Source organism: Megalobrama amblycephala, linkage group LG15 (genome assembly GCF_018812025.1).
Source record: "Megalobrama amblycephala isolate DHTTF-2021 linkage group LG15, ASM1881202v1, whole genome shotgun sequence".
Taxonomy (NCBI): Eukaryota; Metazoa; Chordata; class Actinopteri; order Cypriniformes; family Xenocyprididae; genus Megalobrama; species Megalobrama amblycephala.
In genome coordinates this window covers 35,137,833-35,282,011 of record NC_063058.1, presented here as the reverse complement: position 1 = coordinate 35,282,011, position 144,179 = coordinate 35,137,833, and the positions used below count along the sequence as shown (strand labels likewise).

The 144,179-nt window shown below is 36.3% G+C and overlaps 5 protein-coding genes and 2 long non-coding RNA genes across 16 annotated transcripts in view; 4 read left to right on the top strand and 3 right to left on the bottom strand.

The window, feature by feature from the left end:
• LOC125246919 overlaps positions 1 to 9,155 on the top strand; it is an 84,282-nt gene extending 75,127 nt beyond the window's left edge. For 3 of the 6 annotated variants that reach the window (XM_048158053.1, XM_048158051.1, XM_048158050.1), the window contains 16 exons: positions 1,162 to 1,222; positions 1,331 to 1,418; positions 2,155 to 2,251; positions 2,323 to 2,456; positions 2,563 to 2,627; positions 2,954 to 3,070; positions 3,222 to 3,311; positions 3,518 to 3,634; positions 3,930 to 4,064; positions 4,512 to 4,555; positions 4,661 to 4,704; positions 5,027 to 5,054; positions 5,793 to 5,857; positions 6,079 to 6,152; positions 7,594 to 7,689; positions 7,769 to 9,153. In XM_048158053.1, the coding sequence (XP_048014010.1) occupies positions 1,162 to 1,222; positions 1,331 to 1,418; positions 2,155 to 2,251; positions 2,323 to 2,456; positions 2,563 to 2,627; positions 2,954 to 3,070; positions 3,222 to 3,311; positions 3,518 to 3,634; positions 3,930 to 4,064; positions 4,512 to 4,555; positions 4,661 to 4,704; positions 5,027 to 5,054; positions 5,793 to 5,857; positions 6,079 to 6,152; positions 7,594 to 7,689; positions 7,769 to 7,900 (1,387 nt within the window). In that variant the 3' untranslated portion in view covers positions 7,901 to 9,153. Of the gene's footprint in view, positions 1 to 1,161; positions 1,223 to 1,330; positions 1,419 to 2,154; positions 2,252 to 2,322; positions 2,457 to 2,562; positions 2,628 to 2,953; positions 3,071 to 3,221; positions 3,312 to 3,517; positions 3,635 to 3,929; positions 4,065 to 4,511; positions 4,556 to 4,660; positions 4,705 to 5,026; positions 5,055 to 5,792; positions 5,858 to 6,078; positions 6,153 to 7,593; positions 7,690 to 7,768 lie in introns of all 6 variants that reach the window. The other 3 variants (XM_048158055.1, XM_048158054.1, XM_048158056.1) reach the window with 2 other exon arrangements.
• Positions 9,156 to 13,232: 4,077 nt separating this feature from the next.
• Positions 13,233 to 21,473, bottom strand: LOC125247059 (ubiquitin carboxyl-terminal hydrolase 47-like). The gene is made up of 10 exons (XM_048158222.1): positions 21,254 to 21,473; positions 20,847 to 20,953; positions 20,557 to 20,653; positions 20,371 to 20,486; positions 20,217 to 20,287; positions 20,008 to 20,127; positions 16,621 to 16,716; positions 15,471 to 15,599; positions 14,740 to 14,880; positions 13,233 to 13,298 (listed from the first exon to the last, which is right to left on the bottom strand). Exons 2-10 carry the CDS (start codon positions 20,923 to 20,925, stop codon positions 13,233 to 13,235), a joined length of 915 nt encoding a protein of 304 aa, XP_048014179.1. The 5' UTR covers positions 20,926 to 20,953; positions 21,254 to 21,473.
• A 5,110-nt stretch (positions 21,474 to 26,583) lies between these two features.
• LOC125247058 (E3 ubiquitin-protein ligase RNF19A-like) lies at positions 26,584 to 27,720 on the bottom strand (the record flags this gene model as incomplete). The annotated part of the gene is made up of 3 exons (XM_048158221.1): positions 26,584 to 27,031; positions 27,205 to 27,345; positions 27,613 to 27,720. Coding segments are annotated over 3 exons (678 nt in total), but the record flags the coding sequence as incomplete, so codon positions are not given.
• Positions 27,721 to 40,215: 12,495 nt separating this feature from the next.
• On the bottom strand, positions 40,216 to 41,846 carry LOC125246928. The gene is made up of 3 exons (XR_007179990.1): positions 41,729 to 41,846; positions 40,687 to 40,994; positions 40,216 to 40,591 (listed from the first exon to the last, which is right to left on the bottom strand). It is a non-coding gene; the product is annotated as an uncharacterized LOC125246928 (long non-coding RNA).
• On the top strand, positions 41,817 to 66,124 carry LOC125246917 (NACHT, LRR and PYD domains-containing protein 12-like). 5 transcript variants are annotated; one of them, XM_048158047.1, is made up of 16 exons: positions 41,817 to 42,084; positions 44,092 to 44,153; positions 44,314 to 44,414; positions 46,984 to 48,674; positions 48,782 to 48,803; positions 48,917 to 48,988; positions 49,472 to 51,059; positions 52,414 to 52,566; positions 56,017 to 56,190; positions 59,758 to 59,931; positions 60,101 to 60,271; positions 61,315 to 61,485; positions 62,101 to 62,244; positions 64,219 to 64,392; positions 64,524 to 64,697; positions 64,946 to 66,124. In XM_048158047.1, the coding sequence occupies exons 3-16, from the start codon at positions 44,315 to 44,317 to the stop codon at positions 64,977 to 64,979; spliced, it is 4,842 nt and encodes a 1,613-aa protein (XP_048014004.1). In that variant the 5' UTR covers positions 41,817 to 42,084; positions 44,092 to 44,153; position 44,314; the 3' UTR covers positions 64,980 to 66,124. The 5 variants fall into 5 exon arrangements, with proteins under 5 accessions (XP_048014004.1, XP_048014002.1, XP_048014003.1 ...); XM_048158045.1 differs by having other exon boundaries at positions 62,074 to 62,244; XM_048158046.1 differs by lacking the exon at positions 44,092 to 44,153 and having other exon boundaries at positions 62,074 to 62,244.
• A 21,588-nt stretch (positions 66,125 to 87,712) lies between these two features.
• On the top strand, positions 87,713 to 89,560 carry LOC125246867. The gene is made up of 3 exons (XR_007179978.1): positions 87,713 to 88,005; positions 88,145 to 88,200; positions 89,142 to 89,560. It is a non-coding gene; the product is annotated as an uncharacterized LOC125246867 (long non-coding RNA).
• An 11,548-nt stretch (positions 89,561 to 101,108) lies between these two features.
• Positions 101,109 to 137,769, top strand: LOC125247647 (PDZ domain-containing RING finger protein 4-like). Its single transcript, XM_048159058.1, has 8 exons — positions 101,109 to 101,336; positions 122,480 to 122,733; positions 126,059 to 126,161; positions 130,051 to 130,149; positions 131,789 to 131,851; positions 134,149 to 134,250; positions 135,835 to 135,960; positions 136,380 to 137,769. The coding sequence occupies exons 1-8, from the start codon at positions 101,202 to 101,204 to the stop codon at positions 137,616 to 137,618; spliced, it is 2,121 nt and encodes a 706-aa protein (XP_048015015.1). The 5' UTR covers positions 101,109 to 101,201; the 3' UTR covers positions 137,619 to 137,769.
• The last annotated feature ends 6,410 nt before the right edge of the window (positions 137,770 to 144,179 follow it).

Here is a 144,179-nt window from a genome sequence, read left to right as displayed (position 1 = left end):
GCCCTGCCTCAGCTTTTCACCCTGGCTTGTTCCAATGGTATTAGATATTTAGGAATTCTATTTCCCCCAAATTTAAATGACTTAGTAAGAGTTAATTTCGACCCCTTAATGAAGAAGATTTCCTGCGATATGGATAGATGGGCTCCACTGCATATGTTAATGGCTGGAAAAGTAAATGTAATTAAAATGAGTTGTACGCCAAAATTGAATTATTTATTACAGTCTCTTCCAATACAAAACCGCCTTACTACTTTAAACAGTTTGACAGAATATGTAAGGTTTTTATTTGGAATGATAAGCGTCCTCAGATGCATTCTAATAAGTTGTATAAGTTTCTCTGCTGAGAAAGGTGGTTTAGGCCTGCCTAATGTTTTATTTTGTTATTATTCTTTCAGTCTCAGACACCTGGCTCATTGGTCAGCGCGCTCCCCCTTAGTATACGATTGAACAATCTGTCTTGCCTTCGATTTCATTATTGCAGAGTCTGTCCATTAAACTGGATAGCGAGGTGAAAAAACATCCTATTATTTTACATTTGCAAACAGTTTTGTTAAAGATTTCTCATCTGTGTAGCTCTGACCCTTACCTGAATGCTTGTTCAAGTATAAGGTTGAACCCTAAACTGTGTATTAATAAAGCTCTCTTTCTATGGAGGGAATGGATTAAGAAAGGTGTTTAACATTTGATGATGAGGTGTGGCATAGAGGTTTAAAAAATGTCAAAACATTTGCATTTAGGGATGTAAAAATATGCCTTATACAGTTTAAGATAGAGGCTTGGGTTAAAAGATACACAATTTCTTCAGTAAACCACTGTTTAATAATAATAAAAAAGCAATTTTATGTTTAGTTTTCTCCCCACCTGCTGTACCAAACCCGTACCAAACTGTGAGTTTTGTGTCCCGTTACACCCCTAATATGTTTTGATTATTTTATGATTATTTTAATTCCCTTTCTATGTAAAGCACTTTGATTTGCCATTGTGTGTAAAATGTGCTATATAAATAAACTTGCCTTGCCTAACTCTTTCAGTTCTGTGACTGCCAGTGTGGGCTGGATGTGAGAAACATCAAAGTCTCTCCAGCTCATTCAAACACTCTTCTGATATGATGGTGTTATTGATCAGCTGCACATTTAAACAGTGTTGTATTGTCCTCAACAGACGTGAAGGTCAGCGATCACTGGAGGCCAGTAAAGTGACCCCACCAGAAGCTGCTGCAAAGGTTGTGTGTGTTTTATTGGTTTCATTGTGAACACATCGTTTGAGCTTCATGTTTCACAAAACATTGAAGGGTTTGGGTTTGATCAAGTTCCTCTAAATCATATTTCAGAGTCTGAAGACACAGAAACCCAGAATGGATTATTTCCAGAGTCTCTCAATGAACACAAAGAAGATCGACTCCTCAGACAAGAGAAGAAGTAAGAAATAAAACCTTCATCTGATCTGAAAATCCTCCTTCCATAAAGCTTGTGAATCATGATCTGAAAACTCTTTCTCCTTCTCTGAATCCCAGTGGAGACGTGAAGCTCCTGCTACAGTAAAGCTCTGATGCTCACGTTACTGTCTGTGTTTGTCACAATGATCTGCTTTTGTTTTCTGGGAGAAACAGTTTGATCTTATAGTAATAGTGCTCAGCTGAAGGTGGTAGTTCACTATTAACTAATCAGTTACTACTGTTTTTTCATTCATCCCAGAGAACTACAAATAACTACTATATACAGGTTCATAATTATCATGAATGATGCATAATGTATAATTAATTCTAAAGTAAAGGCCTTGGTAACACACTAGTAATGACTGAAATATTACCAAATCCTTCAGAAGGAATTACTGATTATTTGAATCAATATTTAAAGTGAATAACATGATAACTCTCTAGTTACTACTGAAGTCATTGGAACAGAAAAAGTGTGACCCATTATTTTGACTTATTTTCTCTTGTTTCCACTCATTAGTGTTAAATATTGATTGAATCAAAAAAGGCCTTTAGTCAGACGGATTCATTTTTAAGCTAGTCAACATTTGCTCTGAACTCTTGAGTAACAGTAGTTTCAGATCTATTAGTCTTGTAAGATCTTCCGGATGTGTTTCTGAAGTTTCTCTGGTCAGCTGGATTGAGGTCAGTCAGTGTTAATAATGTGTTTCTCATTTAAGGATACTGTGGGCTGGAGAATCAAGACTCCACCTGCTACTTGAATGCAGTTCTTCAGACGCTCTTCATGACGAAGGAGTTCAGGGAACATGTCAACAGGTAAAGAAACGTCTTTCACTTCCTGCAGTGGAAACAACAGCTGATCAATAAACACTCAATGTCTTCTGTAGTTTGGACAGAGACGGTGTTTCATCTGATGGAAACTTCATTGAAGAGCTGAATAAATTGTTCAATAAATTAGAAACACAAGAGAGAAATGCAGTTTCAGCATCTGGGGTCACCAGAAGCCTCGGCATTACAGACGGTTGGTCTCTTTTATTGATGTTTCCAGCATTCAGTCAATATTCCTGTTGATAAAAGTTATTCAGTGTCAGTGTTTGATTATGTGCTTCTCTCCATCAAACCCAAAGTTCATAAACGAGACGCAGCAGAACTTCTACATTTGATCCTTACAAAGACTCCTGGATCCTCTGAGGTAACTAGTTTCTTCTGGATTATTCTGTCATCTTTTGTCTCTTTCATGAGGAGCATCAATCATCTCACAGCAGTTCAGCTCTGGAAGTGTTTCTCCAGAGAAAGTTCAGACACATTATTGGCTCTTATTTGGTTTGATCTCCTGCTTCATTGTCTGCACAAACTCACTTCACATGGATCCTTGACTATCATTTGTGACACAATTAAAGGTTTATCAGCAGTCTAATCTGACGGAGGCTGAACTTCAGACAGTGATCATTGTAACAATGAAAGCACACATATATCTGTGGATCATCACTAATGTCTGTTTTCTTCTCATCTTTGTAGCTCTTTAAGGGCACCAAGAAGACATCAAGAACATGCAGGTCATGCAGAGACAAACCAGATCAAATCTCTGAGGATTTCCTCTCATTGACTGTGCCTCTTCAAAACTCTCAGGATGTGGTAAGCAGATCTTTGCTCGTCTGAGTTGATCTCTATAGAACTGATTTCTCTTCACAGATACCAGCAACAATCATCTAAAGCAACTTTATTCTGCTGTGTCATCCTGAAGTGTTTCTTCCCTTTATCATTGTTTTCTTCACTGCAAATGCAGGAACATGTTTTACAGGCATATGCTGGTGGAAATAAGAGAGTGGATTCAGTGTACTGTGATTACTGTAGGAGAAAGACAGGCATTGATATTGTGAGTTTATTTTCTTGTGTATATTAAAACTTCAAGTGTGGAATCATGATTCTCATTTAACACAGAAATGATCACTTTGAAAATGATGAAACAGATGAATTTCATGAGAACGTCAATTAAAAATGGGAATCAAATGCTGAAAGTGTCTTGTGAAGAAAAGCTGCAAAATTCATTCATAATCTAATATATTATTATTTTCTCAACAGAAAACTGAGATGATCGAGTTTCCAAAACACATGATTGTTGAGTTGAAGAGATCTGAGACGAGCACATATGGGTCAAGCTTCAGTAAAAATGAAGTGATCATTCGTCCTCATATCAAGGTACTGAAATAACATGTTAGTTTAATGGTTTAATGCTTTACAGACACACACATCACAACCGCTTTAGACACACACTGACATCTGTGATTATAGTCTTACTTCTGAATTCATTACATTTCCATTTCTTGCTGAAGTCAAATGCTGTCATTTTGTGTTGCTGCTGTTTTATTAAACTTGATACAAATGAAAGAGGAGCACAGAAGATCTGATTGGTGGATTTCAGGATGAAGAAGAGAAAATAATGCAGTATTGTATATTGTAAAAATATAATCCATATTTCCTCCTGCTGTTACAGGTTTCCTGCCATGAATATGAGCTCTATGCTGTAGTAAACTACAGTAAAACACTTACCTGGACCGGACGTTATAATGCAGACATCAAATGTGAAGATGAAATCTGGCGTCGATTTGATGATCGCAGTGTATCACAGGTATGAATAAATGCTCAAGCTTTATTGTTGCGAACAGGATCCAGTCATTAGGATCCATATGCAGTTTAATAAGTAATAGTGAAAATGTAGTACAGGAAACAGACAGGGGTTTGGTGCTTCAGTCCAACCAGATAAACAAATACAATCCACAACACAACAGTTGAAAACAACAGACAATCAGATCCAAATACACTCAAGCAGGGTGAACAAGTAAACAGGCAATAGACTGAAAATGTAAACAGATTTGCAGACACGCTAACAAGACTTCCAAAGAATTAGTGAACATGGGACTAACTGAGGAATTGAGTCTGAGCAGAGGATTATGGGAAGTGCAGTTCTTCAGAAAACAGACTAAAACTCAGCAGATGGAGTGTTATTGAAATATTAATGTATGTGAGATTTCATAAGTGTGTTTATAATTACATCTCATGTTATTTTCCCTCAAAGAGTCCTCTGAACAGCGTCTTCATAAACGAGAGCTCCATACTCAGGTATCAGTGTTATTTTCTGATCAGCAGCTTCTTTGTTCATGACAGATATTATTGTTTTAGTGATTTCATATCTGAACAGATCTTAAAGTGTGTGTTTCTTCACAGGAGTTCAGATCCCTGTTTACTCGTGTACAGACACAGAGAGCAAAGTGAGTATCACAGTATTTCATTACTGCAGTGAGAGAAAGTCAGCATGATGATCTCAATGTTGTGTCAGAAATCATTTATAGTTACACTCGACAGATAAAGTGTTTAAAGGTACTGTGTAAATGTGGGAAACACAGTGAACTAAGAGACGACAGCTAACAAGCACTACATGTGACACAGACAGCATTTGTCTTTGTGGAAATGACATTGGTTTTTGTAAAGAATGACTAGTAACATCAGACAGTTCAGTGTTTGTCCTCTTACAGTTACAGTGTGTTTCATTATGAGAGCAGAATTAACCAGAGTTTGTTTTCTGTCTTAAAGCAGCTGGAGACGCTGGAGAAGATCAGAGGTAATGAATCTGATTCTGTCAAATATGTACATTATTCTGCTGGATTCTGTGGTTTGTGTCAAGAGAACTGAATTGGGCTTCAGATATGATAAGATTGTATCTAAATAAGACAGATGCATGCAGTAGTTTTTGGGCACAGTGATGTTTAGAGTATATATGTGTGTGATCATTACAGCCCTGATCATGAATCTACAGAAAATAATTCTATTAATGGATTATAAATCACAGCACAATAACTCTTAATGTTGGACCAATAGGTGGCGCTGTCACTAAACTGACATTATAATAAGAGCATTGTGGCAGTCATACAAAATAAGTGTTGGTGAAATACATCAGCTCCTCTTCAGTGTCCTCACCATCATATTTATCATTGAGTTAAATGGTTTAATGAATCAAAACCTCTTTTCATAATGTTCGACCTGCTTGCTCTGAAATTATATGACAGTGCATCTGATCCAGAGTCAGGTGAAAAGAGGATTTTTGTTTGAGAATTACAAACATAAGCATAGTTTGAACTTGAACACAGTCTGGATTGAGATGGACTCCCCAAAACTGGCACTAGGGACATTCAGTCTCTCCCCAATCAGTGTGCCAAACTTCACAAACCTCTGAACTGAGAGATTATGAGCTTTCACAGACTTCCAGTCAAGAGAAGAACGAGCCCTCAGACAAAAAGAAATTGCTTTAAATGTTATTTTCACATATTTTGATAATGTATGTGTTTTTTTTCTCTTACAGACCCAGACGTAATGATCTTCCATTGGCTGAACAGAAGAGCAGCTCCAGTCTGAGGAAGAAATCAGGTTAGAACTTCTCACATTATCATACAAGTAGAATAGAAGGTCTGAAATACTACTACGGATGGATTGAGCGGTTGTAGAAATGTTTTAAGATCAGCTAGATCAGTGGTTAAACTCTCACTCTAGTTCCTTAGACATGTCAAGGAGTGTTTACAGGACAAAAGTGAAGAGTGTGCATCTCAGACAACTGACCGCTCTATTTCTATCTTCCTCATCTGATCTAGACCAACAATCACAGCTCCAGACTGAAGCACAGCATCAGGGGTTAGAAGCTCACCAGGAGAGACTCATAACACAAGTATGCAGCTTTATAAATCCAGTAATCTTGCTTTGTCTTCTAAGTGTTTTTTGGGATTTTGAAGTCATATATAAAGCACATTTATTATTTTTTAAATTAACCTAGAGTAGAAATCTTGTTAACTCTTTTACACATTGGAGAAAGAACCAAAACTTTGAATTTGTCTCATAACTGATGAACAGTTGAAAAAAACTTATGAAAAAAAAGTATTTAAAATACATATTTTCAAACGAATTAACATATTTATTGGCATATCACTTAAGACTTACTGATATAAATGATAATTCAAATTTATGTAGAGTACTTCTTTATTGCACATTTCTTAATATTAAGCCTAAAATGTGTTTTAACCCTTCTAGGTTCATTTTAGACCCCGAACGACGTTTGACAAAATTAAAAAAAAAAAGTTTTTTTTTCCAAATGACATGAAACTTTGTACAGTTGTTACGCTTTCTAGATCTACCAATAAAAAACAAATTGAGTGATTAAAAAATAAATTCACACTCAGGGTCTTTGGGGTCTCCAGAGACTCCAGGCAGCAAAATGTAATTTTGTAACAATATATATATATATATATATATATATAAACATTTTTTTTAATGTAATTTTACTCTGTTTGTTAATGTTTTTACTTCATATTTATGCAGTTTTTGGAGGATTTATCCTATCTTTTAAATTTATATAAATAAATATTTTGTTGAGTATGTTTTTATATAAAAACATGTTTTATGTAAAATTCACTTTATAAAAGACCCACATTTCTAACTTTCATTCATGGGGATAACATGGATAATCTGACATGGTTTAGTGTGAGATTTTTGCCCATCTTTTGGAAAATGCAGTTTTAAAAGTAAAAAATGATCACTTTATCCAGTAGATGCTGCAGAGCTCCACTATTTGCTGTTTGACTGACTGAAAGACATCTTTACACAAGTATTTTCAGCTGGATTCATGTCTAAATATTATCAAATCACAATTATGATGTTTTTTTGTCAAAGTTTGTACTGAAAAAAAAAAGTTTTTCAAAAATGTTGATTTTGAGGATGAATTTTGTCCAGTTTCTAAGCGGGTCTCATCATAATGTAACAATATTTTTTTTCATTACAAAAAATACTAAACTTTGACAAAAAGTAATTTTTATTGTTATAATTGTGATTTGATAATATTTAGATATGAATCCAGCTGAAAATACTTGTGTAAAGATGAAACTCTCAGTGAAAATGATCTAGAACCGCCACTGGAAACACATTCTGTTCAATACTGGAGTATCAAGAGATGCTGCTCAAGAGATTGTTAAGAGATTAGATGCTGCCATATTGTGATGAACCAATTAAATTGTGGATGTTTGCAAAAGATACACGTTTATATCTGATAACCATTAATGAGCAAGTTAATTAGCTCTTTACTGCTGTTTAGTAAGTGATTAATGGTGTTTGGTCAGGTTCTGGAGGCTGTACATGGAGTGACCCGTGAGGAGGCTGCAGTGGCACTAAAAGAGAATCAGTGGAACTTCACACTTGCAGTACAACAACTGAAGGTAATGGAGAATGAACCCTTTCATTGCATTAACCCTTTTCATTCATCTCAATTTCTTACCTTTTTTCTGTCATTTCCAGGTAGATCAGCTGTACAGAATGACCCAGTCCTCTCGTGAGGAATGCAAACAAAACCTAATCTCTTTCAACTGGGACCTGCAGAGGATTTTCAGTGTCCTTACTTCCCTGAAGAGTAAAAGGACACTACTGTGAAGATAAATACAGTTCAGAAATCTATAAAAACAGAACCACAGACTAAAAACACAAACTTTAAAACATATTTTAAACAATTTTAGAACAATTTTAAGACCATTCATAACTTATCTTTAGTCTAATTCAACCTTTATGACACAAAAATGCATATTCAGTTGTAATTTAATACACAAGTTAAATTACACAACAAAACAATCATCCAAGATTATTTTTTATCAATGCTCTGCTGTGGAAACAATTTTGCTTATTAGGGTTCAAATAAACTTATGATTTACAATATTTTGCTGATATGGGTTTTTAGTGCAAGCCATTTAATCTATTTGAACATTTTTGATGTTTGATTATATTATTTTAGTCTGTTTCTCTCATTCATTCACACAACTGTACAGAATAAGAAGATCAGGGAAGCTGATGCTTTTTAAAATATGCTGATTAAGGCGAATACATCAATGTTTATATTCTTCTGTTCAAATTTTTCATTTTCACTAACAGTTATTGGTTTGTGCTTAATATACTTTACAATGAGGAAAAAAGAATGATCTGTTTCAGATGTTTCTTTGTAAACTTTTAAATCATCAAAATAAATGAATATTTGATCATTGATGAATGAATGCTGAATTAATTTAATATATAAAATTCACAAATGTATAAAATGAATAAACAAATAAAACAACAGACAATAATATATTATAAACTTTAAGATTAATAGGTGACAGGTTAGTATTTTTCAATAGTACACACTGTTACTGCTAGGGCAGTGTGATTAATAGTAAATTATTGATTTTGTCCTCCACATATATTATGAATGTTATAAGATTCATGTTTTCAAAGCACTGAAAATGAAAATATGATACTCTAAATATGAAACAGGCAGCAAGTCTGAATGAGTGAGTCATTGAGTCTTTCATTCAAACGATTCGTTCGAATGGCTGATTGAATCATGATTGATTATTATGGGGTGTTCACACCAGATGCGACTTGTGTGAATAAATCTGATTATCTGATAAAAAATTAAAAATCTGTTTGAACGTGTTAGTATCATTGGCTGCTGAAAACCGTTCCTGTGAGCTTAAGGGGTGTAACCCTTGGTAGGATGCCACCATTTAACATGCTAGATCAGCTGAATCAGTCTTTTTATTTTGTCTTTTCTGTATAACCTATGGAAATAATATTTAAATTGCCGTTTTATGAAAAATTAGATTTAATTTTTCCACTTGTGCCTTTTCTTTTCTTGTCTTTTTTTACCCGTAGCCCTTACTGACAATAAAATGCGCATTATAAGCTGAATGTGAGTATGCTCTCTGTCATGACCTGCAAAGTTATTTCTCTAGTGTGTGTTGGGGAGGGACACATAGGCTAACTGAAGAAGATTGGTGTGTGACTTGAGATGATAGACCTGCACAGTTTTGTTCTAAAGAAATAGTGCAGGTTAGTCATACACAAATACAATTTTAAAATGATAATAATATGATGCTCTGTGTGTGTGTGTGTGTGTGTGTGTGTGTGTGTGTGTGTGTGTGTGTGTGTGTGTGTGTGTGTGTGTGTGTGTGTGTGTGTGTGTGTGTGTGTGTGTGTCTCAGATTTCTAAACACAAGTAAACAAAAATCTGAAAGAGATCTGCTTATTTTTGCATCCACTCTGTGTCAGATGTAAGTAAACATTCTTTTTTTTTTGTGCCAGTGCAATAGAACAATGTCAGCATCATCAGCATAAGCACACTTGACATCAAAATGACACCTGATGAAATATATCAATATTTAATATGCTGCCCTATGCTTGATTAGAACAAGTGTAACTCTGGCTTTAGGTGTTTGACTGATAATCGAATTAATCAGTGCATCAAGATCAAGATTTGACGTTTTGCTGAAATGTCATGAAGATGTGGTCTATGTACTGTTCAACACCCAAACAGGTAGAAGCATCTGTCCATGACATTCCTGTGTTTCTCAGCTGGTCAGATCTGCTCTCTGGTCAGATCATACCTGGGTAAGGATATACTGTACATGGAAATACAGGCTTTTACTATTCAATGCCCTCATGTGGAATTATTTCAAAAACACTGTAAACGTAACAATCACACTGAAATTCTGTTTTTAAAAAATCTCATGAAATATAAGTAGTTCTGTGTTATTGCACATTGATTAATAACTGCATCCATTTCATATATTGGATTATTCAGGCTCTCAACTACCTGAGAGAGTCTCAAGTGCTCCTGCATCCTTATAGATAACATGACATTAGCTGTGTCCCAATTCAGGGGCCGCGCACTTTGAAGTGCATGAAAGGGGTGGGGTTTTGGAGTGGAGGGTTGCCGGGTGTGAGAAACAAAACCATCCCAAAAGTAGTGTAATCACAGCACAAGTGTAAAAGTATCCCAATCCCAGACTTGGCAACAATGAGCCGAGCGTCGTTGTAAGAATTGAAAATATCTAAAGATATTTTAAAATGAACAAAGACATTTGCTTTACTGTTTCACTACTGCTTTATGTTTTCACATTTGGCTCAGAAACTCTGGAATAGCCTTCCTGATAATGTTCGGGGCTCAGACTCGCTCACCCAGTTTAAATCTAGATTAAAGACGCATCTCTTTAGCCAAGCATTCACATAATGCATCTCATATCAGATCAACTGCACATGACTATCTTTGCTTAATGTTATGAACAGCAGCTACGCTAATTATTCTCCTTTTGCTTTTCTGTTTTGACTAGAGAGGACTTCAGCTTCAGTTTGGATCCAGCCTCTTAAGAAGACCTCAGATGACCAACACCTGTGAAGAGACGGCGCCGACTCCTGCGAGGACCTCAGAAGACGCAACATCTGGATCAACATGCACAAAGCTGCTTTGAAATGATATGTATTGTGAAAAGCGCTATACAAATAAATTTGAATTGAATTGAATTAATAATCTTTTCCTGAATTGTTTTTCAAAATGTACACAATGTTACAATACTGTCCATGTTCAGCTGACGCTGCATATGTGTGGAAACAGAACATATCAGTCAGTGGCATTTCATGCTTTTCCTTCAGTGAAAATGAAAGTCATAGCCTACTTGTCCTGTTCTGTCAGTGGGTTTATCACCCAACATTTACTTCCTTGAGAATCATCAACCTTTGTTGTAGAACCCAGATAATTATTCTTATTTATGCTGCTGATAATTAACTTTTTTTTTTCTTTTCAAAGTTACTCTAAGGTCAACAAGAACACAAAGTTTTAGTAGATTAGATTTGCTCTTAGAAAAAATGAAAGAATTTGATTAAATCCTTTGCCACCAAGAAAGTCTTTTTCCTGTTCTGATCTGTTCGTTACTCAAAAGTATTCTCAGTCAGGAGCACAATGCAATCAATTTTTTTTTATTATTCAACATGCCTGTTATAATATAATAATAAAATAATAATAAGAAAAAAACAGAACAAGGAATAAGTATTAACAAAAATTGTATTTGTATTACATTAGTAACTTCATGTTGTAAATTCACCCCATTTCCCTAAATGAAAACTTTTTTTATGTCTTAATAACTTGTGTTGTTCAAAAGTGGAATTTGGTATTTTCCCCAACAAAGTTGAATCTTTGTGTTTGTTATACTAAAGTAGAGCGTGGAGAAATGCTCGATTTTAGCTGATAATCAGATTTGCTGTCACTAGACTTGCCATTTGGTTTCATTTCTGATGCATCTTCTTCGCCTTGGGAGTTTGCTTCTGTTTCAGGGTTTTATTGGTATCTTCAGATGACTGATTCTGAGGATGAATCTCTGATTGTTGAGGCTGATGATCAGGTACAGGAGGAACATTGGTAGGATCAGGGTTCTTCTCTTCAGGGCTCTTGGTTGTCGTCTGTTTCACAAGACTTTCCGTTACCTTGCTCCGGTGTCACTGATTTACTCTGCTGCAAACCAGCTTCATTTACATCAGCTGCAGCTGAAAAAAATAATTACATCAATTACTTTTTTTTTTACTTTAGACTTGTCTTTTTTGCCACATACATATTCTTCAATTCATAGTTGTACTGCATTAGTCATGTCTGCTGGAAATTAAAAACACTTTGTATATTTCATAAGCATATGACTAAATCTAATGACAAATGTCATTCTAGACTCATTTTAGTCTTCATTTTGTCTCCATTCTCAATATTATAGGCCAGATTTACTAACGGTAGTTAGTAGTTAGTAGTTTGCGGCAGCAGACGCCAGAAAACAATTAGCACTGAAAAGGCATGGACAGTTATTTTGTGGCTGACTTCATTGCATATGCTTTTGTGGGAGTTTTTCTTTCAGACACAACATTGAAAGGAGAGTAGTTAAATGAATCATGCAAAATGATTTACTAAGGTTTGCACTAGTTAAATTACTGGAATTATTTAATGGCTGATAAAAGCATTTCTGAGCCCATTTAGTGCTTGAATGTGTTGGTTGATGCAGGAGGGAGAACATTTTCTCCACTCGTCATCATTTATTTGCTTTGGTCATTATGGAAATGATCCATCTGTGTTGTTTCATTTCCTCACTGTCCGTAAATCATGCGCAGAACTTTTCACTCCCATCAGTGCTTTAATAGGGTTATGGTCTCTTGCTAATTTGCCCTGTTTAGTAAATTTGGCCCTTAGTGTTTTTTAACACAAAGGCACCATGGTCTTCTAGATCAATCTTAAGTCCATTTGAATATTCTACTCTTTCCACTACAGTGTATGTTGCTGTCTGTTGAATGTGATCAATTTATACGATAAATCTACTTCACCTTCTGGGGCATTTGGTATGATTTCAGGGTTTTTATTGTTATCTTCAGTGTACTGATTCTGAGGATGAATCTCTGATTGTTGAGACTGGTTATCAGGTTCAGAAGGGTTCTTCTCTTCCAGACTGGTTTTGGTCTGAGGATTCTCAGATTCACAAGACATTTTCCCCTCTTTTGGCTCTTGATTGACCTCTGTGCTCTTTGCTCTTCCGTTACCTTGCTCTGGTGTTACTGATTCACTGAGCAGCAAACCAGCTTCATATAAAGAAAAAAAACAAAACAGTACTAATTAAAGAATTTTCACAATAGAAAAAAACAAACACAAAACATCTACATGCTAAAGCTTGAAATCCTAGTTGGAAATGATATAATATCATATAATAATATTATTTTGCTTAGGAATTTATTTGGTTTACAATAGTCGACTATTGTCAAAATGTCCAGATATTTTCCTAGATTGAGTGATCTATTCCCCATTTGTACTGTGTAAATGTTGAATATTTAATATTAAAAGTTGCATATTTTTTGAGTTTACAATTTGAATGTTCCTTGAATGTTATTTTCTGGTAAGCAGAAAAGATAAAACCTCCCAAAATAATTGCATTTACTTACATTTGTACAAAAGTAAGTATGCCTCATCACAGGCTTTTTGGTCTTTCAAGTCTGGAATCTAGTAAGAGAAAGACCATTACAATAATACAATCACAACATAAAACACTACAACATTTCTACAAGTCACTAGCCGACCTTGGCAATGTATTTTTCCTTATATTTGTGATTTCCAAATAAAATAAAACAGGTTAGCTTTATTTATCTAGTGTTTAATACAATAGATTTACACAAAAGATTGTTTTAAAGCAGCTTTATAGTGATAACAGGAAAGTGTGTTTTGTCTGTAAAGCAGCTCTAGAATATAATGTCATTGTCCAGCTAAAGTAAGTTCAGTGTTGATTCATTTCCATTGTAAAAATATTTTTTTAAATTTAGGGCCTGTCTACATAACACCGCTTTGAACTGAAAGCTTTTAATGTGTTCTGGCCATTCATGCACATGACAATGGCATTTTAGTTGATCCTGGCAAGCACTCGTTGTCGCGATTGTAAACATGACAGCGTTCTTCTTATACAGGGGGTTTGGCGTCACGGCATAGTGAGGGGCGATTTCAAAACACTGCTTCAGAGCTTTATGAATCGAATCAGTGAATTGGAGCGCGAAAGTCACGTGATTACAGCAGTTTAGCCATTTGATAGGAGATCCGAGTCACTGATTTGATTCGTAAAAGCTCCGAAGCAGTGATTTGAAATCAGCCCATATACTTTTTTTTTTGTGCACAAAAAGTATTCTCATGGCTGTACAATATTAATATTGAACCACTGTACTCACATGAACTGATTTAAATATGTTTTTAGTACATTAATGGATCTTGAGAGAGGAAATGTCATTGCTGGCTATGCAGGCCTCACTGAGCCATCGGATTTCAACTAAAATATCTTAATTTGTGTTCTGAAGATGACTGAAGGCCTTACGGGTGTGGAACGACATGAGGGAGAGTAATGACATTATTTTAATTTTTAGGTGAACTAACCCTTTAAATGTTCCATATGCATTAGTCTGTTTAGGTAGGCTATGGAAGCTTCACAACATCTTTTCAACCACATAGTGTCATTATTTCTGTGTTACAAATATTTAAATGATCACAGGAGTACAGTGTTTTTTTTTTTTGTTTTTTTTTTAAATTATAATTATGATTAGTGGTGCAACTCTACACACACCTACTAGCTAACGAACGCAACTTTTAAGTTGTGGATATTTTCAGCAGTTTGCTTAATACATTCAATTTAACAGCATTAAAGAAGGCAAATGTTATTAACTAAACTGTGTATATGCATTTTAAACAGATTATGTTCTTTGTCCATGCAAGAAAAGCTTGTCTCTGAATGAGCTTGGTTTTATAGGTTATTATTTAATTCAGGTAATTTAATAGTATGACCCATTTCAGAGGTGGCCAAAGTTATGATTTAAAATTAGCTGGAGCTAAAAATGAATCTTACAGGTAGCTTCATATTACCCCCATCTCCTGTATAATCTCCTCAAAATCAGAGACAATTTACCATATATACAGAGCAGTCATTAAATCGATACCACTTCTTGTCCTCAAATGACTTGATGTCAGCAAAGTAGTGTCCACTCCTGAGAGAACCAGTGTGCTTAACAACAGCATACAGGTCATACTGGCATACATCCCTCTCTCCCTGAGGAAATAAACATAAGATATGTGTTTTACATGTGTTTACATCCAGCATTCTCTTTCCACTCCTCAATTGTGTTCTGTTTATATACCCTATAGTTGGTTGAGCTGATTCTGAAAAGAAATTCACACTTAGAGTTTTGGCAGTTATAGAAGTACATATAAATAATGGGTGCAAGGTGTGTATACATAAGGTCATACAATTTATATTGTACTATAAAAACATTCTGTATTTTTATTTTTTATCTCAAATCATGCTCTCCAGTCCAAAAAGACATATAACTCACAATACAAGATGGGCCAGAGCAAATGTCTTGTTCAAACAGCTTACATTTTTATATCCAAACATATGCAACTGTATTATACTGGTATTCATCTAGAGATTTAAACACAATTCCATGGGTGTATCAACTGAATCAAGGAGGCGCTGTCACTTATTGCCTATATATGCTAATTGACTATGGCCTGTAATACAAACATTGACATGCCATCAACTTAAAAGGGGAGTTGCACAAAACAGTATCAACCACAGGGGAAGGAGAATATATTACTAAATTTAGGCTGTTTTTCAAAATGATCTCAAATTGAGCATACCTTTACGGATAATTGCAAAGGAATCTCCACTCTGGAAGTGTTCTTCCTGTAATACATGGCGTTATAGTCCAATTCAAATCTTTCCAGGTGCAGAACCAGAACTGGTGGAAATTTCTTTATCTTGCAGTTCTGTGTAGAAAGATCAGCTAAAATTATAATTAACAGCTAACTTTTAAAAGCTTATGTTGCATTCAACAAACAACAATTTATCACAGTTGATGCATGTTATTTAGTGACAAATCAATGCATGAGTTCATCTGTAAGTCTTAAAAAGTGCTTATTTCTCTCACTCTGTCATGAAAAATAAAACGACATCCACAAATATATACAGTGCTGCTTGAAAGTATGTGAACCACTTGCAGAATCTGTGAAAATGTGAATAATTTTAACAAAATAAGAGAGATCATACAAAATGCATGTTATTTTTTGTTTAGTACTGTCCTGAGTAAGATATTTTACATAAAAGATGTTTGTATTTAGTTCACGAGACAAAACAATAGCTGAATTTATTAAAATGGCCCCATTCATGTGAACTATTGATTCTCAATACTGTGTGTGGTTACCTGATGATCCACGACTGTTTGTGTGTTTTGTGATGGTTGTTCATGAGTCTCTTGTTTGTCCTGAGCAGTTAAACTGAGCTCTGTTCTTCAGAAAAATCCTCCAGCTCCTGCAGATTCATCAGTTTTCAAGCATTTTTGCATATTTGAACCCTTTCCAGCAGTGACTGAATGATTTTGAGATTTTCACAGATTCTGCAAGGGGTTCCCAAACTTTCAAGTTTTATTATGAGTTAATATTTTTAATGTCCCAAACACATCTCTGTGTGGCAACTATCTTTGGATAGTGACTACATTTGTGCATTGTTGCATTTTTTCAATTTGTGGATTGTGAACCATTTCTAGTGTCACTAGTTCTGTTATAAAATTATCTGTTATAATCTTCAATCATTTGTTCTTGACTTTTATCCTCATGTCAGATGAAAGTTTTGAATTTAACATTGGTGCAGTTATATATCAGATATTCACATATAAATCTAATAATAAAAAATGAATTTGCATTTATATAGCTTTGTATATTCATAAGTATATGTGGATACAGGATACAAAAACAAATGATTGAAGACTCTGAAAATAATGAACAAACTTACAGTTTCCATGTTCATCATGTTTTTGCAGGTTTTACAGTATATTTGGTCCTCTCCACACATGGAGACTGGTTCAAACAATGAATCAAAACAGTATTCCTGAAATACAATTAAGAACAAACTAAACTTTAATTTAAAATCTTAATTTAATCATCCAACCTAATAATTTCAACTAGTGATATTTATGCTGCTGTACAAAGACTTTTAGTTTGCTCAAATTTAAAATATCTTTCTCTCTCTCACACACACACACTGTATGATAATGAATTGGTTTTGAAGTTTCCAAAATGTTTTTGTTTTGGTTTAGTTTTTTGATTTTATGTAAATCATTTGTAAATCTTTTGTAATAATAGTAAATCATTTGTAATAATAAAGGTGAACTTATATATACACAAACCTGATTCCAAAAAAATTGGGACACTGTACAAATTGTGAATAAAAAAGGAATTCAATAATTTACAAATCTCATAAACTTATATTTTATTCACAATAGAATATAGATAACATATCAAATGTTGAGAGTGAGACATTTTGAAATGTCATGCTAAATATTGGCTCATTTTGGATTTCATGAGAGCTACACATTCCAAAAAAGTTGGGACAGGTAGCAATGAGAGGCCGGAAAAGTTAAATGTACATATAAGGAACAGCTGGAGGACCAATTTGCAACTTATTAGGTCAATTGGCAACATGATTGGGTATAAAAAGAGCCTCTCAGAGTGGCAGTGTCTCTCAGAAGTCAAGATGGGCAGAGGATCACCAATTCCCCCAATGCCGAGGCCAAAAATAGTGGAGCAATATCAGAAAGGAGTTTCTCAGAGAAAAATTGCAAAGAGTTTGAAGTTATCATCATCTGCAGTGCATAATATCATCCAAAGATTCAGAGAATCTGGAACAATCTCTGTGCGTAAGGGTCAAGGCCGGAAAACCATACTGGATGCCCGTGATCTTCGGGCCCTTAGACGGCACTGCATCACATACAGGAATGCTACTGTAATGGAAATAACTACATGGGCTCAGGAATACTTCCAGAAAACATTGTCTGTGAACACAATCCACTGTGCCATTCGCCGTTGCCGGCTAAAACTCTATAGGTCAAAAAAGAAGCCATATCTAAACATGATCCAGAAGCGCAGGCGTTTTCTCTGGGCCAAGGCTCATTTAAAATGGACTGTGGCAAAGTGGAAAACTGTTCTGTGGTCAGACGAATCAAAATTTGAAGTTCTTTTTGGAAAACTGGGACGCCATGTCATCCGGACTAAAGAGGACAAGGACAACCCAAGTTGTTATCAGTGCTCAGTTCAGAAGCCTGCATCTCTGATGGTATGGGGTTGCATGAGTGCGTGTGGCATGGGCAGCTTACACATCTGGAAAGGCACCATCAATGCTGAAAGGTATATCCAAGTTCTAGAATGACATATGCTCCCATCCAGACGTCGTCTCTTTCAGGGAAGACCTTGCAAGAAGAAGGAGGAAGGATCCGGATCCGGGTACTGAAATGGCCAGCCTGCAGTCCAGATCTTTCACCCATAGAAAACATTTGGCGCATCATAAAGAGGAAGATGCGACAAAGAAGACCTAAAACAGTTGAGCAACTAGAAGCCTGTATTAGACAAGAATGGGACAACATTCCTATTCCTAAACTTGAGCAACTTGTCTCCTCAGTCCCCAGACGTTTGCAGACTGTTTTGGAATTGGGTATATTATATATATATATATATATATATATATATATATATATATAAACAGTTCTTTCTGGTTCTCAAATCTGATTGGCTGATAGCCATGCGATATTCTAGTGATAACAGAATGTAGTTGTTTAGACCTGAAATATGTGACTTATCTTTAATAATAGCGCCTATTTTACAATTTGTTTAGATGTTTTCGGAGATGCAAGCTCCAGGGTGTCAACGGCTGTTCAGGGGTCATGTACACGCTGAGAACAGCTTAATCTCAGCCAGTGTTTCAAGGATTTGCCGCTGGCTCTTATAGTGGTTAAACATGAGACATAGTTAATTTTGGGTACATAAAACTTGTTCCAGAGCAAGTAGATTTGTGCTATGTTAAATTTGATAATTTAATATAAGGCTATATTCAACTTACATCCTCTATAAGGCCACGTTCACACTGTCAGTTTTTGGGATTGACAACCACATTTACTTACAGGTGTGAGTCTCGAAATGTCTCGTTAACACAGCAACTTTCAGAAGTGTTTGGGAAACTGTCTGTATGAATGTGCAGCGAGTGTCAAGCCTGTATTGTCTTACTAGTAACCATGACGACAGTGATCAACATTATATATATATATATATATATAGGATATTTTAAATTTAAAATGAAAAATATATTTAAGGCATTAATGTAATGTCAAATATTTTCTTGCTTCACTAAGTAATTCCCTTAAGTGGAATTATTAACTCACAAAATAAATATACTTGATAATCACCTGCACTCAAAAAAAACAAACTAAAAAGAAATATAATTTTTGTTCAAATTAAAAGTTAAAGGTGCTAAAGAGGATCTTTTTGTCGATTGAGAAACCAAAGACTGTTAGTGAGTTTTTGAAATGAGCGCATGCGTAACAACAGCCCCCCTCCTTCACAGCTCATTTCAAGGGAACGCCTCCCAAAACTCGTAAACACTCGTATTGGAACACGAGTGTTTACCACCGGCATTCGCTGTGTCGTGTTAGTGGATTCATTATGTCGGACTCACCACAGGTAACTCATAATCTGCAGTTGTTACTCCTGTCTCCTGACAAAAACATCACATGCAGCGCCTGTGGAGTGTGGAAAGTTACTGGAGCGCGCAGCCGCACTCGTCGATGATCGCGTAAACGATTGGCTGATGTTTTTAAGGCCCTACCTTGTGCACAGATGATGTATATTAATATTATTCCTTTCAGTGCACCTAATAAATAGTCTTTTATCAGTTAGTAAAGACAGTTTCAAGTAAAATTGCAAAAATGTATAAAACAAAACATCCTCTTTAGCACCTTTAAGTCAAATTTAAATAATCCAATACAACAACAGAATTTGTTTACTGTACATCTGAGTCTGCGGCAAAGCTTCACTTAACTGTTTGTGACAGTGACAGTTGTAATAAAATGAAGACTAATAATTCTCTTTTATTATATTTAATTGTTAAAAAAAACTTTCAAAAATATTTATATTTTTTACTTTTACTATATGTGGTATTAATAATGATCATATGTAATTTGAAAAGCAAATTATTATTTGATGCCTCTTCATTGGCCCAAATGTAGCTGTGTATGAAATTGTGTATGATCTAACATCTAAATAAAACATCTACATTTATTTTGGTATGTAGATGTAGATTATTGCAATTAATGTAACAAATGCAACAGCAGCATCAGTGAGTTATGCTTACCACATTTATAGGAGAATGTGATTCCACTGAAATGTCAATAGAAAAACAATGATCTGTTTGCACCATAGAAGTGTGTTCATTCCTGCAGATGGTGGTGTACTCCATTATTCCCTGAAAAGTCTGAATATTTGTATTGTTTTTAGTTATTTCTTAAACCAAATACATGCATGTCTTGTTTTAATTTTTTTTAATCGTTGTTGTTAACTTACCTTAGACATATCAGAACTGACCATATTCAGTATCCTCAGGAACCATTTTTCTGCATCCTGCTGTTCATTAACTGATTGAAATGCTAATTTTTAATTGTTTAATTATAATTACTTTAATATATTTTTTTTATGTTAACTTACTGTGTTAACGTACCATTTCCAATGTTTAGAACATCTGTTATATTTTCAGTTGTGACACTTTTTTTGCCAGACTTCAACTCCTTAAATAAATGTGCAAGTTCAGAGGAAAGTTCACTCTTATCCTGTGAACTGTAAAACAGACGTGTTATAATGGACAGTGACGTGTTATTTGCTGCGAAGAAGATGAATGTACTTTTACCTTTCCACAGCATTTCTGAACTCTTCTGTCATGAACAGAGTTTGCAGCACTGCATTCAGATAGCATGTGGATCCCTGATTTCTTAAACCAGTGTAGCCTTGAAAATATACAGAAACATAGATCATTTAAAAGATCTGCGTTATCTATATTTGCTTTAAACTTGATGTGCACCTAAAATTATGGAATTACATTTACATTATACATTCAGCAGATGCTTTTAGTTTAAATGAAATGTTAGTCACTGCAGCAGAGTTTAAAGCATGTAATCTTAGTATTTTTTATTTTTTTACCATGAGTAATGTTTTGAGGGATCTCGTTGTTGTCTACTGTTGTTTGAAGCTGATATTTACTTTGTTGTGGCAGTTCCATTTTGCTTTACTGATGCTTTTCCTAGTTTCTAGAGAAAAGGTAATGATTTAATAAACATCCTATTGGCAAAATCATGGACACTGTTCTGAAACATAAAACAAACAGTCCTGCTATGAAAAATGCCCTCTAACAGATGTCAAAGTATATGTTGCTGAAGTATATTATTCTGAAATGTAGGCCCAAAGGCTGTTAATCTGCATTCCTGAGGAAAACAAATACTTTTTTTCTGCTTATAATAAAATGCTTCATAATAAAATATTTACCTGTGGTATAAGCTAAAGCATCCCTGACGTTAGGAAAATAATTACTTAGGATAAATATTACTTACCTCATCAAGCCAGAGTTGATTCTGAAGTATGACTTCAATGGACAAGATTGGAGAGAGCTATTTCTAATAAAGCACATGTACGTACCCTCTTTACACCTTGACACAAAGCCAGTGGCAAGTACTCACACTTCCTATGCAGCAGTTTCTCACTCCCGTTGTCAAAAATGACAGTGCTTCTTTTCCATCTGAGAGCTTTAAAAAACAAAAGAAAACAGGGAACCACAACCCATCCCATTCACAGTTTTCAGTCACGTGACTGTCGTGCAACCGTGGAGGGCAAACAGCCATGTAACTGCAGTGTAAATTTTCCATCTTTTCCAATTTTAACAAAAATATGGAAACAGGATGTCAGTTTTGTGGACTTGTGATCCATTTACAGCACATGCAGTGTTTTCACTAAAAAAAACGCGGGACGGTTTTTTGGAAAACTAACGTGAAGAACGGAAACGGTGGTGCGTTGAACACCCTGTTCTGATGACGCAAGAGTTGCAACTATGGCAGCTGAGAAGGCCATTCTTTGTGTTCTTTTTGAGGTCTTTTCGGAGCCTGATTATATCGGTATAAATACGTGTTTAATACTACAAAATACACTCGATGTTACAGTCACTGCCCTTGCCGTTAAGGATAAAAGAGAACATCCCAATCGAATGAAGGGATTTGTGGAAACTTCTAATTATTGTGATACAACACTTGCCTCGCACTTCAGCATGAAAAGACAAAAATTTCAGGTGAACGATAATCCACTTCTTACCTCCGAGACTGAGTTGATATATTTTTATTGTGAGTATTAGGTTTATCATTATTGCTGATCACTGTTGTTGTGCTTTGATATTGTAATATTTACCATTATAGAGGAGAATAGAAAAGTTTATTAAAGTGTCACTTCACAAAACAATAGCAAAATATATAAGTAGGCTATAGTATTTTTATGTTACATAAATACTCGAGCTATCTCTTTAATACCGCGTGCTTTATATACATCTTGTGCTGATTGGGCTGACATTTCTGACACACCCACCAAACAAGAGAAGACGCATCTCAAACCCGTTGCAGACCGTTTCCAGGAAACATGTCGTTCAACCCGGAAAACGTAGCAAAACGTCGCGCACCGGTTTGAGCTTGAACCTGCCCTTGTTGTGCCCGCCAGGTGGGCGTTCTCCTCAGGGCGTGACATCACGTGAAAACTATCAATTAACAAACTGAAAGCCACAAATTAATTTGTAGACCATCAGCACAAGAGTCAGGATGGTTTTCCAGATCATGTACCGGTTTAATTCTAAAACGAATAAAACATTAATCGTAGCAGAAACTGAGGAAGCTTTTCAGAATACGACCATTAAAAGGCTGAAGGAGAAAATCAGAGAACAAATGCCTGGGAGACCAGGTAGGCTGTTTTTAAAATGGCAAACAGACTTATGTCTTCAGATAAGTTCTTCTTGCTAAAAAAGGTAGCTTGAAGATGACTGTCTACTTGAAAAAGTGGTGCTTTTTCATATTGCATAGTATTTCACAATTAAATTAAAAAAAAAAAAAAAAAAGACCTTTCTTTCTTCATTATCAGATTTAAATGAAATTTTCTTGAAATTTGTATCTCAACCTTTGGAGGACAGCAAGACACTCCAGTTCTACAGAATTGAACACCAGTCTCTTATTTTCGTCACACTTCAGTTACCTGGTGGAGAAGTATGACAACCTTTCTCACATTAAATTGTTTGTTTGTATGGATATTTTTCCTTTGGCTGCCACTGCCATAACTTTAAACAATGTAGGGTGTAGGGCTAAGATTAGTTTGGTTAATGTTATTTTGTTTAAATTTACCACACAATAATGATTACAGTTAAATTTACAGAAATTGTGTTAATGCAATAGACCATTTTTAGGAATGTTTGTGTGTGTGTGTGTTCTCTGTTTTAATGAATGTTCTTTCATAACATTTATAGATCCCTCTGAAGATTCCTAATAATCAGACACTCCATATTATCCAAAAGGCCAAAGAATGAGGATGAAAGGGCCAGTTGGGACACACTTTACTTTACAGAGTCAATGATCTGATTATTATTATTCCAAAAAATATACTTGTTATTTGACTGGTTGAGTTTATGTTGTGCAAATACGAATAAAAGTGAAATACGAGTCTAAGCAGTTTATGTAACCACATAAGAACAATAACTGTTACTACTTTTGTTCTACAACAAAAATAAAAACACACAAGTAACGTTAAACCTACATGTCTAACTCTCATTAGATTGTTAGGATTGGGTTAGTAGAATAAGTTAACATTGTTATTAGTAGTTGCAGTTGCAAAATTACTTATAGTCAGTAGAATGTTTGTTGGGGGAGCAGCACAATCAAGACTTAGCAGATATTAAGCAGTCTACTAATACTCAAATGTAGGGCTGGGCGATATATCGAATGCTTTTGTCACGCGCATTTCGTCAGTAAAGCCGGTTCCTTGATTGCCGCTAAATCGCCATCACCTGCTTTCAAATGAAGCGGCATTTAATAGACAGAGCCGTAGATCACTGACAAGCCACACAATATCTCATTCAATATCGACGGCGATACATATCGATAATTAACGCGATATTGCGTGGCTTTTCAGTGATCTACGGCTCTGTCTATTAAATGCCGCTTCATTTGAAAGCAGGTGATGGCGATTTAGCGGCAATCAAGGAACCGGCTTTACTGACGAAATGCGCGTGACAAAAGCATTCGATATATCGCCCAGCCCTAGTCGAATGAGAATTAGTTAGTTGCGAAGTTATACTTATAGGTTATAACCAAAAGAATCTTCAAAGGGGACCATGAAAATAAAGTCTTAGCAAAAAAACGTCTCCTTTTGACATTGCCTATATTTACTACTAAAAAATTGATATCCCCCGCCATTAAAATAAATGAGACACACACACACACACTAATTTTATTATATTTATTATCTACCTCACCTCACCAGTGTGAACATATGTGTATGTTACTAGATGTCCATTGAATGTTGGGGAAGAAAGACAGCCAGGTTACACTTCATTTTGATGGGTCCCTTCATGCTGTTGCTTAACTTTGCAACTGTACATGTCTACGAACTTATTAGAATATTAGTAGACTGTTAGGGTTAGTAGAGTAACTTGACATTCATCAAAGTTATTTAAAGTCAGTAGAATATCTGTTGAGGAGTTCAAAATAAAGTGTTAGCAGATATTAAGCAGACAGTCTACTAGTACTCTAATGACTGCTAGTTGACGTAGTTTTAAATTACTTATAAAAAAAAAAGTGTTACCAAAAGTCATACGGGTGAGTCTGATGACAGAATATTAATTTGTGGGTGAACTAATCCTTTAAATGATTTGCAAGAGAAGAGTATTTCTTGACAAAATTTTATGAAGTCTTGAGCATTTGATTTAACCCTTGTGCATCCTTAAGGACATTTTTGTCCATTTCAGTTTTGTTTTTTGTTATAAGTGTGCCTTTGTTAATGCCAACTACATGAATTTTGTCTCAGGTGTTTATTTTTATTGGAATTTTAATATTTTACCCTCATTTCCTTCAAAAAATCAATTTTACCCTCCGTACAAAAAATACTCACACTTAGGACCTTAAGGACAAAAATGTCCACATTGAAACCCATTAAAACTGCAATTTTTTAACCCAGGGCCATTTGACTATAAAATGATACAATATTTGCAAATAGGCATTCATTCTATCGGCAAGGCTTCAAATTTTACATTTTTACCATTTTTTACTAGATTGTGCCATATTTTCAAATTTGGCATATAAAAGAAATACTCGCTTCATTTGAGTTTTCTGCTTATGCATATTATAGTCTATGATAGAGTCAATTTGAAAAATAATGCAGCTATAATTGTGTGGGTATACTGGTAAGGATGTCAGAGTGTAGTTTGCAGGTGTTTACTGAAAATTTAATTTGTGTAATTAGTTTGAAAGAAATTATATCATACTGGCAATCAAAAATCCCACTCCATGTATGAGTCACACCCTTGGCAGGGTCATAGGGTCAGGTGAAAACTATGAAAAAGGTCAAAGAAGGCTTTAAGGTTCGTCTTTTTGACCAAACACGCATCTTAACCCTTGATTGCACTTTTTCACTTGTTATTGTTTTTGTACGGAGATAAAAGTTACGCTTGAATTTGAAGTAGACGTTCAGAAGCCCCTAAACACATTATTTTAGTTTTCACCACAAGAAAATACTGATTTTTTAGTCTGGTAGATTTTATACAAAGTTTGAGTTCACACAGGTATCCTCACAGCCAAACCTATAAATATGTGGTGCTTGAGGGGTTTATCATTTCATTGTTTGAAGAGACGTTACTCAGCAGAGGAAGCTCTGAAACTAGTGCTGCCCACTGACACTGAGCACACAGGTGCATTAGAAGCCGAGGATGTAAAGAAACCGATTTGTAAAGTGTTAAAATTCTGAAAATGAATGAATGTTTGGTATCTATGGATAGAACAGATGCTGGTTAAAAAATTGACATCAGTGAAAGTGGAAAAAATATTAATACATCATATTTCTATGACAGTTTTTTGGCATGGACATTTTTGTCCATTTTTAACCTAAGTGTTAGTTTTTTAAAAAATTTGACACTACAAAAAAAATATAAATGCCTCAAAATTAATGTTGTTGTTCTTCATTGACCCACCCAAGAATCTAATAAGCAAAGAAAAAAAATTCTGCTTAGCATTTAGTTTATGAAAATTAACTACTATTTTTAATTTTTTCATTAAAAAACACCTATGGCATTATGTAAACAAACCAGCATTTAAAGGGTTAAAGTTCTTAAAATTAATGAATGTTTGGTATCTATGGATAGAACAGATGCTGGTTAAAAAATTTAAATCAGTGAAAGTGGAAAAAAATATTAATAAATCATATTTCTATGACAGTTTTTTGGCATGGACATTTTTGTCCATTTTTAACCTAAGTGTAACTTTTTTTTTTTTTAATGCACAAGGGTTAAGTTTCTCTGATAATATTTTTTACCTTCGCAAATCCAACAAGATACTTTGAATGAATGTATTTTTGTTGAATGGCACACACATAAGACATTAAAAAAAAATTATGATTTTACAGAATAATCAATTATTTAGAATAATTCAGAATTATCAATTTCAATCAATGAACACAAATTCAACTTTACATGAGTACACTATTACAGCAAGAACAGAGTAACATACTGAAGTTTGTTCACAAAATCAGATAAAACAAAGTTATGTTCAAGGAAATGGAGGCTCTGTTTTGCCCTTTATAAGAATATATTTTTCATTTAAATTAATTGTGCTTCAAGACGGAAATCTCAAAATAACATTAAGCAAACTGTTGAAATTCAAAACAATTTATTCCTGCCTTGGAGCAACGCCATTTATGCAAACTTTAAAATGTGTTTTAGTTGATAAGCAGTTGTTAGCTGATTTTAGACAGATAAAGCAGAATTCTTGTTCACAGTTCTTGCATGTCATTATTTTACACCCCTCCCCAGTGTGCTCAATCAACACCTGACAATTTGTACAGGCACGAAATGATGGGCATTGAACATTTTCAACATTTTTCAGTGTGATCATTGGACAATTTCTCAGGATATCTTGTTCACTTTGGGTACAGTTGTTATTGTCACATCGATCAGCACGTGGACGGCGTCCTTTCCATTCTCTCTCACACTGCCAGCAGAATTCATAGACTCTTCCTTTCCTCACTGTGCATACATTACATTGTACACAGAGATTAGAAGCGTCTGTCCTTTTACTGTAGGTGCCACAACCAGGACACTATATGCAAAACATTAAAAGAGTGTTATCAAGAAAATTTATAAAAAATACAAAAAAACTGAAGGGTACAGAGCCCCTAAAGGGACCTTCTTAGACCAGATCGTCTGGGATGAATGCAGCTAATTATTTGTTTTGTACATTAAATTCTGAAAAATGAATGAAAGTCTACATACAGTCTTAGTGTCAGCAGTCGCATTTTCCCAAAGACGTTCTTCAAATTCAAGTTTTTCACTAGGTATTAGCTTGGCCAGTTTTCTCACTTCATCGTAAGGCCACTGTTCCTGACATAGAGGGCATTCAAAATATGTTTGTCCCTGAAATAAAACCGACAAGGTCATTAATATCAGTGCTGGGTAGTAACTGATTAAATGTGCTCTGGATTACATAGTCAGGTTCCTAAAATTAAATCAAGTCAAATTACTTTTTATTGATTACTTAAAAATTCACAAAATGGCTGTAATTATTTATAATAAACTATAATTTATTACTAAATATAAATTATAGGATGAAAATTGTTAGTAATCTACCAGCACTGCCTCAACTTAGTTAGAAGTACTGGAGGTCTTGTGAGCTTAACTTACTTTATCTAGCTGTGCTTTGCAGCAGTCTGTCAATGTATCAGCACTCGTAACATGACCACAAGATAATACAGCCCTTAAAACACTAGGGTCATCATCAAATGGATCTGAAAGATTTACAACACATCACATATTTCAGTTGAAGTTTGTAAAAGTTGTGACTTGTTAAAAAAATTAATTTACAATTATTAATTGGAATGTGAATAACTTGCCAAGATCACTGCGTCTCCTTACTAATTCAATTCCTTTGTCATACTGGCTGAATACTTTTCTGTAATCAGACATCTATTGGAAGAAAAAAAATTATTGTCTTTTTACAGCTAATAACACTGCATATCTCTTACATGTTCAGCATTATATAATGCTGGAACAATAAATGTACTATTACTATAAAACTATAATTATTGTTATTATTTTAACCTACCTTGTATCCCACAAATTGTATTTCTTTCTGTGATGTTTTCTCCCTTCACGAGTATTAAGGATTATATTTTCATGTAAGGTGTATTGGATCAATGTCTTCTCTGTAGTTTTAATTGCTACTCAAACACAGGCATGTAGCCATCATTTTAAACATGACTGTTCAACAAAGAAAGGCTTGAAAAACCTGTTATACAGCTGACTTCTCTTTGTCATTTGTAGATTGCTACTGCCTGTGTTGATATAGCCACACCCTGCTTAATTAGGAAATGCAAATTTTCTAGGCTAATTGCACAATCTTCTGCTTATAAAGAATAATAATGACAAAACAACTGAGATTTGAAGTGTAGCACAGTGATTGAATATTGCACTCCAGTAATGTGAGTCACAGATTTGTATATATTTGTATTATTCTAAAGATAGTGTTTAAATGGTATTCTCATAGAACGCCAGCAGGTGGCGGCAATGTTGCATGGACTGGTTATGACACTGTGAATCTCGCGTGATATTTCTGAAAAACGGCACGGGATATTGGATGTGGTTTCTGGTGGGAAGCGAGTTGGCCGAAGAGGACTACTACAACAAAGGAACGACGCGTGACAAACAAACTTTAACAGTGAATATATCATCTAACGACCTAGTGAAAAAAAATTATACTTTATTGTATTTTAAATATATTCCCTTTTTCTATATTACACTGCAAAAATGTGCTATCTTTAAATATATAAAAAGTATATTAGTATCATATTTTTTTTAACACACTTTAAAATAATTGTAATTTTAGTATATTTTCTAAAAATATATATTTTAGAAAAATATACTTGAAGTGTAAGTTCAGTTTATTTTTTAAAAGTGTATTTATTAGCACTTTATAAAAATATATTTGAGGTATATTTTAACTAAATGATCATTGTAACAATGCACTGAAAGTATATTTAAAAAATACATTATTTAATATCCTGAAGTTGTAGTGTATCTAATGTTAAATTTGAGTATATTTTTTAAGTTTACTTCTTCATCCTTGGAATTCATTATATTACTTGTGCTTATTTATTTCAGTATGAATGCATTACAAGGCCATTTAGTATATGCAGTGTAGCCTATACAATTTCCAAATATGTGTAAATGTTTATTAAGTTTACACTGGCAGAATCATTTTACAATCGTACACACAAATCTATATTAAACAACACACCAGCAGCACAAGTAATGCGAAAAAATATGTCGAGTGGTTAAACTTATCGGAATTCAAATGTCTCTTCAACTTGGTCTGTGACCAATCAGATTTTGCTGCTCACTGCCTTCAGCCAATCAGAGCTGCTGACGTCACGGTCGTCGTCTGAATCCACTCGCTCAGTCACTCAGGTGAAGTATAATGTCGCAATGTATAATTTATTTAATAAAACACTGAAAGCGCAATACATCGCTCAATCTTGGGGATTCTGACCAGTTCAATCAAGTGACATCGCAGCCTGACCGTGATGGCGACGACAACCGGCTAATCTAATGGCCTACGCGATCCTGAAAGAACCGGAGAAAAGTGCTGCTATTGGGAGGTGAGTTGTAGTCTACCAGTTAACAAACTTTATTTTATTTTCTTTAACAAACGGAGAGCGATATTTCGGCTTGATATCTCCTTTTTGAGTTTTTGTGTGGTGGTTTATGGCACATGTTTGTATGCAGCACCAAAACATTCATATGATTGGTCAAATCGGCCTGTATTCTGTACGATATTAATTCATAAAGTGTTTTATGCTTGACTATGTACCGAAAACAATATCGACATGCCATTCTGATACAGTTCCCTGCTGCTAATCCTCATTTACTGTTCAGAAATAGTATTGGTTCAATGTAGGATTCAGACAGACTATTGTAAACGTGAATAAAGAGTTGAACATGCTGTCTTATATCTTTGGTATATTCTGTCAATGACTACTGTACTTTGAATTACATAATCTCACACAATACAGTTGTGCTACTATTTAAATACAGTTTAACACATTTTCCCAAAGTTGAATGCATTTGTTTACAAGGCCATTAAAATAAATAAAATGTAACAACATCACTAATGAAGAGACATATTTCATTGACAAATCCAATAGTTTTTATTTAAACTTAGATTCAGCAAAACTTACCATGTTTTTCATTAAAGAAAAAAAAAAATATTGGACCATGGTGACCCTCTATACACAAATACAAATTACACATTATATTGCATTTTCTGATGAGCTTCTCATTGTGTCTGATGGCACAATGATGACCGCAGAGACTCGTGAAGAACAGCATCTGTTGACAGAATATACCAAAGATATAAGACAGCATGTTCAACTCTTTATTCACGTTTACAATAGTCTGTCTAAATCCTACATTGAACCAAAGCTATTTTTGAACAGTAAATGAGGATTAGCAGCAGGAACTGTATCAGAATGGCAGAAATGTTCGCAGATTCTTACAAAGTTCCGTATCTGGGCAGATCAACTGATGCAGATATTATGGTTTTATCAGAAACATGGTTAAATTAAATTCCAAATAAGGACATAAGATGATATTCCATCTGTATTTGTAAATTATGTAAGTGTATAGTTGCTACGATTAGAAATGCAAAAATTCCCAAATCTAAACCATTTATTATTACTAAACGTGACATGAAACATTTCATGGAACAAGCTTTGTTTAATTGACTTATTTTGATTGGGAAAAAAACTAATGAAAAACTTCTCAATAATGCTCCTTTTAGAAAGCTTAGAGTTAAAGGCAGACATGATGTATGTTTTACCCCTGAATTGTCAAATTCATGTAATATGGCTTGTTCTAAAATCATTTAAGGTAGATGTAGATGATTTTAGTCCAGTAACAGTTTGAGGTTAACAAGGCTCTTCAATCTTTAGACGGTCAGAAACTGGCTGGTCCAGATTAGTTGGATTCATTTCAGCTGACTTTATTGCGCCATCTCTAACTCCTCTTTTGAATCTTTCTTTATCTACAAATGAAATTCTGGAAAATCGCTTATGTCCTGCCATTATTTAAAGGGGTGGTTACATGCGATTTCACTTTTTTAACTTTAGTTAGTGTGTAATGTTGCTGCTTGAGCATAAACAGTATCTGCAAAGTTACAGCGCTGAAAGTTCAATGCAAACGGAGATATTGTCTTTTAAAGTTATGGCAGTTTATTGCCTACCTATTCTTCCCGGGTTGGTGACATCATAAACCCTTGCTATTAACATAAACACTGCCCCCGGGAACACGCAACAAAGTGGGCGAGGCCATGTGGCGCAGCATAATGAAAGCGGAAGAGTTGTTTACACCGAACGCGAGCTGTGCGACGCGACGCATCAAAAGATATAGAACCCATTATAATCTGTGATATTTTCTACACTGGATGCGGCGCTGAAGACAGCTTCCTAAATCTACACGAGTTCAATGCTGGATTTACACAAAGACTTTTACTGAAAGATGAAGCAGTTCCCACTTTAAAAGCAGAAGCTGCTGTTTATTGGCTTCAAACTGTAAGTACGTTTTGGGTCATTCTACAGAAACGTCCACTTTTGGTATGACAAAATGTCTTAAAATGTATTTCTTTTTTTAACATTTAAACTTAGACCACATTATTATATTACACTTGGACTTTATGAATACACATAAATGACAGCTTAATGATTTTTTATTTTTTTTTGTACATTTATTTAAAAACTGCATGTACCCTCTTTTTGTCACTGGTGTTACCTTACTTTTCTGGCATTTTTAAACATTTTTATGAAATTATTTCTCTTTTTTTTTTCAGCACATGCAGTCAGAGTTACAGAATAATAATGATAACGCAAAAAATAAGGAGATTGTGTGTTATTTATTTTTAATCAGGTTTGTTAAAAGTGTGATTGAATGATGTTAATTCAATTGCGCAACCATGTATTTGCTATAACAATAAAAATATTTGAAAAACAATAATAAACAAGTAATGATACAATCCTTTACATCTTAATTCTTGAGTGTAGCAGAATTCAATGAATGTAAAATTATTATCATGTCACATATGACATTTTATTTAATGTGACAGACAAAAAACAGTAACACCAGTGACACAATGAATCACCAGTGACGTATACATAAGACCAAAGATCCTTAATTTTTCAACTATAATTAAGTAGTTTGGACTAAATTTTTACATTTGGTGTACAATAAAAGACTGTCATTGACACTTAGTGAAAGCAGTCAGTAAAAGATCATAAACAACATTTTAAAACTGTCTGTAAAGTCGCTGCACTGAATTTAGCCATATATCCTTAATTTAGTCATATCTGCCCAAAGGAGGATTAACAATGAGAAAGAAAAGTTATAATCATGTAATCTTAGTGCTATTTTATGCAAAAGAACTAAATGAATAGCTTTAAATAAAGTTTATCTATAAATGGGTAACACCAGTGACATTTTTCATGAAAAATGCATTTTACAAAATGGCTGCTGCAAGGTGTCAACCCACATGTTGTCAATCATGATATATTCACTAAATCAAGTAATTTAATCCATTTGTATTCTAGTTTTTTAAAATTCCCTAGCAATAAAGTAGGTCACACCAGTGACTTCAACTAAAAGCTTCATATGAAAATATGATTTTATAATTAAAATATCTGATAACTGAAAAGAGATAGTGGACTTTCCATTGGACTTTCTTCATTGATCTTCAGGAAATAGGAAGAAGGAAGTCAAGTGATGTCATCAGTGTGATTTTTTTTTTTTTTTCTTTCAAAATAAGAGATTTTTGTTAAAGGTAACACCAGTGACACAACACCAGGGGACCACTACATTCATTATATATTTTGTAATATTTATTTGGCATTTGGTTTTTTTTTTAATGTAATTTACATTATATATTTGATAGTTATGCATACATTATTGTATTTGAAATGGTAGAAATACCTGTTTGTGAGCTCAAAATAAAGCCCTTTCCCTCTGTACATGACTGTGGGGACGAGCACTTCTGTGGCACTTGGAATTTTTATAATTAATTAAAAAACAAATATTGGCACATTGATGGCTCAACAAGGTTTCATTGTTCAAATAACATATTGTTTCATATTAAAATATTAAAAAATTGTAATCCTAAAGTGTTTTTTAAGTGTAATATTTCTGTAAAGTCTAGGGACAGAAAAGTGGACGTTTCTGTAGAATGACCCTTTTATTGTTTGTCTTTTAAACGTAATGTTATAGTTCTGTTGCTATTTTTAATGCATCTAGGACGTATACAAAGAGCAACTCGTTTTTGCTAGCCAGTTAGCTAAATTCTAGTGCAACAAACACCAACAAACGTCTATGTTCATAGACAAACAGTTGTTCATGCAATAAATTAAACGCTACCTTTACAAAAATGCGACTACTCAGGCATGTATTTACTACAGGAAAGCTTTAATCAGGATAAAACTGTATATTGAAAGCTAACAAACAGCAGTGACGGCTTATCTAAACACTTTGACACAAATACTAAATGAAATACCATTCATAAACATCCTTCAAAAGCCGCGATTGCTGAGGTTCTACTTTTTCCTCTTCATCTGGGTCTGATTCGGCTCAATTTGATACAGCAATATAGGCGCTATTATTTACTTTCCATCTAAGCGCATAATAACAGATGGTAAGGGGCGTGGCGTTTCCGGACGCTTCAGCGAATCACGATAGACTGGGCCAGTTACCAACCTGCTGACCAATCTGAGCACATTGCGTATGTCGGAGGGAGTGGCTTCATAGAAGCAGGAAGTCAAACGATCCGTTCATATGACAGTGGAAACAGAGGTGTAGAATTAAGATAAAATATAGGAAAAATACAGCATTTAAAAAAAAATGAAGCATTAAGACATGTTAAACTGTGCCCCAAAAACACAATCAAGCCTAGAAAAAAAACACGTAACCACCCCTTTAAAGTGGGTGATCCAACTGTACTAAATAATTATAGGTCTATTTCAATATGGTCTATTTCAGCTATATGATTTTGGAATCGCTTGTGAATGATCAATGATCAAAAAATGTCCCATCAGATTTCCAATTTGGCTTTAGAAAAATCGTGTGGATGTACTGCTTTCATTGTTATTTTACGCTTGCAAACAGAGTGAGAGACATGAAAACGTTTATTTAGGTAGGCTAAATGCATGATTTTTGCATATCGTTTAATTTTTATGGTGAATATGGCTATTTTGAGGAATGGGCCCAGCACAAGATATAGAAGACTTGGAGAAGACGTTAAATGACAAAAAGCGGCACAAACAACATAATTCATTTGAATAAATTATATGATTAGTTGGAATAAAGATTGCCTTGTCACTGTTGCCTGTCATTCATAAATAATTTTAATAAATTCATTAAAGAATCATTAAGTTAGCCTATGGTCGGTGCCTATCGGGTGATTTTTCGCCTCTACGTCGTGCATTAAAATCCTTTAATGCATATAGCCGTGGATTATCCCTTACTTATGTGTTTTAGTGCATCAGGATAATTTATTTCAATGAAGTTTTTTTTTTTTTTCATCTAGAGGATCTGCTGTGACTGACTTCTCTCTCATATTTCTCTCTGTTAGATTCACAGCAAGGGCAAGGATTGGCCGGGAGCTGTTTCTGGAAGGCTCCGGCTGGAGCAAGGCGGCGGCAAGGGCGGCAGCAGCCGAAAGAGCTCTGGAGGAGCTGAGGAGGAGAGGGCTGCTGTCGCAGAAGGTGAGAGGAGACTGAAAACACAAAGAGTGTGACGACAGAGAGAGAAACTCTAGAGTAGTGTTTCTCAACGGGGGCGTTTTTTTTAAAAGGGGGGCGTTCACGAGTTTACACCAAAGATCCAGGCAAGACCAGATTAAACTTGTAATTACTTGCAAAAGAATTGCCTACAAAATTCTAAAATCTGCCAGTTTAACGCAACATGTAAGCTAGGCTATGTATCGTTTCTTTTGCAACGATTATTTTTCCAGTCATAGACCAGCGCTGACAAGAATTCACGTAGGCCTATGCAAAAAATGTGTTTCGCGCTGACAACAATCCGGTGGTGGCTTGAATCCAGCTCTGACTAGAACCACGCAGCGGAGGAATGGAAAGTTGAGCCTTAAGAACCACTTATATTTTCAAATATTTTCAATAAATCATGTTCCCATTCACTCCGGTGCCGAATTTTAAAAATGAATGAAACTAAATTTTATTTATAAGGTAAAACTTTTACATTTTTAATGCCTAATGCCAAAATGTTTTCTTTGTTCACAAAGTAATTTACTGGGCATTATTGTTAACTCGCAAGACTGTAAGGAGAAAATGACAATTTGATGGATAATTAATTTAAATATATTCTGTAATCACATTTAGGTAATTTCGCCGTCACATCTGAGCGCAAAACGCTGCTTGGATAATTTCAAGATAGGCTAGTTAAAAATAGGCCTAATTAATAATACAATAATTTAATCTAATTGTTCATATGTGTTTATTCTTGTTAGAAGATTTTTTTTTTTTAATTATTTTTATTTGACTGATTATGGACATAATTTAATCATGACAAACCAAATAAATTTGAATTGAATTAATTATACCATTGATAACAAGCTGATACCAAGGTATTTAAGCATATAATTATAACATAATTTTTCATGAAAAATCATGATTGTATTTATTTTTAAGCAGCTTCTTGCAATACTCTCCTAAATGCGTAATAATTTCACACATTAGTGCTGAAATGACCATATAGTCTACAGTATATGGTCGTTTTTACTGTCCAATGACAGCCCATACTCTGAGTGGCATGGGAGAGAGTCGGAAGTTGATCTGTTGCCCCTACGAGTCTATAATAGCATATTTTAACTATATATTCAAATGGATAACAAAAAAAAAAAAAAAAACACAAACAAAACTGTCAAATTGTTTTTAAATGCTGGCTTTATTAAACTATGTTTTAAAGATTTCAATAAACAGTCTCATATGTCTAGCCTATTTACAGCTATGGAAAAAATTAAGAGACCACTCCAAGTTCAGAAATCAATGTTAAGTGGTCTCTTAATTTTTTAATCTTTCTTTCAATAATTTGCGTTTGGCTGAAGGAACCATTATATCTTTCTATTCCCATCATTCGGTGCTTTAAAGCTCAATTCACACGGCACAGAGCGATGCCCACAAACACCGACAGTTGACGAGTTTTGCGTCTGAGACGTGACACAGGATCATTAGATTTGTTATGGTCGGCGTCTGTCAGTGCGCTGTGAATTGGCCTTAAAGAGTTTGTTCACTCAAAAATGAAATTCTGTCATTTACTCGCATCATGTCGTTCCAAACCTGACAGACTTTCGTTCATCTTCGAAACACAAATGAAGATATTTTAATGAATTCTGAGAGATTTCTGTCCCTCCATTGACAGTCCACGCAACTACCACTGCGACGCCTCAAAACATTCATAAAGAGATCATAAAACTAATCCATATAAACTGAGTGATTCAGTCCAAATTTTGAGAAAGAGACTGGATCACTTTATTTGATGAACAGACTGAATTTAGGCTTTCATTCTCAGATAAACATTCATCAACTCACATCAGATGTGGTGAACTGAAGCTCAAGCATGTTCGCTTGACGTGTGAGAACCAATGAGATTCATTCTGGTGTTACGCATCACGTTTGAGCTTCAAGAACCAATGAGATTCATTCTGGTGTTACGCATCACATTTGAGCTTCAAGAACCAATGAGATTCATTCTGGTGTTACGCATCACATTTGAGCTTCAAGAACCAATGAGATTCATTCTGGTGTTACGCATCACGTTTGAGCTTCAAGAACCAATGAGATTCATTCTCGTCTTACGCATCACCTTTGAGCTTCAAGAACCAATGAGATTCATTCTGGTGTTACGCATCACATTTGAGCTTCAAGAACCAATGAGATTCATTCTGGTGTTACGCATCACCTTTGAGCTTCATCAAGAACCAATGAGATTCATTCTGGTGTTACGCATCACATTTGAGCTTCAAGAACCAATGAGATTCATTCTGGTGTTATGCATCACCTTTGAGCTTCATCAAGAACCAATGAGATTCATTCTGGTGTTACGCATCACATTTGAGCTTCAAGAACCAATGAGATTCATTCTGGTGTTACGCATCACGTTTGAGCTTCAAGAACCAATGAGATTCATTCTGGTGTTACGCATCACCTTTGAGCTTCATCAAGAACCAATGAGATTCATTCTGGTGTTACGCATCACATTTGAGCTTCAAGAACCAATGAGATTCATTCTGGTGTTACGCATCACCTTTGAGCTTCATCAAGAACCAATGAGATTCATTCTGGTGTTACGCATCACGTTTGAGCTTCAAGAACCAATGAGATTCATTCTGGTGTTACGCATCACCTTTGAGCTTCATCAAGAACCAATGAGATTCATTCTGGTGTTACGCATCACATTTGAGCTTCAAGAACCAATGAGATTCATTCTGGTGTTATGCATCACCTTTGAGCTTCATCAAGAACCAATGAGATTCATTCTGGTGTTACGCATCACATTTGAGCTTCAAGAACCAATGAGATTCATTCTGGTGTTACGCATCACGTTTGAGCTTCAAGAACCAATGAGATTCATTCTCGTCTTACGCATCACCTTTGAGCTTCAAGAACCAATGAGATTCATTCTGGTGTTACGCATCACATTTGAGCTTCAAGAACCAATGAGATTCATTCTGGTGTTACGCATCACCTTTGAGCTTCATCAAGAACCAATGAGATTCATTCTCGTGTTACGCATCACGTTTGAGCTTCAGCAAGAACAACGACATGGTTAAATATCTTTGAATAATTCTTAGTTGAATCAATATCAAGATATTCACAGATAGATGAATTAAACCTGTCACTCATATCTTTTAAGTTGTTGTGATAACGCCGTAGGTCACGTGATGAACGATGATGATCACATTCACTCTTAACGTGATCAGGCTATAAAGTACGTACTCTGTTAGCGCTCGTCGAGTCAGTACTTGTTGAAGTGAAGTAGCTGCTCAGAGTCGAGGCTGTAATGTGATTGGTTGATGAGACACAGCTGATCCACCCTGAGGTTTGATCTCCTGATAGAAGAAGATCTGGAGGAATCACAGCTGGAAAATGGCCGTCGTTCAGGTGAGTCTCTCTGTTTGACTGTTTTTGTCTCAGATTTCCACAAGAATAAATCGAAAGCCTTCAGACTGTGTTTGTTTGTTCTGAGATCGGTCTCTTCTTAGATGATCCATAAAGATCCAGGGTTCCTCAAATCTTGCTCTGGTCAAACACTCCTGAGCTTCTCAAGGTCTTCAGAATCAGCAGAAGATCGCAGGTGTGTGAGTTTGATCAGGGTTTGAGCAGTGCTCCTCCAGGACCTGATCTAATGAAAACCTTTTTGAGCACTTTTGAGAAACCAAACTCTAGTGCTGAACTCATGAAAACAGTCACGGTGACATTTAACCTTTTCTATCATCACAAAAACTGTAATTCCACTCATTTCAGTCAAAAGTGCTCGAGACAAAGCAGCAGTTCTCCATCATTTCTAGTTGAGTCTGGTGAGGTGTTTGATTCATTTAGAGCTGGAATGTTTGCATCTTCCTGAATTGATGTGGCAATGCAAAATTAAATCATTTCTTCATTCTGCTGTGAGCTGATTGTGTTTTCTTTAGCAGAGATTGACGAGACGTACCTGGACATTTGAACATGAGAACTGAGAGACTCCAGCGGAGAGGCTTATTCCTGTGAAGGAGTTTCCTGGAGTAAGTCGTCACACACTGAGTTTTGTCTGTGCAATGCAGGGATTGTTGTTGAACATAACTGAACTCATTTCTCCCGTCAGATCAACTTTGTGATGAAGATTCTGGGGCTGCAGATCAGGATCATTGAGGAGGACACGGGGGTGAATTTCAGGATCCATGAAGGACGAGATCATGGTAATGAACCAGCACTATGGTCAGAGGACAGGACTGGACGTGGCACGCTCCAAGATAACACATCTAGAGACAAACTGAATGTTGAACCTGTAACAGTGTTGAGGCTCTTGACTGCAGTGTGTGAGCATGACCTCTCTAGTCTTTCAGTATTGATCAGATTCACTTGAGTTTCTGATTCTCTTTCAGATCTTCTGCTGTTCAAATGATTCACTTGAGTTTCTGATTCACTTTCAGATCTTCTGCTGTTCAAATGATTCACTTGAGTTTCTGATTCTCTTTCAGATCTTCTGCTGTTCAAATGATTCACTTGAGTTTCTGATTCTCTTTCAGATCTTCTGCTGTTCAAATGATTCACTTGAGTTTCTGATTCTCTTTCAGATCTTCTGCTGTTCAAATGATTCACTTGAGTTTCTGATTCTCTTTCAGATCTTCTGCTGTTCAAATGATTCACTTGAGTTTCTGATTCTCTTTCAGATCTTTTCCTCGCTGCTCGTCCTCCTTCACCTTTTTCACTGTCACTGTTTTACAACTTATGTGGACTTTTTTATTTATTCTCATTTTAACTATTTAAGAATAACTTTTTATTGTATTTTACTACTTGTTATTCATTTTAAGTATGTATTATGTCAGTTTAAGAAATGTTAGTGTTCCAGTTTGAGACTGTTTTAATGTTTTAATGTTTTATTCTCTTCAACTCTCTTGATTTGCTGCTTGTAAATAAAGCTCATCTTAGTTCTTGTTTCTCATCTCTGGTGTGATTCTTGTGTCCGTCGGCTCCATTATCACATGATCCCAAACTCTGTAGGACAGAAAGTGTTTGATTGCAGAACGTTTCTTCCATTTTGTCCATGTTCATCAGTATCACGTCTAGATTTGTTCAGATTTCTCAGTCTTGTGTGGGTTTGTGTGTCATTTAATGCTCTGGTCAGATGGAGTTGTTCAGAACTGGACTCTGTTTTCACAGACACTGATCCATATTTCATATTGATATCAATATCAGCATCAGTGAATGTCAGTGTTCAGACTGCAGCGTTTGAGTCTCAGCAGCAGATGTCAGTGTTTCTCTTTAACCAGTTTCATTACGTCATTATACAAATAAATGTGAATTGAATTAAAGTCCGTTTGGAAAGTTTTTTGGCTTTTAGGCGCACATAAACTTTTAGTAAGGATTCTATGCAGAGTTTTATAAATGAGACCCCTGTTCATTACAGTAAGACTTGCAGTAAACGCAGACATTTGGAAGAGGCTCAGAGTGGATGCAAAAATAATCAGATCTCTTGCAGATTTTTGTGTTTATTCATGTGCAACAAATTCTGATCTGTGTCAGATATGAGTTAAACAGATTTTTTTTTTTTTTTTTTTTTGTGCCAGTACAATACAATAGAACAATGTCAGCATCATCAGCATAAGCACACTTGACATCAAAATGACATCTGATGAAATATATTAAACATATAAAATATTGATTTGCTGCCCTATGCTTGCCCAGGACAAGTGTAACTCTGGCTTTAGGCGTTTGACTGATAATTGCATGAATCAGTGCATCAAGGTCATGAAGATGTGGTCTATGTACTGTTCGACACCCAAACAGGTAGAAGCATCTGTCCATGACATTCCTGTGTTTCTCGGCTGGTCAGATCATACCTGGGTAAGGATATACTGTACATGGAAATACAGACTTTTACTATTCAATGCCCTCATGTGGAAATATTTCAAAAACACTGTAAACTTAACAATCACATTGAAATGCATACCCCATAATAACCGCATCCATTTCATATATTGGATTATTCACGCTCTCAACTACCTGAGAGAGTCTCAAGTGCTCCTGCATCCTTATAGATAACATGACAATGATCCATGTTAACATTTCTTGATGGCTTACTTTCTTCATCCGTCTGTGAAATTTTTTTTTTTTTCACATGAAATGTCCCAAAACACTTAAAATGTCAGTCTTTTCTGTAGTACGCCACGTGTTTAGGCGTCTCTCGCGCACTGTCGCGCTCTCTGGCGGTGTGCGCTTCGCTTTTGTGCAGTTCGGCGCCTCGTAGTTCGGAAGAAACTGAAAGTAAAACAGACAGGCGGAGTCGGATCAAACTGCGGACATGCGCGTGCACGCGCCAGATTCGTCACAGGGAATTTTTCAAGCAGCAGATTTAAAGACTTTCCACATTATTTGTGAATGTTTGTATCATTATTGGACTTTGTTGTTCCCCTGTCGGTTTTCTAATGGATCAGACGCCGTTTACGTTTTAATGCGTTTTCATGTCACGCCCAGATTATTTTGTTTACATTCGTTTGTTTCTGATGACAATTTTTAAGTGCATAATTTAAAATGAGTGACAAAGTGTTCTCAGACTCAGATTCACAACAATTAAATTAAAGCACCTAACTGAACATAATGTACAATACAGACACACTATTACTATAAGCATTAAAATTCAGTTAATGTAACTGATTAATTGCAGTATTATACAGAATTGTTCAAAACAGCTGCTATTTGAATTGTTTAGAACAGAGTAATGTGTTTTTATAATTCATAAGCCTATGCAAAATGTTGATTTCAGATCAGTCATAAATCCAGAATGAAATATAGTTGCTTTATGTCCAGGGAAGAGGATGTAGCCTATCAAATCTGGTTTCAGCTGAGTAAAATCATTTCTGAAGCCAAAGTATTAAACAAGTTGTTTTATATATGTAAACACTCAGAAAATAAATAATTTGATTATCAACAATAGTTAACTACAGATCAATTAACAAGACTTGTTAATAAAAAACATAACTGATGAAACATACGTTTTTAAGACTATCTGTGGAATATCGCATATGACGAATCAGTCGCTGTCGAACATCTGCCGGAAATCCATACTTGCGTGCACGCGCATCCCCAGTTAACATGATCCCAAGTTGATCCATACAGCGGGACAGAAAACCCACGGAAACAGATGCATTTTCACTCTAGAATCAACTGAATGCTGTAAGACCCAAGCGTTAGATGTGGCTTTGGTTTATATTCTGATTTCAGTGATGTCATTTTCCTAACGAATCATAGTATCTTTCAAAAAAAAAAAAAAAAAAAAAAAAAAAAAAAAAAGCACGTCAAACTTTTCCCTCTCGGTTATCTAATGCGGAAGCGCTGAGGAGCACTACATGTAAGTGAACAAACATTAATATTAAATATTTCACTTTGATATAATGGCGGACACTGCTGGATTCAGTGATTAAACAATTCAATGTCAACTTTGAATATGTTCAATGATAATATCTGACTGTGTTAATGTTGTGTGATATTCAAACAATTATGAAAAAATACCACTATGTTTGAAGGATAAAACTTGAAGAAAAGGGTAAGATTTGCAAGTTTACATTTGTCAGTGACGCACAGAGACACAATTGTATTTACACTATAGTAAATAATAAGGCCGAACTCTTTCCACTAAAAACATCCTAAAAGATGTTCACCTTATCAAAGCTGCATTTGATTTGCTTAAAACAATTAGAATACTATTTGGCCAGTGAAAGTGAATCAACTCTATTCTAAAAACTATCTGAGAAGTATTTTGATATATTTATTTTAAAACATAAAGATATTGGATGATTTTATCAATGTAATGTGTATGGCACAAATGGCATTTATAGTCCATATCTAATGTTTCCCAACCCTTTGACGGTGTTAATGGTATCACATGGATAGGAATATGCATAGAAATGATATGCAGATGAGGTTATGGATAGTAAATCTAGGCGTTGTAAGCTCCAAGGAGATGAGCACACAATCTTCCTCTGTCTGGGATTTATAAAGGGGTTTTTACACAGGTTATGGCATATGGTTTTATAAATCTGAAAACTTTTGTGCATACGTACACTTTAAGGATGAAATCTACAGAACGTTTCTGAATGAGGATCCAGAACTGTAGATTTGGCTTCCACTTGTGATTGTGAATTTTAATCGCAATGGCCACACCACAGGTGAACTCTGGAATTACAGAAATTGTAATTTATTGATTTGACAGAATAATAGGTAATGCATCTTGGTTTATAAAATGTTTTCTATCCGTCTATACATTTATCAAATAAATAGAAACAGACTTTATATAAACTTAGTCACAGAGTTCTGCCTGCAAGGCCTATGAAACCTTCAAACTTTAAGATTTACTTTGATGGATCCGAAATGGTTAATATTCATATTCATGCATTTATATTAATATTTATGTTATTCGTTTTATGGCTTATGATTTATCAGTTTCACTTTTGATGTCATATATTTATGTACACATACTTCATATATTGATTCTTATCATATTTTCAAGTATTTACTTGACATTGTATCCTTATGGTTATTCTTATTTTATATTTAAGAGTATGTTATGTTCAGTTGTTCTTCAAGAGTTCCAGTGTGACAGGTCACGCTGACACGTTTGTGGTTAGATACTGGACGCCTGCCAAGTACTGCAGAAGTGATGTTTTTCAGAATTAATCATTTGAATTTGAATCTGATCAAAATATGTCTTTTATTATTCCTGCTTACATTTAAAAGGCTAAAATTGGCAAAATTCCCAAAGGGGGTCAAAACAACTCTTATATCTATTTTCGGCATCTGACCAGTCTATGACTAATAGGTAAAACCATTTAACCTTTTCTTTTAGAACAAAAACATCAATTTGAGTGGGATGTAAATTTCCCTATATGCTCAGGGTATAAAGCTGACCGAGTCATTGATAATTTAGCTTTTTCCCTCCTTGCTCTCTTTGGCTTCTGCTTCTTCTCTCTTAATGTTATCTGCAAATGTCTTAATGTTTTAATTCTTTTTGGATCTTCATCTATTAGATACAATACTCTGGATTTTACAATACTCTAAACTTTATTACTAACTATTGACTGCTTCTTTATGGTTGTTATGTTACCTTTTGGTTTTTATTAATATTTTCATTATCGATTAAAGTTTGCGTGTGAGGCTAAATTTAATTGTAATGAATAAATAATTTTTCATCAATGTTATCATTAGCCTGGATCTCATTTTCACAAGTTTCTGCATCAACTTTAACTGCTGTTTACTTTTAGACAAGCCTTTATCATTCCTTTGTTCAAAGTTGGTCTTGACATATTTCTATTTTTTGTTTTTACACATTTAAGTATTTATGAATTGTTTTTAATTTTAGTTAACTGTGATTCTGCATCCTTAAATTCAAACTTGAAAACTGAGGACATCTTTATAATCCAGGTACAATTTTTGCACATTTTTTTCTTAAGTGTGTTTGCCACCTCAAGTCATTTGGAAAATAGTAATCGTTTTAATTTCTATTCTTTAAGTTGTTCAAGCCTGGATTAAAATAAGTATTTACTATTTAGAATCAGTAACTGGTGTATTTTTGTGTGTTTAGTATGGATACAGTGGGAGTGAATGTGATTGAAACAGCGGCTCTAGGGAGACCCTTCCAGCTGGGGATGCTGTATGACTGCAGGAAAGATGCTCTAATACCAGGTACACAAACACAAACAACTTACTGTATCCAACCTATGGTGCACCACAATAAATGATCATTTCATGGAGCATATATTTATGGCTTATTTAAATGGCAGCGGTGAATAAATGCATAATTTACAGTAGGGATGCACGATTAATTGCATGCGATTGTCACATGCATTTTGTCAATAAAGCCAGTTCCCTGATTACCGCTAAATCGCCATCACCTGCTTTCAAATGGAGCGGCATTTAATAGACAGAACCGTAGATCACTGACAAGCCACGCAATATCGCGTTCATATCGCAGATGAATCGCCTTCGATAATGAACGCAATATTGTGTGGCTTGTCAGTGATCTACGGCTCTGTCTATTAAATGCCGCTCCATTTGAAAGCAGGTGATGGCGATTTAGCGGTAATCAAGGAACCGGCTTTACTGACAAAATGCGCGTGACAATCGCATGCGATTAATCGTGCAGCCCTAATTTACAGTAATAAACAAAATGAATGATTATCAATTAATCAAACTTAGTCAGAATGCTGACAATTCCCAGTAGTGTTTTCTGCACATCATTTATTTCCTTGAGCTACAGTAAGTAGTGCCCCTTACAGAGAAGTTTGACAGAGTGGAAACTACAGCCTGGGGTTTGCATTCGGGGGTGAAGCTTACAATATCACATTCTTCCACTCGGACTAGCCTTGCCACCCTGCACATACACAAAATGCATGGATGCAGCTCTGGCTCTGTTGCAACTTTTGAATTACATAGACAACTGGCTGATTTTGGCCCAGTCTCAAGAGCTTATGAGTCAACATCAAATGTCATCCTCGCTCACCTTTTATCTCTGGGGTTGAGACTCAATGCCACGAAAAGCGTTCTCTCTCCTGCCCAGAGGACATCGTATTTAGGGCTGGTATGGGACTTGGTCACCATGTGGGCACAGCTTTCCCCCGCACATGTCGAGCCCATCTTAAACACATTGAGCGATATTAGGCTAGGTCAGGAAATTACATTCCATTTCTCTCAAAGAGTTCTAGGTCTTATGACAGTGGTGTCCACGGTGATACCTTTGGGCCTTCCACACATGAGACAGGGGATTTCATCCAAGGGCCAATCCCCAGAGGCTAACCAGGATAAGGGCACAATCAAAGTGTTTCATGCTTTTTCTAAAATCCATGGTTATGGTAAGGGTAAGGCACTACGGGCTTCGTAATTTTTCTATGTAGCTCAGATCCTAGTTCTTCACCTTGGGTCCTACTCTAGGCATGTCTTGTCATCGCAAGATGCTAACGACAGACGGTTCCCGCTTGGGCTGGGATGCGGTCGTAGTTGGTCATCCAGTCCAAGGGATCTGGAGAGGTCATCATCTCAATTGCCGCATCAGTTGCCTCAAATCGATGGCTGTATTTCTGACCCTGAAGCACTTCCTCCAACAGTTAAGGGGCTACCATTGTTCTGCTCTGCTTCCCGAAGTCCTGGCCAAGGTTCATCAACAAGAGTCTTGCCTCTTATTGTTGGTGCCTTTATAGCAGACCAGAATTTGTGACTTTCTGTCACAGGCACAGGGGACAATATTTCATCCCCGGCCCGAGCCTTTGTCGTACAGACTATTCCGAGTACTAGGGCCCTCTCCACAAGAAGGATCTATGCCCTTCAATGGGTTGTCTTTAAATGGTGGTGTATTGCATGACGTGCAGATGCATTCACTGCCAGATTGTTTCAGTGCTGAAGTTTCTGCAGGAAAAATGATTAGCATGCTCTGAGGGTATTTGTGATTGATGGGCTTCAGTCGAGAAGCACCCTCTGATTGCCCGCCTCATCTGTGGAGCGAGACAGCTGAGGTTTTCCATTAGAGAAAATATCCCTTTGTGGGACTTGGCCATAGTCCTTGAGGGGCTAGTTAAGACCCCTTTTTGAACCACTAGAGCCAGTCCCTGACAAGCTTCTGACTCTAAAGATGGTTTTTCTTGGCCATTACTTTGCGAAAGAGAATTGAGGATTTGCAGGCTCTGTCAATTCGGCATCCTGCTTGGACTCCGCCCCTAGACTGGTCAAAGCTATTTTGCACTCTCACACTGAGTATCTTCCTAATTTTCAACCATTCAGTCATTCTCAAAGTCTTCTGTCCTCTGCTGTTCACTACATTAGAGCAGGGGAAAATTCATTTACTGTGTCCAGTTAGTGCTCCTGAGATTTACGCCCACCTCACAAGCCAGTGGCGTAAGACACAGCAACTTTTCATTTGCTATGGGGGCCGTAAACCGGGGATGGCCTCCACCAAGCAAATGATGTCACTCTGGGTGAGGGATGCTATTGCTTTAGCCTATGAGCACTTGCTGCATCTCATTTTCGCTTTTTCAGGGAACAGGGTTACAGTCAAGGGACGTGAGATGATTTCAGTTTTTATCACTCCATAAATCAAAAATAATGTCAACAGACTGAAAAAAAAAATATTTTCACCATATTTTTATGAATAAAATGTTATATAAATCAGTGTGAATTATATATGAGCAAACACCTCAGTAAATACACTTCAGAATATAGATAGGAATAAAACTGTAAAGTTTGTTGTGTTTCCCTATTGCAGGAATCACACTGTGGTATCCAGAGAAGATACGTCAGGATATGCGAGTCCATCCCAAAATTAACACAGATTTCAAAGTCACAGCTTCAGACTCCATTCAGGACAAATCATCCTTACTGAAGACTGACGGCTCTCTGAAACTGAGTGTTTTAGGTGGACTCGTCAGTGTCAGTGGAGCAGCCAAATATCTGGAGGACACCAAGAAGTCTTTCAGACAGCAGAGACTGACCCTACATTATCATTCAACTAGCAGGTTTGAAGAACTGACCATGAATCACGTGGTACCTGAAAATATAGTTCATCGTGAGGTGTTTGATAATGACACAGCAACACACGTGGTGACAGCAGTGCTGTATGGAGCAGACGCCTGCTTTGTGTTTGATAGAGAGGTTTCATCGGATGAGAAAATAAACACAGTAGAAGGAGAAGCAAAAGTGGCCCTTGAGAAGCTCAAAGGCATTTCAGTAGATGCAAACATCAATCTGAAGATGAACGACGCTCAGAAGAATGCAGTCCAAAAATTCACATGCAAGTTTTATGGCGACTTCCAGCTACCTTCTAACCCGACTTCTTTTGAAGATGCGCTGAAGATTTTTACTGATCTTCCAAAACTGCTGGGAGAAAAGAAAGAGCTGGCGGTTCCTCTGAGAGTTTGGCTTTATCCTCTGGACAAACTTCACTCAGGAGCTTCAAAACTTCAGAAGGACATCAGCATGGATCTTATTGTGGCGATTGAATCAGTGATTGAGTGTTTAAATACAACTGAGATGAAATGCAGTGACCTTCTGAATGATTTGCCTGCCTTGACTTTTACTGCATTTCATGATAAAATACTGCAAATGAAGCAAAACTGCTACATGTACAAACTGAGACTTGTGGAGAAACTCGGCTCTCTGCTGCCAAACATCCGTGGAGACGTGAAGAAGGAAACTGATCTGAATGATCTTCTACAAGAACACGATGAATCTCCATTCAGAGGACGAGATCTTGCACAATGGCTGAAAGAGAGAGAAATAGAGTCTGTGATCATTAAATCAGTCCTCAGACAGCTGAAGGATGCTGGTGCACAGGTAGAAGACAACATAGATCTGGTCTTGATGGATCTGGAGGTTGGGAATCTGGTCTGTTACACGTTCACATCGTTGAACTGGACAGATGTTCTGCTTCTTCAACAAAATGCCTATCTGAATCCTTTAACAAAAGGAAAAAATGAGAACAGCCTTGATTCAGAGCAGAAGTCTTGGCTCACTCCTGAGATCCAAAAGAACACGAGGAACAACTTGAAGACATTTAAGAACTTGATTGATTCAAAAGACCGTAAACCAGCCAAGTTCATTGTGTCCTCAAAGGAAATGAAGAATAATCCAGGTTCCTGCATTCTGCTGTATGAAAGTGAATGTGATGAAGCTGTTTGCTTTATTCCTCCATCCAAACCAACCTGTCCAATCACTGAAGAGGTCAAAGATAATAGTGTGGTTCTGAAGGTTCCTCCATCATGTTCTTCTACAGTGGAGCTCAGATTACTGTATAAACGGAAGCAGGACACAGTCTGGAGATCTAAACCTGTGATGAAGGATGAAAACACAGTTACTCTGACTGATCTGAGAGAAGAATCTAAATATGAGATCAAATGTGCAGTGCTGGGGAAACTCAACTACACTGTATACAGTGACGTCACAGAAGTTGTCACAGAGGTATGATGATCTTTTATCAGCTGAAGAAAAAATACAAAGCTTTGTAAGAACGAGTAATCGGGAACTTCTTATCTTGATTGTTAATTATCTTCAAATGTTTCCTTTAGGGAAAGGACAGTTTGATTATTGGTGAGTCATATTTTTTCCTGTCCATCTTTTTTTTTCTCTCTTTTTTTTAAACACTTTGTTGAATTGTGATGTCCTGTGAATAACAACAACAGTTGTATTTCTTTGTCTTGCAGGAGAGGGTCACTCAATCCCTTTTACTACCTCTGAGGGTTGTTGGTCTCCAGGATCTCATTCATCTTTTCAGTGTATGTGCCTCTTTTTCATAAAAATATCATTTTGTGGGCAGGAGCCATTCTAGGTGAAACTTATGTTACAGACATAATTCTAGTGGGTTAGTTTACTTCTACTTTGGTAGATTGCATTAAATTAGTTGATAGATTGGATATCACTTTACAAAGACTAGGTCTATGTTGACACATGGCCTATGATGTTTAAGTCTCACATTATGCCACAAATGCTGTCAGTAGAGTTTAAAGAGAAGATTCACCCCAAAATTATAATTTTGTCGTCATTTACTCTCTCATGCCAAACCTTTATCCTCACCTTATCTGTTCCATGCTGATCCAGTCTTTTATCCAGACTCTTGTAGCACAGAAGTGACTTCTAATTCAGTGTTGAGTGTTTTATGTTCCCTAGTCTCTAGGACAAAAGTTCTAAATAAAGACTAGATAATGTTACTGATGTAAACATAAATGAAAAGCATGGCTGTACTCTTTGTGTCTTTGTAGTATCAGAGATGTTCAAACTGAGACTGAAGGAGGAATTCCAGTATCTGAATGAAGAAAAATCACCTGGACGAAGACAACTACTGAACGATGTCTTCATTGAGCGGCACATCGCAGAGGAACCAGATTCTCACCTCAGTAATAATATAGAAATTAAAAGCAATAGCATCTTCGAAAGACAGAATATCAGGACTGTTTTGATGAAGGGGGAAGCTGGCATTGGAAAAACTGTGACTGTGCAGAAGATCATCCTGGACTGGGCTGAAGACAAATCAAACCATGACATCAAATACATATTTTCAATACCTTTTCAGAAGTTGAACATGATCAGAGAGACGGTGAAGGAGTGTAGCTTCATGGAGCTTCTGCAGCAATGCTTTGAAAATGCTGAAAATCTGAAACCTGACTCTGACAGGATCATGTTGATCTTTGATGGACTTAATGAGTTAAAAGTTCCTCTAGATTTCCAAACCACAAAGAAGATTATAGATCTAAACAAACCAGCCTCAGTCACTGATCTACTAATAAACCTCATTAAGGGAAATCTGCTTCCAAACGCTCAGATCTGGATCACCAGCAGACCAGCAGCAGCCAATCAGATTCCTGCTGAATATATTGATCGGGTGACAGAGATCCAGGGCTTTAATGATGAACAGAAGGAGGAATATTTCAGAAAGAACATCAGTGACCTGAATATGGCCAATAAAGTCATCAGTCACATCAGGACCTCAACACGCATCAACAGCATGTGTTATTTACCTGATTACTGCAGAATCATCGCAGCGATTCCAGAGGAAATGATCAGTACATGTGGTGCAGATTTCCCCATGACTCTCACTCAGATGTACAGCAGACTCCTGTTAGCCCAGACTGAATCAATTCCAGAGAGAAAAGGGATCATCATAGCACTGGGGAAAATAGCATTTCATCTGTTGGTAAATGGCAACTCTCTCTTCTGTGCTGAACCTTATGGACTCAGTGCTGAACATGTTAAAGCAAGCTCATCAATCATAAAAGTGTTTGATGAAAAAAGAAAGTCCTTCTGTTTCATGAATCACAGAACACAGGAGTTTCTGGCAGCTTTGTATTTGACTGATGTCATTAATGGAGGAGATACAGTCCATCTCTCCAGTCTAAATCTTGATTTTGGAGTACAGAGCTTCACGGACTACGATTCACTCCAGAAAGTGATGAACATCGCTCTACAAAAACAGATGGATCTCTTCTTCTGTTTCTTACTGGGTTTGACCCTGGAGTCCAGTCAGAGAGCTTTAAAAGCCCTCCTGACACAGAGAAGCAGCAGCTCTTCATCCAGTCAAGATATAATTCAACACATCAAAACCATGATCATGAAGTTCTCTCCAGAAAATGCAGTTGAAATCAGTCTCCTGTTTGATTGTTTGAAAGAGCTGGATGACCGTTCTGTAATCCAGCAAACACAGCTGAAATCTGGACTCAGACTCTCTCCTGCTCAGTTTTCAGCTCTGATGATTGTGCTTCTGAACTCAGAAGAGAAACTGGATGAGAATAAATCTCATCAATCGGAAGAACCGAAGCTTCAGCCAGTGGTCAAAACATCTGGAGGACATGAGTGAGTAAATATAAATGAGCTGTGTAATGCGTAAAAATAATAACTTTCCTTTTTACTGACTAAATGTTAAAAAATCATTGATTGTGTACTGTAGCCCAGCAGTAACACTTATAATTCAGTGTTTAAACATTGCTCTTATTTGGTTCTATCGGACATGTAAAGCCTGTCAGTTTGTATTTAACACAATGGACAGTATAAGCAGTGGTGGAAATGACCGATATCCAAGGGGGGAACCCAGGTGTTGATTTACTGTTTTTTGTTCACAAATATATTCCTAAATATATATATCTTTTAGTGTATGAAAGTACACTTTAAAGTATACTCTGTCACGATTATTTAATTCTATTTTTTGATTAAGGGTACGTTAACACGATAACAATGTACAAAAATGTTTTTTTTCTTTTGTACAGATGACAACGTTATCAAAACTATCCCAGTTCACGGATCCGCGACTTACTTAGACTTTTCTGTCAGTATAAAGGCAGGAGCACACCATGCCGACGGTCAGCCGTCGGGCAGTTTTTGTTCGTCGGCTGACTAAGTTTTCTCAGTGTGTCAGCTAAAGTTGGTCTTTGTCGGCTTTCGACATTTGGAATCGGAGTCGGAGCTTGTCGGTCCGTCTGGCCATCTGATCATTCTGATTGGCTGTTCAGCTACTGCCACCTGCTGCTTCGGAAAGGCATTTCATCTTATGCAGGCGCAGAACGGACGTGCTACTTGGCGTCGGCTGTCAGTTTGGTGTGTCAGGCCAACTTTGGACACAGATGCTGCCGACATGAGCCAACCCCACAGTCTGCTTTTGTCGCCACTAGTTTGTCTGTGTCGGCTTGGTGTGTTCCTGCCTTAAGTCAAGTATACTTAAGTGCAGCTTTAAGTATATTTAAAATTAGCATGTTTAGTAGTATGTTTGAAAGAAAACCTGAATCATTTGGTATCCAATCAGATTTTCAGCCAAAAAGTCAGCACATAGTAATTGAGCTGGTGTAGCTTTTGTCCGTCGAAGATTCTGTGAGGATGTGTTGATAGAGACAATAGAAAAGCATTGGTTGCATGTATTCCGATTATTCACAAAATGCCGGAATACATGCTACCATCCCACGGAACGCCACCCCTCATCAAAATTCACACCCTGGACTCACCAACCCCCTCCCCACCCCCTTATTTCTAGCCCTGTATAAGTTTAGAGATACCTATTTGGGGGTGGGGGAATGCATTTTTGTTAATACTTACGTTGTAAATGTAGGATATATCAGTGTGGAATTGGTGTCAAATCTGAGTTCTTGTTAACAAGTAAATGTTCTTTTATACTTTTCTAGACATTTGCATTTAATGTGTTTTCCTCTTGTTGCATCAGTGGCAGTGGTTGCGCTGATCTGAGTTCAGCTCTAAGATCAAACCCGGCTCATCTGAGAGAGCTGGAACTGAGTAAGAATGAAATTACAGATTCAGGAGTGAAGCAGCTCTCAGATCTACTGAAAGATCCTCAGTGTAAACTGGAGAAACTGGGGTGAGTGGTATTGTTTTTTGGTCATGAATTTTTCACAAAGATTACTTGTGTTGTTTAGTTTTTGCCGTTTCAAACAACAAAAGAGTAAAGAGTGGTAGGACAGTGGTTGTGAGTGAGAGTCACTAAGCTTGCCATGGTATACAGTAATACAAGTTATACTTGGTAAAAGGGATTATACTAGTATGAATTTATATTCTGGTTTAAAAGGGCAAACGGGAAACTCAACACTAAAGGGTGAGTAATCTTTAATATTATGTGCAAGTAAGAGCTTCCTGTATAATTTACAGCATTAGCAGAAATATTTCTTAAGGATAAATAAATCTGTAATCATAATTGAATGAATTTAAAGAGTGAGACACGGTTTGTTCAGTAAACCACTGTTTAAAAAAAAAAAGAAAAGAAATGCTTAGCTCACCCTGCTGTACCGAACCCGTACCGAAACATTCAACGTGTTCCTGGGTCAACATTTTTGTTGATCCTGGAACAACATTCAAATCAACCAATCAGATTTGAGGGTCAAGTTTACAGATTATGTCAAGTTTAAGCTTAAAATCATGAATTGGTGCTTCTACATCAGTGTTATTCATCTATCATTTCCCTCTGATTTTTGGGATAACTTATGGGTAAGGTTAGGTTTAGAGGTAGGAATAGGGTTAAGACTAAATTTTCGGACTGGAATGTTGTTCCAGGATCAACAAAATATGTTGACCCAGGAACGCATCTAACTCAGCAATATCAGGACGTGCAAACATGACTTCAAAACCGAGGTACATACCGAATAAAAACATTGCTGGAAATAAAAGCAGTTGAAAGTGAGAGCACATTCCTTTATAGGCTGAGTATATTAGGAATTTGTTTGCATTTTATCTTGTTTAATTCCACTGGAATGGATAGCACTGGTGTCAAAAGTATTCACATTCAATACTCAAGTAGAAGTATAGATACTAGGGTTTAAAAATACTTCTGTAGAAGTTGAAGTATCAACTCAAGCTTTTTACTCAAGTAAAAGTGTAAAAGTACTGGTTTCAAAACTACTTAAAGTATAAAAGTAAAAGTAATGTAAGGAAAAAAAATGCCATTAAGGACAAAAGCTTAGGCCGCGCCACAGGGGTCTATTGTGCAATCCACCTCCTCAAAATGTCATCAGTAACCTTTATTGGAATGTAAATGTACATCCAAACTTAACTGCAGGAATCTGTGAGGGCAGCGGACAAGAAAAATGCGGGTAGTTTTGGTGTACCCAGGGCAGGCTTAGTAACAATCAGGGCTTGACATTAACACCCGCCAAATGCGGGTAGTTTTCAGCTGTTTCAGTTCACATCGCACCAAAAAACGCCAACAAACTCGTCTGTTGGATAGGTGTGATAACCCTGTTGGCGTTGGTTGGAGTCTGTTTTTACCAGACTGAACATGTTTAATCGGCGTTTGTTTGGTCGGCTGAGCATCCAATAAACGGCAACAAACTCTCGGTGCGTTCCAAACGGGATATATAGCCCTCCGAAGGGCACTTCGGAGTGAAAACAATCATGGCCGCCATATTGAAGGGTCGTTCCAAACCAAAGTGTTCAAAACTGGCCACATTAAAGGGCCCTTCGGAATGAAGGATTTCGAAGGGTACAACTGATGGACACTTCGGGCCCCCATGATCCTTTGCACAGGGAAGTTGTTTGTCATCACAGAATGGGTACAGGAGGTATTTTTCTATACGAGTTAGATTTAGTACATTATTATGGTCAAAACGACACTGTACTTCAACAAAAATACTTTACAGCTGAGCTCCCTTTATCAGTCCATTCAAATGTTTCAAATACATACACAATATACATTATGGTGCGATAAACCAAAAATAAATAAATATATAAACTAACGTTAAACAAAGGGCGCAGCTTGCGCAATCTATCCTCCTTTACTGTCTGGTTAAGATGACGCAGAAGTGCGTTTTTAAAAAAGGAGTATTTTTGACCCCTACACCCTTCATCCCTTCGAAGCTCTCCCTCCGGAGGGTAAACCCTTTGAAGGGATTAGGGCATAGGGATGAGCCCTTCCGAATGGAACGCAGAGCCTCACGTAATCTGACCTGGCCACGAACCGTTGCCATGACGATGAGGCAAGTCCCCGGCAAAGACAGCTGTTTGATCGCGCCCGCGCCTCACGCACACACAACAAAGCACTGGAAACGTGACATCGCAGCTTGTTCATTATAAAAAATAAAATACAGTTAAAAAAACAAACAAAAAAAAACATATAAAAGGTACAATAGTCCGTAGTGCAATCCGTGCCATTCAGCAAGAGCACTGCTCCACTTCACCGAAAGAGAGAGGTATAACACCATGAGAGCAACGCAGGTTTACCTTCAGTTTCGTTTTAAATTAATTCGTTTTGGCTCGTTTAGCTACATGGTTGTATAGGACTATGGGTCACATAAATAAAAAGGGTCGCGCTAAAAAAAAAAAAAACGAACGTCTCTCTACCGAACTACCTAGCTTAATTTGCAGAGGACGAAGAGAAAGCACCCGTTTGATAGCCTAAATGAGCCAGTAGTGGAGAAATAATAACTTTTAAGAAATAATCTTTTTTGAGTAACGACCCCCAACACTGTCCTCCTTGCTGGAGTGTGACGTGATTTGTGACATGTCCAGCTGCGATGGATCGCGTACAAACCAATAGGATGTCAGAATGGTATGTTTACTTCTCATCCAACCGCAATCAAATTCACTCTATCCGGATGGCGCGATTTATCTGGATATTGTTTTTTTTTTCTCAAGCCGGAATGAAAACAAGCCGAAATGAAATATGAGTAACGAGGCTATTTTTAAAATGTAAGGAGTAGAAAGTACAGATAATTGCGTGAAAATGTAAGGAGTAGAAGTAAAAAGTCGTCTGAAAAATAATTACTCCAGTAAAGTATAGATACCCGAAATTTCTACTTAAGTAAGGTAACGAAGTATTTGTACTTCGTTACTTGACACCTCTGATGGATAGCAAGCTGCTAAAAACTCATCCGAGAATGTCCTAGCGAGAACACTGCTGCTGTCAATAATCACTGGCCATTACACACACAAAGTAATAAACCGAAAAAGTTTGAGTGTAGATAGTTTCGTTTTTTATGATGTGAAATCTGCATATATACATTTACAGTCAACACACCTTACCATTCAAATCAGAAAATTCAGAAAATATATGTTTAAAAAAAGAGAAAAAAGTTGCTTCTGTCCACCAATGTAGCATTTACTAATCAAAAATGCAAATAATAGCAGTAACAATAAATTATTACTACTGTTTGTAATAGCTGTTTTAGTTAATTGTCTTTATAATTCATACGTCTGAAACTGAGTATTTCATATTTGGTAAACTTATGTCTCTTAAATACCTTTCAACAATTGTATTCAATAATTACCTGGTTCTCATTGTATTCTCACTTTACCATATGTTTATTTCTCACACTCACAGGTTGAGATCTTGTCAAATCAGTGACAGAGGTTATGCTGTTCTAAGTTCAGCTCTGAGATCAAACCCGTCTCATCTGAGAGAGCTGGACCTGAGTGAGAATGACATTACAGAATCAGGAGTGATGCAGCTTTCAGATCTACTGGAACATCCTCAGTGTAAACTGGAGAAACTGAGGTGAGTTATCTTGTACATATTTGTTGATGCAAAATAACACAATCTATCATTGTTCATTGTATTTTTAGGGGTTCAAGCATGAAACACTGAAATCCTTTTGTAATTTTTACGATTTTTATTAGGGGCCAAGCACCAAAGGTTTGTAGGTACTTATTGTATTCTTTGGCATTCTTATTATTATTCTTGTAGTAAGGTTAGTAGCAACGGGAAGGAGGCAGAGGAAACTGACAAACATTTAAAAAAATTTAATAATCATGAAATAAACAAACAACAAAACGAAAGTAAATGGCGGCAGTCCTTCACAGTCATCTCTCCCCCTTTTATGCTTCCGGAGAGATATGAGACCGGTGCAACACTCAGCTGGCGCTCATTATCAGTCGCATCATTCCCTCATGGCTTCCGTTTCTTCTGCTTCTGCTCTGGAAGTCTATGGCAGCCTATAGAATCTCTTGCAGCAAAGTTATGAAATTTGGCACACATATAGTTACTCAGTGTGTTAATAAATGCTTTATTAATATGTATTCCTTCTGTAATTCATGATTAATTCAAGTAGTCATAAAACATTTGCATGTTTACAGCTGTATTTCAGAGGTGGAATCTCTGTTTGTAGGATCACGTGCGTCTCGTGTTTCTGTCTAACCTCTTGTATAGAGACTCGAGAGCGTCTGATTTGACAGTCATTAAACTAAATCATTAAACTGTGAGGAATGAGGAAGATCCGTTTAGATCCACTCTGATGGACATCAACAAAAACAACAACAAAAAAACTCCCTAAGACTTCCTAGCTCTTCCATCCAGATAGCAAAATTCTCTGTTTTTACTCATGAATAATTAATCATACATGTTTCAGCAGGAAACACGCGGCACCTGGAGGATTCACACACGTTCATCTTGGGTTTCTGCTAATAAAAGTGCAGCCCATCCAAGTTACTGATGCTTTTATAGGGTCGTTACAGCCTCGATTAGCTCTTGGTTTATGTGCCGTCCAACAACTGACCAACAGTTACCAATACAGATCTCTCTCACGCAAAAAAAAAAAAAAAGCAATATTCGAGCTTTTATGACCTTTATGTGTGCTTTAAGAGCTGCATTAATATTCATCTAAGTGTCTTTTTTTGTGTTCAACACATTTTGATCCACATGATGTCAGAGGTCTTTTTTATCTGAACTCCTCCTTTAATGATCCGATTTCTTTGTTTTTGGATCAGATCTGCAGCACTGATGCTTTCTGACTTCACTGGGACCGAAGTACTGTGTTTACTCATCTAATGGATACCCAGCAGTCATATTCTCTGCGGTTATTGTGCTTTTATCTTTAGCTGGTGTACTTCAGTCCCTGTCAGTAATGCAGCGACGCAAGAAGCAATGCAAACTTATTCACTTCCAAATCAGGCAGCTTATGATCAATGTGGCGAATTTGTGTGATCAAGTTCACAACCTTGAATGAATCTGAGGTGAAATCCCTGAGGGGAACAAATTCCTCTTGCTAATGCCCAATTGCACAATCCTAGATGTGTATTTTTCCTACCGAAATCGCCTTTTTTAATTAGCTCCTGAGCAACGAGATCAAATCAGCATGCAGCGGAAACAGCCAAGCAGGTAGACTGAAGCTACTTTTAAGGCACCCTGTTTGAGAGTTGCCATTTGAGTGCATAGGAATCAGATCAGCTGATAGCTGAGCTTGACTACGAGTCCTACCTGAACTAACGTTGAATACTTGATACACTTTTGTTAACTCAGCCAGTTTAGTCACAATTAAAGCATCCCAGTTGCATTTGAAAGCTAAATAAAATATCATGAATATGTAAACAATATCATTCATGCAGTAAATGTAGAAAAATCGTCAGATTTTTTTAAAAGGTACAGACTTCACTACCTGCACCTCTCTGCGATTGGCTGCCACCCGGTGGTTTTCGGTTTGCAGTTAAAAACAAAGCCAAGTCAGACAGAGAGGAATCAATAATAAACAAAAGTGTTTTTTTTTAAATCTTTGTTTGTCTTTTTTAACAGCTGTTTATGATTTTACTGCTGATTAGATTAAAGGGGTTATGAACTGCGTTGGTTTATTGTTTTATAATGTTTCCTGGGGTGCACTTATAATATTAGTATGCTTTTTACATCCAAAATTGTCATAATTCATGAATAAAAGGCATTTTTCCTACCCTGATTTTATCTTCTAATTTGAGCGCTCTGTTTTAAGGGGCGTGTCTCTGTGAGACTTCAGTGTAAACGCCCACTGCTGTGATTGGCTGACATCTTTGCATATGAAATAGCCAAGTATTACTCTCTCTTTTAACTCGTTTTTACTATTACAGCTCTAAGGTTAAATAATCGTGAAAAGTGCTGCATTACATTTAGATCTATGTCATTATATTGAGATCGTGGCATGAAAGGTTGCAGTGATGAACACTGCAGTCGATCACAGACATGTTGTTGAGCTCATGAAAGCAGTGATCTCGTCATTGCAACTCAATTTCTGCACACTAACAAATGCTTTCATCATAACTAACAGTGCAAACGCGATATAACTAAAAGATTTGTTGAATAAAATGGGAGTTTTGCGCGTCAGTCACTGATAAACTCGCGCTGTTTGATTGACAGCTTCAGCTCGCGCTGCTCCAATGATTACAAAGGAGGCTTTCTTTGAGCTTTCATTATATAATTTAATCACTGTTAAATAACTGATTATTTTCATCCTACTAAGTGAAACAACTCAAGTTGACGTTTAGTCACTGGTTTGATTTACACACACACACAAGCAAAGATCACCTGACTGTACATGAATCATTAATATCAGATCAGGCATTAGAATTAACACAGTTACTCACATGTTGTTGCGTTACTGTCGAGTCCAGGCACTGCACAATATTTTGTAATCCTTAACGGCATGTTTATTGCTTGGTAGCTCGATCTGGTTTAGCACCACATAGGCCTATGTTACTATTGCATGTCATGTGTGAATCAGTGGGCGGGGCTAAACAGGCAGTGATGAAGTAGGCGTTGATCTTCTTCTGCAGAGGCGGTGCTTGCTGCCCTTTGACGTCATTGATCCCCATTTTGTAAATCCTGTCGTTTTCTGGGTCTGGTGTCAATTAAAGCTTTTATTGGACTAACAAGGAAGTTTTCAGTTCTAAAACTTACAGGATATTCTTATAGTATGATGACCTCTTATATGTCAAAAGCTCAAGGAAAATTTAATTTCTCATGTCATGACCCCTTTAAATAGAGTAGAAACAGATAAGCAGTTCATTGATCTTTCCACACAAGCACTTCTTAAACACCTCACTGTACATGTTTCTTTTATTTTTGTTTTGAATAAATTCTTTAAGAATGTAAATGAAACATTTTATTTGCTTTATTTTTTATTTAATTTAAATTTTAGTGAAAATTTAAAAACATTAATTCATAGCACCACTTAGTGTCCAAACAGCACTAATACCAATGTTACCAATTTGAATGCAGATACTATATTGGTATGTAAATTATGATATCTTAGCAGTCTAGCACACACACTTTGCTCTCTTAGTGAGTTTGTCATTGTCCTATCACTTTATTCATTGAAAACAGGTTGAGATCTTGTCATATCAGTGACAGAGGGATTGTTGTTCTGAGTTCAGCTCTGAGATCAAACCCGTCTCATCTGAGAGAGCTGGACCTGAGTGGGAATCACATTAAACAATTAGGAATGAAGATGCTTTCAGATTTACTGGCAGATCCTCAGTTTGAACTGCAGAAATTGGGGTGAGTGTCACTGGCTTTATTTTATATATTTGTTTGAACTAAGACCAAGTGAAGCCTGTTTGTTATGCTCAACAAGTAGGTTGATTTTTTTTTTTAAGTTTTTATTTTGTTAGGCACATGGACATATACAAAAAAACACATTTTTTTCCCCCTTTCTTCACTCTCACAGGTTGAGTTCTTGTTATATCAGTGACAGCGATTGTGCTGATCTGAGTTCAGCTCTGAGATCAAACCCGTCTCATCTGAGAGAGCTGGACCTGAGTGGGAATTCCTTTGAATATTCAGGAATGAGGGAGCTTTCAGTTTTACTGAAACAACTACCGAAACTACAGAAACTGGAGTGAGTTGAGGAATTAAGACCCTGTCTTGTCTAGATGGAATAAACTTTTTTTTTTCTCTTCTTGACTTATTTAGAGCAGGGGTTGGCAACCTGTGGCACACATGCTAACATCAGCAAATGGAGGGTTAATCACTGGCATATGAGTAATGGGATACTGTATTAATTTAGATCTACATTTAGAGTTAATCTTTTCTTATAGACAAAGCCTTTTTAATAACTTAACTATAAATACTATTAAAGTGTGTGAATTAACCTGTTAGTCAGCAGAAGCAAGCAGTTCTAAGAGTGTTTCCCAGTCCTGGTCCTGGAGTTTCCTCAGCACAGTTGTCTCCCAAATCAAACACACCTGATCAACTCATTATTAAAGACTCAAAGGCTTCAGATGGGTGTTTTAGATAAGAGAGGCATAGAAAATGTGCACTGTTGGGGCTCCAGGACCAGGATTGGGAAACACTGTGACAAATAATTTGCACGACCGCTGCACATCATGAGCTGCTGAAAGTGTAACACAGATCAAGGTTGCGGAGCTGTACTGAAAGTGTGAATCTCTGTGTGATTAAGTGAATGAGAGTTTGATTTGCTGTAGCTTTAAAATTACTGATATCAGTGTTGGAGATTTTTAACCAGGTATACAGAGTCCTTCACATTCCATATTACAACAATAATGCATATTGCGAGGTTCAGTTGGGTCATAGTGGAAATCTGTTTTTAAAATAAACTTTTAAAATAACTTTAAACATTTCATAAAAATTGCTTCAGAAATAATGGTCTTATTACTTATCAAATAAGCAAGTTTGTGATTGCTATTTTTTTCTGGGATAACATGGATCATCAGGATTCATCTGTGCAATTAGTTGATTTTTCTATTAAACTTGAACCTTAAAAAATCAACAAAATATGTTTAATGATGAATCTGATAAACAGTCTGTTTCAGGTGAACTTAAACCAAATGCCTTATTCTTCTTATTGTCAATTAGAGCCCAAAAATACTTGACTCTTGATTCTCACAGGACATTAACACATGCTTCTCTTCATAAACACAGGTTGAGATCTTGTTATATCAGTAAGAGTGATTGTGCTGTTCTGAGTTCAGTTCTGAGATCAAACCTGTCTCTGAGAGAGCTGGACCTGAGTGAGAATTACTTTGGAGATTCAGGAATGAAGCAGCTTTCAGATCTACTGAAACATCCTCAGTGTAAACTGGAGAAACTGAGGTAAGTGTCAATGACTTTATTTCATATATTTGTATTAGTAAAGACTGAAAGTACTGTAATATACAGAGTTCTGTCATGGAACTCTACTGGGCAGGCTAATAGGTCCTTTAACTCAACCTGCTTATAATCACATCATTATCTATAGGACACAGATGATTGGTTCCTGCTGTATTAGTAGCCAATGAGCTTGCATGCTCAATCTTTAAATACATGAGTTAGCATTTGCTTAGCAGTGCAGCGTGCTTCAGAAATCCTCCTCCTTCCCCAGCTCCACCTCTATAGGTCTGCATCAGGTAATTTGTGTATGCTATATTGTGCAGCAGCAGCATGTCTTACTTGCTCACAGCAGCATGTTGTGTATGTATTGGCAGTAGCAAATCCCGTACTTGCTCTGCAGCACCAGCAGCAATAATCAACAGTAGCAGCAGCGTAGCAGATCTATTCCGCCAAGACCAAACACATCTACATTGTCATACCCATTACCATACCAAACACTACGAGAGTTGTCATGACAGAACTTTAGTTATAGTAGTTTTTTCTATTCTTTTCAAGACATCAATATTTAATGTGTTTTCTACATACTCACAGATTGAGATCTTGCTGTATCTGTGACAGTTGTGCTGATCTGAGTTCAGCTCTGATATCAAACCTGTCTCATCTAAGAGAGCTGGACCTAAGTGAGAATTACTTTGGAGATTCAGGAGTGAAGCAGCTTTCAGCTCTACTGAAAGATCCTCAGTGTAAACTGGAGAAACTGGGGTGAGTGTGACTGGTTTATTTCATTTATTTGTTTTAGCAAAGACTGAAAGTACTATAATTTAGTTACAATAGTTTTTTATTATACTTTTATAGACATTATCAGTGTTGAGGAAAGTTATATTTATAAGTAATGCATTACAATATTGCATCACTTCTTTAAAAAGTAACTAATTGCATTACTTAGTTACTTTTTATGGAAAGTAATGCATTATATTACTTCTGCGTTACGTTTTGCATAACAAAACACAAAAAAAGGCACAGGTCAATTCAGATAGCTACATACTAAGAACAGTTGAAAATGGGGGTAATTTAAGAAAAACAGTAAATGATTAAATAACTAATGGTTCCAAAGTAATACAATTTAGATGGAAATACGTTAAGAAACAAAATGACATTGATCCACTGAACAAAAGATTGCCTTATAAACAGTCTGTTTAAAGACACTTAAATGCCACTTCAGAAGTGCGTAGGTGCCACCTTTGCAAATGGTTAGTAAAATTAGTAATCTTTTACTATATAAAATTTTAAAAATTAAAATAAAATTTCACCTTAGTAAAATTTCAAGTCTTGTCAAGTCTTAATGGGTTTTGTAAGCTTTGTACCTTGGTAAGAAGAAACATAGTTCCTAAATTGTATGATTGTAAAGAAATGTTTTTGGGGAATATCAAACTGCTCTACAATCTCTGCAAAGGACATTGTTATTTCCTTTATAAAAATCATCATTTTTTGCAGCCCTTTGTCATACCATAGCTTACATCCTGAGTCTGATCTAACTTTTAAATTGGGGTAAAACATGATGAAGTATTTGTCTGACCTAAATAATTATGCTTGTCGCACCAGACTTTAATTGTATTAATGAGAATAAGATTAAATATTTTTTTACTTTAATATATTTAATTATTGCTGGTTTGTGAAATAGATTGCATTTGAGATTGCATATCATAGTTTTTATTCATTTTGTGGAATACTGACTGTTTTTGTGCAAGTGAGATGAGTAAATGCTCTCATTTAGTCTTGAACTACAATAACCGTCAAGTTCACACACAACGCCTCTGCACTTGCTCTCGATTTCTCTCAACATGGGGACAGGAGAGGTGTCAATCAATAAATGTGAAAACAAAGCATTAAGGCCTGTACACACCGGGATGAATATTACGCGCTCTTATCATCAACATTTCATGTGTTCATACGAGTGAACATGCAAATTCACTCCCTGACAGTATATGGCGCTTGTGCTGAACGGTAGTGCAAATAAACATATTTATGATATTAATAAAATTAAAGAAGATACAAATACAGATATAAAATGGCATATATGGCATATACATGTCATGAGGAGATGGTAGTCAGAAACTGTAGTGCAAATAAGTCACAATGACAGCAGTGCAAGTGAACGGTAGTGCATTTAAACATATTTATGAAACAGACATTCTCAACTATATTTCTTGAATGTAAAAGAAAAAAAACAATAAAAATACAAAAATAAAATGGCATAGAATACACATCTATTGTTGTGACCAAGAATTGGCAGAGCACCCACAGTTTGTAGGGGTCTTCCTCGTTGTCTTTGTATCAATGTGTGCTTGGCAAGACCCTTTTGTTCTTGAGCGCCACCAAATTGTGTTTTACTGTAACTTCAGTTGCTCCAGGCACGTGAACAAAAGCGCCAATCTCATTGATTGGCTAGTTTTTAATGCAGCGAGTCAAACAAAAAAAAAAAAAACTTACTCACATTGGCGCCCTTTGTTTAGTCACGAGGCGTTAAACGTTGGCAATAATCACGCATGATATTCATCCCGGTGTGTACAGGCCTTTATTTGAAAAAGTAACTCAGATATTTTGTTGTAAATTTAAAATAAATGCGTTACTTTACTAGTTCCTTGAAAAAATACTCTGATTACATTACTCAAGTTACTTGTAATCCATTACCCCAACACTGAACATCAATATTTAATGTTTTCTTCACACTCACAGGTTGAGATCTTGTTCTATCTGTGATGGAGGCTGTGCTGTTCTGAGTTCAGCTCTGAGATCAAACCCATCTCATCTGAGAGAGCTGGACCTGAGTAAACATGTCATTACAGATTTAGGAATAAAGCAGCTTTCAGATCTACTAAAACATCCTCAGTGTAAACTAGAGACGCTGAGGTGAGTGTCACTGGCTTTATTTCATATATTTGTTTTAGTAAAGAATGGAAGTACTGTAATCTTTAGTTATAGTAACTTTTTCCTATACTTTTCTAGACATCATATTTAATGTGTTTTCTTCACACTCACAGGTTGAGATCTTGTTATATCAGTAACAGAGGTTGTGCTGATCTGAGTTCAGCTCTGAGATCAAACCCGTCTCACCTGAGAGAGCTGGACCTGAGTGGGAATGTCATTACAGATTTAGGAATAAAGCAGCTTTCAGATCTACTAGAAGATCCTCAGTGTAAACTGGAGAAATTGGGGTACGTTACTAATTTTGGCATTGTATATTGTAAATCCATGCATGTTGACACGCATTCTCCACCAGACAAACTCACAATATCTGTATGTGTGTTAATTTTCTGCTGTTCTGAGATTCTATCCCCTCTGTTACCAGCTTTTTACAGTGTATTTATGAAAAAGTGTAAACTATACATCTTTATGTCTCTGTCATTGTCAGATGATCTGATTCTCACTGTATTCTGACTGAAAGATTTAATCTGTTTCTCAGACACTCACAGGATGAGATCTTGTTGCAACAGTGACAGAGGCTGTGCTGATCTGATGTCACTAGAGATTTAGGAGTGAAGCAGCTTCCAGATCTACTGGAACATCCTCAGTGTAAACTGGAGAAAGTGGAGTGAGTGTCATTATTCTGCTGCTGTGTGATTGTTTTAAGAAACACTCAAGGGATGTCAGGAACAGATTTATTTTTCATTAACAAAAAGTGACAACACCCTGATCTAATTTCTGCAGAAAGAACTTGCTATACATCTCTTGGTCTCCGTGTATGATAATCTAATGCTTGATTTGTGTTTTACATAAAAAAAATGTACCTTTTAAATGTTAGAGATAAATGTTCACAGTATAACAGACACAACATGTAAAATATAAATATAAAACATTTGGGATTTATCTTGCTCATTTTACCAGCAGTGCTATTTTTATTTATCCCACTCATCAGATTAGATGTTTCATGTTTATATCTCTCATCCACAATTCTAAAAACATATACCCAAGAATATGTTAAGACATAACACCAACACTTACTGAAATATCAAAATGATTAATTTCAATACATAAAACTACTGATTTGTACATGTTCTGAAGGAAATGTGAGTAGAGCTCACTCAAGAAAATCTGAGTTTAATTAATTACAATTCAATACAATACAATTACAACTTTTCAGAATATAAATGCTCACATTCACATGCTCACATTCGTATTTACAATATAATCAATATAAGTATAGCACTGTAAAGGTAGCTTTAATTTTGCGCTCTGCTTCAAAAATGTACACAAGTGCTTTTACTTTTGTGATAACTGTTTAGAAATATTATCTCTTACTACACATGCCTGTTCATAATATTAGAAATTCTCACATAATGCATGATGGAGGGACTAACCTTAACTTAATTGCAAGTAAATTTAAAGAGTTTTACTGTGTTTGGTCATTAATTTCAACACAGAAATGTGTTTCTTGTGTCTCACTTTTTCAGCAGCTCAGTTCTGATATTTGTAGTGTCTTTACTTTTAGCCTTAAAAGTAAAATTTACATCCAGGATAAATTTGGTATAATGTATGCTTTTTCATTTTTATCCAAGATGTCATTCTTCTCTTCACTGCATGTGTACTGCTGCAAACTAAATGTACATTGAAACTTGAAAAAGAAATAAAAACCCTAAAATGACCTGCTGTATTAGTGCTTTAGTCTGAGGTTTTTATGACAGGAGAATCATCTGATGACTGTAAACATTTTTGGTTCATCAAAAAAACAGTTGCCCAAACACGCATGACTTTTTTTGTAAACCAAAAAGCCCTTGAACTATGATCATATGATTACTTCTAGATGATGTTTGAACAATTGTATTGTTTGAGTCTCAGCAGCAGATGTCAGTGTTTCTCTTCCAGCTGAAGTCAGATTCATTTTATTTCTGAGACAGAGATGATGAATTACACACTACACCACATATAGCTGAAGATATACAGACACTAGGAATCCATTTACATTTATCAGATGTAAACTCGATTCTGAGCCTGTTTAAACATTTAGGGTGCCCTCACACTAGGCGCTCTTAACCGCGGTTCGTTTAGCCAGCCCTGGCCCGCTTGGAATAGGTGGGCCAGAGCACGGTTTGGTTGGTCTCGAGTGCGGTTCACATGCATTGTGAGCGCTAACCGTGCAAGAGCACGGAACAGCTACTACTTTTGTGTATGCTACTGTTATCATTATGATGGCAAACATCTTTATTACTACTTTGATAGTACACATCAATTCATGTAATTAATTCAAGTGTATTTGGGTTTTTAACAGGTCTCGTTCTAACCTTATTGATAAACAGAAATTGTAGTTTGCGAGTAAAGCTGCAAATTCCTCCATTAACGCCAGCTGCCTTCATAATAATCCTCTGATATGTGCTAATGAAAATCGCTGCACAGCATAAATTATGAATAGCCTATATTAGGCTGTAACTTTTGGTATTCTTCCTGTGTTCTTCCATTCAAAAAGTTGCATTGTATATGACATAAGGGTGCTCCGGCCTGGAATGAGTGAGTGTTGGCGCTCGGTTCAAGGCAACCGTGCCTAGTGTGAGTACACCCTTAATTGAACACAGTAACTCTCACTGAAGTCAGAATCACATGATGGTTAAGTTTGTAAGTTTTAAAAAACGTATGTACATTTATAACACTTAGTATTATATTACCTTTGCATCAAATTACAAAAAAACTAGTGCTGTGAGGGTGTTTCTAGTACAGCAGCTATGGGAGTGATGGTATAAATGACATCTTTCTCTCTTCTGACTGCCATTATCAATCTCTCTCTATTTTTTCCTCTTTTTGAAAGTTGTGAAAACATTGTTGTGGAGTTTTTCTATTGAGCAAATGAAAACACAAAAAAATATATTTAATGCATTCTCTCATTTAACGCTATAGAATTATACCCAACTTTGATGACTTCCGCTTTTGAGAGAACCGGAAATGTGAAAAGATTTTGTTCAGAAACTTCATTAATGGACATTCCTAAAAACGATTTCTTCTGGGAAAATTGTAGCTTTTCCAAACTGAGGAGTGTACATAATTTACTCTTAGTTTACTATAAAAACTGACATATGCACATTTATACAACAGCTTTATAATCCTCCGTGTTCCTGAGATGCGATCACAGCGGATCTAAAGTAATGTTATAATCATCACTTTCCTTTTTTTTTATATTTCACTCCAATTGTGATAGTTTTATCAGATTTGTTTGATTTAGTGCATTTTCACCCTTGTTTCTTGAATTTGCTTAGAGTTTTGTTTATCTTAGTGTAATTTTTGCCCCTAAAACCCCCTGAAGCCATCCCTGTGAGTGTGTGAGTGAGTGAGTGTGCGAGTCTGTGTGTGTGTGTGTGTGTGTGTGTGTGTGTGTGTGTGTGTGTGTGTGTGTGTGTGTAATGGAGGGGCACTGTTGGGGGTCTGTTGGCATCTAACAGGACGACAGCACAGACTCCAGGTATCTGACAGTCGAGCAGCGGTGTGTGTGTGTGTAATATTTTCTCTTGCATCTCTTTCACTCAAAGCTTTTTATAATCCTTTATGGTGCTACATGTTTTTTGTCACAATTCATCACAACATCTCCGTTCAGCAAGGTTCGTCAACCATAACTCAATCCAGGACAGCCTTGGAGTTTTGATTGATCAGTTCACTTAACAGACCACATTGCTAGAACTGTCCAGTCCTGCAGATTTACCTTTTACAACATTAGGAGGATCAGACCTTTCCTATCGCAGCTACACAACTCCTTGTCCAAGTTCTTGTTCTTGTTCATGCATCTTGTGTTCTATCCAGACTGGACTATTGGCAGGCCTTCCAGCATTTACTATATCAATCCTCTACAACTGATCCAGAATCCAGAAGAGTGGTCTTTCTCGAGCCGACAGAGGTGGCATCTCTGTTTGTAGGATCACGGGCTTCTCGTGTTTCTGTCTAACCTCTCGTATATAGACTCAAGAGAGCGTCTGTTTTGACAGTCGTTAAACTAAAACTGTCATGAATAATTAATTATACATGTTTCAGCGGGAAACACGTGGCACCTGGAGGATTCACACACGCTCATCTTGGGTTTCTGCTAATAAAAGTGCAAGTTACTGATGCTTTTATAGGGTCGTAACAGCCTCGATCAGCTCTCAGTTTATGTGCCGTCCAACAACTGACCAACAGCTTAATCAAAGTAAATCTCTCTCACTCTGAAAAATAAGCAATATTTGAGCTTTTATGACCTTTATGTGTGTTTAAAATGAATCGTAAACTTGGAAAGAGCTGCATTAATAATCCTCTAAGTTTCTCTTTTAGTGTTGGATCCACATGATGTCAGAGGTCATTTTTATCTGAACTCCTCCTTTAATGATCTGATTTCTTTATTTTTTGGGATCAGATCCGCAGCACTGATGCTCTCTGGTTTCTTCCTCGCCCAGTCTGGCTTCACTGGGACTGAAGTGCCGTGTTTTCTCGTCTAATGGAGGCCCAGCAGTGATATTTTCTGCTGTTATTGTGCTTTTATCTTTAGCCTGCGTGTCATTAGCTCTTTACGACCTCGCCAGATCCCATAAACTATAGCAGCATCAGCAAAGTTTGGTCATTAAGAGACATTTAAACGTAATTATTTATTGATAGCTCTTATGATTTACTCTCTGGGTGAGTTTTTATGCGCCATGTCTGCGCTGCAAGATTGGAGACGTGGGTTTACGGTCGTTTAAAGACCGCAGTGTGGAAAGAGCTTTTAGCACAAACACTCATGTTCTTCTGAAATCATCAGATCTCAGATTAAATCAACTGTGTGGCGTTTTAAAGGCACCTTTGACCTGTTCAACATCTGTAAAACCACATCAAGGTGTGTCCTTTAAATGTAAGTTGTAGGCAATTAGATGAGTTTAAGTTTGTCATTCTGGTGGAATATCTGAAGTTGCTTTGGCTATATGAAATATGTATATGAAATTATGACATTTCTAAAGATAAATGTTTAAGTTTGTTATTTTAGATATTTTAATTAACAGAACAAAAATGTTAACTTAAAAAAATTAAGACTTAACATGTGTAAAAGAAAAAAACAGGTAAAACTGAGTTATTCCCAGCTAACAAAAATATGTTCTAAGAACGTTTCATTAATGTTCCCATTGAGTTATGAATATAATTTCTGAATGTTCCATTTTTAAACTGTTTTACAAGTTTTTGGTTATGTGAACATTAAGTGAACATTACGTTGTATCATTCTTCAAACACATGGAACTGTTACATTTGAATGTTCTCTGAACGTTCCGAGACGAGTTGTAACATTTAAAAAAACGTTTCAGACAGCAGACATCATTTCATCTGTAAGAAATGTATAAATAATGTTTTTGTGCTACATTTTTAGAACATTTGGATAACTTTGAATGAACATTCTATTAATGTTACCGGAATAACGTTTGTTCATAACATTGAGAGAACCTTGCAAGAACATTCTGTTAGCTGGGATTTTTTTAAACTAAAAACAAAGAGGTTAAACTCCTTTGTTTCTAACTGATAAATAGATTATTGATGAAAAAAACATTAAAACACACCTTTGTTTTGAATAAGCGACCTCTAGTGGTGAAAATTACATATTGTGCCTTTAAATATCTGTTTGAATATCTTAGTTGCATCTGCTAAATGAATAAATGCACGTGTAATCTTGCGGTCTATATAAAGTGACAAATGTTTTTAGATAAGCAATTAAATGCTTAGTGTTTTATTAAACAGAGCAAAAATATGTCTCTTTAAATTATGCCATAATATCTGGTGTTATTTAGTCATAAAGCAGCATCTGTGTGCGACCCTCTCATATTTAACACTCAGTAATTAGACGTAAGTTGCGATGTAAACACTCTTCATCAAATTAATAGCACAATAAATGGTGCGATTTCATGAGAAGTGAGTTTATTGTGCGTTTTACATGTTTGTTTGACAGAAGTCCCTGCGCTAACATTAGCCGGAGCAATGAAGATGAAACCGCTGAGACGAGGCGCTTTATGAAAGACATTTCGCTCACTTAGACGTTTATTAGGATGCAGGAGAGGCTGGTTTCATGCGTGCGGCTCTTGCTTTAGTGTCTGAGGTTATCGGCCCCTGAGGTGTGAACACTTCAGTTCAGTCCAGATGATCCTTATAGCAGATTCAGACTTCACAGTATCTGTAAAGCACCAGATCATTAACCACACGACCTGATTGTAGCTGGGAAACGCCAGGAAATCATTCCTCAGTGTTTCTGTCTTACTTTCTAGCACAAACATCTAAACATTCTTAAATCAAGATACGTTTACTGGATACATTTATTACAGTTTTGATTTCATGTTGACTTTAATGGTAATGGGGTTTAAAAGAAAATTCATATTCAGCATTATTATTGATTTAACTGCACTGACACTATCAGATGAGAACAATCCCTGAACTGAATTGATCTGAAAAATGACTCTATTTTCTTCTGAAGAGCTGTTTTACAGCTGTATTGAACTTGTTGCATTACTGATGAACTTTACACAGTTAATGAACTGAACTGAATCAACATTGAACTGAACTGAATCAACATTGAACTGAACTGAATCAACATTGAACTGAATTAACATTGAACTGAACTGAATCAACATTGAACTGAACTGAATCAACATTGAACTGAACTGAATTAACATTGAACTGAACTAAATCAACGTTAAACTGAACTGAATCAACATTGAATTGAACTGAATCAACATTGAACTGAAATAAATCAACATTGAACTGATTGAATCAACACTGAACTGAACTGAATCAACGTTGAACTGAACTAAATGAATGTTGAACTGAATCAACATCGAACTGAACTGAATCAACATTGAAGTGAACTAAATCAATGTTGAATTGAATCAATATTGAACTGAATCAACACTGAACTAAACTGAATCAACATTGAACTGAACTAAATCAACGTTGAACTGAACTGAATCAACATTAAACTGAACTGAATGAACAATGAACTGAATCAACATTGAACTGAACTGAATTAGCATTTAACTGAACTAAATCAATGTTGAACTGAACTGAATCAACATTAAATTGAACTGAATCAACATTGAACTGAAATAAGTCAACGCTGAACTGAATCAACATTGAACTGAACTGAATTAACATTGAACAGTTTGAATCAACACTGAAGTGAACAGAATCAATGTTGAAATGAATCAACATCGAATTGAACTGAATCAATGTTGAACTGAATCAACATTGAACTAAACTGAATCAACATTGAACTGAACTAAATCAACATTGAACTGAACTGAATCAACACCGAAGTGAACTAAATCAACACTGAACTGAACTGAACTGAATCAACATTGAACTGAATTGAATCTGAACTGAACTGAATCAACATTGAACTGAACTAAATCAACATTGAACTGAACTGAACTGAACTGAATCTGAACTGAATCAACACTGAACTGAATTCAATCAACATTGAAGTGAGTTATCGGCCCCAGAGATGTGAACAGTCCAGTCCGGATGATCCTTACAGCAGGTTCAGGCTTCACTGTATCTGTAAAGCACCAGATCATTAACCACACGACCTGATTGTATTTGGGAAATGCCAGGAAATGATACTCTTCCTGTCTTACTTTCTAGCACAAACTATCTAAACATTTACTGGAGAAGCAAAATTACTGAAGATATTAAGTCTGACATCATTCGTATTTTATTAAGTCTGACATCATATGTATTTAATATATACTTAAACCAGCATGTGATTGGCTCTGACAGCATCAGTGTGTGACAGACGGACGGACTCCTGCGCTGATGGACAGCGTGTGTTTAAGCGCTCTCGTCATAAAGCCTGACCCGGCCGTTCACCGCCTCCATTACGGATCTGTGTCATTGATCAGAAGCAGTCGCTGTACTGTACGAGAGCGAGAACACCAATCACGCGCCTCTAAATGGGATGTTTCCCTTTCATGGCCAGAGAGGTTTTTGATTGATTTGATTGCTTTGTTAACCTTGATAAGGACAGACCTGCGGCGTCTGTTCGCTTCATTCAGGCTTCTCATACGAGTGTTTGTTCGGAAAATTAGAGTGTTTTATCATATTGCTATTGCTGACAACTTATGAAAGCAATAATACACTGGAGGTTGTGTGTTTTACAGTAAAACAGATGTCATAAAAACATGGCTTCTTCTGTATTATTGCTTTATTTGATCAATTTAGGTGTAGTTAAAGATATCAATTCAGTGATAATTAACGATAAAAACGCTAAACAGTTTCTCTTCCCCCATTGGTTATTCTGCCAATGCTCATGTTAAAAACACTTGTGTCAAAGGTCATCAGAGGTCATCTGGCCATCAGCGATTCACTTTAAACCTCAGAATTAAAGAGAGAATCACATTACTGGTTTGATTCAGTAATTACAGCGTGAGCAGATCGACGAGTCACATTAACCATCTGTACTGCACATTTATTCATGTGAGATGGAGTTTATTCATTGGTTAACTGAGATTTTAATGTCCAGTCCTGTCTAATGCCAGAGAGTTTCCGCTGCGGCACACACGGGACAAAGACAAGCTGGCCTGAGGATTCTGGGATGCTAATGTTGCTGGATTTTCCCTTAATAGTGCTGATAGTCAGCATGAGATGATGTTCACAGCCTGCTTGACTTCTGTAATCCAGTGTTTTCTGAGTGAAATACAATGAGAAGAACGGGTATTTATTAAAAATGTAATTACATATTAATTCTACATAGTCATATTGTTTAAACTAAATGGCCAGTTTTGATTTCATCTTGACTTTAATGGTCCTGGATCAGCACTATTATTGATTTAACTGCACTGACACTATCAGATGAGAACAATCCCTGAACTGATCTGAATAATGACTCAGTTCAACATTGAACTAAACTGAATCAACATTGAACTGAATTGTATCAACACTAAACTGGACTGATTCAATAATGAACTGAATCAGCACTGAACTAAACTGAATCAAAACTGGACTGATTCAACATTGAAATGGATCAGCACTGAACAGAACTGAATCAACACTAAACAGAACTGAATCAACATTAAACTGAACTGAACTAAATCAACCTTGAGCTGAACTGAATTGAATCAAAATTGAACCAAACTGAACTAAATCAACATTGAACTGAACAGAATCAACCTTGAACTGAATTGAATCAACATTGAACTGAACTGAATCAACATTGAACTGGACTGAATCAACATTGAACTGAACTGAATCAACATTGAACTGAACCGATTCAACATTGAACTGAACTGAATCAACATTGAACTGAACTAAATCAACCTTGAACTGAATTGAATCAACATTGAACTAAATTGAATCAACATTGAACCAAACTGAACTAAATCAACATTGAACTGGACTGAATCAACATTGAACCGAACTGAATCAACATTGAACCGAACTGAATCAACATTGAACTGGACTGAAACAACATTGAACCGAACTGAAACAACATTGAACCAAACTGAATCAACATTGAACTGGACTGAAACAACATTGAACCGAACTGAATCAACATTGAGCCGAACTGAATCAACATTGAACTGAACTGATTCAACATTGAACTAAACTGAATCAACAATGAAAACTGGACTGATTCAAAGTTCAGCAAGCTGCTTTTCTATCTCTACTGTATAAAGCACTGTAGAAATAAAGCTGACTTGACAATGTTAGAAATGTAATCCAGTTTCAGTATGTCAGTTAATGTTAAGTTGATGTTAAATGTTAAGTGAACATTCTATTGTATCATTCTGGGAACGTTACTTTTGAATGTTCTCTGAATGTTCTGAAACAATTAACATTTAAAAAACATTAGAAGAACTGAATGTTTCAGAGAAAGTGCTTCATGAACGAAGGAACAAATAATGTTTTTGTGCTAATGCTTCGGGAACATTACTAAAGACAAGATAACTTTAAATGAATGTTCTATTAATGTTATTGGAAGAACATTTGTTCATAACGTTGAGAGAACCTTGCCAGAACGTTCCCTGTTATCTGTGTGGACATTGCTTAAAGGTTTGATGGTGTTTAATTGAAAGTAGGTCATGTGATTAATGAAAGTGTGATGCTGCATTTCTGCTCACAGTATTTCATGTTTGAGCTCGTGTCTCTGTTCAATAATGAAGCGCATCATTGTTTCAAAGCCACAGACGCTGTTTGATGTCGGATTGGATGGAGGTCAGTGTGAGCGTCTGCCAACATTCACCGTCGGCGGTCCGAATCTTCATCCCGCTGGAGTCTGTGGGGAAATAACGTTGGTAAAGGAGGTAAATGTCAGTGCTTCTTCATCCTGGATAGGGAAGTGTTCACTGGTCACAGATCCTGGTGTTTGTGTTTCTCAGAGAAGCTGGAAACACCTGAATGTGAGTGTGATTGAGGAGGATGAAGAAGATGCCGCTGGTTTGGCCTTTCGAGGTTCAGAGAGTCACGCCTGTGTTCATGAAGATCACATCTGCTGCTTCAACTGTGTTTTTATCTGAGTATATAAGCATATTTTCACAAATTCAGATCTTGCCCTTTGAACCTACAGTGAATTCAGACCTCAAAACAGCTGATGCTTCAGTCATCCAGAAGAGCATTTGATCAGCAGCTCTCGATCACGGGGCTGAACAAAAATAAATAAAATAAAATAAAATAATTTGAAAGTCTTCAAATAATCTTACTGACTTAACATGAATTAATAAATTAATAATAAATTAATAAAACTTTATAAGAACTATATTACATGTGTACGGAAGAGGATTAGGGCCAAGCAATAATAAAAAAGTAAAACCATCTCGAGAATAAACTCGTTAAATTATGAGAAAAAACGTGTTAAATTTTGAGAAAAAGGTCAAGATAAAATGTGGAGAATAATCTCATAATTTAATGACTTTATTCTCAACATTTTATCTCGACTTTTTTCTCGAAATTTAACAACATTTTTCTCATAATTTAATGAATTTGTTCTCGTAATTTAACGACTTTTTTCTCGTAATTTAATGACTTTATTCTCAAAATTTTATCTCGACTTTTTCCTCGAAATTTAACGACATTTTTCTCATAATTTAACAAATGTGTTCTCGTAATTTAACGACTTTTTTTCTCATAATTTGATGACTTTATTTTCAACATTTTATCTCGACTTTTTCCTTGAAATTTAACAACATTTTTCTCATAATTTAACGAATTTGTTCTCGTAATTTAACAACTTTTTTCTCGTAATTTAATGACTTTATTCTCAAAATTTTATCTCGACTTTTTCCTCGAAATTTAATGACATTTTTCTCATAATTTAACGAATTTGTTCTCGTAATTTAACAACTTTTTTTCTCGTAATTTGATGACTTTATTCTCAACATTTTATCTCAACTTTTTTTTAAATTTAATGTTTTTTTTCTCGTAATGTAACGAGTTTATTCTCAACATGTTATTTCGACTTTTTTCTCGAAATTTAACAACTTCTCGAGATGGTTTTATTTTTTAATTATTGCTTGGCCCTAATCCTCTTCCGTACATGTGTGGCCAGAGTAAATAAAATAAAATAAAATAAAATAAAATAAAATAAAATAAAATAATAAAATAAAATAAAATAAAATAAAATAAAATAAAATAAAATAAAATAAAATGAAATAAAAAAAATGTCTTCAAATAATCTTACCAAATTAATATGAATTAATAAATTAAAAATTAATAAAACTAGTACTATATTATATGTGCAGCCAGAGCAAAGTAAATAATAAAGTAAAGTAAAATAAAGTAAAATTAAATAAATAAATAATATGAACAACCTAAGATAATATTACTGAATTAAAATGAATTAATAAATTAAGAATAAATTAAAAATTAATAAAACTTTATATTGTATTTATACAATGTGTGTGGCCTGAGCAAAGTAAATAAAAAATAAAATAAAATAAAATAAAATAAGTGGATTAATAAATGAATTATAAATAAAAAATTTATTAAACTTTATATGTATATAAAATAAAATAAAATCTTATGTAGTATTAATAGTATAAATAATAATACATTCTTACTGAATAAAAATGAATTAATAAATGAGTAATAAATCAATAAATTAAAATTAATAAAACTTTATATGTACTATATTATATGAGTGTATAGCAAAAACATACACACACACACACACAAAATTACTAAAAATAAACCAAATATATATAACCATATATAATTTATTCAAAACATTAATAAAAACTATAATAGCATACTAATACAAGATTGAGATCCCTGCTCTGAGATCATGACTGTCAGTTTTCACATTTGCTTATCTAGTTTTCATTTCAGATCTGGAAACTTCAGCAGAAATCGTGAATGTGATAAGCCAGTTCAAATATCTTCTTAAGTTATGAGTTTATTGCTAAGGGTTGCCATAGCGATCCGCCGCTCCTTCAGACGTGGAGTGGGAGGAAAGATGAATAGAAGGTCATGAGATATGAATTTAATTGCTTTGGGTTGCCATGGCAGGACGCCGAGCGCATCGCGGGCTCCTCGAGTGTCAAACTCGTGCTCTGGTCAATGAGTTTCTTCAGAAGAGAAGGTAAAACTAAAGAAAGCATGAGTATTGTAATACTGGCTGCTGATTGGCTGCTCAAGTGTCATTCAAATGACCAGGCCACACCCCCTCATGATTAAAGCATGAAGTCACAGTTGTTTTGACTGTGATCTGACAGATGAGATCTCATTTCCCCACTGAAGCAGGAAATGAAGGGACTCGCTGCTGATTGGCCGTCACTCACTTCCTGTGCGGACTGGGACTCACTGATACCATCACTGCGCATCTCGTGTTCTTTCACTAATTGAAGTTAATCAGAGGATGTGTCTGCGTGAGGAAGCGCTTGACAAACGGCCCGGGCGGGTTTACTTCGTTTAGAACACCTCCGCATTTCCTAATTAGCAATTAGAGGACGGGACTCAGTGTGAATTATGTGTGACAGCTCATTAGCAGCAGTTCATTAGCGTGATTCATCTGGGTCAGTTTATACAACTAAAACACGAGGCCTGTGAATCAGACTAGCGTCAACATCACTATAATACTAATATTGATTTGATCAAACTTCATTGTTTTGTTGTGAAAGATTGTGCTGATATAATTAAGTCTTAATTACAAAAACTCCCAGATTAATCCTCTTTTCATAAGCGTATGAGGCGTTATAATATAAATGACTGTTAAAAGTTTGACTCGTCTGTATAAAATATACTGTGAATGATAATGTGAGGCTCTTCGTTTAGTGTAATGGTCTGTTATGACGTCTTTATGGTTTATTAAATCACGCAGTAATCAACATTTCAGCAGGTTTTCAGGTCAGTAGTTTTATAGTTGATCTCGTCTAATTGTTTTCAAACGGCTGTGGAAACGCTGATCATCTGCTTGTCTTCACTGGTGTTTTACGGCGACTGAGATCCACCAGCTAACATAAACATTAACGTTCCCATTAAGTTATGAAAGCGTTACTTCTGAATTTTCAAAATGCTAAGTGTTTTCAAAATCTTTTTACTTTTTTTATACCAGCATTAAAGGAACATTCCATTGCATCATTCTTCAAACATTATGGGAATGTTACTTTTGAATGTTCTCTGAACGTTCTAAAAACATTTAAAAAACATTGAAACTTCTTTAACTTTAGTTAGTGTGTAATGTTGCTGTTTGATCATAAACAACATCTGCAAAGTTACAACGCTCAAAGTTCAATGCAAAGAGAGATATTTTCACTCTTTAAGGACTACAACAAACGGCTGGTAGGGACTACAACAAGCTTCTTCCTTGGTTAGTGACATCACAAACCGTAAAATTAGCATAAACCCCGCCCCCGAGAACACACACCAAAGGGGGCGGGGCCATGTTGGGCTGCTTTAGAGAAGAGGAAGAGTTGTTTTTGTAAATGCCGTCATTTTACGCCGCACTGCTTCACAAACGAGGGTCAATTCAACACAAAAGATGAACATGACGGCACATGCTAGTGGATGAGTTGAATCAACTCCACAGCAACTACATCAATTTATCCACTAACCATTCAGAAACGTCTAAAAGTTGTAACTTCTTCCTGAGTCTCTCCATCAGTGTCGACTCCGGTTTGAACAATGTAAGGCTGAACACCGTTACTGACAATCCTCATTTTGGCTGCGTGAGATTCTCCAGCTTTGTTGTTGTTGAGCTGTTAAAGCTCCGCCCTCTTCTGGAAAGAGGAGCTCATTTGCATTTAAAGGGACACACACAAAAATCGCGTGTTTTTGCTCACACCCAAATAGGGGCAAATTTGACAAGCTATAATAAATGATCTGTGGGGGATTTTGAGCTGAAACTTCACACACACATTCTGGAGACACCAGAGACTGATATTACATCTTTAAAATAGGTCCCCTTTAAAATGTCCCAAGCTAAAAAAAAAGAAGTTCTTCCAGTAACATTAAAAAGATAGTTCACCCGAAAATATAAATAATGCCATGATTTACTCACCCTCAAGCCATCCTAGGTGTATATGACTTTTTTCTTTAAGCCAAACACAATCTGAGCTCAGAGCCAGAACTCGACTCACGAATAGCCGTTAATTAACCCCCTGGAGCCACAAACTAACTCTCGTTAGAGTATTAGTAGACTTTTAGAATACTTTTACATGTACTTGTAAAGTCAGGTGAATGTCTAAAGAAATAAAGTGTAACCAAACATTGTTTTTGTTAGCTGGGAAAGAGACTCTGTCCTTCAACTTTTGAGTGTCGTTCTTCTCAAATCCTGCCTGGATCTCAGTGTTGGGCTTGTTGAACAGCAGGTGGGAATGACAGATATTCACCTGCCTCGATGTGTGTGTGTTTCCATTGATTCCTGAGCCGATAAACAGCATCTCTGACCTCCGCCGGAGTGTTTATACGGCCGCAGTCGATGCCCTTATCGGCCGTCGCTCCTCTTGTGCCAGTCCGGACACAGAAACAATGCGTTGTGTAGCTTATCGCGGCTCCGGCTGTCAGCGGACGGTCATCCGGTATCTGGCGGTGATGAACACTTCTGGCCTTGTGTCGGGTAGATAAACCAGACGCTCGCCTTCTGCTCCAGAAAAGCTCATGGAGCAGAATGGATTAGCTATCGATCCCTACAATCCTGAGATTGAGTTATTATTTTTCCCAGTGTCATTAAATCAGGATGATGGACGCATCCATGTGAGCTGGAGATTATGATCGGCTCGGCTCTTTAAAAATTCAAGAAAAGAGCTTCAGGTTTAATCACAGCAGAGAATGACATTGTCATGTACCCACAGAATAGTGATTTTACTGTTTATTGATTTGAATGTAGGAGAAATTCAGGCTTTAGTTTCTGTGGTGAATTGCTGAAATAATCAAATATGTTTTAAATGGATACACAAATGAATTATTAGTTGTTTTTATAAGGTCAGTTTTGCTGATCCGTATTGATTTTCACGTGTTGTTGAGCGTCTCTCGGGCACTACAAAGTAAGCAAACTTCATGTCGATCTCCCCCGAGGTCAAATCTTTAACGTTGGCATAATGCTAAAGGCCGTGACTTCCCATCTCGATGATGTGTGAGTATGAAACTCAAGTATTGGCCTTCATTTAAGTGCCTCATGCTAAAGAGCCGCGGTGTAAAATACGAGGCTCGAGTCGAGCTCACGGACTGAATGAATCAGGACCGCTGAAGGTGTCAGTCGTGCTCCTGCTCGTTTAGAGACGGGATTTCAATGCGCTGGAGCGATAATTCAGCATTTGCTCATTGATTTACTGTTAGCTGCGATTATCATGACGTTTAATGATTAACACGGATTGATTTTACTCCTTATCAGCTGTAATCAGAGACACATATTCGATGTTGGGGGGAAAGGATTGAAGGGATTTACTGTCTGTAATTCATCACTCTAAAAAATGCTGGGTTCAAATCAACCCAAGTTGGGTTGAAAATGGACAAACCCAGTGATTGAGTTCAATGTTTGAGCTAGGCAGTATTATTTAACTCAACTATTAATTAAAAATGACAATATGTATGGGTTAAAATGAACCCAAAATATGTTGGAAATTAAAAATCAGACACATAATTACTAGAGGCAACAATAATAATCAAAAGGTGAACATTTATTAATAAACAATTTAATACATGTTCATTGTTTATCATTATTCATGAAACTTATTAATAAATGTTTGTTTATTAAACATATTAATAAATGGTAATTTCCAACATATTTTGGGTTCATTTTAAGTGAGCAATACAGTCATTTTTAAACAATAATTGGGTTAAATAAAACTGACCAGCAGGTTGTGCAAACATTTAACATTGGGTTATATCAACCCAATCACTGGGTTTGTCCATTTTCTACCCATGCAACTTGTGTTGTTTTTAATCCAGCATATTTAAAGTGATGGTTCATGTATAATATTTTTTTAATTGATGTTTGTTCTGCTTGTTAAGTGAAGGATCAGTTTTGCTGTTGCTTGGAGTTAGTGTTCTTAATCTGAACAAACCTCTATGAATCTAGTTTTTGGATTATCATTTGCGCACAAACGCAGTAAACATGTTTTCTGATTCAAACACTAGTTTGCATAAATAAGAAAGCAAATGCAATGGTAAGAACTTTTTCTACTTATGTATTTAAAAAATGACTTTCAGCTTTTGCAACTGAAATGATTGTCAGTAAGAGCCAGTGCAATCTCATTTGTTGAGCTGCTCTTCAGTATAAAGGACTGCTGGTGTTTGCTAATAAATTTGTGCAACCCTCTGAAACTGCTTCAGAAGAAGCACACAGCCGCTTCAGGGCCGAGCGTGGATAATTTACCAAGACAATTGGAGAAAATGAAATATTGTGCATGCAGGGCTTTATCAAAGCCGAGTTTTGCATAAAACATGTGCGCGTTTGGCAGGTGCTTTTATCCAGAGTGAATTGGTATAAGCCTACATCTGAGAACTGAACCCATGAGTTTGCAAATTTCACACTTCATGATGCATCACATGATTTAGTAAAGAACTATATTCAGATCTTATTGTTGTGAGTGGAGGTTTTACAGCTGAGCGGCTCATTTTTAAAGATGTGCATTTATTCATTTTAAATATGAGTGTGCAATAAATTTGTTGACTTTTTTTTGCTCGCATCACTGAAAGCCATCAAGAAACTGACGGCTGTGTTCAGAATCACAGTGTGAATTGTGGTATGCATACTATGCAAATTAGCTTCATATAAAATTGTATCGCATAATGCACTGCGTTTAACTTGACCATCTGGTTCCAGTAGGATGAAGAAACAGGAAAGTGACATAAATGTGCAACTTTTAAAATCCTCCAGTAACATTAATAGAACTTTTATCTGGTCTTTAATAATGTTCTCAAAACAAACAAACAAACAAACAAAAAAACGTTATTTATACATTGTTCTTGGAACATTTTTTCGGAAACGTTTCAGCTGGACATTTGCCTAAGGTTTTTTAAATGTTACTTGTTTTGGAGAACATTCAAAAGTAACGTTCACACGTTTGAAGAATGATAAAAAGGAGTTTCCGGCATAACGAAGGAAAACAATATTTTCAAAACATTTTTTAAAAATTCAAAGAACGTTCAGAAATACTTAATGGGAACGTTACACTCTATAAAGAATGCTGGGTAAAAAACAACCCAAGTTGGGTTGAAAATGGACAAACCCAGCGATTGGGTTGTTTTGACTCAGTGATTGGGTTGTTTTGACTCAGCGATTGTGTTGTTTTGACCCAGCGATTGGGTTGTTTTGACCCAGCAAATGGGTTAAATATTTGTGGGGTAGTTTTATTTAACTCAACTATTGTTTAAGATTTACTGTATTGCTTGCTTAAAATGAACCCAAAATATGTTGGAAATGAACATTTATTAATATGTTTAATGAACATTTATTAATTTTTTGCACCTCAATTTTTTTAATTTCCAACATATTTTAGGTTCATTTAAGTCAGCCATATTGTCATCTTTAAACAATAGGTTTAATAAACTGCCCAGCAAACATTTAACCCAACCACTGGGTTTGTCAGTTCAAAACATTAATTTTTTAGAATGTAGCACATATCTTAGAACACATTTTTAGTGGCCGGGAATATGGTGTATTCCTGCATAAATCGACCCATTGTACCAAGTTGAATGAGCAACCCAACATGTTAAGTTAGAATAACCCATGATTGGGTTTGTCCATATTTGACCCAGCAGAGTGTTGCAAAAACAACCCAAATTTAGTTACTGTCCACCCCAAGTTTTTTGGAGTGCGAGCACAAGCAAAGTTAGTATGCATGTTTTTCAGTTAGCGTCTCCCTGACTGTATAAATCCTGAAGTGTTTTTCAGATCTGAGTCTGTGTTGGGCCGCTGGAGGGCTGTTTGCTGGTGATGGATGGTAGATTCATTCTGAGCTCTAGCCTCTTTCTTTTGTCAGTGTTCATTACACAAATTAGCCCAGCACACATTTCTCGCCCCCTCGTTCACTTTCCCGCCCTTCTGCCGCTGTTTAATCCCGCTAATAGTGCTCATTTGAATAGCGTTCACACGTCGGGTGGGTTGGTTGCGTTTCACCCCGAGAGAATGAAAAAGCACTGAGGTTGCATTCAGAGAACTCGGGAATACATCATGAGCGGCGCGTGATAAATGACTTTTTAACGCCTCTCCTGCTGTACCGTCCTCCGTGTCACCGTGCCGTTTGATTCTAATAAGGGTGCATCAATCTCCCGCTGTCTGGAGTCACATTCCCATCAGCCAGAGCTCCAGACACGTGGGTGTGCGATATGTTAGGATCAACGAACTGTGTGTGTGAAGGAGTAGTATAGTGATCCCTCAACTCAAATTATGTGTCTGGAGTTAACTAGTGAAATCTGGAGCCGAGACGTGCATAATTTACATAATCAAATGAGGTATGATTATACGTCATAAAGGCAAGAAACCACATTTTTTTCCTCTGATTCCTTGGCTCAAGATGCTTCAGCTGCAACCTGATGTCATTTTTGGTCATTAAAACTTTTACGCCATTTTGAATTTTCCAAAAAACATCTGATTTTCATGAAAATTGGCTCAGATCATCTTCAGACCGTGCTGGCAAAAATTTATGAAACACTTTTTGATAAACCAAAGCGTTCTCGAAAAACACGCCAATGAATTCAATGAAGAGCACATCAAAATAGACACAAGGCTGTATTTCCGTAACACTTCAGCCTATTGAGATGAATATTGGTGCATGTCATCACAAGCATGACCTGAGGCTTCATGTAGTTTTTCAGCACAGTGCCACCTACTGGTCAGGAGAAATGAAAAATGTATCTCATGTATGCATGAATAGAAACATATTTAAAATGTAAAATAGCTGTCGCTTTGACATTCTAGATCACAGAGTTTGTGAGAAAATTATGTTCTTCCTCAGTATTTTTGTTTTTCCAGCACAAATATCTAAACATTCTTAAATCAAGAAACATTTACTGGAGAAGTTAAATGACTTATTTACTGAGTAAATAAACTCAGAATGTTAATATTTAGGTGAACTAACCCTAGATGTGTTGAGATGCATGTGCTCATGATTCGGTTGGTCACACTGATTGCATTTATACTCACTGTTTTCCTTCCAGGCCTTAACTAATACTATTTGTCAGTCAGGGGTTAATAGGATTGGTTGACATGGCTATTAAACAGCCTGGCCTTGATCTGATTGGACTAACAAAACACTGGTGAACATGATTAATGTCCAGCACTGGATTTACCATGTAGCCAGCAGAATCTGTCAGCATAGAGGTTTATTGTGTTTGCTTTGGTAGTTAGAAGTGATTTTTAGCTCTGTATGCATCATTTTGTTTTCTTAAATCATTGTTTGTGAGATTCATTGGCACTGCATACTCAAAATGAGATAGAAAAATGTGCATTATGAATGAATACAGGATGCATTAAGTATAATAAGAGTGGATTCTGGTTAGTTTTGAGGCGCATGCATGTGTTTAGTGATGCTGTATTCCAGGTCTTTGTTGTGTCTGTGTACTTAAAGTCACTGCAGACTGAACTGGATTTCGATGAATTCATATTTGACTCTTCAGAAGCACGTTTGATGAAGTACCTGCTGTTAAGAGCTCTCAACCTTCACGGACGTCCTCGATGCTGGAGAGTTAAAGCATTATGTGGAGTGCGGAGCGGCTGGCCGGCGCTGACCTCTGTAAGTGCTGTGGAAATGAACACTCATTAGAGGAACTCACATCCCACCACTCAACTAGCTCAGTCATTTACTGCTTAGAGTAATGGGAGTGTTTCTGCAGGAGACTCTTTGTTTATGAGCTCCGTGTGTGAATTATATGATCTGAGAGCCCAAAGAATCGCTTTTGGGGAAATTATGAAATTTATCAGGTAGAGGACTGTCTGAACTGTTAGCATAGCAAATTTGGAGTCTCTAACTTATTCCCTCTAGCGCCACCAACTGTCTGAAGTTGCACTTATGTTTATGCTAATAACTTTTGAACCGTAAGGGCTAGAAACAAAAAAATTTCATCTGATTCCGTGGCTCAAGATGATTCAACGCCACCATGTGATGTCATTTTTGGTCATTAAATTTTTTCAGCCATTTTGAATTTTCCAAAAAAACATACTTTTTTGAACACGTCCTAGACAGTTTGTCTGATTTTCACCAAAATTGGCTCAGATCATCTTCAGACCAAGCTGGCAAAAAATTATTAAACGCTTTTTTATAAACCAAACCGTTCTCAAATAACATGCCAACTAATTCAATGGACACATCAATGGACGTCAGACTGCTTTAGCGTATTGAGACAAACGTTGGTACATGTCATCACAAGCATGACATGAGGCTACATGCAACATTTCAGCACAGCGCCACCTACTGATCAGGAGGAATTAAAAATTGCATTTTTTTTTGCTTATATTTTCTGAACAGTTCACCATAAAACAAATCATAAAACTGGTCTGTTTTGACTTAGTTCAGCATATCAAGTCTAGTGATACCCAATTTTCCCATATTGGCCACTTGTTGTAAAATTCTGTATTGTTACAAATCTCAGTATGTGTCATCAGGAACATACCCTTAAGGTACCGTAAAAGTAAAAAAAAAAAAAATCCTAATAGCTTTTGATTATTTTTGTCTATTTTAATGAAACTGGTCTTGATAGATTCCTTGAGTCATACCGTGAACAATCACACCAATTATGCCATATTTGTTTGAACTTGCTTTCTGCCATTTTGAATTCCTTTGAAAATCTACTTTTTCATACTCCTCCTAGATGCTTGGTCTGGTTTTCACCAATATTGGCTCAGATCATCTTCAAATAGTGCTGGCAAAAAGTTATTTAACACTTTTCGATAAACCAAACAGTTCTCGAATTCAACAAAGGGCACATCAAAATGGATACAAGGCTGTATCTCCACAACACTTTAACGTACTGAGATGAATATTGGTACATGTCATTACAAGCATGACCTGAGGCTACCTGCAGGGTTTCAGCACAACACCACCTACTGGTCAGGAGAAATGCAAAATGGCCTTTTTGCTTATATCTACTGAACGGTTTTCCCAAAAATCATGAAACTGATCTCTTTTTTTTTAGCTCAGCATACCGAGTCAAATTATACCCCATATTGGCCACCTTAAGGTACCGAAAAAGTAAAAAAAAAAAAAAAAAAAAAATGAAATAATGAAACTGGTCTTGATAGATTCCTTGAGTCATACAGAGAACAATCATACCAATTATGTCAAATTTGGTTGAACTTGCTCTCTGCCATTTTGAATTTCTTTGAAAACCTACTTTTTCAAACTCCTCCAAGACAGATTTTCATCAAAATTGGCTCAGATCATCTTCAGACCATGTCTGCAAAAAGTTATTAAAATCTTTTTGATAGACAAAACCGTTCTCGAATAATGCATCAACAAATTTGCTGGAATGATGCCAAACTGATTCTGAGTCTGTAACTCTGCAATGTTTTGCCGTATTGACTCCAAATTTTGCATGTGTCATCATCTGCTCACACTGACCACACAACATCAATTTGGTCACAGCGTCCCCTATTGGTCAAAAGTGACAAGCAATTAAATCAAATTACTCATGATTGTGTTTGATTTTTCAGCCGTTTTGCCCCAAAATAATCTAAAAATATCTTCAATTACTCATTGTTGCAGTTAGTCTGATGCTCCCAGGCATGCACACCTTTTTTGAGCTTGGACTCTATTTTGTTCATATAATCTGCTATTCATATGCTAATAACAACATTAGTTTGATTTTTAAATCAATTCTAAGATTTGTCCAACAAGTAAAAGCAGATGTGTGCCGTCAGCAGGATTGTTTCCGGCGTGTTTCACTGATGAACTCAAATGCGTGGAGTTTGATGGATGAATCCTCTTGCGCTCCTCCGAACTGATCAATGTTAACATCTCCACACGGACTCATTTAACTTTGCTCTTAGTCATTGGCTCAGTCAATCATCTTCGTGGAAGATACTTTGACATTTAGAGGCCGTTTCTATTGTCCGTTGTTGCGGCTGGAATTAACTGACCCCAAACAATCCATCGACACGCAATAAACTGCAGGAAAGGTTCCTGTGCGAGATTGATGTGAATCCAATAGTGATGCATTGCTCTCTGGCAGCGCTTCAGATGTTAAATGAGGGAAATTTGCAATTAAGGGCAGATTAGACAGAAGGCAGAGGTCTCTCGCTCTTTCTCTTTCGTCTCATTCATCCCGCTGAAGCAGAGGAATCGCAGCGTTGAGCTTCTTCAGAGTGAAATGTCGATGTGAAGACGCTCGTGACAGCGGAAAGGTCTGCGCTCTTCATTAATGTTGCATGTGCCATTTGAGGCGTTTATGTCTCTTTCTCATGTCACCTTGAGGGTCGAACCTGAAAATCTACACTGCAAAAAATGATGGTATTTCAGTCTTGTTTTCCAGTGCAAATATCTAAACATTCCTAAAAGAAGAAACATTTACTGAAGAAACAAAATGACTGAAGATGTTGTTTTCTGGGAAATGCATCATGTAATCCATGCAAAGAGTTTGTAACGTGTCCATTATCTCAAGTGTGTGTGTGTGTGTGTGTGTGTGTGTGTGAGTTGAAGTGCACAATAACTGAGTCTCTCTCGTCATCGCTGTGGATCTCAGAGATTAATTAGAGTTTAATTTCACTCATCAAGAGCGCGTGATGGTTGCATCCTCACACGGGAATCATCGTTCCAGATCTCTCCCGTTAATTGGCAGGGATTCAGTCACACGCGGACGACAGGACGCACTCGAGCTCGTCTGACGAGTGTGTTTGTGTGTCACTGTGTGCTTTTACTTTTGTTATTCTGCATGTGTTGTTCAGTCAGATGGAACAACGTTTGCTTGCTAACACTTCACGATAACTATTTCACTTCTTTGTTTTACTTAGAACAAATTATTGCAATGTAACACACACTTCAGCGTTAATGTACATGTGAATATAAGTCATGCATTGATTCTCAGGTGGTATACGATGGATAAAAGCACCTGTCAAATTAACACTAACAGTAAATCAAATATTACAGATTTCATCATGATTGGGAGATTCCTGCTCATTTCAGCAGCTGAAAACTGGTGAGTTGTTTAAGTCAGCACACACACACACACACACACACACACACACACACACACACACACACACACACACACACACACTGTTGCTCTGTTTGTGCTGTAATATGATGATTATTTGTCACCCATCATCCTCCTGCAGGTGTTTGTATCTGTTGCGTCATTCAGTGTCGGATTGAAAGCAGGAGGCTGTTAAAGGTACATTCACCCACAAATGATCAATCTGCCATCATTTACTCACAAACACACATGACTCTGTCTCTTAACCCTTGTATTATGTTTGAATTCTTGGTACGATTTTTATGTTGTGGGTCAAATGAACCATAATTGGATTCAATCAAATTCACGAAAAATCACAGTATGAGAAAAGTAATAATAAAATCAGGTTAAAACAGTAGAGAAAATATTTTTAAAAAATGTATTTAACAACCATTTTTAACCATTTGCTTTCCAAAAACATGAATATTAAAGAGAATTGTAACAATTTTTTATTTAAAATTTTGAAATTTTTGTAATGTTTTATTTTTGTGTGCTTTCCTGAAACTCAAACAGCACAGCATTGCGCTAGCAACACCAAAATCATGCGTTTGATTCCCAGAAAAATGAACTTTATTCAACTGATAAAAATGTATGTCTTCAAAGCAATATACATTTCTTTGAAAAAAAAAAGTCTGCCAAATGCATTAATGTATATTTAAATACTCTCAGAGAGGTGTTGAGAAACTGACATTAAAAAATACATTCATTTTTTTACTTTTATTTTGGGTCTGTGCAGCTGCGGTTAACCATAACATTGCGGGTCAAATTGACCCATGAACATCAAAATCGTCAAAAATGATGTACACGTATTCCACAACACCTCAAACAAAATGTTCATGACCCTAAATGAGAAACTGTCACAAAATAAAAATAAAGAAATCACATTAACCAGTATTTCCGACAACTCAGTTTTGTGTTGTGGGTAAAATTTACCTGTACATAATACAAGGGTTAAGTGTAATGCCATTTTAATATGTATGTGTATATATATATATATATATATATATATATATATATATATATATATATATATATATATATATATATATATATATACACATTTTGAATATTTGCCTCTTTTCTCTCTCTCATTTGAGCAGCTGAAGTGAATCACTCACTCACACACACTCACACACACACACTCACACACTCAGAGTTGAGATGAGATGGGGGTCGAGCTCTCCTCATGCCGTGGCTGATAATAATTGATTGATGACGGGTCGTTTGCTGATGACAGGTTAGTTGCGAAGCCTTTAGTCCTGCTGGTTCAGCCCTCACATGTGTGAAATAGCCAATTACATCTCTGGAGCTTCACAGTGAGACCGATGAACATAAGAGACAATTACACTTACGTGTGTGTGTGTGTGTGTGTGTGTGTGTGTGTGAAAGAGATAAAGCTGGTTATGGCAGCTGTGTTAGGTTAAATTCAGCCTGATAAACCTAAGTATTTATGTTTAATATGTATTTTTTTAAATGTGTTTTAATATGCTAAAATGACCAAAATATACAATTAACATGTATTAATAATGTATTTGTGCTATATTATTCAAATAATCAATGTATGTGTATTTAAAAGAATATTTTAAAATATACCCCCCCCACCAAAAAAACAAACAAAAACAAAACAAAAAACAATAAGACTCACGTTAGTATACTGTACACTGCGAAAAGTGTTATTGTTGCCTTAAAGAACTGTTTTTAACTTGTTTTTGACTTGAATAAAACCATTTAATTTAGATGTTGCCAGTTTTTCCAGAGTCTTCATAGGAACATCTGCTTTGGAAACATCTTGAGATGATCTGCAGGTTCTGCTGGGATCGACTCCTGAGCCTCGTTCACAGGGATAAATGAATCTTTTATAGTGTTAACGGCTCGTGCGCTCATAGATTCTTCCAGAAATGCATTTATTCAGGCTATGGATGGTAAAACACAGTGTAATCGCTGTGAGCCGCCGGCTGTTGGCTGGAGAATCTGTCTTTATAAGAGACCGAGAGAAATTACAGTCTCGCCCCACAAACCTCATGATCAGGACTGAATCCAGATATAGATGCAGAAACCAGAGTCACACCATATATCTGATCACACTGATTTACACGTTTATTTCTGCATCATTAGTTCATGTTGAGATTTATGACTGTTGAGTCCAGTAAGAGTTGAGTAAAAAAAACCTTAATATTTATTTGGTTCTATTGATGTTTTCCGATATTTTTCATATAATAATAATATTATGTATATACAATATATATTACTATATATGTGTAACTGATAAATAATAAAGCAAATGAGAAGATCCTGTGTTTTCTTATTCATTTTAAAAGTTGACTATTTATTTTTCAGATTACGTACGACTATATCTTAAGTTTAATTTTAATAATTAAATTTATCACACACATTTCTGGCTCATCAGACACACCTGTTGAAGACAACAAAATCATTAAATATTTAATAAAAATGGTAAAATATTCTAAATATATTATATGGTAATATAAATATTTAGTATATTCTGATACTTTTTAATACTTAATAAAATATCACTTTTTTGTTCTAACCCTAAACCTATGCCTAACATTCATGAAATATTTCATAAATATTCTAAATATTTCATAAGTTGAAAAATGTCATGTTTTGGTTGTCCCCGTTATTTGTTTGTTTGTTTATTTACTGTTTATTCTAAATATTTTTTAAATATTGTAAATATATTAGACAATGATATACATATTGCATAAGTTCCTCCCCCTTTCTCCTATTTATTTATTTATTTATTTATTTACTGTTTTCGTCATTTTTTTCCACCATGTGACAGATGAGAAGATACTGTATAATACTGTAAGTGTTTTCTTCTCCCAATAAAAAGTTTCATATGTTAATTATTTTGCAGTGCTTACTGTATGTGATGCTCAGTTTAACTTTCTTTGAATGCTTGTTTTTGTGTTTTCCTGTTTCTCCTGCTGTCATTGACTGGTTTAATGAATGTGGAGTCAAAGTCTGAAGAAGTGTCCGTCGTCATTCCAGCGCTAGTTTAGTGTTTCTCCTGCTTTCAGAGCAGCTCAGGAGGGACGGGAGCAATGAACCCTGGGATTGAGCGTCAGGACGGCCGGCCCGCGTGAGAAATGAGGCGCTCGACCCCTGAGTGACCCCCGACACAATCCCAGCTCCGCTCTGGTTATGGATGCTGAAGATGGGAAACAGTGCAGGAACCAGAACACCTGATGTTTCTAGAAGAACGGCAGAATCTGTGAGGTTCGTTTAATGATCTCTGAATACGAACACGTTCCAGACTCGTTCTCTCACTGCGATAATGTTTCAGTTTACAGACGATCCTGGTCAGAAAATGAATCTCTGGTGAAGTTACGGTAGCACAGCTGAATTATGGGTAGATAAGCATGTGTTGAATTGCATGTTCAGATGCGCGTGCGTCCCATATATCTCTCCTCTCTTATCTGTGACAAAAACATTGGTCTCTGAGATACTGGGCAGTAAACAGAGTGTTGGCTGATTTCCCATCAGCCCCGTGTCCCGGTTGCAGAGGTGACCTCCGGATCTCTGCCGCGCGCTATATCTGGATGTTGACACATTTTATGAGCGATTAGGTGCATTTCATAGAGACCCCGCTGTCGCCAGCGTGACCTCCGACCCCGGTGAGTCTGGACTCCGCAATTAGCTGGCAAAATGACCGGCACTAAATCTAATCCAGGGCAAGGGGTTGACATGGTAACGGGAGGGAAGGAGGAACGGGTTTATGATCGCTCGTGTTCGCCGGACACTTTATAGTGCTGTTTGTGTGCAGAGACGAGTGTGTGTGAGAGAGAAAGAGAGAGAGAGAGAGTGTTTTATTTTTATTTTAGATTATTTTAAATATAATATAATCAATATAATAATATAAATCAAAATTCATCTCATGATTTCTAAAAAGACCTTGAAGAGTATTATTATGAAATTTGGTGTTTTGTTAACATTGTTAAACAAACGTCATTAATATTTTAAGTTCACATCTTAGTAATAAAAATGTAAATTATGAACGTTTTTCCCTGGATCTCGGTTTGAAAAGCCCTGCTGTAAAACATTCAAAACCAAACGATATAAATGATGTAAACAATGCATTAACCTCGTCACATCTGTTTCTGTGAGCGTATTTAAAGTTTTTGGATCATCTTTTCCATATGAATTCTTACTGTCTGTTTAATAACACTGTTCCTCGTTCAGCAGCGAGAGCCGAGTGTGTGTGTCTGATCTCCATCATCAATAACTCTATTCTCCTGAGATCAGTGTTTGTTCAGAAGCTCATTCGGCATGTAAACAGCGAGCGTGTCGTCTCACATCAGCTGCCGGCGCTCGGCTTTCACTCAGTGATGATGTGAAACTGTGCTAAAGTTATGAGTGATGGAGGAGAAACTCATTCATAAGTGTTATTAGTTCATGCATTCCCTGGGAATCGAACCCATGACCTTGGTGTTGCATACTAGAAATGCAGAAAACATAAAACAAATGACAAACTGTATCTGCGGTTGATTTGTGTCTATAAGGCTTAATGAGAATGTCTGCAGTTGAGTCTGCTGGACCCTGACGGTTCCTCTGAGAGCTCTTGGACTTTAACCCCGTCTGAGATGAATTATAGTTTCTCCTGCTCTCGTAAGCACGGGCCGACGGGTGAATAAAGCGCTATCTGCTGAACTCTTTGAGCCGGAAACCCTCGTTCATCTCCTGTGGAGCATCACTGAAGAACAAATGAAGGAGAACACAAATGAAAGCAGGTATCCAGCCATCCTTCAGCAGTGTGATGGTGTGTTTCTCTTCAGTCCCTTCAGCTTTTCCAGTGTCGCCAGCGTGAATCTGCCCGCACAGAAGAAAAGTCTTATTTCTCGTAAGTGTCCTCTGACATACGCATCAGCAAACTGAGGCGTTTCCATAGCAACCAATCCCACAAAACCTGTTTGGGAGACTCGGCAATATCTGACGCTCACAATAGCTGGGAATCGAAGGCCTTTCCCAGAGGAATCTGGAGCGCATGGACCGAACCATCCAGATATGAGTTTCATTTGTTTTCCGTGTTTTGTGTGAAAGTGTGTAAATCAAACCGAAGTTTCTTAATGCGCTCTGAGATATTCTGTGTGTGTGGCATTAAACACACGGAGAGTCAGACACTGAAGCCCCAGACGACACGAAAATGAGTTTTGAGGAATATGTTACGTAACGCTGTATTATAGATGAGCAGGTCTTATAAAAGATCACACCTGTCCTCCAGAGGAATCAAAACTACAAGCAGAAGTTAACAGGTTTGAGGAGGATCTGAGTGAAGCCAAGAGGCCGCTTTAATTTTTCAGCATCAGTTGGACGTGAACACCAGACCTGATTTAATGAAAACCGGATTCAGTCCTGTTGGGAATTGATCGGAAATCAGAACGGAAACTTCCCTACTAACAAAAATATGTTCTAAGAACGTTTTGCTAATGTTCCCGTTAAGTTCTGAAAACATTATTTCTGAATATTCTCTGAACATTCAAAATGTTTTGGTTATGCAAATTTTAAGTGAACATTCCATTCCATCATTTTGTAAACAATAGGGAACGTTACTTTTGAGTGTTCTAAGAACATTTTGAAACAAATTGTAACATTTAGAAAAACATTAGACAAACTAAAATGTTTCAAAAAAAGTCCCATATATGATGTATTGGTAATGTTTTTGTGCTAACGTTTTGAGAACATTACTAAACACAAGATAACTTTAAACGTTCTACACTGCAAAAAAAAAAAAAAAAAAAAATGCAGTTTTTACTTAGAATTTTTGTCTTGTTTCCAGTCTAAATACCTAAAAATTCTTAGATAGTAACAATTATTTTTTTTAAAAAGTAAAAAAAGTACAAATATTTTCTTGTTTTTAGGAAAAATAAGTCAAAATTAAGTGAGTTTTTCCTTAAAATAAGCAAAATAATCTGCCAGTGTGGTAAGCAAAATAATCTTATATCAAACCAAAAATAAAATATATAATCTTGTTTTCAGTTTGGATTAAGATTATTTTTGTTACCCCACTGGCAGATTATTTTGCTTGTTTTAAGGAAAAACTCACTTAATTTTGATTTATTTTTTCCTTAAAACAAGAAAATAATTTTTACTTGTCAAGAAAATGCTTCTTGATCTAAGACTTTTTAGATATTTGGACTGGAAACAAGACTAAAATTCTAAGTAAGAACAGCATTTTTTGCAGTGTATTAATGTTACTGGAAGAACATTTGCTCATAACTTTGAGAGAACCTTGGCAGATCATTAGCTAAATTCTGAGAATGTTCCCTGTAAAAAAACAAAAACAAAAACAGAAACATGGTAAAGGATTTACTTTGAAACTATTTCTACACTGAGATTGCTGGTAAACAAATAATTACAAAGACAAGTAATACATTGAAACATGCTGAATTAAACATGACATTTTGAAGTAGAAAGACTGAAAACGTATTTATAAAATGTACTTCAGTTATCTTTGTTTTATTTGCAAATTCGAAAAGTCATTTTTTTACAGTGCATGTTGAAATGAAGCTCAGAGTAAACAGTCATGATGAAGCTGCACAGCAAATAACCAGTGAATATCATCTCAGATGAATTCAGAAACTGTTTTTGACGATGCATGGATGCTGGTGTGATTTCGTCTAGACATATTTGAGGAAATTCACAGACTCTCATAGATCTTGAAGTTTAAAGTCGTGTCCAGAAGAAAGTCGAGCTGGCTCATTTTCCCCCGTCGGCAGTAAGTGCGGCTCTAAGTACGTCGTTTGAGAAACAAATGTAGGTGTCAGGATTTTATGGAACAGCGTCCGTGAACATACAGCATTTTATGAGTCAATCCTGTTGGCTGGGCTACAAAACAGCCTTATAAAATTGTTTCACCCTGGAGGTCAGAAGAAACACACCTGCTGCTGAAACCAATCAGCAGAGACATCGAGCCACGGTCACACGCTTTCACTTTCTGAGTTTCTGAGTCTGAAAACAACAGCTATGGCGGTTTCTCATCAGAATCATAGATTACTTTTGATAAAAACATCTGCTGAATGTATATAAATATACTGCACAGGACAATCTGTTATGGTATTATTCATTCTATTGCAGATTTAAATGTCTGTAATATTTACTGTAATATTTAAATTGCTGTAATTTTAGTGTGATTTAAGGCATTATACTCCAGGTGAATAGGGTAAACTAATATTTATCATATACTTTGATTGCATTAAGAATTGCAAACATTTTTTGTATTAAAAGTTTTCTTCGATGTATTGTTTGCATATGCAAATTAGGCATTTTCATTTAGAATACATTTCCAGAACAGAAATCTGAACATTGGATGAAGCCAGGTTCAACACTTGTTGACATTTTAGAGTTAAAGTTTTTTATTGAAGGGATTTTGGATTTCTCTTTTTATCGCTCAATAATTCAGAAAATACTGTCAACAGACAGAAAAAAAAAAAACATTTTTGCCTTGTTTTTAGGAATAAAATGCTGTATAAAATCAGTTAAATGACATATGAACAAACCCCACAGTAAAAACCTTCAGAATATAGATATGAATAAAACTGTAAGTTTTGATGTTTATAAGTGCTGCTGAAGTGGAGAAAAAACTCATTTTGTGAAAACGGCCTTTAACGATATGTATTGAAATACACAGACGCAAACAGATAAAGTGAAATAAAACAAACACTTAATATATTTTTAATGTTTTCCTTCTACTAGTCTGAAACAACATGTTATGAAAAGCCAAATAGCCCAAATATTTGCCTGTAGTGTCTTTTAAAGTGAAAAGACCTGCTGTATTATAGAAGTAATAGTTAAATAGTGATGTTAATGTTAGATAATGAAGTTCTTAAAGCTGACCAGTTTATCTGTTAATGCTCTTCAAGAGAATCTGAACACTCTCTTACCATCTGAATCATTTCAACATCACAGTTCAGCTTGTTTCTTTAGCTCACAATTGAACTGAACCTTTCAAGAGCTTCTCTGACAGACGTCCAGCCTTCTGATGACTGTGAGTCTTTGTGGAGTTTGTAAAGTTTCAGCTCAGAGGTCAGAAAAATGAACTTCCACTCATGCATGTTCACATTGGCACTGGTGTGATGAGGAAAAGCTGTTCTTGTGAACATTTTAATCTTTTTTGCGCTTCTCCTCATAGAACTGAAGCTTTATTCCAACACTTCACCAGTCAGACGATATTCATGTTCATGCCTAAAATTCTTTATGAAGCAGAAGGACATCTGAGCAAGTAGGTTTGCGCAAAAATAATATGCACATAAGTCATGTGTGACCTTTCTAACATATGTAATGTGTGGAGCATCACAGGGCAGTGCAAGATGAGCACTTGTGGTTAAAGCGTTCACTAAATAAAGCAAGGGTGTAGGGTTATATTCAAGCTATTTTAAGGCATGAAGAATTTGTTTTCACAGGAAAAAAATTGTTTAAATATGGGATGAAATTGTTGACTACAGGGGGACTTTAAAATACATTCAGTTTATTAGAGGGACAGTAAAATATCAATATTTCTCATAAATATGAGGGACTACCCTAATGAAGAACACAGTTTAAACTAGTCTAAGGTTTCAGGTGACGGTCCCCAAAACTAAAATGTTCTGATAATAAGTTCACATGTATAAACAGCGTCTCAGTGCGTTCAGTGTGTTCTCTCTTCATTAGCATCTTCACATTTCATATTATACTTAGTTTTTTTGTTGTTTAGTCATAAATAATTCATGTTCACGCTTGTGTCTCTGTGGGTGATGGAATGTTTTGCTTGAAATCGCTGCACTGCAAATATTTTGAAACGCTGAACTTTTGAGGAACTTCAGTCTCGGGAGCGGAGCGCGACTCAGAGGGGTTTATTTATTCATGTTCAGTCTTTGAGTCCAAATCTGTGTACAAGAAACTTTCCTAATATTGTATTAAACAAGGACAAAAGTCAGAAGTTCATCTGTATTACAGCATCCAGACCGAGGTTTGCATTGTTTTTTTGTATTTAGAGTTACTCTAATTAAACCCTGCTGGAAAATCCACTGATCATCTTACTGAGTCTTATTCATTATTACTTTTACTTGATGAAAATCAGTGCAGATTTAACAGAAAGAGCTGAAGGACGTTTGTACAATTACACTAAAAGACTTTTACTTGATAAAACAGTCTAAACTATCAAGAAAGCATGGTGTATGACCTCAAAGTTTTGATCACTGAGGCCTTAGAAATGTGCTGATATGATGCAGGAGGAATTATACGGTAGATGTGTTTGGAGAATAGTCATTTTGGGCCAGAGCTACTGCTGTTTTTAGGAAGATTATTGCTGGTCAACCAGATAATGACCAACTTCAGCTGGATTGTGGCTGTTATCAAACTAAAGTGGCTGTGGTGATTCTGCAGTCTGACTATCTGTGTCCTCCATGTGTGATGCGGTGACCGTATGAACGTCCACACACACTGGCCATTAGGAAGCACAAACCCCTCGGGCTGAACATGGAGATGCAGGTCTGCTTCCTCCGAACGCTAGCGCACAGACAGCTGTTTAATTGAACTGGAGAAACTGGGAAACATTTCCCGTCTGTCTCAGTGGGTTTGTGGGTAATTTGTGTCGCTTGGTGAGACTCAGTCAGAGGTTGATTCGTTGAGCACTGCTAGCTAGTAGCCATTAGCGCACACAGCAGTAAAGCCATCCACGCTGTGAGTTTTTGCTCTGAGTTTTCTGTGAAACACACACGTCTGTGAGTTTGTTTTCCAAGGAAATAATCTTAAGCTAACAGCTCTGTTATTTGGGATTGACGGCTCGATCACTGTCCTCTTGATACTGACATTTTTTGGGCCTGCTCATGATTTACATCACACTGGTTTCCTTAACAAAAACCCAATTTCATTTTTCCATTAGTTTTGGAAAAAGCTATGTGACTGACAAAAGCTTATGATTCTTACATGTTTTGCTCATGGTAATCTTCACAATAAACACAACTTTTATGAAGCCTAAATACAATCGACAGAAGTCGAAAGCTAAACGTATGGGCTATAAACGAACTACACCATGGTCACATGACTTCAATGTTGTGTATTTAGCTAAGTATTCCATTTCAGATAAGAATTCTGCAAATTTCTTCAACCTTTTAAGTCATAATTTTCATTTAGTATTTCAGAATTTTGACTTTGTCATAATTTTGATTTTGTATGTCACAGTTATGACTATGTCAGTTTTAATTTTGTCATAATTTCAATTTAGTAGGTCATAATTTAGACTGTCATATTTTTCACTTTTAATCTCATAATTGACTCATAATTTTAACTTTTTGTCATAATTATGGCTTAGTATTTAATATTTTGACTGTCATAATTTTCATTTTTTTATGTCACAATTATGACTTAATACGTCAGTTTTAAACTTTGTCATAATCTCAATTTAGACTGTCATAATTTTCAATTTTGACTTTTTGTCATAATTATGGCTTGGTATGTCAAATTTTGACTTTTTATGTCATTATTTCAGATTTTTAATGGCATAATTATGACTTTTTTTAAGTCATTTCAATTTGCTATTTCATAATTTCAACTTTTTATTACTATTTTGACTTTTTATGTCATAATTGACTTAGTATGTCATAATTTTCACTTTTTGTCATAATTATAGCTTAGTGTGCAATAATTTTGACTTCTGGCATTATTTCAAATTTTTAATGGGATAAATATGACTTTTTAAGTCATCATTTCAATTTTGTATTTCATAATTTCAACATTTTTATTATATTGACTTTGACATAATTGACTTAGTATGTCCTAATTTTAAATTTGGACTTTTAAGTCTTTATTCCAGATTGCATAATTATGACTTTTTAAGTCATAATTTCGATTTGGTGTTTCATATTTTAAACTTTTTATTATGTTGACATTTTATTGACTTACTATGTCATAATTTTGACTTTTTATGTCAGAATTTTACATTTTTTGTCATAATTTCTACTTAATATGTCATAATTTTGACTTTTATGTCATTATTTCAGATTTTTTATTTTGCAAAATTATGACTTTTTAAGACATTTCAATTCAGTATTTCAACTTTTTGTTATTACTTTGACTTTTTATGCCATAATTGACTCAGTATATCATAATTGTTGTCATAATTTCAACCATGATTTCAACTTTTTGTCAGAATTTTAACTTTTTATCTCATAATTATGTGTATTTCATAATTATGGCTAATTTTGACCTTTTTAATGAAATTTTTATGACTTTTCAATGGCATAATTATGACTTCTTAAGTCATAATTTGGACTTAGTATTTGATAATTTTTACTTTTTGTGTCATAATTTTGACCCACCGAAGCATGATTGTTTGATGTTGTGTGGCAGCAGTGAGCTCATGTCCTGCTGTGAGCGGAGCTGAAGTCTTCTCACATCTATATTGAGACGCTGGAAGTGCTTTCGCTGGTTGTTTTCACGCTCTCCACTATAAGCTGCTGACGGTGGCAAACATGCGTGATGTCAGACGCGTGTCGTCTCCTCTGAAGTTCATCTGACGGAGGAGCGTCTGATGTTTGTAGGTCACAGATGAACATGTTTTACAGATGTTTTCAGGAGGGATTTAAACAACCTCAGCAGCACGTTTGATTATTATTTTATCTTGTTTATTGGAGAATTCATTCAGCAGCAGAAATACAGTATCATATCATCTGCTTTATGCGACAGCTTTATGCTCTTTCTGACATTTTCACACAGATATCGATTCAATATGACTGGGTCTCATGGTAACACGAGTAAACTGACTCTATTTACTGTCTTAATTCATGTGCTCTGATTGTGAAGGATTCATAGAGTTAGTGTGATCATGAATTAACTTCTTATTCTTTTATATACACTGATCAGGCATAACATTATGAGCACCTTCCTAACATTGTGTTTGCTGGCAAAACAGCCCTGACCCGTCGAGGCATGGACTCCTCTGGACCCCTGAAGGTGTGCTGTGGTATCTGCACCAAGATGTTTGCAGCAGATCCTTTAAGTCCTGTAAGCTGTGAGGTGGAGCCTCCATGGATCGGACTTGTTTGTTCAGCACATCCCACAGATGCTCCATTGGATTGAGATCTGGGGAATTTGGAGGCCAAGTCAACACCTCAAACTCGTTGTTGTGCTCCTCAAACCATTTTTGCTTTGTGTCAGGAGCATTATCCTGCTGAAAGAGGCACAGCCACCAGGGAATACCGCTCTGATGCTCACGTGTCACTGTTGGCTCTTTCGGCGGTGGACAGGGGTCAGCATGGTCACCCTGACCGGTCTGCAGCTATGCAGCTCCATACGCAACAAACTGAGATGTTTGTTTCTCATGTTTTGCCTGCAGGGTGTTTGAGTAAAATTAAAGCCAGCAAATCCAATAATTTTCTCCCAAAGGGAGTGGACTGATCGTCAGCTGATGGGAGCTCCTTTACTTTAACAGTGTGTGTGTGTGTGTGTGTGTGTGTGTGTGTGTTGAGCTCCAGGGCCAATTACTGAACAATTACCGCTGGTAAATTCTGTAGCATCTCTTGTCGTCTGACACAATCACACCTGCTGTGACGGACACGCTGATGTTCTCCAGCTCATCGTCTGGACGTTTCATTAAAGGCGAGGCAAACCGATTTCAATCCACATCTTTAAAGGCTGTGAGTTTGTGGACATTATCTTGTGCATTAGTGTCAACTCTGTTTTATTAATAGTATAGATTTATACGATCAGCCATAAAACTGAATCACTTTCATCAGTTATTGCTGTTGGCTAAAGCGTGCACAGTACTCATATTTCATGGATCATAAAATGTATGTATGGATGTGTGTGTGCAGTCTCTGCAGATTGGTGACCTACTTTGCTTTTTGCATTTTATGTTGAAAAGCTTCTGATCAATTCCAGAGTGAGCTGCTTCTCCCCAACCAACCATAAGAGTTTAAGACCAAAAACCACTTAAAATCTCTGCGCGTTATTGTGCAGCCTGACACAAAAGAGCCTTATTGTCTCAGCCCTGACTCCTCCCACCCATGTAGCCACACCCCTCTCATGCATATGGCATCATTATTCATAGGCTGAGCTGCTGAAGGGGGCGTGTCCGCGTCTCAGAGAGAGAGAGCGCGAGCGAGCCGCTGCTGTCAGATGCCAGAGGCTGCGCGCGTGCATGCGGTCCGCGCGGCGACACACGGATGAGAGGGAGAGCCGCGAGCCGCCGCGGGGAGAGCGAGACGGCTGCCGTGTCCCTGAGCTCGAGGATGGGCTGCAATCTGTGTAGTTTACAGAAGAGAGAGGAGCACTACAAACTACTGTACGAGATCTCACAGGTGAGACACACGTCACTTCCCTCAGACAGACGGACAGCTTCAGAGAGTTTCTCATGTGCAGGAAAGTAGAAAAGACTTGGTACTATGGTAATACCATGTTTGCATTTTTATTTGTATCATGGCAGTAGCGCTGTTTTTTGGACATGTACCATGGTTTTATACTCTTTTTCTCTTGATAATACGATGCATATTTGATTATGGTGGTTGTTTTTCACATTGTTATTTTTTTCCATATAATACTATAGGTTTTTCCTCAATGATACCATGTACTTTTGGTCATGGTGCTTACTGTGGTTGTTTTCCACGTAAAACCATAGTTTTTGGACATGTACCTTGTTTTTACTCTGTTTTTTTCACATACTATATCATAATGGTATCATGTTTTACACTTGATTTTAATGATACAATTCCTTTTCTGATCATGCTTCTTACTGTGCTTGTTTTCCAATCGATACCATAGTTTTTGCTCATGCATCATGGTTTTACAATGGTTTTTCACATGATACCATAGTTTATGGACATATACCATGGTTTTACTCTGTTTTCCCCATAATTTTTTGGACATGGTATCATGGTTTTACACTTGATTTTAATGATAATACAATTCCTTTTTTTGATCATGCTTCTTACTGTGCTTGTTTTTCAATCAGTACCATAGTTTTTGGACATGCACCATCTTTTTACAGTGTTTTCCACATAATACTGTAGTTTTTGGACATGTATTGTGGTTTTACAATGTTTTTCAGGTAATACCATAGTTTCTAGACATGCACCATGTTTTTACAGCGTTTTTCCACATAATACCATAGTTTCTGGACATGCACCATGTTTTTACATTGTTTTTTCACATCATACATTTTGCTCACAGTTCTTACTGTGGTTGAATATAGTACCTTGGTTTTCCTCACATAAAATACCATAATGTTTGGACATGGTATCATGGTTTTACACTGGATTTTAATGATAATTCAAGTCCTTTTTTGATCATGGCTTTTTACTGTAGTTGTTTTTTAATCAATACTATAGTTTTTGGACATGTACCATGGTTTACACTGGTTCTTCACACATATTTTGGACATTTTACAATGTTTTTCTACATGATAATACCATACTATATTTGGTCATGCTGCTTACTGTGGTTTACCATATTATACCATACTTTTTTGGATATTTACCATAATTTTACAATGGTTTTTCCAAATAATACCATAGTTTCTGGACATGCACCATGTTTTTACTGCGTTTTTCCACATAATACCATAGTTTCTGGACATGCACCATGTTTTTACAGCGTTTTTCCACATAATACCATAGTTTCTGGACATGCACCATGTTTTTACAGCGTTTTTCCACATAATACCATAGTTTCTGGACATGCACCATGTTTTTACAGCGTTTTTCCACATAATACCATAGTTTCTGGACATGCACCATGTTTTTACAGCGTTTTTCCACATAATACCATAGTTTCTGGACATGCACCATGTTTTTACAGCGTTTTTCCACATAATATCATAGTTTCTGAACATGCATCATGTTTTTACAGCGTTTTTCCACATAATATCATAGTTTCTGAACATGCATCATGTTTTTACAGCGTTTTTCCACATAATATCATAGTTTCTGAACATGCATCATGTTTTTACAGCATTTTTCCACATAATACCATAGTTTCTGGACATGCACCATGTTTTTACATTGTTTTTTCACATCATACATTTTGCTCACAGTTCTTACTGTGGTTGAATATAGTACCTTGGTTTTCCTCACATAAAATACCATAATGTTTGGACATGGTATCATGGTTTTACACTGGATTTTAATGATAATTCAAGTCCTTTTTTGATCATGGCTTTTTACTGTAGTTGTTTTTTAATCAATACTATAGTTTTTGGACATGTACCATGGTTTACACTGGTTCTTCACACATATTTTGGACATTTTACAATGTTTTTCTACATGATAATACCATACTATATTTGGTCATGCTGCTTACTGTGGTTTACCATATTATACCATACTTTTTTGGATATTTACCATAATTTTACAATGGTTTTTCCAAATAATACCATAGTTTTAGACATGCATCATGGTTTTACATAATTTTTTTCATGATAATACTATGTATTTTGCTCATAGTGCTTACTGTGGCTGCTTTTCACATAATACAATAGTTGTACCATGGTAATAATACACTATAATGGTGCAATAATATCATGGTTTTGGACATGTACCACGGTAATACCATGTAATATTTTGCCATATACAATAGTTTTGGAATGGATATACCATAGTAGTTTCATAGTAGCTATTCTTTGGAGTCCATTTATAAGGTAATCATTTTGTACCAAATGCCATTGAATATATCAAAGTACCGTGGTAAAACCATCATAGTAGTTGTGTAGAATGAGTTCTGTTGTGCAGTTGATGATTTCCTTGCTGATGAACAATCAAACGGCGAGTTTGTAAGAGACTAATGAATCGCTGTTGAGCAGAAGGACGATCTTCTCCTGTAGTTCCTGATTGATTCTCTGCTGAGTGTTTCATTAACTCTTATGATGCTGAAGGGCTTTAATGGCTCTGTTTCACACACACACACACACACACACACACACACACACACTCGTCACGTTCACGGCGGTCTCATTAGAGCTCGTAGAAATGATTCCGGGTCTTAATAAAACGTGAAATGTTCCGCTGTGTGTGTGACGGGAGATTCACTCGGTTAATTGCCGCCGTTGTTCTGTAACGAGGAGTTTTGACGAATGTCCTCCGGCTGGATCGTTTTAATCAGGCCGATGAAGATCAAGCTTCTGTAGGTCACGTTTCTGCTCACCAACAACACTAAATTAATAGAATTAATCCACAGTAAAATGTCTCGGAGAACTTCTGTGTTTAACAACATTAACTGCTGCGGTTTGGCATCTATTTCTTGTCATTGCTGGAGTTGATTCCTCTTCTGCTGTGGCTTTTGACTTTATCTTCCCAATATGTTGTGGGTTTATTCTTCTGCTTCTGAACGTGGTCTTCATCTGGATCAGATCTGGAGTTTATTGATGTGTGTGTTTGATAACAGAAGCTGGTCTCCTGTGAGAAGACACCTTCACATAAGTGAACATTTGGTTTCTTTCTGCCTCTTATAATCACACAAGCTCTGCTGCTGTTCCTTTAAGACCTAATGATGTAATTCCGGTGCTCCTGAACATCTGCCATTGAGATGAATGGGAATGCTAACGGATAGAGACTCCAGGTGTTATATTGACCTCCTTTTTACTTCATAAAGAGCATTGCAATGCATTCTGGGATTGCTTTGTGATGGACACAGGTGAGAAAGTGTCTGAAACTATGTATAGTATTTCAACAAGACACATGTATAATGAAGTGTTTTTGTGCGATGTTGTCTTGTGTGTGATTCGGGAGCAGTCAGACTCGATGGTGTGTGTCGTTCTCTGCTCTAATTAGTCCTTCTGCAGATGCGTGTGCAACACATCGCTGCACAGGAAGTGACATTTCCATCCTCGCCGGTGTTTGTGTGCGTACGCTGCGCTGTTTAATTGTCTGCTGATGGTCTATAAGCCCCATAATGCCGAGCCGATGTCTCCAGAGACTTGAGGTTAAACATGCCTTCAGTTTATTCTGCAGTGCACGTGTTGAAGACAGAGCGCCCCCTATAGACAGCTGAACTGGTGTATATATATTTATTTTTGAGACTTTTTCCACCATTTAAGCCTGGAATATTTTCCATTTCGCTCAAATAACGCAGTGAATCATTTGATGGTTGGTTCATTCAGATCTAGTTGATTCTATTGACTCATTCAATCTTTAACGTTTTTGTTGTTGTTGAGCTGTTAAAGCTCCGCCCTCTTCTGGAAAGCGGAGCTCATTTGCATTTAAAGGGACACACACAAAAACGGTGTTTTTGCAAATTTGACAAGCTATAATAAATGATCTGTGGGGGATTTTGAGCTGAAACTTCACAGACACATTCTGGAGACACCAGAGACTTATATTACATCTTGTGAAAAGGCATTATAGGTCACCTTTAAAAGATTTTAAAATCCATATACTGTCCATTCGTCAAGAGCTACTGGGAAATTCAGGGAAATGCATTGTTTGGCAGGTCTGGGTCCATTTGGAGCTCCATAGTGACTTCATGAAGTATGTGTGTGTGTCTTTCTGAACATGAGAAGTGGACAGGTGTGTTTGATTAATGAGTTTCATCTCTGCTGGGATGTGTGTGTGTGTGTGTGTGGGTGTGTGAATGGCCTGAGGCCCCGTGACCGGACTGGACCGGACTGGACGCAAATGTCCCAATCCATCTCTCTGTCCGACCGCCTCTCGCTGACTGATGGCCCACAAACATCACAGCTGGAAGCAGGAACAAAAGAGGAGAAAAATGAGCCGTTTGATTGATCTGGTGTCCACAGCTGCCGGATTACCTGCAGAAACACGGAGAGAGCCAGAGGTGCTCCGTTCCTCTCTGAACCCCACGGATGGAGGATTCTGGCTCTCCTGATTGTTTCTCTGAGCCTCTTTTACCTTCAATAGCTGTTTGGAAACAGACATTGTTTGTGTATTAAAATGGCTCAGTCTGAGAGCATATGAAATCGACATCAGGCTTTTATGGCTCATATATTCTGATATAGTGAGAATATGGAAGAAAAACAGCTAAAACTGAGCTCAATTTGCTTCAGATTCTGATATTGAAATGACATTCTGATGCTTGTAATGTAAATTAATGAGATCTCTATAACAGTATAGCGGATACTGACATAAAATGCAATGTTTTGATCATTTACAGGCCTTAGAAAAGGCCTTATATGGTTAAAAGAGAGAAAAATAATGTTTTATTCCTCATTCCGAATTTATATCCAGTGGGATTGTGTTTAAATATGAGCCTGGTTTTCCGTGAGCATCCAGAAAGGCCGTTGCTCCGACGGAAGGCCGGAGACGTGAGTGAATGTGTTGGGGTTCAGCGGGATCGAGCCTCTGGCTGCTGCTGACGCAATCATTTTTCCAGCTCATTCCGAGCAGGAATATGAAAAGGGAATATTTACGGACCCCCAACAGACTGAAGCTTCACGGCGGCGTTACATAATCACACGTCTATTAATAATGCATGTGTGAACGTGTGTGTGTGTGAAATGACACATCATATTCTGCCGTTTTCAGCATCAAATATTTTGACTCTTGATTAGTAAGATCTGAATATTTCCATCATTTCTCCGGGTATGAACTCGTCTCAGATCCAGAGCTGGCGTGTCATTTGATTGACAGCTGTCATTTGTCATCCTCCAGGAGGGTCTGACTCCCGCTGATCCTCATAAACACACGTGGATCTGATGTGATTTACTCTGGTGTCATCCTCATCTCCATCTGTAGATTGACCTTTAACACGCGCGACTTCAGACGCTTTGACCTTTACAGATCCTGACGGAGGACAGAGTCTTATCACCTGAGCACAGGTGAACAAGAAGAGACACACTTAATGTTCGTGGTTTGACTGCTGGACTGATGCATTATGGGTAGATGATATAATTGGGCTGATAGATTTGGAGATTTATGAGTCGATATTGAGCTCCAGCTCTGTGTTTTGGTTGATTATTCTTCTGCTGAGTTGAAGAGTGGAGTATAGCGTGATTTCATTGGTAATGTAGTTCACAGCAGTGATCCGCCTCATTTACGTAATGAACTGTTTGGCTTCAGTGTGTTTGTGTGAACAGCTTGAGCTTTTGTCTTTGTGTGAATGGAAACACACACGCTGGCAGTCATGTGACCCGCTCCGTCCCGAACAGAAGGAGAGCTGGTTAATTGACTTCATCATTGAGACGGAGCCGTTAGAGGGAGAATCTGGAGCAGATCCACTGCTGGAGGATGAATGATGGGAAGAAAGCGTTTAACGCCCTAAAACATTTGTGGCGCTTTCAGAGCGTTCATCTGTTTGTTTGAGCAGTTATTATTATCGCTGACTAAAACTGAAAACTGTTAAAAAAACATTCTTGTGAATTGAAATAAAATAAAACTAAATATAAAATCTGAAATGAATTATAAAAAACACATTTTATTTTAGTTGGTTGCAAAGCATTTCTAATTTCTGTTTAGTTTAAGTTGAAGTATTAAAATAACTAAAACTGTTAAAATATATATATATATATATATATATATATATATATATATATATATATATATATATATTTTTTTTTTTTAATTGAAAATAAAAATTTAAAAAAATTATAAATAAAATACAATTTAAAAAATGTAAAAAAAATATTACTTTAATAAAATATGAAAACTTAGTTGCCAAGACATTTCTATTTTTTGTTTAGTTTAAGTTGAAGTACTAAAATAACTAAAACTGTTAAAAAAAATTAAATCATTTTTTTAAAAATATAAAATAAAATAAAATTATAAATAAAATAAAATTGAAAAATTTGAAAAAAATATTACTTTAATAAAATATGAAAAACTTAGTTGCCAAGACATTTCTATTTTCTGTTTAGTTTAAGTTGAAGTACTAAAATAACTAAAACTGTAAAAAAATATATATATTTAAAAAAATTGAAATAAAATAAAATTATAAATAAAATAACATTGAAAAAATTGAAAAAAATATTACTTTAATAAAATATGAAAAACAGTTGCCAAGACATTTCTATTTTTTGTTTAGTTTAAGTTGAAGTACTAAAATAACTAAAACTGTTAAAAAAATTAAATCATATTTTTTTAAAAAAAATTTTAAAATAAAATACAATTATAAATAAAATAAAATTGAAAAAAATGAAAAAAATATTACTTTAATAAAATATGAAAAACTTTGTTGCCAAGACATTTCTATTTTTTGTTTAGTTCAAGTTAAGTACTAAAATAACTAAAACTGTTAAAAAAAAATTAAATCATTAAAAAAAATTGAAAATAAAAATTGAAATAAAATAAAATTATAAATACTTAATTACTTTAATAAAATATGAAAAACTTAGTTGCCAAGACATTTCTATTTTTTGTTAAGTTTAAGTTGAAGTATTAAAATAACTAAAACTGTTTAAAAAATTAAATCTTTTGTTTTTAAAAATTGAAAACAAAAATTGAAATAAAATAAAATTATAAATAAAATAACATTTAAAAAAATTAAAAAATATTACTTTAATAAAATATGAAACTTATTTGCCAAGGCATTTCTATTTTCTATTTAGTTTAAGTTGAAGTATTAAAATAACTAAAACTGTAAAAAAAAAAAAAAAAAAAAAAAAAATATATATATATATATATATATATATATATATATAAAAAATTGAAATAAAATAAAATTATAAATAAAATAAAACTGAAAAAATTTAAAAAAAATATTACTTTAATAAAATATGAAAAACAGTTGCCAAGACATTTCTATTTTTTGTTTAGTTTAAGTTGAAGTACTGAAATTGCTAAAACTAAAATTTAAATAAAAATGTAAGAAACTAATAAAAATGTTTAAAAAACCCAACAAAATTACAAAAAAAATATCTAAAATGAAAATGAAAAAATAAAAACTAATTCAGAATATTAATAAAAACTATAATGGTATATTACCAAAATGACACTGTCCAACATGTCAAATTCGGACTGTTATTAGTTATTATTTTAGTTGTTATAGTATTGTTAAAATACTATAATAGTTTTATTAATATTTCAAATGTGTTTTTTTTTTTTTTTTTTTTTTTCATTTTTATTTTCATTTAAGTTGGTTTGTTTTTGCCATTTAAAAAAAAAAAATGTCTATAGTTTTTATTCATCTTATTTCAGTTTTAGTTTTGGTTATTTTTGTACATCGTTAAATTAAATGAAAATGAGAAAAGTTTTTATATTATTTCAGTAAACGTTTATTTCATTTGAAGTAAGAAATTTTTATTTTTGATGTATTTAGTTTTAGAAACCTGTGTGAAAACAGTCATTATGTTTCGTTTACTGACACAGAAACACACTTCAGTCATGTGACTCTCTGAGATCTTTGGTGTTTATGTATTATTTAAATCACGTGAGGTTGTGGGCGGGACTATCAGTTTGATTGACGTTTGAGAAGCCTGTGTGAAAACAGTCACTATGTTTGGTGTAGTGACACAGAAACACACATACTCTGAGATCTCAGGTGTGTGTGTGTGATAACAGACGAGTGTCGCGCGTCTCTGTGGGATTCTCCAGGTTTGTTATTAAGCAGATGGTCCGTGCTGTTCGCTGAGATATCTGCGCTTCAATATCCGCTCTGACATTTCCTCAAACGCGGGGGTGATCTGAATAGAGGTGCGTTATCACCTGTTAGCGGCGGCCGTCTCCCGTTGGATGTCGGGATACGGGAACACAAAGAGCCCGTCTCATCCGTGAGAGGCTCGTCCGCGTGTCACGGCCCGGGTCACGGCACAGGCTCTCTGCGGCCGCCCTGATAAGACGGAGGGTGACAGAGGGCATGATGGGACGCGTCTGGCTGGAGAGGATGACAAAGGAGGAAGGACAAAAGCAGAGCTGAATCCATTTACATCCACACAAGAGCTGAACTCCAACACATGACCGTAACTGAATGAAAGTGAGACAAACTAGCTCAAATACAATAAGTTAATAATTAATATTCATGAGATGAGGTTTATAATCGATATGTCAGATTTTGATTTTATCAGTTTGTACAGTCAGTTCAGATGTGTGTGTGTGTGTGTGTGTGTGTGTGTGTGTGTGTCCAGTCCTGAACAAAAGAGATTTGGTAATAAGGTGTGATATGAGTGATATGAATATGTGCTGATAGATACACTTTAATGAGAAGCTTCTCAATGCAGGCAGCACAAAGGCTTCTGGGACGGCGAGCTTTTGTCCGATCGAGATCGATTGTGCTCGGATCAGCTCACATGCGTTAGTAATTAATTCAGATTACAAAATCCATTCAAGCCGCCAATAATATGTGACACACGGGCCGCTCACGGCTGGAATCTTTAATAAACGACCCGTTTGTGTCGGATCTCATTTCACCGGGAACAAACGTCCTTCCCGCTTCCCTTGTTCCACGTCCGGCCCGCAGGAAGAGGAAACGGTGGCTGTGGAAACTGGATGTAATCAGTAAACTGTGCCATCACAGCACAGCTGTCAATCACAGGAATGATTGACAGGCAGGAGCGTCTGGCTGTGGTCATCAACAGTATATTAAACTGAATTTATTCCAGATTATATCATGCTGTTTACTGGTCTTAATGGATATATTCATGAGAATTCATACATGTCAGATTTTGTGATTGAATGTGAAACACGAGCACGGCGAGGTATTCTCCGCTCTCAGGTGTGTTTCTCGCGTCCGTCGGCCCTCGGAGAGCGAGGTGAGACACACCTGAGTCTCTACAGGAGAAGCAGCCGTGATCAATAGCAGAATCAGACACGTGATGAGCAGACAGACTCGTCTGCAGATTCATCTCCTCTGGCGGGAGTCGATGTGGACGAAAGGTCAAAACTCTCCAGACGAGATCTGAGCTTCAGGGGTGAGGAAACACCTCCCCGCCTCAGAGGCTCATGGGAAACCTCTGTCTGACACACCTGCAGGGGATTCTGGGAGAAGAACCATATAACCCCCACTACATATAAATAGAAATATGAGCTTCCTGCTCCAGTCGAGATCAGGGTATAAAAAATAAGAATGACTAACTAACCAATGAACTAACTAAATTTGATTAAAATAGAAAATAAATAAAAGTAACAAAATGTATCAGAATAGATAAATAAAACATATATATATATATATATATATATTTTTTTTTTTAATTATAATAATATTTAATTAAATATCATTATATTTATTTATATTAAAGATTTATTATTTTGGTATTTATTTTAATTTATTCAGTTTTCTATTTATTTAAATTATCATATTATTAATATATGTATTTATTTATTCTAATACATTTTGATATTTATTATAATCAAATGTATTTATTTAAAATAATGGTAGTATAATATTTTTGATTTATTATTTAAATTTGATAATTACGTATTATATTTATTTATTTAAATAAATTATATTAAGCTTATTAAATTAAAATTGTTTTAAATAAATAAATAATGATTACAATCAATGCAATTTGAATAACACTGATTAAAAATAAATAAATATGATTATATTTAATTATCAAATTAAAAATATATTTAAATATTATAATAAATTCAATTCTTTTAAATAAATACATTTGATTAAATTAAATACCAAAATGTATTAAGATAAATAAACACATAATATAAATAAAATTTGATTTGAATAAATAGAAAATTGAATAAAGTAAAAATTGATTTAAATAAATAAATTTGATTAAAATAACAAAAAATCTTGAAATAAATAAATATATTTAATTAAATATCAAATTAAAAATATGAAATAGAATAAAATGTATTATAAATATATATAATATATTACAAAATATATTATAATAAACAGTTATTTTAAATAAATACTTTTTAATAAAATAAATACCAAAATGTATTCGGATAAATAAATAAATAAATAAATAAATACATACATACACATAAGTATATAAATATATAAATAAAATATTTAAATACATAGAAAATTGAATAAAATTACATTTGATTTAAATAAATAAATATATTTGAATAAAATAAATAAAATGGATTCGTATAAATAAAAAATATATTCAATTAAATAAAAAATTAAAACAACTAAATTATTTAAATTAATTAATTAAAATAATTAAAATGTGAAATAATACATCTGACAACACAGTTCTATAGTGAATAGGGGGAAAAAATCACTGATTTTCACATTTTTCCAAATAGACTAATATTGTAAACGCATGAATCGGGCCTTTATAAATGTTAGGATGAGTGTCCCTCTCCTGAGGATGATATTTGGGTTCCTGATCTGAGTTTATGAGCGACTCAACGGTCAGATAAAGTCACAGTGTGTTTCCACATGATTTCAGCGCGTTGCATCACGTCTCTGCACAGGTATCATCTGAACATTCACTGCTTTACCAGCTTAATGCCGTCACGACACGAGTCCGTCTCACGCGAGTTCACATTGTTTTGCAGTGTACGAGTTCTGCTCTATATGTTTGACGTCACATGATGTGAAACAGAGTCATGCATCACTTTGCATTGGTTACGACACACGCGAGCATGAGTGTTTCTGGGTGAACTGTCTCTTTAAGATCACACTTGAACAGACGCTTTACTCCAGAGCGGTCAGGCTCATGAAGGTGTGAAACACTGGATGATTCGGAGCAGATGTCTGCAGGTCATTCACGAGGTCCCATGCTGCATCGGCTCCGCGTGTCTCTGGCTCTGTGAATGAATCAACCGTCCGATCCTCACGGTTTCTCAGGGTTCCTCGCGTCTCAGACTCCTGCTGAAGATCTCTCGAGGAGATCAGAGGAGACTCGACGTGTGAATGAGGACGAGCAGATCGGATCTTCAGAGAGTCATTCACACTGATTCGTTCGTTTGTGTGTTGTCTGAACATTGACTCAGACCCTGATGGACGATCAGTAATCGCGTGTGTGTGTGTGTGTGTGTGTGTGTGTGTGTCATGGACGCATGTGTTCTCCGTTCAGTTTCACAGACGCTCATGTGGAATGAGCGTGAGATGGATGGAGTTTGAGTTCATCGCCGGAGGAGCGTCGCAGGAACTCTTTGTTTACATGCTGTAATTAGTTGTGCATTGTGGGTAATTGCTGCTTTGCTCCAGTCAGATGTGGTTTATTTCCTCCAGCTGAGTTTGTTTATCATCATCAGAGGAACTTTTAGGATCTGTTGTGTGTTTGAGGAGCGATGGAGGAGGTAAACTGATTCATAAAGATGTGTGTTTCTAGTACATGATCTGTGAGAGTTTTACTGTGTTATTTCTAGATGTACCACAGTATAATAAATCCCCAGATTTGATCGTCCTCATGCGAGGGACCCCATCCTGAAGTTTAAGAGGCAGCTGTGTATTTTAATGTATGAAGTCTCAATGCAGACTTGTTTAAATGGGTGTGCTTTATACTAGATCCATTTAAAATATTATTTGAAAAATATTTAGTTTATTTTAAATATTTAGTTTCTATTAAATTAAGTTTTTTTAATCCACTTTAGTACTTCACTGTTAGATGTATTATTTGTTTATTTATTTTAATCTATTTTTATTTACTTATTTATTTTAATTTTATTAATATAATTTAATTAATTATTATAATCTATTTTTTTATAATTTATTTATTATATAAATGTAATTATTTTATTATTTATTTAAATATTTTTTTCAATTTTAATGTAATTTCTATTGTTTACTTATTTTATTATTTTTATTTTTATTTATTCATTTAAAATGATTTAAAAATGTAAATTATTTTTATTTATCTATTTTTATCTATTTTATTGTTTACTTATTTATTTTAATGTAAATTTCTTTTTTGTAATTATTTCAATATAATATTTATTTACTCATTTTAATATAATTGTTTATTTAATTATATATATAAAATAATTTGTATTAATTGTTTTAATTTAATTGTTTACATATTTGTTATTTATACATTTTAATCTAATTTCTACTGTTTACCTATTTTATTTTATTTTTTATTTAAAATTATTTAAAAATGTTATTTATTTTTATCTATTTTTATCTATTTTAATTATTTATTTTAATATACATTTATATTTTGATGTAATTTAATATAATTCTTTATTTAATTAATTATAATTTAATTATTTAAATTTTATTGTTTACATATTTATTATTTATACATTTTAATCTAATTTCTATTGTTTACATATTTTGTTTTTGTTATTTATATAGTTATTTTAATATAATATTAATGTTTATTAATTTATTTGTTCTTTATTTTAATCTATTATTGTTTATTTTAATATAATTTTATTTTTTATTAAATGAATTAATAAATTATTATTTTATTTCAGTATCATTTTTATTTTCATTTATGTATTTATTTTAATATAATGTTGTTATTTTAATTATTTATTTATTTTTTCATTATTTAAATGTATTTCTTTATTTGAATCTTTTTTCTTTTTAAATCAATTTTAAACTTTTCCTCAGGTTGTTATGTACAGCAGTGTTTTGTCACGTCCGGCGGCGTTTCTGTTTTCACGGTTAATCAGTGAACTCTAATTTCCCCGTGAGGATCTGCTGAATTAAACACAGCCCAGCAGCTGATGAGCGACACAGATGGACACAGACTCAGAGAGAGATGGAGGACGCTCGGTAATGAAGCACAACAGGTTTGTTGATGCCGTGAGACGCTGAGTTTGTTTAGGCTTCGGGCCGAGAACGCTTCAGCTTAATGGAGGAGCATATCTGTGACCTGAAGCCTTCTTCTGTCTAACTCCAGCATCTACTGTTGAGTCGGATCTACAGACAGAAACTTCAGCAAACCACCCAAAACACCCTAGCAACCACACATAGCAACACTGAAAACACTCTTAGCAACCGCATAATGCCCTGGCAACCACCTAGAACAGCCTAGTACCATGGCAGCGAGTTTTCAACAGGTAAACATCAGGAAATGTAAAACATGAGTTTGGAATAGTGCACAAGCTTCATACTGCAATCTGTACTGCATACTACTTTCATTATGCTACCATAAACATTGTATAAGTACATGCATAAAAATTTAAAAGATTGGAAAATAGACAATACAACTAGATTGGAATACAGGCTTAAACTGACTGAATACTGCAGTCCATACTATATACTGCATACTATTTTCTGTGGCTACTCATTGGACATTGTACAAGTTACAAGTACAAAGATGTAAAAGTTTGTAATAGAGAACTTTAGTTCAGTACTTGGAATACCAACTTAAACTTGCTAAATACTGCAGTCCATACTACATACTGCATACTACTTTCACTGGATATTCATTAAACGTTAAATAAGTTGCAAGAACAAGAAATGTAAAAGTTTGGAGTGGAAAATACTAGTTTATTACTTGGAAAACTAGCTTAAACTTATATCCATACTACTGTATATACTGCATACTACTTTCCCTGGATATTCATTAAATATTATATAAGTTGCAAATACAAAGATCTAAAAGTTTGGAATAGAAAATACTAATTTAATACTTGGAATACTAGCTTAAATTCACTGAATACTACAGTCCGTACAATATGCTTCATACTACTTTCCCTGGCCATTCATTAAACATATGTTACAATTACAAGAATTGTAGAGAATACTTGTTTAATACTTGAAATACTGCAGTCCATACTGTATACTGCATACTAATTTTCTTGGCTATTCATTAAATGTTATACAAGTTACAAGTACAAATATATAAAAGTTTGGAGTAGAAAATACTAGTTTATTGGAATACTAGTTTAAACTTATATCCATACTATATACTGCATACTATTTTCTGTGGCTACTCATTAGGCATTGTACAAGTTAAAGCTTGTAATGGAGAGTATTAGTTTTATACTTGAAATACAAGCTTAAATTTACTGAATACTGCAGTCCGTACTATGTACTGCATACTACTTTCTGTGGCTACTTACTAAATATTGAATAAGTTACAAGCACAAGAAATGTAAAAGTTTGGAATAGAGAATACTTGTTTAATACTTGAAATACAAGCTTAAACTTGCTGATTACTGCAGTCCGTACTATATACTGCATACTACTTTTCCTGGCTATTCATTAAACGTTTAAGTTACAAGTACAAAGATGTAAAACTTTGTAATAGAGAACTTTAGTTTAATACTTGGAATACTAGCTTAAATGTACCAAATACTGCAATCCATACTATATACTGCATACTACTTTCCCTGGATATTCATTAAACGTTATATAAGTTGCAAGTACAACAATATAAAAGTTTGGAATAGAAAATACTAGTTTAATACTTGGAATACTATCTTAAATTTACCGAATACTACAGTCCATACTATATGATGCATACTACTTTCCCTGGCTATTCATTAAATGTATGTTAGAATTACAATTGTTACAAATACTTGAAATCCAGGCTTAAACTTGCTGAATACTGCAATCCATACTGTAGACTGCATACTAATTTTCTTGGCTATTCATTTAATGTTATACAACTTACAAGTACAAAAATATAAAAGTTTGGAGTAGAAAATACTAGTTTATTACTTGGAATACTAGTTTAAACTTATATCCATACTATATACTGCATACTATTTTCTGTGGCTACTCATTAGGCATCGTACAAGTTACAAGTACAAAGATATAAAGCTCGTAATGTAGAGTATTAGTTTAATACTTGAAATACAAGCTTAAATTTACTTAATACTGCAGTCTGTACTATGTACTGCATACTAGTTTCTGTGGCTACTTATTAAACATTGTATAAGTTACAAGAACAAGAAATGTAAAGTTTGGAATAGAGAACTTTAGTTTAATACTTGAAATACAAGCTTAAATTTACAGAATATTGCAGTCCATACTGTATACTGCATACTACTTTCCCTGGATATTCATTAAACGTTATATAAGTTGCAAGTACAACGATATAAAAGTTTGGAATAGAAAATTCTAGTTTAATACTTGGAATACTACCTTAAATTTACCAAATACTGCAATCCATACTATATGCTGCATACTACTTTCCCTGGCCATTCATTAAATGTATGTTACAATTACAAGAATTGCAGAGCATACTTGTTTAATACTTGAAATACAGGCTTAAACTTGCTGTATACTGCAGTCCATACTATATACTGCACATTACTTTCTCAGGCTACTCATTATGCAAGTGTCAAACAGTAGTATGCTGTACTGTGACCTCATCACATTGCATGTGAGTGTGAAGTTATTGTGCAAATTGCATATTTTGCATGTTTAATTTAATTTGAGACGTTCATCACACTATGTATGCCGAAAATGTGCATACTGTGCACAGAAAACATACACACTGCAGCTCTTATTTTCCCCCTTCACTAATCTTCACTTTATTGGGTGGGAAATAGTGTTAAATTATGTCCTGTTTTACTCCGTCACTCTCTTTCGGTTTTAATCCAATCAAATCCTGACAGATGCAGTTTTATTTCCCCCACTGAATATTCATTTTCACTTGGGAATATGTTGCATAATCGAAGTGAAGTGTGCTGTGAATGTTTAAGTTAGTGTTTGTTTGCTGTAATCTCTGTATTCAGATGGCTGAGTGTGTTTGGTCTGAGGGTGTCAGAAAAGGAATTGAAGCAGAAAATGGTTGAAATTGGTGTAATGTGTCTGGATGTGGCGCTCCCGCAGAGCAGAGTGGCTCCATTAAGGTGAAAAACAGCCGCCGGTGATGTTCAGAGGTGAAGGTCTGCTGTTAGCTGCTCGTGTCGCTGTGTGAAAGGGACGGTCAGATTTCCCCGGTGGTCCGAATGCTGTTTTATATCCCGTCCGTACGGCCGATCCGTCTGTCAGGGAATGATTTATGAACTCATAATGTCTGTACAGTGCCTAGTCATATTTTAGCCTGACACTTATTATTGAAATGAGACATTTAGCCCGTGTGAACGGGAACAGAGAGCCGACGGGACACCAGTTACTCTCACTCCCCTTCAGCGGCTGGAATTACATTTTTGGGAATTTAATGGCACTTCCCGGCTAAGTGCACAGCTCCATATTGGATTGTGTTTATGAAAATGTAGATTGATTTCTGGCACACAAAGGGCTGAGCCAGTGTTTGTGGAGTATATTAGTCTGTCCGTCTAGCAGCCCTTTCTTGTGTGCCGTTGAAATGAAAGCAGGTTTTATCACGTGACAAACCACATCTTATTTAATGGTCAAATTTGAGTATATATTTGAATTGAAATCATACAAATATTGCAAATCATAATATTGTACCCACAAATTTATATACACCACGAAAATAGGTTATTAAAGATAAAGTATTACACTTACAATAACATGCTCAGAAACTGAGAAAATATGAGTTCACTGTATCTTAAATAATAGTATTCTTGTAACATATATTCTTCCAGCTCACCATTGATCAGTTTGATGGAGAGGACACACATGGATTCAGATTTAGTGTGATGCTCATTGGTCACAGTATATGAAATACTAATTCACTCACTATCAAGTGCTCGGCGTCATTTTAAAGCCACTCAAATGTACTTGAAAGATGAGAAGATGGAGAACGGGAGCAGATAGGTTCAGAGACGAGGCGTCAAAACAATCTTTATCTCCTTTATTTATGAGCTGCTTGTTTAAAGTGGCTTTCAGTGTGTGAGAGAGAGTAAACCTCGAGTCTTTCCAAGCGCAGCTGCTGTAGATCCATGTGCAAACAGACACAGACGCTCGTTCAGCTTTATCTGTCTGACTTCACCTGCTTCCAGAATCACAGTGAAGATCAGCAGCAGCACTTTCACCACTCAACTGAGACTGTGCTTGAAAATACATATATATGTGTGTGTGTGTATATATATATAAATATATATGTATATAAAATTTTGGCTGATACTTATAATTCTTTAATTTGAAAGCCGATAACCGATATATTATTCTTAGATACTGTTTTTTTCCTTTCCAATCATAAGCAATTCATAACAATCAGTGTGCATCTAAAGTGTCTCAGCTGAAGGAAATAATCCATTATCAGCTTTAATACATCTGCCCTAATTTTTTATCAGACCAATAACGGTAAAAATGAACATATATCGGCCGATACCGATAATTCTTTATATTTGAAAGTCGATAACCGATATATTAGCCGATAAATCTAAATTCAGATTTTTATATAATTTTTAAAAGCCCAATTACAAAAACAAAAGTTTCACCATTAAAAGCCGTGTCCCAATCACACAATTATAATGTTCTCATTATCATATTATGTAGTCTATATGATGAACTTGCACTGTACATGTAACTGCATTTTCCTTTTTAAAGTGATTTCAATTCTATTTCAAGCAATTTATAACCATCATGGGGGACAGTGTGCATCTGAAGTGTTTCAACTGAAGGAAACAATCCATTATTTATCAGCTTTAATATATCGGCCACATTTTCTTATCGGACCGATAATGGTAACATTAAAAATGAACATATATTGACCGATACGATAACCGATAATTCTTTATATTTGAAAGAAAATAATCCATTATTTATCGTCCTTAATATATCGGCTAAATTTTCTTATCGGACCGATAATGGTAACATTAAAAATGAACATATATCGACCGATACGATAACTGATAATTCTTTATATTTGAAAGAAAATAATCCATTATTTATCGTCCTTAATATATCGGCTAAATTTTCTTATCGGACCGATAATGGTAACATTAAAAATGAACAAATATCGACCGATAACCGATAATTCTTTATATTTGAAAGGAAATAATCCGTTATTTATCGGCTTTAATATATCGGCCAAATTTTCTTATCGGACCGATAATGGTAACATAAAAAATTAACATATATCGACCGATACGATAACCAATAATTCTTTATATTTGAAAGAAAATAATCCATTATTTATCGTCCTTAATATATCGGCTAAATTTTCTTATCGGACCGATAATGGTAACATTAAAAATGAACATATATTGACGATAACCGATAATTCTTTATATTTGAAAGGAAATAATCCGTTATTTATCGGCTTTAATATATCGGCCAAATTTTCTTATCGGACTGATACCGGTAACTTTAAAAATTAACATATATCGGCCGATACCGATAACTGATAATTCTTTATATTTGAAAGAAAATACTCCATTATTTATCGGCTTTAATATATCGGCCAAATTTTCTTATCGGACTGATAACTGTAACATTAAAAATGAACATATATCAGCTGATACCGATAACCGATAATTCTTTATATTTTAAAGGAAATAATCCGTTATTTATCGGCTTTAATATATAGGCCAAATTTTCTTATTGGACCAATAACTGTAACGTTAAAAATGAACATAAATCAGCTGATACGATAACCGATAATTCTTTATATTTGAAAGAAAATACTCCATTATTTATCGGCTTTAATATATCGGCCAAATGTGCTTATCAGGATGATAACATTAAAAATTAACATATATCGGCCCATACCGATAACCGATAATTCGTTATATTTGAAAGAATATAATCCATTATTTATCGGCTTTAATATATCGGCTGATGCCAATATGGTGCGATTATACGGATGCATGATATATTGGCCACCGTATTGGTACCGGCAGATATGTGCTTATCTTTAATGTTATCATTATCGGTCCAACAAGAAAATTTGGCCGATAATGAATTATTTCCTTCAGATGAGACACTTCAGATGCGAGCTGTTCACCATGATGATCTTGAATTGCTTGAAATATGATTGGAAAGGGACAAAAATAGCATCTAAGAATAATATATCGGTTATCGGCTTTCACACTGTACGGTCATGTGTGATAAAATTCCTCTTGTTTGTTACTTTAAATTCTCTGAAATTCCATATGTGCTCATTGTTTATGGAGATATAGAGGGATGAACCTCTGTTGGTGTCAGGTTTAGCAGGTGTTGTCCTCTGTAGGTTCCTCTCCTCATTAGCACTTGTACCGCAGCATCATCAGGACTGGTCTGAATGTGGCCGGTCGGCAGATGCCCACCGTGGCAGGAATAATTATTATTCACATCCTCAATTGGGATTAATTGCTCCATCTGGCTCTCATTTAAACAATACGGCGGAAACTCCTCCAACACCTCTTTCTCGTTCTTTTAGCGTGGTTTCTTTCATTCATTCAGCACCGCTAATGCCTCAAATCTGCTCGTTTTTCTCGCAGCCTGTCATGAGCCACGGGCGAGATCATTTATCTACCCACGATCCTTTGTTTTCCCGCCTCTCAGTTCCTCCACCAAAACAGAAACTACCAGCATGTTGTTTGACTAAATAATCATGATTATTTGCTGTATGTATGTGAATCTAATATTATTTTCCAGTGTCTGTCCATTAATTTCCCTTCCATACAGTCTCTAGTGAGCCGCTGGAACAGCAGTATATATAAGTCTGTGTTGGTTTGACCGAATTAGACTGTAAATGGTGAGATTCACTGGACTATTTCATCATGATTGTTCTCTCCGCGGGCCAATTACTGAGCTAAACGAAGCCTCTCCTCGTCCGTACATATGCACGGTTCATTCACATTCAGTCTGCAAACACACGCTTGAGTCGTTCCAACAGCGAGTCTGATGAAAGCATCAATATTATATGACGTCAAACAGCGTCTCATCTGCATTGAAACAGTCTCCGTCCCAGCGGCGCACATTCATCTGTAATTTATAGCGTTAAAGGAACGCTTGTAATTGCTTTATTATTCAGAAAGCTGTTTTAGCAAGGATTTCTCTGATATTTGTATGATTTGCATAGGGATTTAGAGTGTATATTTAATTTTGTATTTTAAATTATTATGAATGTAGACATTTAAAGGTGAAGTGTTTTATTTCTGCACCACCGAATGGAAAGTAATGACAGTATACATTGAACACGCCCCCTGTCTGTCATTGGCCGGATGGTCCGATAGCCCCGCCCCACTCTCACTCCATTGGCTACTTCAGAAGTTGGCATGAGCTGCTCAAACAGCAGAGAATCAAAAGTTGTTATTTTCAGAGCTGTAAACTCATTTCTGAACTCTTTGAAATAATCCAATAAAACATACATGAATCTAACCAGTTCTCGAGATCAAACTCCCATCACTTGGACACAATCGTCTGATCGCTCTTCACTGTGATGGATTCAGACACTCTCATGTATGATTTACTTTAGATTGAGAGACGCACACCTCTCCAGATCACATCTAAATGATGCTTTGAAAGGTTTCCCAGCGGCGGCTGCCGGATGATATAATGCGTGTCATTAATAGCCAATCAGTGTCCTGTGAGACTCAATCTGCTCAATTCATTCCCTGAGAGTTTAATTACAGATTACTGATGAATAGACATGCATTCGCTCTGTTGTTCTGGACTGTATCAGTCTGTGCTTGTGTAAAGAAATAGTTACATGAATTTAGGCCTAAATTATTGCATATAAATTTCCATCCAATTGGTAACACAGTTTTAGCATAAACAAACTGACAAACACAAAATCAGACGTTTATCAGGATGTTCACGCTGCTCTTTTCTCTACAGTGATGCTTTAAAATACGTTTGCGATGAAATCAGTGTGTAAATCATGGTTTCTCGCCGGTCACAGGTGAACGGGAGGGATCTGTCGAGAGCGAGCCATGAGGAGGCGGTTGAAGCTTTCCGTAGCGCCAAAGATCCCATCGTGGTGCAGGTGCTCCGGCGGACGCCTTTACCCCGGGGTCAGGGGTCATGCCAGGACGTCCAGGTGGTGGACGTGTGCACGCAGACGGAAATCACCTTCGAGCACATCATGGCTTTGGCCAAACTCCGTCCTGCCACACCACCCGTGCCGGACATCTGCCCGTTCCTCCTGTCGGACAGGTAAAAACAACACCATGGGGTTTCCTCGAAAACAGTGCAGAAATCTTTCCTAATTCTCTCTTTCTTGTTGTGGAGTTCGTCTCTCTGGAGAACCAAAGCAGGAACAAGATAAAGTTTAGCATGAAGAGTATCTGGGTTTCTCCCCTGGAGACGGAGGAACTGCAAAACAAGCTGCGCAGGGGATGCTGGGAAGTTAATTGAAAGCATCTGAAGCGCAGAGAGGGTGTTAGGGAGGTAATTAATGCTGCACAATGGCCCATTGATAATTCACAGTCTAAAATTTGTCACTCGCTCAAGATCCGTGTTTTGTTTCTAAACTCCCTTCGGTGAGTCGTATGCTGATTCGGATATTTTAAATCCCTTTGTCCTTCTGAAGAAAAGCGTTCAGGAATTCTTAGTGGATGTTGTTGCTGGGATGGTTCCTGGAAATATGGATCAGTCAATAATTTAGTCTCATCTGGACTGTTTGCCATTTATGAACCAACGACTGTCCTCAGGAGGACTTTATCAGGTTGTGCATGTGAATGCCTTTTAAATTTCAGTTCAATTCATGAATTTGCATTTGAGTTGCAAACAGGATGCAGAACTGCAATTCAAAATTTTAATTTGAGGAGGTAGAATTAAGAATTTAAATTCAAAGAAATTCATACAACTGTATTTTTTTTTAATAGAAAAGTGTTAACTATGAATTGAAATTACTTTGAAGTTTGAAGGAGCAGAGATAGATAGATAGATAGATAGATAGATAGATAGATAGATAGATAGATGGATGATGGATAGAGCGATAGATGGATTAATAGATGGATGGATACAGTGATGGATAGAACAATGGATGGATGAATAGACTGATGGATGAATGGATGGATGGATGGATAGAGCAATAGATGGGTGGATGATAGAGCGATGGATGGATGGATAGAGCAATAGATAGATGGATGGATAATAGAGCGATGGATGGCTGGATGGATGGATGGAAGATGGATGGATGATAGATGGATGGATGGATGGATGGATTGAGTAATAGTGCAATAGATGAATGGATGGATAGATAGATAGATAGATAGATAGATAGATAGATAGATAGATAGATAGACGGATGGATGGATGGATAGAGCGATAGATGGATTAATAGATGGATGGATATAGTGATGGATAGAGCAATGGATGGATGAATAGACCGATGGATGAATCGATGGATGGATGGATGGATAGAGCAATAGATGGGTGGATGATAGAGCAATGGATGGATGGATAGAGCAATAGATAGATAAATGGATAATAGAGCGATGGATGGCTGGATGGATGGATGGATGGATGGATGGATGGATGGATGGATGGATAGAGCAATAGATGGGTGGATGATAGAGCAATGGATGGATGGATAGAGCAATAGATAGATAAATGGATAATAGAGCGATGGATGGATGGATGGATTGAGTAATAGTGCAATAGATAGATAGATAGATAGATAGAGCGATGGATGGATAGATGATGATACAATGATGGATAGAGCAATGGCTAAATGAATAGACCGATGGATGAATGAATGGATGGATTGGTAGATAGAGCGATAGTGCAATAGATGGATGGATGATAGAGCGATGGATGGATAGAGCAATAGATAGATGGATGGATAATAGAGCGATGGATGGATGGATGGATGGATGGATGATAGATGGATGGACTGAGTAATAGTGCAATAGATGGATAGATGAATGGATGGATAGGGCGATAGATGAATAGAGCAATGGATGGATAGATGATGATACAGTGATGGATAGAGCAATGGATGGATGAATAGACCGATGGATGAATGGATTGATTGGTGGATAGAGCGATAGTGCAATAGATGGATGGATGGATAGAGCAATAGATGAATGGATGATAGAGCGATGGATGATAGAGCAATGGATGGATGGATGGATGGATTGAGTAATAGTGCAATAGATGGATAGATGAATGGATGGATAGGGCGATAGATAGAGTGATGGATAGATAGATGATGATGCAGTGATGGATAGAGCAGTGGATGGATGATAGAGTGATAGATGGATGGATGAATGGATTGATAGAGGGATGGATGGATGGATGAATGGATAGAGTGATTGGTGGAAGGATGGATACTGTGAAGGATGGATGCATAGAGCGATAGATAGATGGATGAATAGAGCGATGGATGGATGATAGATGGATACAGAGATGAATGGATTGATAGAGCAATGGATGGAGCAATAAATGAATGGCTAGATGGATGGATAGATAGAGTGATGGAAAGATGGATGGAGTGATTGGATGGATGGATGGATGGATGGATAGTGTGATGGATACAGCAATGGATTGGTAGAGTGATGGATGGATGGATGGATGGATGGATGGATGGATGGATGGATGGATGGATGGAGAGATAGTGTGATGGATACAGCAATGGTTTGGTAAAATGATGGATGGATGGATGGATGGATGGATGGATGGATGGACGGATGGATGGATGGACGGACGGATGGATGGATGGACGGACGGACGGACGGACGGACGGATGGATGGACGGATGGATGGATGGATGGATGGATGGATGGGTTGGTGGGTCACACTTCCAGATGTTTGAAATGTCACCCATATAAGATCATATTTGTTTGTTATATTTCAGCATATTCACTAAATGAGCGTTTATACAGCAGGATGAAGAACGCTTCATTCCCACTTCAGCATATTTCTTTGGATCTGAATCCAAACGGGTGGATCAGATCAGATCAGTTCAGCATCAGCTGCTCCGTCAGTGTTGAGCTCGTCTTACAGACTCAACCAACGCTGTTCCCTCAGAGTCCCAGAGCAGACCGTAAACCGCTGGATTGTTCCAGAGAAACGAATAGAAACGGATCTGAAACAGAGTCTTCTGAACGATGATCACGCACACAGAATAAAGAATAATACAGATAACAGACACCTCGAGGGCAGCAGATGTGATGTATGAAGATGAATTAGACACGGAGCCGCTCTCTCGTCACATTATCAGCAGCTGCACATGACAGGAGATTCATTTCATGAACACGCGTGTGCGGAGACGCTCAATTCAATTCTCATCTCTACTGAAGATGCATTGTGTGTGTTTGTGCCTCTGCTGACATCTGCAGTCTCTGCTCTCGTCCCTCACCGGCCTCCGGTGCTTCTGCAACATCTGATGTTGTGGAACGAGACATTTTATATCATTCTGTTGGTGTGTTTCATGATATAGCTGACAAAGTGTTACTGTGTCTATTTTTGAGGAGTTTGATGAATTATAGAATTAAAGCTGATGTTAATGAGGTCATGTGACTCTTCTCTGCAGCTGTCACTCTCTGCACACGATGGATCAGGAATACTTCGAGGGCAGCGAGTATCTCTCCAACATGGCGGCAGATGGCGAGAGGACGGATGACTTTGAGTACGAGGTGAGACTTTCTCCTGACGCTCTCCTCCATTAATAACCGCTGACACGCCGTCCGTTATAATGGACCCGTCCCGATCCGAGGAGCCGTCCCGCCCGTAATAGAGTCTCCCGTGGGCGTCTGCTGACAGATGATGCTCGAATCGCTCACCGAAACCATGAAAACAAGCCTTAATATCATCAGCCATTTTGTTTCTCCAGTAAGCATCTTGATTTCAGAATGTTTGTGCTGGAAAACAAGAGTTTCAGTGTAACGCTGTAGGCTACAGTTTTGATGACTTTATCCTGTTGAGCAGCTTCATTTGTCAATGTCAGATGATGTCAGATTGACAGATGATGTCATCAACCTCCTCAATAGTACTTGAAGTGCTGTGGATGAACACGTAATCACACCCCGAGTCATTTTAGGGCAGAGGCATTGTGGGAAGGAGCATTGTGTGTCAGTACAGCATGTCGCTTGAATGCAATGCGAGTCACTTTGAATGAAAGCGTCTTGCAGATGCATGTGTTCGCTGAGGTCGCGTTCTCCTCACGGGAGATTTGCGCGTGTATTTGTGTTCTCTGTCTGTGCCCATTAACGCAGAGCAAATGTAATATATTAGACGGCGTCGTGCACGCTTCATTCTCGAGCGCTAATGCTATTACAGCCCGTGCGCTTGTGATTTCATGCTTGGGGAAGTGAACGCAGGACTGAGTTACCGCCACTTAACACACGCCTGTGAAATATCTTCACACGCCGGAGAGAGAGCTGAGTGCACAGGAGTGACGCTCATTATTAGATACAGAGAGAAACAATACGGGTGACGAAACACTCATTCTGAAACAGATGAGAGAGGGGGAACTACAGAAAACACTCAGACTGGGTTTAGTTTATCTTGATTGTCATTGTATTTTGATGTTAAATAGTTGTTTTCTTACATTTCAAAGATGACACAGTCACAGATGTTTACATTTTATGAAGAACGTGATGTCTGCCCATGCTGAAGCTGCTGCCATGAAGCATGTGCGTTTTGTGGTTACCAAGGCGTTGCCATGTGATTGGTAGGATTCACTTGGTGGTTACTAGGGTCTAGGAAGTTGCTATGGTGTTCTGACTGGTTGCTAGGAAGTTGCTATAGTGTTCTAGGTGGTTCCTTAGGAAGTAGCCATGCAGTTGCAATAGTGCTCTGATTGGTTGCCAGGGAGTTGCTATGCTGTTGATTTGGTGTTCTGGGTAGTTTCTAGGGAGTTGCCATGCAGTGAGTGGTTGCTAGTAAGTTTCTATGGTATTCTGGGTGGTTCCTTAGAAAGTAGCCATGCAGTAGTTATAGTGCTCTGATTGGTTGCCAGGGAGTTACCATGCAGTTGATATGGTGTTTTGGGTAGTTGCTAGGGAGTTGCCATGCAGTTTCTATGCTGTTCTGAGTGGTTGATAGTAAATTGCTATGATATTCTAGGTGTTTTCTTAGGAAGTAACCATGCATTTATAATAGTGCTCTGGTTGGTTGCCAGGCATTTGCTATGCAGTTGATATGGTGTTCTGGGTAGTTGCTATGGAGTTGCCATGCTGTTCTGAGTGGTTGCTACTAGGAAGTTGCTAAGGTGGTTCCTTAGGAAAGAAGTCATGCAGTGGTTATAGTGCTCTGATTGGTTGCCAGCGAGTTGCTATGCAGTTGATTTGGTGTTCTGGGTAGTTGCTAGGGAGTTGCCATGCAGTTTCTATGCTGTTCTGAGTGGTTGCTAGGAAGTTGCTATGGTGTTCTAGGTCGTTCCTTAGGGAGTAGCCATGCAGTGGTTATAGTGCTCTGATTGGTTGCCATGCAGTTGCTTTAGTGCTCTGGTTGGGTGTCAGGAAGTAGCTGTGGTGCTCTAGTTGGTTGCTAGGGGTTTGCCATGCTGTTGCATTTGAGTTGTAGGTTGTTGCTAGGGTGTTCCAGGTATATTCTAGGGTATTCTGGGTGGTTGTTTACCCTCTTTTGTGACAGCTATGCATCGATATGTGGTCGATAGGATACGCTTGACTGTTGCTAGGGAGTTGCCATGCAGTTTCTATGCTGTTCTGAGTGGTTGCTAGGAAGTTGCTATGGTGTTCTAGGTCGTTTCTTAGGGAGTAGCCATGCAGTGGTTATAGTGCTCTGATTGGTTGCCATGCAGTTGCTATAGTGCTCTGGTTGGGTGTCAGGAAGTAGCTGTGGTGCTCTAGTTGGTTGCTAGGGGTTTGCCATGCTGTTGCATTTGAGTTGTAGGTGGTTGTTAGGGTGTTCCAGGTGTATTCTAGGGTATTCTGGGTGGTTGTTTACCGTCTTTTGTGACAGCTATGCATCGCTATGTGGTCGATAGGATACGTTTGACTGTTGCTAGGGAGTTGCCATGCAGTTGCTATGATATTCTGGGTGATTGTTTATATCGCTGCTAGGGAGTTGCTAGGCAATTGCTGTGGTATTCTGGGTAATTACAAGGGAGCTATGAATTTGCTATGGAGTAAGAGGTGGTTGCTTGGATGTAGTTTCTGTTGTGTTCTATGTGATTGTTAGGGAGTTGCTATGCAGTTACTAGAGTTCTGGTTGGTTGCCACAGAGTTGCTATGGTGTCCTGGTTAGTTGCTATGGTCTTCTGGTTGGTGTTTACTGTCATGTGTGACAACTTTGTGTGATTCTCTATATATTCACTTTTTTTTTATCCAGTAATTCTGGATATTATATATTACAGTGTGAATGTGAGTTTGTGAGTGAGTGTGTGCATGTGTATGTGAGAGTGTATGAGTGTGTGTGTGTGTGTGTGGATCTCATCAGTGATTTTGCTCTCGACTCCTCCTGAAACACTCAATTAAAGATCTCATCTGGATGACAACAATGACACAATGAGTCAGACGATAGTTTTCCCTCCGTCGGTCCACTGAGAGTCATTATCAGCGCTGGACTCTGAGCCGGCGGCTGCTGGAGGATCTCTGGAGGATCTCAGGGGTCTGTGACTCACAGCTGCAGGTGTTGCACGTTTCTCCTCTTTTGTTCTTGAGGTTGTCGTGACACTGAGGCGTGTAATCAGTCAGTCGCTGGACGTCTGTGGATGAAATATAGAATCTCTGACCTCTCCGTGACCCTGACCGCCAGCCATCCGTGCCTTTCACCTGCTGGGATGTTCGGCACAAAGTCAACGGCGTGTCTGAAATGCACCGCAAAAAGAAACAGTATTTTGGTCTTGTTTTCCAGTACAAATCTAAACATTCTTATTAAGTCTTGTTTTCTGAAAAATGTATCAAAATGAAGCGAAGAACAAATTTCCACCAACAGAGTCACAAAAATAATCTTAATTCAAAGGGAAAACAAGATTATTTTTCTGACCCCCTTGGCAGATATTTGTTCTCGTTTCATTTCATTTTGATATTTTTCCCAGACTTTATATCTCAAGTAAATGTGTCTTGGATTAATGTGAATAAAAGAACTTCATGAAGAGATTGTTTTGTTGGTTTGTTGTCGTCTCTGAGCTCATGTTGAGAATGAGTGAATCAGTTTTTACAAACAGAAACAGCACATGAATTTTTCATCCCAATCGCCGGGATTCACAGCGACCGCCTGAATGACTGAATAAATTAATGCTCATTAACATCATTACAAACTTATTTACAAAATAAACATCAGCTTTGGTGAAAACGGCGCATTGCAAATGGACTGATTTACTTGGAAGAGGCTTCAAAGCGCTAATCAATATTTGACGTGTTGGGAAACTGGGAGAAACTGTCACACGGTTGAAGATATTAAGATTTATTTTCACTCCTATTTTGATTTTTGTTACCATGAAATTTGCTAGTAATTCTTGAGTTCTGTTTTCAGTGCAGTTTCACAAAGTCCATATGAATATCAACAAGCATTTCTCTTGTGGCTACAGTCTCTTCACGGCGTCTTTGTTCCCTGCAGGAGGTTGAACTGTGTCGGATGAGCAGTCAGGAGAAGCTCGGCCTCACGCTGTGTTACAGGACGGATGATGAGGACGACATCGCCATCTACGTCAGCGAGGTGAGTCCGTTCACACGCGAATATCAGCTCCATGTGTTTGGAGACGCTCCGTCTGCTTCAGATCACAGCAGAATCAATCAACAAACCGACAAGGAATTATGGGAGAGCATGAGGAATCCAAAGCAAACATGAGTTCATTAAGTGACGTTTGATTCAAAAGCCTTTGTTTTGCTCACTTTAATATTAGAAATGTTTGTTTTCATGGTATAGAAAGTGATGAATTAGTCATTAGTTTCCATTCAGATGAGTTAAGCCTTTATTAGAGCGACATAAACCCTGTTTATAAACCCTGAACATCTTTAAAAATGTCACGAATTCTGAGTTAATTTACCTTTTATACTGTGTAGGAGACACCGGGGCTAGTTGTCACACTTCACTCCAGTGAATATTGAAGTCAGTTTCTGTTTATAGACACAAACTTTGAAGTTTTGACTATAGGAACACACACTTTTGAACATTTACACTGGTATTGAAGGCATTCAAGGTATTTAACACCCTACCTTGGGGCATGTTGTCACATATATGAGGTAAGTTGTCACAGTGCTATCTTTAATTTAAATAAAATGTTGAATAAAATACAATCTATAGTAAAAATCAACTAGCCCTGGTGTCTGTGTACATCTATACAAATGTTATCCCGTGCATATACACACATATATACAGAGTAAGATCTATGATTGGTCCTTTAGTTTCCTGTCCGTGTGTTTGTGAATAGAGCTGATGTGTGTTCAGTTCTGGGCTTCATTAGAAGTCGTCTCAGATTCATCAGGTCTCAGCGGCCGCGTGTGCGTTTGAATACAGATCCGTCAGCGCTTACAGGCTTATTAAAATCTCCACTCCATAAAATTGAAGAGCAGAGAGCCGTGGCATCAGCGATATTACAGCGCGGCGGTGATGAACGGCGCCGTTATACCGGGAAAGAAAGAAAAGCTGTAACAGAATTATGAGATCCGAGTGAAACACACTGAGAGATTCGCATTCGTTCATGCGCTTTATTTTATTAGTTAGTAGATGTTCACGATGATAAATCCTCAGTTAGTGTCAGTCTCAGAACTGTAACAGAGTCACGTTCAACCGGAGGGATTTTGTGATCTAATGAAGACAGATAAACTCGACACTGTGATTGGACGGTCTGACAGCCATTGATTGATTGGCTGTTAAGAACGGCCTCCATAGAGAGCAGCAGAAGTAAAAATACCATTCATTTTGTCCATAAAGGAATTGATTTTGAACTTTTAAACCATTAAAAACAGACCATATGTGAGATACGAGATTGTTAATGCATGTTGAGGACATCAGTTTGCATTATTTAAATATATTTTGTAAAGATTTGTGTTAAACAGCAGAATTCCTGGTGAAAAACTACATTACCCATGATGCTGTTCAAAAATTCCACCAATCAGAGAGTTTGGGTGAGAACACATATTCTTCCCCAATATTTTTATCTGGTTGGTCTTAAATTAAGACTTTTAAAAATACCTATGAGAAAAAAAGTGGGTGGGCACTAAACCAATCAATCAATCACAGATGAGCACAGGATTGGCTAGAGTCTTGAAGCATCAGCCAATCAGATTGAAATGATCCAGAGCAGAATTCCAAATGACAATCGCTAATTTGAATAATTTGCTTTCGTTCTCAGATCGAGCCGAACAGCATCGCCGCCCGAGATGGTCGAATCCGAGAAGGAGACCGTATTTTACAGGTAACTTCACCTTTGACTCGTTAAACGCCTGTGTTTCTGCACATCAGCTATTGTCTCGCACCCAGCGGCTCATTAATGTTTAATAGCGGCACATTAGACCTCAGAGGAACGGGCCCGCGGCGGAGAACCAGCTTCTGATGAGACCCGAGGGGAAGATCGACTCACAGACCTTCCTACAGGACCTGAAGGAAAGCAGGGGTCCTGTCGGGGTCATTACTCTGATGGAATCTGCTGGCGTATTTTTAGCTGCAGTCTGTCAGGAAAACATGCTGGAGGTGTTTCCTAATAAAACCATCCACAAACTCACAAGCTTCAGGATGAATCGTGCTGTTTCTGCAGCACCAAATGAAATCGAAAAACTAAATAGATTCTAGTGAGAGAGATGTTGAGATGTTCATGTGTGTTGCACTGCAAAAACTGATGTATTTCTGTCTTGTTTTCCAGCACAAATATCTAAACATTCTTAAATCAAGATACATTTACTGAAGCAAAATGACTGAAGATATTAAGTCTTGTTTAATGAAAAATGCATCAAAACGTACTGAGTTTAAGCCTAAAACAAAACAAATATCTGCCAATGGAGAAAATAAACAATTCAAAGTGAAAAGATAATTTTTCTGACCACATTAACAGATTTTTACAGAGGCCCGCACATGATATGCAAGAAAAAAATAGTCGGCTAAATCACGTGTGCAATTTACTATTTGCATGCGCACAATTTAGCAAATCGAGGGACGAAATAGTAAATCTTGCGCACAATTTAGCAAATCGAGGGACGAAATAGTAAATCTTGCGCACAATTTAGCAAATTGAGGGAACGAAATAGTAAATTGCGCTAACGATTTAGCAAATCGAGGGAACGAAATAGTAAATTGCGCTAACGATTTAGCAAATCGAGGGAATGAAATAGTAAATTGCGCGCACAATTTAGCAAATCGAGGGACGAAATAGTAAATCTTGCGCACAATTTAGCAAATTGAGGGAACGAAATAGTAAATTGCGCTAACGATTTAGCAAATCGAGGGAACGAAATAGTAAATTGCGCTAAAGATTTAGCAAATCGAGGGACGAAATAGTAAATCGCACGCGCGATTTAGCAAATCGAGGAACGAAATAGTAAATCTTGCGCACGATTTAGCAAATTGAGGGAACAAAATAGTAAATTGCGCGCATGATTTAGCAAATCGAGGGACGAAATAGTAAATCTTGCGCACAATTTAGCAAATTGAGGGAACGAAATAATAAATTGCGCGCATGATTTAGCAAATTGAGGGAACGAAATACTAAATTGCACGCACGATTTAGCAAATCGAGGAATGAAATAGTAAATCTTGTGCACGATTTAGCAAATTGAGGGAACAAAATAGTAAATTGCGCGCATGATTTAGCAAATCGAGAGAACGAAATACTAAATCTTGAGCATGATTTAGCAAATTGAGGGAACGAAATAGTAAATTGCGCTAACAATTTAGCAAATCGAGGGAACGAAATAGTACATCTTGCACACGATTTAGCAAATTGATGGAACGAAATAGTAAATTGCGCGCAAACGATTTAGCAAATCGAGGGAACGAAATAGTAAATTGCGCTAACGATTTAGCAAATTGATGGAACGAAATAGTAAATTGCGCGCGAGCGATTTTGCAAATCGAGGGAACGAAATAGTAAATTGCGCTAACGATTTAGCAAATCGAGGGAACGAAATAGTAAATTGCACGCGAACGATTTAGCAAATCGATGGAACGAAATAGTAAATTGCGCGCGAACGATTTAGCAAATTGAGGGAACGAAATAGTAAATTGCGCTAACGATTTAGCAAATCGAGGGAACGAAATAGTAAATTGCGCGCGAACGATTTAGCAAATTGAGGGAACGGAATAGTAAATTGCGCGCGAACGATTTAGCAAATCGAGGGAACGAAATAGTAAATTGCGCGCATGATTTAGTAAATCGAGGAACGAAATGGTAAATCACACGCACGATTTAGCAAATTGATGGAGCGAAATAGTAAATTGCGCGCGAACGATTTAGCAAATTGAGGGAACGAAATAGTAAATTGCGCGCATGATTTAGCAAATCGAGAGAACTAAATAGTAAATCTTGAGCACGATTTATCAAATCGAGGGAACGAAATAGGGTCATTGTTCTTCTCCAGTAAATGTATCTTGATTTAAGAATGTTTAGATATTTGTGCTGAAAAACAGAAACACTGCGGAAATGTATTTTCATTTTTTGCCGTGTATTTTTTCTAATAAACTATATGCTGCTTCTCATTGGCTGATGTGTGTGATTGACAGATCAATGGGCAGGATGTTCAGGACAGACAGGAAGCTGTGGCTGTTCTAACTAATGAAGAAAGCAGGAATATTGTTCTGCTGGTCGCCAGGCCGGAAATGCAGGTATGAACACACAAACATACACACATACAGTTATAAGACTTACCTGCAAATTGCACTGTCCAACTTGCACTAAGTTTACTTGAGTAACACCATCCTGCAATTCACACTCATATTTGTGTTTAATAATATCCGTCCTCACACACACGAACCTCCATCTACAGAACACAAAAACGTTGACATTTACTTTGACTTCGAGTGATTCAGATGGTCAGATGTGCAGCACATTCACATCATCATGGTCGATTTTCATCCACTTCCAAACAGTAGCCAATAAAAACGAACAGCTTGCTGACAGTCCTCGGGTTACACGAGAATCCAGACAGCATGTGAGAACATTAACGGCTCTAATTAAACACATCCATACAGATGAACGAATGATGTTTGGCACTCATTCGCTGTGTTTGTTGTGTCCGTCCGCTGACCGCTCTGGTTCATTACGCAGCGCAGACGCCTTCAAAGATCTGCAGACAACATTTCTTCCCATAATGTGTGTGATGTAGACGTCATAAAATGTGACACAAATGTAATGCGTTTCTCACATCAGAGACGTAAAACACAATGAACAGCTGAGTGAATTTAATGAAGAAATGGTTAGCTCATATTTCAGTGGAAAAGAAAGAAATATTTATTTAGCCTATTTTTGGGACCATTACCATTTTTCAAGGGAATTTTAATAGATTTTCATATTACAGTGTGGCAAAAAAATTTACATTTTCATTACAGTACTATGGAAATTTCTGGGTGAAATGTGCTTAATTTTCATATATTGTTTTGCTATATAGTACAGAAAATCATTCTAAAAATAACGTTCTTCCTCAGTGTTTCTGTCTTGTTTTCCAGCACAAATATCTAAACATTCTTAAATCAAGATACATTTACTGGAGAACAGAAATGACTGAAGATATTGAGTGTTGTTTACTGAAAAATTTAAGATATTAACATATCAAAATTAAGTTTTTGCTTAAAACAAGAATAAATTTCCGCCAATGGGTTCAGAAAAATAATCTTGTTTTTCCTTTTGAAGTTTTTCTGACTCCATTGACAGATATTTGTTCTTAATCTAACAATAGTTTTAAGCATAATTTTCAGTTAATTTTTTAAGTTTTTTCAGTTAATTTTTTTGCCTCTCAAGTAAATGCATCTTGATTTAAGAATTTTATATATCAACAACAATAAGAATCAAAAACAACAATAGAACTAAAGTCTCTGTAAGTATGAGAAGCTTATAACAAATATTCAGGTAAATGTACAGTATATGTAGTTTGAGAGTTTTGAGAAACTTAATACATTATTCGCAGTGCATCATGGGAGTGATACTGTTAATTCAGATTCCCGTTTCCATAGTAACAGTGACAGATTGGTGCTTCAGGATAATGAGTTGTGCATTTCTTCACTATAAATCATGTTCGGTTTGTTTAGATGAGATTGAAATCACTGACTTCAGGCTTGTACAGAAACAAATATCATCACAGAATGTCACAATGCATTTACTTTATGCATAATGTAGATTTTGGAGTGAAATTAATGGTCTGCAGATGTTTGTTGAGATTCACCCACACCTGCTGGCGGTTTCTGCTGTTTCAGGAGGAGCCGTGGCTGGATGATGAACACAGCGAATTCTTAGAGGAGCTGAAGATGGAAATGCTGGAGGAACAGAGGAGAGAAGAGGAGGAGGAGATGAACAGAGCGGCCAGGGAGGAGAAAGAGAAGGTGAGAACAACCAGAAAACAGCTCATACTTCATGGGGTTTGAGCTTTTGGAAAACTTTCTTTTAAAATGTTCACACTGCAAAAAAAAATTGTTCTTCCTCAGTATTAAGAATATATAAACATTTACTAGAGAAGCAAAATGACTTATTAAGTCTTACTGGAAAACAAGACAAAAATACTGAGTAAGTGCATCATTTTCACAGCGCATTGCTTGTGTTAGTAAATAAAGAATGATAGAAGAACATTCTGAATCGTTTCTTGTTCTTTATGTGCACGTTTGACCATTCAAACAAAAGCAGATAAACATGCATTGCTGTAATCCATTCTTACCGTCTCCCAAATGAACTCAAAAACTCATTAATGAAGTCTCAGTAGATTCTGGTTCCACTTGAATAATTGTCACTCAAAATCCCCCTGCAGGCCAGAGGAGCTCCAGAAGAAAACATCACGGCGTCCTGCTCCTACAATCACCAGAGGATCAGTCCGCCGGATGGATCAGAGAAGAACGTCCTCGCTCAGATCCAGAAGAAACTGTCACGGTGTCTGCGTCAGCGGCGAGACGCCGCCGGTCAGAGTCATGACGGCTCGGTGTCCGAACGCGGTCTGGAGAAGGACGCTCCCGAAGGAGACCGATATCAGCAGCTGCTGGAGCTCAAGTGTCAGATCCGCAACAGCGGCGAGTACGACCTCTTCTACACGCGCAGCAGCACCATCGAGTGCAGTGGTGTCGAACACGAGCTCCGGCTGCTCAACGAGGAGCTGCGCAGCATTGAGCTGGAGTGCCAGAACATCATGCGGGCGCATCAGCGGCATCCGAAGAAGCTGGCGGACATTAGCGAGCATCCGGAGAAGTCGGACAAAGACAGTTCGAGCGCGTACAACACGGCCGAGAGCTCACGCAGCACACCGCTCGCGATGGACCGATCGCCGGAGCACAGGATGATCAGTCTCACCAACCAGAAGAACCTTCGCGGCTCATCCATCAGGAGCGGCAGTCCCGACCACAGCAACCCTTCGGAGTCTCCTGCGGAGGATGAGGGATCCCTGAGGACTCGGATCGCCGCCTTATCGAAAACATCCGACGTCCACACGCGACAGTACCAGAGCTACGTGCACCTGGTCCAGCAGCAGTCGGCCGTGGAGTTCGCCCATGGTCTGCTAGGCATGAGTGGTCCGCAGGTCGCCCGGCCTTCCGAACCCAAGATGGAGTGGAAGGTGAAAGTCCGGAGCGATGGAACCAGGTACATCACCAAGCGGCCAGTCCGAGATCGTCTGCTCCGGGAGCGAGCCCTTAAAATCAAGGAGGAACGCAGCGGCGGTATGACGACCGATGATGACGCCATGAGCGAGATGAAGATGGGACGCTACTGGAGCAAGGAGGAGCGCAAACAGCATCTCCTGCGGGCCAAGGAGCAGCGGCGGCGGCGGGAGTTCATGCAGCGGAGCCGCTTGGAAAGCCTGCGGGAGAATCCGCTCAGCAGCGGAGAGGGACGCAAGGAGGTGAGCATCATCGAACTCAGCCAGCGCAAGATGATGAAGAAGCGCAACAAGAAAATTCTGGACAACTGGATGACGATTCAGGAGTTGATGACGCATGGGGAGAAAGCGCCAGAAGGATCCAAAGTGCACAACGCCTTCCTCTCGGTTACAACTGTATAGATTCACACGCAAGCTGTCAAACTTTACCATTTACCCATGTGGTACGATCTACTCTTGCCTCGTTCAATGTGGCAATTTTTATGAGAAAAGACCTGAAGAATATTTTTCACACTTTGTTAATGTTTTCTAAGCAATTAAACAAGTTTCATTGCATTTTTTACAATTTTTGTTACTGTAATATTTCAAGGAAGGTACCTAAGGGAATATTTCACTCAAAAATTGCTCTCTTAAGTGATTTATTCAACCCAAACCTGTGACTTTCTAAGCCTCTAAGTGGACATGATGGAAAAAAATATGAAAAACACTATTTCAGTGTTTTTTTGTTAATACAATAGTTTCAAACATTTTAAAATTTTGAATTTGCATTCACTCATTTCCTTACTAAATGTTTGCTTTTGCCCAAGAACATTTTTCATGTTCTTGTCCATGTTCTTGTCCATTAAATTGGAAAAATAAATAAATAAATAAATAAATAAATAATGTAACATTTTGAATTTCATTTTCGCATTCACCCTTTAACTGACAGAAGTTTTGCTTTCATCCAATAACATTTTTCAAAATTTTGAATTTGAACTTTACTTTAGTCCGTTAACTCACTAAAGTTTTGCTTTCGTCCAATAAGATTTTTCAAACTTTTGAATTTGAACTTTACTTTAGCCCATTAACTCACTAAAGTTTTGCTTTTGTCCAATAAAATTTTTCAAAATTTTGAATTTGAACTTTGCATTCACCCTTTAACTGACAGAAGTTTTGCTTTCATCCAATAAAATTTTTCAAAATTTTGAATTTGAACTTTACGTTAGCCCATTAACTCACTAAAGTTTTGCTTTCGTCCAATAAAATTTTTCAAAATTTTGAATTTGAACTTTGCATTCACCCTTTAACTGACAGAAGTTTTGCTTTCATCCAATAACATTTTTCAAAATTTTGAATTTGAACTTTACTTTAGTCCGTTAACTCACTAAAGTTTTGCTTTCGTCCAATAAAATTTTTCAAAATTTTGAATTTGAACTTTACTTTAGCCCATTAACTCACTAAAGTTTTGCTTTCGTCCAATAAGAATTTTCAAAATTTTGAATTTGAACTTTACTTTAGTCCGTTAACTCACTAAAGTTTTGCTTTCGTCCAATAAGATTTTTCAAACTTTTGAATTTGAACTTTACTTTAGCCCATTAACTCACTAAAGTTTTGCTTTTGTCCAATAAAATTTTTCAAAATTTTGAATTTGAACTTTGCATTCACCCTTTAACTGACAGAAGTTTTGCTTTCATCCAATAAAATTTTTCAAAATTTTGAATTTGAACTTTACGTTAGCCCATTAACTCACTAAAGTTTTGCTTTCGTCCAATAAAATTTTTCAAAATTTTGAATTTGAACTTTGCATTCACTCTTTAACTGACAGAAGTTTTGCTTTCATCCAATAACATTTTTCAAAATTTTGAATTTGAACTTTACTTTAGTCCGTTAACTCACTAAAGTTTTGCTTTCGTCCAATAAACTTTTTCAAAATTTTGAATTTGAACTTTACTTTAGCCCATTAACTCACTAAAGTTTTGCTTTCGTCCAATAAGATTTTTCAAAACTTTGAATTTGAACTTTACTTTAGCCCATTAACTCACTAAAGTTTTGCTTTCGTCCAATAAAATTTTTCAAAATTTTGAATTTGAACTTTACTTTAGCCCATTAACTCACCAAAGTTTTGCTTTTGTCCAATAAAATTTTTCAAAATTTTGAATTTGAACTTTACTTTAGCCCATTAACTCACTAAAGTTTTGCTTTCGTCCAATAAAATTTTTCAAAATTTTGAATTTGAACTTTGCATTCACCCTTTAACTGACAGAAGTTTTGCTTTCATCCAATAAAATTTTTCAAAATTTTGAATTTGAACTTTACGTTAGCCCATTAACTCACTAAAGTTTTGCTTTCGTCCAATAAAATTTTTCAAAATTTTGAATTTGAACTTTACATTCACCCTTTAACTGACAGAAGTTTTGCTTTCATCCAATAACATTTTTCAAAATTTTGAATTTGAACTTTACTTTAGCCCGTTAACTCACTAAAGTTTTGCTTTCGTCCAATAAAATTTTTCAAAATTTTGAATTTGAACTTTGCTTTAGCCCATTAATTCACTAAAGTTTTGCTTTCGTCCAATAAGATTTTTCAAAATTTTGAATTTGAACTTTACGTTAGCCCATTAACTCACTAAAGTTTAGCCCATTAACCCACTAAAGTTTTGCTTTCACCCCAACTTTTTTTAATTTTGAATTTTAACTTAGCATTAGCCTGTTTGTTCACTGATGTTTTGCTTTCGTCCAATACATTTTTTTAATTTTGAATTTTAACTTTACATTAGCCTGTTAACTCAATAAATGTTTCCTTTCATCCAATAAAATGTTTCAAAATTTTGAATTTGATCTTTGCATTAGCCTGTTAACTCACTAAAGTTTTGCTTTCATCCAGTAAAATTAATTTTTTTATTTGAATTTTACATTAGCCCGTTAACTCACTGAAGCTTTGCTTTCGTCCAAAACATTTTTTAAACATTTTGAATTTGAACTTTGCATTAGCCTGTGTTTTGCAAAAAACAAAACAAAATTTGCTTCACTTTTGAAGTTTTCCATTCCCCTGAAACACTTTGTTTGCTCACAAAAAAATGCTAATGTTTTGCAAGTGAATGCAATGTTTCTTGGGGTAATGCAAAACTTTTACAAGAGAATGTAAATGCATTGAAAAATATATTTTTTTTTCTTTCATCTCATTTTTTTTTTTTTCCATCACCAAGTCCGTTTGTAACTTTCTTACATGGAAGACAAAAGGTGAATTATTAAAGTGTATCCTTTCCTCTTTTCCATAAAAAAGCATTACATCAGCTTTGACATCAATGACATTTGACCAATGACTGAAAACCTGGTATATCACATGGGCCACTTTCAGGTTTGGGACAACATGAGGGAGAATAAATGAATTTATTTTTAAGTGAATTATTCCCATAACGTTTAATTTATTTATCATTCCTCACAGGATTTGAAGTATTTTTCAAATAATGTTTACATTTCAGCAAAATGTGAATTATTGTGCAATCTCCTGCCTTTAATCAAGTTTGCTGAGTCTGTTTTTCAGATGTTGTAGGATTTGTATTGTTTGTTTTTTCAACTCTCTGCACCAAACCAGCTCTCGAGGACTCATAACCGGGCCAGCTCTACCTCTACCTCAGACATACATACACGCTTCCCAAAGTCCATATTAAACCAGCCAATGTTACTGAGAAAAGTTTCAATGCCCAATTTTGATTATTTGACCGGCAACTGTCTATTGGTAATCAAAGTTCAGAAAGGAAACCTGTTGGTGATGTAGTTCTGCCTGATGTGAAATTAAAAGTGGGAAGTGTCGAGTTGAATCCATGCTTGGGTTATTTGTTTGAGAGGTGCTGGTTAACAGAACACCAAACATACCAGCGTAAATCTAAAAACACACTTCCTGTGGTTAGAATGCTTTCTAAACAATTGTAAGGTTTTTTAATCAGTTATTTATGATCTAGTCCTGCTCAGCAGACTATATAGTTATTGTCCATAAGCTATTTTAAAAGCTTTTCAGAAACATTTCACACAGCAGTTTGTTTGTATGCAGAACCAGTTTCAGTTTTTCTCAATCTGGTTTTATTTCTATTCGTTTGGAGTAACGGTTGTACATTTGAATTGTAAATTTCTGTACTTGTTCTGACTCAGTGTTCTTAGTCTTATTTGAATAACCTGTAGTCGTCTCTCTTGGCCAGGTGAATGTGTGGTCATTGTGATATTTTGACACTGAATAAATCTTTTCTTCAAAACCTCTGTGGTTAATGCAGCACATGCTCGCTCTTCCAGAAAGAGACAATTCTGTCTGTTTTAGTTCATGTTTGCATTAACCTAGATAGTGTTCTCATAAAAGATGACAAACAAAACTTTAAGCAGATATTCATGCTTAAGGTGTGTGGAAAATGTTTTGATTTTGAATTACTGTATTGAGACTATAAGTTATGACAAAATCAAATGCAAAAAAAGTCTTGTTGGCCCAAAAATAAGATTAATCTGCTTTTTTTTTCTCATTCGATCTTGGGGTGAAATATAATAATCTGAACGCAAATCCATTTGGTAGTTCCTGTTCAGAAGCTCAAACACATGACTTCCTTGGCTTCATTCTTCTAGTTCCCAGCACTATTACTCCATTCACATCCATCAAGCTCATTTCTACTTCATTCAGCTGGTGTGGATTGGTGTAATTAAAACGATTCAGTGACAGCGCTGGCATTTGTCACCAGCATCCACTGATCAGACAGCAGAAATGTCACCCAGATAACGCCACTCAACGCTCACCTCATCCTCCGTTCAGTTCATCAACGGCGCTTCATCGATAACCTTTAGCGGCTCCTGAGCGGACAAAACTCCCTCTCATTATGTGCTCTGAAGGGAGACTCCAATCCCAGCAAAGGCGTCTTTAATAGGCCGGTCGGTATAATGAGTCTGGCGATGTCACTTCATATATTTATGGAGCAGATGATCTTTGATATGCTAATTGAAGTGCGCATTAATGGGTCTCCGTGATGCCGGACACCACATTATCTTGGCAGATTATCTGAGCTGATGTCTTCATCAAGCCAAGCGGAGGAACATCTATTTTTATTATGTGAAGCTCTGAGCACAGATTAATACACTAATTCAGCAGCTGTTCTCAATCAAGAGTTTATACGAAAGGGAAGAAGCCGTCATCATTTTCTCCTGTTGTTTTCTCTTCTGTGCATCACAAATGTATGGAAGCACAATTCTGACACATAAGAAAAAGAATCATGCTTTGGTACAGTCAAAATCATGACATTAAAAGTGGAAATTATTACATAAAGTCATAATTATGACAAGTCAAAATTAGGACAAAAAGTGGAAATTAAAACTTAAAAAGTGGAAATGATTATATAAAGTCATAATTATGACAAAAGTGGAAAATATGACAAAAAAATGAAAATTATGAGAAAATTGAAAAATATTATGTAAACATGGAAATTATTACATAAAGTCATAATTATGAGGTCAAAATTAGGATATAAAAGTGGAAATTATTACGTATAAACAGAAAATGGAAATTAAAACTTAAAGTCAAAATGATTATATAAAGTCATAATTATGACAAAAATGGAAAATATGACAAAAAATGAAAATTATGAGAAAATTGAAAAATATTATGTAAACATGGAAATTATTACATAAAGTCATAATTATGACAAGTCAAAATTAGGACAAAAAGTGGAAATTAAAACTTAAAAAGTGAAAATGATTATATAAAGTCGTAATTATGACAAAAGTGGAAAATATGACAAAAAAGGAAAATTATGAGAAAATTGAAAAATATTATGTAAACGTGGAAATTATTACATAAAGTCATAATTATGACAAAAGGGGAAAAAAAATGTAAAAATGGAAATTACATAGTCATAATTATGATGAGTCAAAATTATGACACAAAAAGTGAAAATTAGGACAAAAGTGGAAATTGTTACGTAAAGGTGGGACTTTTATACATAAAAAGTTTTTTTGAATAAAAAGTGAAAATTTTGACAGTAAAAATTATGACATAAGTGGAAACTGACAAACAAAGTCATAATTATGACATATAAAAAGTGGAAATTATTACATAAAATGTCAATTATGGCAAGTCATATTTGTGACATTAAAAAAGTTGAAATTGACATACTAGGTCATAATTGTCATACTAATTCATAACTTGAGATTAAAAAGTAGAAATTGACTAATCGAAACTGACATACTAAGTCATAATTATGAGGTTAAAAAGTTAAAATTATGCGATAAAAATGTGAAATTATCAATAGCCATTTTTTTTTCAATTTCAACGTCAATTTTGACTTTTTAATGTTATAATTATATTTCAAGTCATAATTTCAACTTAGTATATCATAATTATGTGTTTTTGACTTTTCATCATAATTTTGATTTTATATCCTAATTCTGATTAACAAAAGCATATACATGGCAGAAATAGGCTTCTATACTAACAGATAGTCCATTTTTCAAGAAAAAGGTTGAATAAAAGTACTAACAAGGTGTAACAGGACCGTGAGAAGCAGACAGAGCTTGATCTGAGACATGAACTAGTTCAGTTTCCCCAGAGAAGATGCAGGTGTGCTGGGATCATCATGGGAATTCTAACAGTGTTATAAAGAACACTGATGAAGAATGTGTGTGTAATCTGGGTTGAAGGTTGTTCCAGCATTACAGATGAAATCATCAGCGCATGCTCTCTCACTCCTGCCTTTGATTTCAAATGCTCTGATACAACAGCTCTTAGACATCCAGCCCTGAATACAGCCAGCCTGCGGCGTGCTACACTCACGCAGCACCCGAAGACTGAAGGAAATCCTCTGGATATTTGACTTCTAGAGCATGTAAATGAGGCAGAAGTGCGGCTGCAGCAGGACTGAGAATGTTTGGCTGCGGGCGGCGACTGCTGCTCTCAACACGATTAAACTCATTTCACTAAGTGAGAGAATGATCTCATCCACATCTACTAAGACTT

Excerpts from the sequence above, each read along its gene's own strand:
- LOC125246917 (XM_048158046.1), top strand. The coding sequence starts at position 44,315 with ATGGATACAGTGGGAGTGAATGTGATTGAAACAGCGGCTCTAGGGAGA. Across the intron at positions 51,060-52,413 it reads AAAACATCTGGAGGACATGA|TGGCAGTGGTTGCGCTGATC; the intron begins GTGAGTAAATAT and ends TTGTTGCATCAG. Across the intron at positions 60,272-61,314 it reads CCGAAACTACAGAAACTGGA|GTTGAGATCTTGTTATATCA; the intron begins GTGAGTTGAGGA and ends TCATAAACACAG.
- LOC125247059 (XM_048158222.1), bottom strand. The coding sequence starts at position 20,925 with ATGGAACTGCCACAACAAAGTAAATATCAGCTTCAAACAACAGTAGAC. Across the intron at positions 20,487-20,556 it reads TTCAGAAATGCTGTGGAAAG|TTCACAGGATAAGAGTGAAC; the intron begins GTAAAAGTACAT and ends TCTGTTTTACAG. Across the intron at positions 15,600-16,620 it reads ACATGATGAACATGGAAACT|AACTGCAAGATAAAGAAATT; the intron begins GTAAGTTTGTTC and ends CTTTCTACACAG.
- LOC125247647 (XM_048159058.1), top strand. The coding sequence starts at position 101,202 with ATGAGAGGGAGAGCCGCGAGCCGCCGCGGGGAGAGCGAGACGGCTGCC. Across the intron at positions 101,337-122,479 it reads TACTGTACGAGATCTCACAG|GTGAACGGGAGGGATCTGTC; the intron begins GTGAGACACACG and ends CGCCGGTCACAG. Across the intron at positions 122,734-126,058 it reads CCGTTCCTCCTGTCGGACAG|CTGTCACTCTCTGCACACGA; the intron begins GTAAAAACAACA and ends TCTTCTCTGCAG.